Source organism: Sebastes fasciatus, chromosome 1 (assembly GCF_043250625.1).
Source record: "Sebastes fasciatus isolate fSebFas1 chromosome 1, fSebFas1.pri, whole genome shotgun sequence".
NCBI classification, from domain to species: Eukaryota; Metazoa; Chordata; class Actinopteri; order Perciformes; family Sebastidae; genus Sebastes; species Sebastes fasciatus.
In genome coordinates this window covers 14,125,297-14,269,475 of record NC_133795.1, presented here as the reverse complement: position 1 = coordinate 14,269,475, position 144,179 = coordinate 14,125,297, and the positions used below count along the sequence as shown (strand labels likewise).

The window sequence follows — 144,179 nt, the reverse complement described above, 5'->3', positions numbered from 1 at the left end:
CAAACAGACATGCCCACTTTATGATAATCACATGCAGTTTGGGGCAAGTCATAGTGTGTCAGTGTGCTGACTTGACTGACAGCTGTTGTTGCAAGTTGTGCTTCGCCATGTTATGATTTGAGCATATTTTTTTATTTGTCATTGTTTTGTGTTGTTAATTGATTTTCAGTAATAAATATATACATACATTTGCATAAAGCAAGCAGATTTGTTCACTCCTATGTTGATAAGAGTATTAAATACTTGACAAATCACCCGTTAAGGTACATTTTAGACAGATAATAAATGTGTGATTTATTTGTGATTAATCGCGATTAACTATTTTAAACGATTGACTGCTCTATATAAAAGTAATCAAAACATTTTTAAATCAATTCTAAAATGTACAAGTAACCAATGCAGAGATGGTGTTATGCTAAACGGGACTCCTCTGTTGAATTTTGTGAGTAGTCTTGCTGCAGCATTTTGAACTAGTTGAAGTTTGGAGAGGTTGTGTTGGGTGAGACAAGAATACAGTGAGTTACAGTAGTCTAAACGGGATGTAATGAAAGTGTGGATGCCAGTTTCTAGATTCTTAAGAGATAAAACGATCAAATATTTGGGATATTATGAAGTTGCAGAAAGCATGATTGAATGACAGACTTCACCTGTTGGTGAAAGTTGGTTATCAAAGATGACACCCAGATTTCTGTGATGGTTTTGATGCAGCAGGACAGGAAACCTAAGTGAGAGTCGAAGTGCTCACTAGATGAGTCTGGACCTATGATAATGGCTACAGATGTTTTTGAGTTAAACTGAAGAAAGTTTTGAGAAGGCCAGTTTTTAACATCAGTAGGACAGGATTATATTTTATCCAGTTGTGTTGTGTCATTGGAGTCAAACGAGAAATAGATCAGGGAGTCATCTGCATAAAAATGGAAACTAATGTTGTGCTTATGAAAGATTTGACCTTGAGGTAGCATATAACTGGAGAATAATAAAGGGCCAAGGACTGAACCTTGAGGCACTCCATGGGATAATTGGGAGGAGGAGGATTTAAAGTCACCACCACACAGATTTCCTGTTAGAAAAACAGGAATAAAATCACTCGAAAACTGTCTCTGAAATGCCAAACCAATACTTAAGATGTTCAATTGAAATCACATGGTCAACTGTATCAAAAGCTGCAGTAAGATCTAAAAGCAATAAAACAGAAGTTTGTCCATTGTCAGCTGCTAAAAGGATATCAATAAGAACCCTAAGAAGTGCTGTGTCAGTGCAGTGACCCGTCCTAAACCTGACTGAAATGTATCAAACAGCCCGGTGCCATCCATTGTGATCCAAGAGCTGCCCAGCAACTATTTTTCCAAGACCTTAGCCAGAAAAGGAAGTTTCGATATTGGGCGGAAGTTCTTTAAGACAGATGATGAATCTAGATTTGTTTTTGTTTTTTGAAAAGAGGTAGAACCGTAGCACATTTGAAATAATGAGACACTTGACCAGATAAAATGAGGAGTTAATAATGGCTAGGACAAATGGGGAGATTGAGTGAAACATTTCTTTAAAGAAGTGAGTTGGAAGAATGTCTAGTGAACAGGAGGATGATTTAACTTTAGTTATGACATTGGTTAGATGCTTAGCAGTGACTGACTTGAATGCTAGCAGGGTGCAGGTTGTTTTAAAGCAAAGGTCAGGGATAGTTCGAGAGGGAGGTATAATTGTATTCAACACACCTTATTAGAGAAAAATGCTAAAAACTTCACATTTATCAACTGAAGGCTCACTACAAAGAAGGGGAGGGTTTGTGGTGTGGCTGATAATGTCGAAGAGGCGTCTGAAGTCGTGCTTTTTAAACTTCGAAGTTCAAATATTTCATGAAATCCTTCAGCCTTTCAAGTTGAAAGGGAAGTTTTGTAACCCTCAATTTGCGTTCAGCCTCACGGCAATTTTCTCTATTAGGGCTGTCAAAGTTAACACGATAATAATGCGTTAATGCTAATTATCTTTACGCATTAATGCAATTAGAAATTTTGCAATTTTTTAGGTTGTAGCGGGCTCAGTTTTAAGCTAGATTGAAGATACTGGCATCATATGAAACTAGAAAAACCTAATGAATCCATTGGTACCAACCATGTCATACTAGCTTGTCATGAAAGATGCTAAATAACGCTCCAATCTTATGCTAAATTTTGCTCACTTTAGTGGACTTTGGTCAAGTCAGCACACTGACACACTGACAGATGCTGTTGCCTGTTGGGCGTGAGATGGGATTGAGATGATTTGAGCATATTTCTTATGCTAAATGCAGTACCTGTGAGGATTTCTGTACAATATTTGTCATTGTTTTGTGTTGTTAATTGATTTCCAATTTTAATAAATACATACATTTGCATAAAGCAAGCATATTTGCCCACTCCCATGTTGATAAGAGTATTAAATACTTGACAAATCTTCCTTTAAGGTACATTTTGAACAGATACAAAATTTGTGATTAATTGCGATTAACTATGCACAATCACACGATTAATCACGATTACATATTTTAATCTATTGACAGACCTAATTTTAATACATTTCTGTTTGATTCAGTATATCCAGACAGGGGCCAAAAGGAGATGAAAAGCTCAAAGTTGTAATTCTCGTGGTTACTGGTGGTAACAGCAAGTTCAGCTCAATACTACATGTCCAAGAATTCTTGAGGCAATGAACACTCCTGACTTTGTTAGAAATCCAGCAGAAGAGCGGTGGATCTGTTTACACTGCAGCCAAACAAATCATAGGTGGTTACTTTGCTGAGTTGGAGGTGTGCAGCCTGTCACCTGCAACTTGCTGCTCCTTCTTGTTCTGTTATTACCAGCAATATTTAAAATCACCCGCTGTAAAAAACAAAACAAAAAAACGTTCTGACCTTTTTTCTTGTTTTGTAGTCACATTTTAGATGAATGATTGCGGTCAGCCTCTAAAATCTGTGACAAATGCATTGCGTTTCCTGAAACTGCTTCAAAGGAAGAAAAAAGAAAACACTGTGTTTTCACCAATTGAATGCTTTTAATGTGAAGCTGAAGTATTAGGAGTGTTTGGTTTGCATTAGCAGTGACTTAATATAGCACTGATATGGAAGAGCGAACAGTAAACAGCGAGGCTGACATCAATGAGAAAGAATTAGAAACAGTAACGCTGGATTACACGCATGCATCATTCCCTCATGCTTAAGTAGGCAATTTGAATCCAGCATGAATGGCGGACGTCGCCAATAACAATGAAAACTACTCTATAGAGAGGTGATTATTGAATGTGAATACATTGAATGGCTATTGCTGAGAAAATGTCGAACATAAATAATATCTAAAAATTGGGTTTTGACCTTAAGGATTTTAACTTTATTGGTATGCAACAAGGTTTGTTTTTTTTCTATTATATCTGAAGATCTCACTTCAGCTTTTCCCCCTTGTTTTATGTGTCTTTGTGCACATACAATTAAAATGACCCCAAGATCTCCTGCTGTTAATCATACTGTGGTGACACGAAGCAGATGACCAATTAAAAATCCTTGGGCAAATACCCAATCAGAACTGTGCTCCGAGGGGTCTTCCACACCACAGTCTACCACTGCTTTTTCACAGCCCTTTTCTTTTTCCGTCCTCTCCGTCACGCTGAGCGACAGGGGTCTTTTCACCACACATGAACACATGCAAAAAACACACGCACACACACACACACACACACACACACACACACACACACATAAACGCAGTGCACCTTATTACTCTTTATTAATCTGCAGGGCGTTAATTGAAACCCCCCTGAGTCTGAGCCGTACCTGCATTCCCTCTCTCATTATCAGTCAAGGTGCCTTTGGGGGAAGAAGAGAGGGGGATGGTGGCGGGAGGAGAGGACTCCCGAGTCTCCTGTGACAGGCCAGTAGTACATCCACAGATCTGACTGAATTAAACTTAGCAGCCAGTTGGTGTCTGCTTCCTTCCTCTTCCATCAGTGGAAATAAAAGATGCCTGGAGCAAAACCTGAGGATCAATGAATCTGTACATGTTCAGTTCGTACTGGGGTCGATAGCAGAGACTTTCGTTAAGCCTCCAACATACTTTCCGCGTTGCGCGTCTATGGACAGCTGCAGACTTGTACCGGTCACGCGGACGTTCCACTTATACGACAATTGAGGGTCCGCGGCGTTCTGGCGTTCCACGCATGCGCATTTCCCGATCCACAATCCGTTCCCGTTGGTGACAGTAATGCACCATGATGTTGTTTGCCAGGAGTTCAAGGCCATTTGTCCGTCTTTGTATTCCTTCAAAGACTAAATGTATAAATGTGGCTAACGGCGGATTTCCTCGCACAACCTCTCTTCAAAACAAGCATCCAGTTTGTTATCTACTTCTTCTTGGCAAACAAGCTACAGGTACATACTGCACGTAACACCACCAACTGGACTGGTTGGACTTGCTATGTGTACATTCCCCGCTACGGATGCTAATTTAGATTTTTTTTTCTAACCGATAGCTGACCCTTGTTAAGCGATTATTAACCGTTAACTGACAACATTAGTGCATTACATGCAGCGGTCATTTCGTTTAGGTGTGAGGTTGTCAGCAGTGCGTCTGCCTGGCGTAACGTTACTCTGTCAGCCCGGTGTAACATTAACGAGTGTGTGTGTGTGTGTGTTGCTGGTGGCTTTTTGCTCGCCGTTGTCACACACATACAGTCTTTCAGCCAACGTAACGTTAGCGAGTGTCCGGCGGGCCACGTGTGTGTGGCGGCGGTTAGTGCGGGGTTGTCGGTGGCGTTATAGCTGTGAACGTAACAGTGCAGTGTGTGTACAGTTTATTTGTTGGTGAATAAATGCTACAAATCAAGACGGGAACCAACTTCCTGTATCTTGCAACGCCGGCTCAGATTCTCTTAAGGTGGGCTGTTAAGGTGGACCAGCTATTCTCCTTTAAGTGACAAGATGCTTCTCTGAGTTCTGAGTTATTTTTAATATTTCTTTTAACCGCTTAACTGATAGCGTTAATCGGTAAATATTTTTAATGTCGGTTAAACGGTTAATTATTAACATCCATAGTCCGCGCAGTCATAAATTTTAAGGCTTGACGTCCACATAGGGTCTACGCAGACCCTCGCGGATATGGGCGGATGATGACATTTACGTCTCGCAGACCAAAGCGGACCCCCGCGGACACGCAGACGCAGAAGGTATGAATTGGTGTTAAGTCTCACACTGCTCACATTGTGTAACAGCTAGATCATGAATGAATCCTCAGGAACCCAAGATTTAATATTCCATGTCTGTTGTTGACACAGTAATAAAGACAACTAACTGCGAGCGGGTTCGGTTTGTAGAATCTGACCTCTTTTTTTCTCCCTTTTATGAAGCTGTCAAAACATTCGTTAGACTATCAACCAACGTCTGCTGACAAGCGACACAATCACTGTTTCTCATATTTCCCTCTGACTGTTATTTTTTGTGTCAGAATGAGCAGCGTCTTGATTCAGTGTTTTTGTTCTGCATGATTACATTACCAGATTTCAGCTGGTTCCACATGTTGAAGTCAATAACAATTTCAGCAAAAATCTGCTGCGAAACACAAAAAATGTTACAAGACTTCTGTTGCAGAGACGACGTCTGATGGCTGAAAAGAGACGGAGCGGGAAAGGAGAGCTCTTAAAGCATGCGAGTCAAATAATATTATACTAAAGGAATGTTTTAATTAGACGTACAGTACCAAGGAGCTAATAAGTGTTTAATAATTCATAGTATTTAAGAAGGAGTGCAGTTGATCAGCAGACCTGGGGGTTGGCATCTCTGCTTGGTTTTCATCTACAGTGGAACATTTTATTATTGATATGCTTATCACAGGTGTGGAAGCATCTTCTTAGACTTTTATCATTAGTTATGGTCCAGGTTTAGACTTTAAAATTAGGTTCAGTTCACACAGGCATCGCTGGCTACGGATTATGTACGTATATATACAACACCAAGATAGTAAAAATGTGTATGAGTAAATTGTGTTCTTGCTTATGTGTGCGTGCATGAACGTGCGTGTGCGCCAGGAGAGAAGAGGATCCGATTAGTACTACTCTGAAAGTAATTACCTTAATTAAAGCAGTAATGTGTGGAGACAGAGGGGAGGAGAGGGGGAGAGGAGGGGGGAGGCAGGGGAGAAGCTGCCATCTTTTATGGGGCAGTTTAGGGACTGTGTGATTTAAGGGGCACACTCAGCAGTGGGCAGTGAGGGAGGGAGGGAGACGACGGCAGGGGATGAAAGAGAAGTGGGGGTGAGTGAGGATAAAAGCGAGGTTTTGTTATGGGAGGATAGAAAGAGGTGAGGGGAGACAGTGAGTGAGGGAGAGAGGGATTGTGGGAGAAAAAAAAACCCCAAGATCAGTTCTTACAGAGATCTGGCCAACAAGTTTCAACAGCTTAATTTCTCTTCATATATCATTTTCTTCTCCTGTCGGCAGACTTTCGTTTTCACCTTATCTCCAAATATACTTTCACTCACATAGACGTAAACACACTTACACCAAGCACACACACACACACACACACAGAAAACAATCAACAATAGCCTCCATTACACACTGTTTTACCTTATGTTACAAAGCGTCTACGCTGGGCCTTATCTGGCCTGGCATATGACAGATTACTCAACCCGGCTATGGCAGACACACTTCCTCTGTAACCTGTTTGTTACGCCACCACACACACACACATACACACACACACACACACACACACACACACGCTGTATGAACCAGTGCCAGTGTGGTGGTCTGCTCAGATATTGTATGATTTGTTTCACAAGCATGTGTTTGTGGTTTCGTGTGAGAAGCAGGTAAACCCTGCTGGCCTTTATTCAGGTAGAGACGGTAGAGGTTAAAGAAGCTAAATGTCATTTAGAGCTAGCGTTGGTAATGTATTTTAGAATATTTTTTTGTTATATTTGTTGAACTTCTCATTACATCCCGACAGCAATCAATAAATAAAAAAAATCTATTATCTGTGGCTGTCTGCCATCCTGCCTGTCTTATGAACATGTATTTATTGATTTTTACATTTGTTAAATTGGACAATTCACAAAGAAAAAAAAGAAAAATAGTAATAAAATGAAATTAAAATAAATAGCAAAAATCAGTGCAAACAAGGTTGTGACATTACATAAAAGAGATACCGGACAAGAGTTACTATACATCGACATTCTCCAAGGATATATCTACCGGTCTGTCTACCTGCCTGCGTGCACTCTGCTCGTGCACTCATTGCGCATCACCGGAGTCTTCCACAAGCTGTGAGCTTGAAAGCTGTGAGTACTAACAATAGCCATGTTTACGTTCATTATGATATGTTTATGTTCATAATGATAATTTTGGGGGAATGGCTTTGGAGGGAGGCCTGAACGGATGGGCTTTTGCCAACTTGGCGACTTTCTCGCTAGATTCAGGGACTTCTGGAGCTAGAGCTGCTATAGCTACTTTCATTGGAAAAGAGTTGGCAACTCTGGGCTGGGTTTTTAGGTTGGATCATTTTTTTAAATCTAGTGTACTCGTGCCGATTTCTCCAATGTTACCGACCCAAGCTTTAATCACATCTCAAAATCTGAAATAGCGTTTACGAAGTGTCCCCTGGGGTGTTTATGCGTGTTTTGTTTTTTACGATTTATGTATTCTTCATTGTTTTTTTTCCTCAAATGTTTTGATGCTCTTTTCTTCTCCTGTGCCGCTAGCTATCTTTGCCTCACACAGATTTCCCCATATTTTGTAAGGCCGGATACTTAATTGTCGTTCATGTTTTTCTCTGTACTTTCCAAGGCTCCGCTCTGTGTGAAGTTCGAGGTCTTCATCGGCCTTGCGTGTGTGTGCGCGCGCGTACGTGTATAAATACGTGTTTGTGTGTGTGAACTTGCGTCTGTGCCTTAATGCGTACAATGTTGGTTCTGCAGAACCAGACAAAGAGATGGAGAGCCGCTCGCGCATTTGCATGAGTTGGAGGTCTCATCGTAATGGCTGGATAATGGAAATCAAATAACAACCTATGAAATCCAGTCTGTGCTGTGTCCTCGTACAACATTCGGCTTACAGGTGTGTGTGTGTGTGTGTGTCTGTGTGTGTGTGTCAGCATTTGAAGCGCAAGTGAAATAACATCTTTGTGATAGAGTGATAATGAAAATAATAACATCCCTGACAAAATATTCATAAAGGTAATGATGAATGCCATATTTCTCAGAGAGATACATCAGAGGCGTCTTGGTTAAAAGAAAACAGTGGCCGGCGTCTCCCACACCCTCAAATTATCTGCCGCTTTCACATTTCACTGATAGCATAGATGAGAGCTGAGGAAAATGGACACACAATTATGCTCACTTGTCGTATATTAATACTGCTTCTTGACATCTTCCATGGACCCTGAGCTGTCATCTCTTTGTCTGCTTTAATTGAAAATTAATGGTTAGTGCGTTGCCAGGGCAACCGCGGCAGTGGCGGTGGGTAGCGAGCCACATTCAGACAGACACCAGTGGCATTGTTTGTCCTGTCTGACCTTGGAAGTCAGAAAAAAAAGAAAGAAGAAAGGCAGAGGAGGACAAAAAAGACATTAAAAAGAGAATAGAGAGGTAAGGGTTGAATGTTGTGCATTGGAGCGAGGGAGGAAAAATAAAATAAAGTTATTATGGCCATGTTTTGGGCAGGTAGAGAGAAAGAAAGCCGTGGTAGGGGTGACTGAGGAGGAGACTGAAGATATGATGTCAAAATGCCAAATGATGAGAATTATGTTTGAGTAAGAAAGCAGAAAAAGGCCTGGTGATTCTTCTCTGGAGCGACACGATTACCTTTGTGCTGATGGAGTCAGAGGGCACCTTATGGCCCCATAATCATCTGGACACAGGTGTGGGAGTGAGCGAGCGCCAAACAGAGAAATTGTGTGTGTGCGTGGACATGTTGGTCCTAATGTTTACAGGTCCATTAGTGTGGACGCAGTGCCAAATGGACGCTGACTTCAAGGCCAGGCTTCTGTAGATTGACAGAGGAGCTTATGGACGTCACACTATCTCCTCCGGTGGAGAGCTCTGTGGGGCAAGATGAGGAGAGGTACAAGAGGTTACAGTGGACATGATGAAAAATCATTTATATAAAAATATAAAAATCATTTACAACTCTGATTTGGTCTCAAAACAGCTCAGCTGGTATGGTGCTTTTCATCATTAGTGGGCTTCGATGAGGAGATGATAGATGGTACTACTGTTCAAGTGGCATTTCTATCATTTAATGCATAGAATAGAAAAAGAAACCTTTAAGATGATGTAGTTCACCATGTGATGTACGCTGTACTGTACTCCCCTTTTACGTTTGTGTCATTATATCCACATTACTAATGATTATTTATCAGAAATCTCATTGTTTAAATATTATGTGAAAGCACCAATAGTCAACTATTAAATTAATCTCCAACTATTTTGATAATTGATTAATCAATTTGAGTATTTTTTTTTAAGAAAATAGTCAAAATCCTCTGATTCCAGCTTCTTAAATGTGAATATATTCTGGTTTCTTTACTCCTCTATGACAGTAAACTGAATATCTTTGAGTTGTGGACAAAACAAGACATTTAAGGACGTCATCTTGAGTTTTGGGAAACACTGATTTTCACCATTTTCTGACATTTTATAGACATAAACAACTAATCGATCAATCGAGAATATAATCGACAGATTAATCTACAATGTAAATAATTGCTAGTTGCGTCCCTATAGTCAACCCTACAACATCGTCACAATATCAATATTGAGGTATTAAGTCGTGATATTTGATTTTCTCCATATCGCCCAGCCCTAGTTTGGACAACCATCTTTTGAATTCCTTTGATTACCAAATGAACTGCTATGATAACCAACTGCAATTTTTACATGAAACCTTGAGTGGATCCTTGGTTTTGTTGGTTCAGTCATACTACAAATTCACAATTTAAGTCCTCTACTCGCTTTAGTAGAAAACATCCTATACAGTTTTGGAGCACTTGCTGCCGTGCGTCTACGTGAACAAAGCTTGTTTGTATTTGTAAGCTTTTGCTTGATCACAGCTCAAGTACACCCACCAGCCTCACTGCACTTGTGAAGAGATGTCTGAATGAATCGTGGTGTATATACAATGCATTTTCAGAAACATTTAGCTGCCAAGCACACGCTCTACACGGCATACACAATACTCCCTTTCTTATGGTTTGGAGGCTCCTAAAAATGTGGACTGATAGTAAATCTCACACACTCTAACATGTTTGTCAGGGTTGGTGGCCAGTTGTTTTCAGTGCGTGAGAGAGTGTGCGGACATAGATGTACAAGCACTTCTGTGTGCATATTTGTGTGTTGCCCATCATTGTGGCCAAGATTGAAAAACTCTCCAAGGCCTGGGAGGTCATGGCACATTTATTGATTGGAACTTTCTTATGCAGACATTTTGTGAAGGTTGAACGCCTTTCCATTCCCATTGTGTATCCTGTTACAAATGGGACGATGCACTGCTTCTCACAGGTCACATAACAGTTTTTCCTTTCTTTAGCAAAATTCTCAAGAAATGTTTTGTGTTTTTTTTCGCCACTTTCACACCATGTTTCTTCGTTTCCGTCACCCGGGGCAGACCAGCCAGCGCAACTAACGTCCTAATGTTCAAATTATGTTGAAGAAGCCCGGCATGTTCTGCTTAATCACAGTGACCCATTGGCATCAGCAGATACTTCATATATTCCTTAGTGATGCCCTGAAAGGCCTCTTCTGCAGCATCTTTTTCTGGGTTCTTTGGGGCTGGGGGGATTTTTGCCCTCAGTCTGGTCTAATTTGTGTGTGGCATTATTTCTCACAATAAGGTGTCTCCTACACTGCTCACTATGAGTGTAAATAATTACCAATATGTACTGGAAAACTGATGGCGAAGATGAAGAGACATCAATACACAATCACAAACCTGAGCAAGATTTTGTGTGAAATTCAGCAAAAACATTATATATCTGTCAAAAAACGATTTTTCCAGTTAACTCTCTTTCTCTTTTCTCCTGTGCCTTTAATGTTAGTGTGTGTGTGTGTGTGTGTGTGTGTGTGTGTCACGTATCCTCATACGGTTCCTATAATATCTTTTTCGAATAGATTTTTCGTGCGTTTTCCTACAAACGTCCAGGAACACGTTTCAATTTCTGTTCGTTACATGCAAAAGGTTTTTTCAAAATAAACTTCTGTCTTCACAGCAAACAACTTGGTTAGGTTTAGGCAATAAAACTACTTGGTTAGGTTTAGGAAAATATTGTGGTTTGGCTTAAAATAACTCCAGAAGTGGCGTTACTTAAATACAGAAGTTGCCTGACAAATAAATCAACGTCGACATCTGGTTTCACACGGGGTACGAACACCAGTCTCCTGGGCGAAAGTCTGGTGATTTTTGACCCACACATCCACCCCGACCTCCTCCCTATGTTTGTCGCTCTTTATACTTCCTGGTTCACGATTACGTGGAATACATATGAATTGACTTCATGGGATACATATGAATTACAGAGCATTACTTTTATAGGTATAGCTATGAATGGTGTATGGGAACAGCCTGGTGTGTGTGTGTGTGTGTTTCAGTGTGTGTGACCCAGATACAGCTCTACCATGTACTTCCTCAAATCTTCACGTTTCATTTGCAGTCTCCAAAACACACAATGACATATGACTTTACTTTATAACGCTACTTCCAAACCACAGTGGCCCTGAACTTCTGGCAATTGAGGGCAGTTACTGAAGCACAGGCTGAAATGTTGCATTTATCTTCTGGTTATTTTTAATTGTTTAATTCAGATGGAAAACACTGACTGAGGAGCTGTGCGAAACAATACAGAGTTGGCAGCATTTCAGTGAAATCTGAATCCTTCTTGGGGACATGCCAACACATTTCCCAGTGTATCACTGCCAACATTGTATTGTGTTCATAGTGGGTAGCGTAGGTTGTAGTAGTAGACATCATTGTCTTGGGCATATCCGATACGGTGCTCGAAAAAGAAAATAGGAAATACCTACAGTATAGTTACTCAAAATGCTAACTAATGCACTTAAATTTATAAATAAGTAAAAACAAAAATCTAATCCTATTGAACTGGAATTGAATCAACGTGAGATTCCAGATGAATTGAATTGTGTTGTATTGTTTTAAAAAACAAATATTATCATGGTAGTGTGGGTAGAGATGTCAGAAAGGATCGTGTGGTGAGCTGGATTGCAGGAGGAAATTAGAGGCTGGTCAGATACACTGGGCCTCATGCAGGAAGCCATATAAGAGCACACTTCCTACAATTTGTTCTTGTTTTGTTCGTACCCATTGATTTCTGTGATTCACTGTTGTTTTCCTATTTTTGCTCTTCTCTTATGTAAGAGAACATTTACGAGTGGTCGAGAGCACACTTACCAAGTAAAAAAAACAACATGTTGTTTTCACTGTCCACAAATTGTTTTTCCAACGTAAGGAAACAAGCACATGAATGTCATATGATCACATTTAGATTATTATATTTTTTAGAGTAATTATAATGATTGGATTATTAAATTTGTGGGCTAAAGAAATACTACTGGTCCAATGATCCCAAATAAAACTTTTGGATGATATTGCGTACGTTCAGCTTCTGAATAGATTACATAATGCTTTTTTTGATTTTCCTATAACACCAGTACTGACGCTCTGGAAAAACACATGTTTACATTGTTTAATGTTATTTCATAGTAGCTCATTTTCACTACTGCTGAAGTTCGTCTTCTTCTTACAGCCTTTTTTGGTGGCATCTCTTCAATGCTTGGGCATATGCCAGAGTATCTACAACACCTGCCCTTATATATTGTTCAGGGGCCGTTAACTATGCTAATAATAAACAATCGGTCACTAGGGTTGTCAGAATTGCCCAAAAATGACGTTCAAATATTCGTTCTAAAAACACATAGTTTTGAACCATTCAAATATCTATTTTTGTGTATTATGTCCATGACACCGTGTCATAAGTGGCCGGGAGGGACGCACCACTGCAAAGCGCACCATTTAGAGCTGAACTTTTGTCGGACGCCCTGTTTCTATTTATTCTTGTTGCTTACTTTGAAAGCTCCCCATGGATGAGGAATGGCTCATTCGTGAAGTTAGAATGAGGAGTTATACGATACCCACTCATTTCACTAAAGACCTAAATAAGGTGGCATCTGGCTGGAGGGAGATCACCTGAGAGTTTCCCAGTCACTGTTGGCTATATAATATGTTATATCCACTAAATATCACAATATAAAATGTGTTTTCTGTTTAAAAAATACAAACGTCAGGAGATCACCCATCTTTTAGGTGGTTACGTCTCCAGTCTAGGTACGTGGTTTGTTTACATGACCTAACGTAACGCCCGCTGTTAGGACACGACGTCACTCTCTCTGCGGCCGAGTTCTCTTCATCATTACAGTTGTTTATGAACTATCCCTCTTTCAGCTTGACCTAACGTTGCTTTTAATTTTCAATTAATGAAAGACTCCCGTCATGCTGTGCATTCAGTGCTTGCATATCTTTTTTCACAATTGAATATTAATTTATATATTAGAATATATATATGTAAGGGGTCTCTCATCGCCCTGAAGGGGATTCTTTCATAACAATGAAAGAATTGTTTCAGAGCTGTACATTATCCCGCTTATTACACAGCTACTTACATTACAAATCAATAAATTGACACAAAAATGGTCCACCAGAGTCCGACATCAGCGCTGCGCCCATAGCAACGGCCTGCTATACATATCAACAGACCGTTTTATAGAAATTACAGACCGCTGAACGCCGTGATGGACCAATCAGAATTGAGTATTCAACACCGCCGTGTAATATATAAATATATTACTAATCAAATATACATTTGACATTTGTTGACAGCCCTTTCAGTCACACGCCTCCAATTTATGATGAAGTGGGATTTATCATTCAGCACAGATAGCAGATTTGGATGGTTAAGAACGTTTGGTGCATCTGGAGTTGACTTCTTTTATTTTTTCTTTAAACAGAAAATTAAGAGAAAATCTGAGAGAAATTGAAGTGAATGTTTCTGCATGAGACCCGTTGAACCTGAGAGGGAGGACCGTTTGGTTTACTCAACACAGTAACAAGAGGTCAACAGGTCTCCTGTCATAACAAAACGTAACTCTCACACAGTCGTTCAACCGAATCCAAGAAAAATATGGTTATTAAAAACAGATTAATAAATCTTTTCATAGAATAACATATGTCACATATCGTGACCTACCAACAGTGCAAAAATAATGTTGGATGGACAGAGCTCTGAGATAGAAAATATAACTGCTGATGATTTTATTAATATGGTGTGTAATAAGAGCTGTTTTACACGGTGCTCCTAATAGTCGTTCCTCCAATGGGACAATTTGTTTTAACAGCACAGTTAGAAAGTCAGACAGATAGGTTGAAAAACATCCACAGATGACGAGAGAGAAGCTCTTCCACCGATATGATTTAACTCACAACAACAGTGCACATCGAAATTAAATGTACACCTGAACATGTGTAATCATGTTTACTTCTCTCCCTCATGACATGTACTATATGTGAGTGTGCTTTGATTAACTGATAACAGCAGCTATTATGAAATTAATTTAAATGCCTAGCAATTACCAGCACACAGGCACAATGTCAACATGTTCATAAAGTTAAATTACATTGAAATCTGCGTAGAGAGAACGCTTATGAAGAGGACTTTATGCCTGATGATTTGTGATCTACCGGCTCTGTCGGATGTTATTTCTTAAAATGCACAAACATGGCCAAGGTGGTACAAACAGTGGTAGAAACTAAGTACAATTACTCAAGAACTGTACTTAAGTACAGTAATGAGGTTCTTTACTTGAGTATTTCCATTTTCTGCTACTTTATACTTCTACTCCACCACAGTTCAGAGGCAAATATTGTACTTTTTACTCCACTACATTTATAGTGGAAACTAAACTACTAATAATAGAAAATATAATCAACATAAAAGTAATGATGCATTATTATTAAAATAATAAGATCAGACTTTGGGGGAATTCACAAGCTACCCAACAGTATATAAAGTCATTAAAAGTAGCTCCACCTTTCTCAGCTGTAACATTAAAGTGATTTACACATTAATGCAACAATAATTATACCCCAATAATATAATATACATAATTCTGAAATGTTTTTACTTTTGGTGCTTTAAGTGTATTTTGATGCTAATACTTTTGTGCGTCTACTTAAGTAATATTTTGGCTTTGACTTTAACTTGTAACAGAGTATTTCTACGCTGTGGTATTGCTATTTTTACTTCAGTTAAAGATCTGAGTACTTCTTCCACCACTTGTTACAAACAACGACCTCTCATTCTGTCTCACACACCACATACACACACATGAAGAAAACTTGACGGATCATCTAAAACAATCCACCGATCACACTGAGACACCTGCACCCACCTGGTGCTGCAATGAAGAACAGTAATGAACAGCGAGAGACCTTCCGTACAATAAACCTCTTCACCAGAAACAAACTCTAAAAGCTGATTTTCCTCATTTCAACCAGATATGAGCAAATTCACCCAAACACAGCAACACTTCTACTGCAACACAAAAACAAACAAAAGCAACTTAAATAACTTGCACAAAATAAAAATCATGTTATTTAAATTTTCTGTATATTATATATATATTGGGAAGGAGGACAAATGAAAACACTATTGCTAACATAACCAGGATAACTTTTAGAATCTGATATAATATTTTAGGAATAAAAGCCTAAATTGTATCTGTGTTTTTTCTCAAAACTTTAAACGAGCCAAACGTCAAACTTGCTTTGACAGCGCTGTTTGTTGTGTGTCTAGCATAGACTGTATATGACGCGTCTCCACTTCCTCCCACTGTCTAAAAGTGAAGCTAAAATATCCGGTATAATACGGTTGCTGCCATCTTGAGATTTTGATGTCATTTTGAGCCAGAGTCTGCGCATTAATGATCAGGCGGTGGAGCCGCGGAATCGAGGTCACCCGTCCGAACCAATCGCGAGCCGATCACAGCCTCAGCTTGTTAGCGAGCGAGACTCACAGCTGTCAATCATGACGTCTCACCCCCTTTTTATAGCATCAAATAACTAATTAAAACCAAACTTCCCTGAAAACTAAACACTTGAACAAACATTAGCGTGATGAGAACTACCTAAAATGACAGAAACCATCTTTGGGAAAAAATTTATTTGTGTGTACTTTAACGTTTTAGTTTGACCCATGTCACATCTGCTAACATGGAGGAGGCGGGACTTATGAGCTATACTGCAGCCAGCCACCAGGGGGCAATCAAGATGTTTTGGCCTCACTTTTGGGGAGCTGTCATGTTGTCCATCTTTATATAGTCTATGGTGTGTAGGTGCGGTGCGGTGCTGTCCGTAGTACTGAAACGGAGCGGAGGAGATTGATAAGACAACACGGTTTCTTAGTTTTGTTTCGTAGCCGGCTTACTTTTCAGTACGCAAACAGCTGTTTCTACATGCCTCTGCCTGCTGATTTTGAAAGAGAATCGTTCATGAATTCAAAATATATTTAGCGCTCTGATAGTGCTACGATCTTATGAGTGCTCTGATTAATAAATGTATTCTATGATTTTTAAACAGTAGTCTTATGTTCTTGTTGTTGCATGGTAAAATCAATTCATTTTATTTCATGAAAAAAAATTGCCCCCTTGCAATTTTTGACAGCCTTCTCAGTCACTTCATCCTGGCGCCTGGCATTGGTGTCAGACTGAAAAAGTGTTCTATAACGTTACTCAATAGGCTACTCATACATCAGTATATACCACCCATACACACCATGCTAATACTACCTAAATGTTACTAAGGATATAAAACTGACACACATCAACTGCTTTAAAGATTCAGTGTGTCGGATCTGGCGGTATGTAGCAAGGAGGTGAGGAGATTGCAACTGACTGAAGCCTCTCCCGTGTGTCATTTGGAGCAGAGCCAGTGCGTAGTGTGTGTGTGTACTTGGAAAGTGAGCGGTTAAGCAAGAGAGAGAGAGGGCGGCGACGAGAGCAGGTAACGCCATCAACTCCGGCCCAAGCAGGAAAAGCTAGTTTGGTTTTGTCCGTTCTGGGCTACTGTTGAAACGAGGACCCGCTGTGTATGTAGATATAAACAGCTCATTCTAAGGTAACGAAAACACAAAGATTCTTATTTTCAGGTGATTATACACTAATGAAAACATACTTATTAATATTACATTCCATTTCTGCCAATAGATCCCCCTAATTGTTACACACTGGTCCTTTAATTTACGCACAGACACACATATACAGCTGCAGGCGCTGCTGGACCCTGAGAGGTTTGCTCTCTCCAAGCAAATTTCAGTTCTTGTGAAATGTCAATCAGCAAATCAGATTAGAGTCCGAAGTGAGGGAGAAAATGTGTCTCGAGAGCTGCGATTTTCTCTCATGCAACAGATGAGAGCGTCTGGCCAAGAGAGGCTGTGCTGCAGTTCAGTACCCTCCAACCAACTGAAGGAGTCAGGGAAGCAGGAAGGAGGAAGTGATGTGATGTGAGCGAGAGGCGAGAGGCGAGGGGGGGGGAGAAAAAGTAGTTGCGTGTTTATGATATGGAAGGTTGAGGTAAGGGACCGGGGAACTGCATAAGGAGGGAGAAGATAGAAGAAAGGAAACGAAGGACGGATCACTTTCCCATATTGCATGTGTAGCAGAATCCATCATCTTGGGGAGCCAGATGTGCGTCATTCACATCAAACTTTCCAAATTAAAGGGCCACCTCACCCTTCCACTCCCCTCTCTAATCCTCTCTCCATCTCTTTCTCTCTCACCATTAAGTCTCTGTGTGCTTTCACACACACACATACACACTCACATTCTGTACACTAACTTCTTCCTCTTCTGCTTTTTTTTTTTTTTTTCCAAAGGCGGCTTTGCTATGATGTTTTGTAACCGCCGCGTAGCCTTAGGATGCAAAACACATCGCTGCGCTACCAGACGCCGCATTGTGGGTTATCTTATCTGATGTGAAAAGGGGTGGTGAATGTTATTTGCATGCTGCATTGATGTTAAAATAGCAGTTTGAATGCTTCCTCAGCATTGTGATTGTATGGTTGGCAAGCAAACAAGTGTATCAGATGATATCAGCCTTGGCCCACTTTACTATCCTGGGGGGGACGCATGAGTACTCCGCACCATAAAAACGTCACCCGGCTTATACATACATCTGTCTCCAACTCCACCATCGGCTCTCCTCGGTAACGTACGTATGCGTGTCTGTGTGTGCAAGTTCCTCGACCCCTGCGCCTGTTGCACTTTATGGCAGTGATATGTTAAGTACCTCATATTACCGTCATAAAAAAAAGGTCTGCAAGTTGCTTGATGCAGTTTAAAGCTGTAGACGTAATGCCGCAAATCACCCTCTGCTCTTTAGCCCGACACGCAGCGACACAGACGCACACACGCACACACACTCGACCCCAGTTTGAGTGGCTGCCAAAGGCCCCGTCTGCCTTTCATATGTACACAAAATGACAAGAGAGGAAGAGGAAGAGAGGACAGGAGACAAGAGGACAGGAGAGGAACAGAAACGAGACGAAAGATGAAAGAAAAGGTGGAAGAAAGACAGTAATAAGGAGCAGAGAGTGTCTGAATTGTAAATGAGTGGATGTCACTCTGACAGCGGAGCAACCGGACAGACACATGATGGAGCTTTTATCCCTCGCCGTACGGTGTCATTGCCCCGTAAAAGAGAGTGCGCGATATATTTTCTCATTTTACGTCCAATTTCCTTGGGATAGGAGGGCACAAGATAAGTGAAAAGGCACCCCTACCCCAGCATCTTTCTCTCTCTCTCTGTCTTTCCATCACAACCACAGTGAGGACTCCAACTTTTCCTTTCTTTGAAGGAGTTCTCTTTAGCCGTGCCGCCGTATGAGGTTTGATACCTGCGATTCCACAGTTAATCCTGGTTAGAATTTAAATAGAAGGGAAATTATTGTCTTTCTCTTACTTCCCTTTTCCCCACTTCCATTTTCACTCTCCCTCTCCCAATCTCGCTCCCTCTCTTTTTTCTCCGGCACGGGGGCGCGGAAAAAAGCCTGACCTCTGCGTTTTCTCCCGTCCTTAAGATTGGTTTTAAATACTCAGCAGATTAAAGCACAGGCATGAAAGCTCACATTAGCCATATATTTAAAAATCCCCCTGGCCGATAATCCATGTATTTGTCAGAATCAAACACAGGGGAATAGAAAAGGGACCAATGACATGATGGGTAGCCCGAGCCAGACGCATTGTGAAGGGGAATTAGAAGGAGAGAGATACATTTAGCAGAATGTGGCCCAAGAAGAAAAGTCCTTCAGGATGATTATTGAAATTCACTCAAGACTGGCTCGCGTGAGCGTTTGACAGGACAAAAAAGCACCGTGGCAATTTGACGACCTCTGATGCCCTTCATCGTCTCTGTCTTTCTCTCTGCAGTGCACACACACACACACACACACACACATAGACTGACCTGTAATGAGGAAAGACTGATAGAATCTAATGTGCATTTTTCACATACTGGATGTGTAACGGTAATTGTTAAGACGCTGCTATGCTTTAATTTGAACCTTCACAGACGTGAGTGTTATTGCCAAATTCTTTTTAAAATACAAGTTTTTGTTTTGACTGAAGATGTTTTTTTTAATTTTAGTTAAAATTCTCTTAAACCTTATATAAATATAGTGCTGCAATGATTAATTGATTAGTTGTCAACTATTAAATTAATCGGCAACTATTTTGATAATCGATTAATCAGTTTGAGTAATTTTTTAAGAAAGAAAAAAGTGCAAATACTCTGATTCCAGCTTCTTAAATGTGAATATTTTCTGGTTTCTTTACTCCTCTATGACGGAAAAACTGAATATCTTTGAGTTGTGGACAAAACGAGACATTTGAGGACGTCATCTTGGGCTTTGGGGAACACTAATCGCCATTTTTCATCATTTTCTGACATTTTATAGACCAAACAACTGATCTATTAATCAAGAAAATAATCGACAATATAAATAATCATTAGTTGCAGCGCTAAACAAATCAGCATTAAGCAACTACATAAATCTATGAGATATTTTCAATTAATGTGTTGCCTTTTTTCTGTTACTACAGCCAAGTTTTATGCCCAATGCAGATGTACATTTTTGCTTTTGTTTTTATTACACTTTCAATCCAAACAGAACAGCTGAATAAATGCATGCATATTTGAGCGGCTGGAGAAATATGCTTTTCTTGTCCATATGTGGCATATTTTACAGCAAATCACAAGGACGTTCCTACAAAACAAAAGTGAGTTATATTCTAAACACTCCTCCGCTGCATCCTTGTTAGTGAAATCACTGACATTTACTTCTTGTTCCGGTGTGTTTTCTTTAAGCTGACAAAAGGAGCTAAAGAAGAAGAGATGAATAGTCTCGGGGACTGAGATGTTGTAGGTCAAAAGAAATCATTGAGCCTTTCACAACCACAGTTCACATACACAAACAGATCTGCTAAATGTCCCTAACCAGTTATAGTGAATTCCAGATTCATCATATGTGGAAAAAAACTAAACATATTGCATTCACTGGCCTCCAAGGTTGTGAAAACTACAGACATTAAATGTTTTTATTTTATTCAGCTCAAATGAGTGAACTTTTCTGAACATTTACTTAAGAGAGCTTTTGATAACACAAGAGGATTAAAAAAAAAAAAACTGCAATGCATTTCTTGAATGATTGTGGTTTGTTTGAAATTAATGAAAGGAAATAACATATTTTCAATGTCAAAAGCGTTATGCTTTCATTTAATGTATTTGTGGTTCAATTGCAACTCTGTTGAAGTACAAAGTGTCAAAGAGCAAGGAGTTGGAGATTTATGTGGCAGTTTCATTGACCTGAAGGTAATTTATTCCTTTATTCTTTTATCTCGTCTTGTTTTTATTCTTGTATTCATTGTTTTTATTGCGAAGATTTTTAATTTTTAATCTTGTACTTTTATTGTTCTGCACCTCCCCATATGCCACCTACTGTGTTCCCTCTGTCAATGATGATTGTGCAGTATGAATGTGTGTATATGTCTCGGTGGACTGCAGAAACTGAATTGCCCTTCGGGGATGAATAAAGCTCTCTGTATCTGTATCTGTATCTGTAATTATACTTTTTTTTTCAAATTTCTTTTTTTTGCACTTTGACATTTTGAAATTTCTAGCAGCTTTTGGTATTTCATCTGCCTTACAGTATTGATAAATATAAATCTGTTTTGCCTTAAAAAAAAAAGCCACATACATTAGATTTGTACTGTCATTTTCTCTTTTTCACTTTTCTATTTTATTCCTTTAAAACAAACACTTTTTTCTCTGCCATCTATCAACCTATCGCCACATGCATGATAGAGTCTTGAGCTGGTTATTGTATCCAGGCTGTTATATATGTCAGCTTAACGCTGATGGCCACACTAATGTGACAGAGCTCTCCGGGTTACATCTCTCTCTGCTGCGTTAAAAAATCTTCTGCAGAGAAAATGCCACACATCATCATCTCCAAAAAAAAAGAAAAACACACACACACACACACACACACACACACCAAAAAGGTTGCTAAAGAAAGCCAATCCTATCTTCTCCTTCCTCTCCATCCCTCCACTGACAGCACACAATGCAGAGGTAAAATCATAGAGGCTTTTCCACATCTTTCCATGTGTGTGTGTGCGATGCTTTCCGAGACAAAGACCCCTGCTGTAGGGAGTCCTGTGGGAAAGGCGTGCGGCCGGAAGATGTGAGCGCGCCGGCGAGTGATAATGTCAGCTGGAGAGATACGGCGTGTCATTTTACACAACCACACATCAAAAAAGACAGTGGGGGGAGAGAGGAGAAGACAGCATGTCATTTGTTTGCTTTGATACAAGATCGCACCGAGGGAGGGACTGGAAAAGCTCTGAGAGAGTGTGTGCGTGTGTGTGTGTGTGTGTGTGTGTGTGTGTGTGTGTGTGTGTGTGTGTGTGTGTGTGTGTGTGTGCGTGTGCGTGTCTTTTTGACGTACGCTTGTATGTCCTACACGTGAGCAGATGAAGGGATAGAGTTTCAGGGATGTTTCCTACATGCCTTGTATTAAGTTACACCTAAACGGAGAGACACACACATGAAGAGTGGCACAGTTGTGTCACGTCTGGCTTTGGAGCTGTTAGAGCTGCATGTAGCGTCACAGATGCCATGACACACACTAAAAATCCAAAATTGACCCTGTACAGACCCACGTAGTACTGGTTTAACTTGACCCAGTGCCAGGGTTGTTTTGACCAGTGGTGGAAGAAGTACTCAGATCTTTTGGTTGTGTAAAAGTAGAAATACAACTGTGTAAAATACTCTGTTACAAGTAAAAGTCCTGCATTCAAAATGTTACTTAAATAAAAGTATGTAAGTATTAGCATCAAAATTTACTTAATGTACCAAAAGTAAAAGTTTTGCAGAATGGACCTTTTCAGAAGAGTATATATGGATTATAATTATTGATGCATTAATGTATACATCACTTTAATGTTGCAGCTGGTAAAGTTGGAGCTCATTATAATTACTTTATATATTGCTGGGTAGCTTAATTTATAATAATGATCATAATTTATTAGTTAAAGAGGACCTATTATGCTTATTTTCAGGTTCATACCTGTATTTGGTGTTTCTACTAGAACATGTTTTTAAAAAAACTCTTTACTTTTCTGATACCGGCTGCAGCAACACCTCTTTTCACCCTCTGTCTGTAACTTTGCAGACCTTTTACTTGCACAAAAAATATATATATATATATATAACACACTGAATGAAAGGGGAAAAGCACAAAAGCATAATAGGTCCCCTATAATTTATATTTTGTATTAATAAACTGAATAAGTAACTAATAAATGTAGTGGACTAAAACGTATATAAAATATAGCGGAGCAGAAGTATAAAGTAGCATAAAATAAATATACTCAAATTACAAGTAGCTCAAAATTGTCCTCAAGTAAAGTACTTGAGTAAATGTACTTAGTTACATTCCTACATTGGTTTTACTAGTATTAATGCTTTTTATATTATTATTGAAATGGTTATTTTAACCCAGTGATAAACACAATAAGCTCAGGTTTTATCCTAAAACTGTAACAAATGTATTGTTAGTTGTACAAAACAATGTGCATTCAAAACTTCGAAGGATGCACATATTATTAAAAATCAAAAGTAACAAATAATGACATGTAAGTTTAAAAAGAGTAATTGTAACAGTTGCCCATCCTCTCTCATCCATCCTCTCCATTTCCCGTCTTTGCTGTGAATCACAGACTTCTTCATGAGTCAACAATTCCCTTCCTTTCCTTTCCTCCTTCCTTGTGTCAGTGTCTAACATAACATACTGTATGGTGTGTGTGTGTGTGTGGGAATGCGTGCATGTGTATGTACATTCACCGCCTCAGATGTGGTGTAAGTCAATGACTTTACTGCCAAAACATCAGAAAACAGGCACACATTTGCAGACATAAATTTCCATTGCTCTCTGATGCATCATTGCATCTGGTAACCAAAACTCGACATCCAGATCAATTTTAAAACTGTTTCATTACAGCAACACCGACTTTCCTAAGAAAGTTAGAATAAATAGAAATTCCCCCTCTATCTCTGATTCAACAACTACTTGGGCGGATTATCCTCCATCCATAAAGACACTTCCTTCTTTTCATAAGTAAAGAAAGTCAGTTTTTTATGGTGACAATTTTCTTTCAAAGAGAAGGATGTTTTTGGAGAATGAGTGGTTTCCTTCACTTATTTCTTTAACTCTTCACGGGCAGCCTTGACTTTTTTGGTTTTTTTGAGCCTCATTGATGTGAGTACCTGTCAGATTCACAAACACCATCCCGGACTGGTGCATTCCTCCTGGCTCGACTTCTGGGTCACAAGTGCTTCAAAACGAAGTGAGTCCTTGAGGCAAAGAACGAGATTCCTCTCTCCTCCGGCTCTCTCTTTGGCTGTCCCTGCATATGGGAAGAAGTGTGTGTTAAAACAGCTTGTTAACACGTACACCGCCGCCTTGGCCGGGACTCCCTAATTATTCCCTTCCAACTAAAGGCCGAGAAAAGGAGAGAGTAGTGATAAACACACCCTTAGCATCTCTTTTTTTAGTGTGTGTGTGTGGTTGTGTGATGCGGAGCAGCTGTGACAGTAAACATGTTTACGAAACACCTGCTAATAGAACGCAGGTGTTGATTGACTGTGACCCTCCGAGCAATCAGAGTATATTGAGAGACTGATGCGGATGCCACTGTCTGCGCACACACACACACACACACACACACACACACACACACACACATATTGTTCACAGGTACTGTGCGACTAGAGATAAAGAGAAGCTTTGTGTGAACGCACTCAGTCATTTATTATTGTAATACACCCAGCCCTGAGATAGCTTTTTCAGTCTTCTGTTGTCTTTGCATAACCACAGAGGCGGCAGCGGTGTGTTTGTGTGTTTGTTTATGCGAGTATGTGTATGCAGCCTTCCCACTTTGTCTTTATTTGTAAACATGCACACTCATATGTGTACCAATGTGGGTGTGGGCACATATGAGTGTGTTTGTGAATGTTTGGATAATTTTGGTCTCTGCGCTGCTTTCCCGCTCTGGGTCTGTTTATTTGTATATCTGTGTGTGTGTGTGTGTGTGTGTGTGTGTTGAGGCCTCTCTTTGGGTTTGCCTCTCAAGGCATTGTGGGGATTTTGTGGGGGTTGTTTGTAAACATCAACTGCAGTAAGTTTTTATTTTATCGTGGCTTTATTTTACGACATTATTCCCAGATGGCTGCTAAAGCTCGGCGTTTTTTAATGCGTCTACCACACATTCTGCGCTCCCTCGCCTCACGCCCGGCCGCCGCACATGTGCTTTTGCTCTCACACGCAAACAAACAACGTGGTCTGCGGGGCTGATTCGTTCAGGAATGAGCAGTGAGGAGGAATTCTCCCCCCACATATACACACACACAGGCCAGAATTACTCCTTTTTTATCAATCCAAAATCCTGCGTTTAAAGGATCACATTGAGTTATTCAGCTTTTTTTTTTCTACTTTTTTTTCCAGCTCTGACACCGTGGGTGAGCTCTCCCATATTTCTCTTTAATTAAGCCAGGGAAAACCTTGTAGTACAGCCAACCCAGCTCATGTAGCCACTTATGTTTTAATTTAATTACCTGTCCACTTTGATAATTATTCCCCCTGATTAACAGGGAGAGAAGGGTTCCTAAATGGGAATAGGAGATGGGTGAGAGGGCCAAGCAGCATTTTTCTCCTTTCACCAAGAACAAGAATGAAGGTGTTGACTTAAGACGTCCAAGCCAGCTCTTATTTTGATTCAGTTTCTTACTTCTTGTCCCGCTTCAGCCCGGCCTGGCTCGGCTTGATTCAGGCTGTGGCAGAACACAGACTTCTACTGAGTTTCCTGTGCTCAGTTTAATCGTGTTATTTTATGCAACCATGAGCCCAAACAGACAAACAACAACTAACAAATCATGATTCTCCAAACAGGCGGGGGTGATTGATATCTTTAGTAAAAATGTCAACAGTTACACAACAACAAGCACGAGGATGATTCAGTCTCTTTGCTCTCTATTGTTGTGATTCTCTCCAACATTCAGTTACAGGATTCAAATTGTTTTTCACTGTCTGGATTTTGACGGTGCTGAATTCCAAATTCAGAGCATATCTACGTATGATTGAGGGATTGCCTCTACTAGGCTCTCAACATGGCGACGGCTGAGCCGGCGGCTGGCAGCTAACAGCACAAACAGTGCAAACAACGGCGACAGTGCTGATGAGGGCATAACAGCCGTGTGCAATTTGAGACAACACTACCTTGTCGAAATTCACACACTATGCAAGTAAGTACATAGTGTGCAAAGTGTACTACATGGAAATGTACTAACGGAAGTATCCAAATTGAGACACAGCTTGGGACTCTTATGAACTAACATGCACATGCGGCCGGACCGGCTACGTAAACAAAGCACAGAAATCCTCAGATTGCAACACACACAGAGGGAGAGAGACTTCATTCTCTGCTCAGGTAGACATTACTCTTCTATATCTTCACATAGCAAATAGATGTTTTTATATTAATGCTCTGAATTTGGAATTCAGCCCCTTTAAGTAAGCGTATACACACCTGCTGGGGTTCAGTTATAAACTTTCTTTTAATAATACCTTCTCGTTTTGTCGATCAAACTTGAAAGTGCACCTTCATGATAACAGCCACTTAAAAAAGCATCACTCATCACCATCCAGTTGCTCACATTAGCACCCGTCACTTCTCCGGAGATTTACTGGAGATCTATAAGAAAAGTGTTCCTGGCAAAAAATTGTCAGTCTCAGAGGAGAGGTGAGTCAGTAAAAAAAATATACATATATATGGGTGCTCCACAAACACACACCCAAAACATTTGCACACGGACACACATATTTTTAGTGGTATTGATCGTACTAATGAATGTGTTGTGATTTACTGCAGCCGTGGCCCATTGTTGGGTGGTGCTGTGATGGACTGCCATCATTTTCCAATGGTAAAAGCTTAGATAGAGAAAAGGCAGGAGGGCAGAATCCCATTTAATGGTCAAAGCAAAATTATTCCAAGATCTTCTTATGAGTTATGGCACTCTTTTTTTTTTTCCTCACTTTTTTTTTTGCAGCGACAGGTATGATGTAATTTCCAAATTTCATCAGAGACAGTAATCTCAACGCTGATTATGCTGTCAATTAGTAAATGAATGTGGTGGTGAGAGGGGGAAAAAGGTGGTAATAACTCTGCAAAAGGAGTTGTCAGGCTTCCAAAATACATAAAGGACGTAGTGAGATAGGCAGACAGTAAAAAATTGTCCAATCACAATATAACTGTCTATTTGCAAGGTAGGTGTAAAACAGTGGGTGAACCCACTTAAACTGATTTTTTAATATTTATTTTTTATTTGTGGCATTTTTTTTTTTTTTAGGTTGACGTAAATCTTTTTGGGCATGAATCGATTAAAGCTTCCATGCAAAAAGATGAATCACAGATTTGTCAAAAGCAAAAAATGTAGAAAAATATACTTTGTTTTTTAAAAAAAGTACCAGCACATGTAAAAGTATATTAAATTAGTAAGTGTAAAAAATAATCAAAGTGTTTAATAGTTCAGTTTGGATGATTTTGCTTTTGTTTCTGAGCTCAAAACTCAGTGCAGGCTAACATCTGTTCCTCTCAGCCTCCACAATAGCACAACTCAGCCGGGATGCAAAGAGAGGTCAAAAGATCAGTGCCTTCCACACACACACACACACTGGAAGAGAGAGAGAGAGAGAGAGAGACAGAGAGAGACAGAGAGAGAGAGAGAGATGGGCTACTACTGTCAGGATATAGCAACCGTTTTATAAAAATAACTTTTTTTAATCATATTTGCTCCAATCTCACCTTCAGCTTTAAAGTACCAAACATCAAAGTACACATTATGCAGAATAATGTATATTATTGGATTATACTTATTGATGCATTAATGTGTTCATCACTTTAATGTTACAGCTGGTAAAGGTGGAGCACATTTTAATGACTTTATATACTGCTGGGTAGTTTAATCTATAATAATACATAATTTATTCCTGGATTATATTTTGTATTAATAATCTGAATCTGTAAAGTTATTGAATCAATGTAGTGGAGTAAAATGTATCAGAACATGGAAATACTCAAGTAAAGTACAAGTACCTTAGAATTGTACTTGAGTAAATGTACTTAGTTACTTTCCACCACTGAGTACATGTTATACTGTTGTGTTTTTCTAAGCATTCTTTACTGCTCCTGTTGGAATAAAATAATTGTTTATTATTTTAATAATTAATAACTATAATAAGTATTTAACTGAAAAGTAGTAATGTGTTTTTGATACCTTCACTTTTTTTTGCATTAAATCATACCGGGATGTTTTCTGAAATTGATTGGATGTGGCACAACCCCACCAAGGCAAGGCAAGACAAGGCAAGTTTATTTATATAGCACATTTCATACACAAAGGCAATTCAAAATGCTTTACATATATAAAAGCAACATAAAAGAGCACAAAGTGCATAAGATTAAAAACGAATAAAAGAATATAAAAGTATAAGTTAAAAAAAATAAATTAAAAGGATAATAAAAACAATCAAAAGACAGTAAAGTGTAGCATTTGATCAATTAAGAAAAGCATCTGAGAACAGTTTTTGGTCACCAAGAAAAAATTCCACCAGCAGCCACTGGCTCTACCTCTCACCGGCTGCTGTTTTCCTATTGTGCACCAGGGCTTTTGCTTTGCGATGGATATGTATATAGGGGGCAAGTGATGAAAAACGCGCACCTGCTTTTAGAGGCATTACTTTGCTTTGCGAGGATATCCTCCTGAGACCCAGCCCATTGACATGTGTCCTCTGTAGTGGACATTTTGTCCACATGCATATCCTTTTACTCTTTTGACTTACTCTATCAACCCCTGGTGTATTGTAAAGAGGACATCATGGGCTTTCCAGTGTGTGTTTTTTTTTTATCAATTTGAATGTATTCTTGGTTTAATATCACTCTACAGCCATAATCTGTTCATTTTTTTAGTCTTTTCACACTGAAATAGTCCTGTGGTCCACTACTACAGTGGACATGCTGTAAAATAAAAAATAAAGTTCAAAAAGCCTAAACTGTAAGATTTTCTTTTTAACCCTAAATAGGAAGGAAATCACACAAAAAAAGTAATTGGAAGACTTTTTTTACTCAGTTCCCAGGAGGATATATAGGGGGCAAGTGATGAAAAAACGCGCACCTTGCTTTTAGAGGCATTACGGTAACGCTGCAAAACTGTCCCCCCTCTCAACACACACACACACACACACTCACACACTCGTCCACTCACTCACTGTTACAGCCCTGGTGGTGATTCAACCTCTGATTTTCAAGCGAACGAGCAAAAGCAACAAGACAGACGGGATGCCAAAAAGTGCGGACCGGTGGAGAGGTTGAATAAGCCCTCTTGAAGAGAGAGAGATAGCGAGAGAGGAAGAGGAGGAAGAAGAAGAAGAAGAAGAAGCAGACGCAACAAAACAAGACGCGCTTTTCTTCCGCCGCGGCAACTTGCGCACAAACAGTGCAGAGAGTTTTTAGCGGCAGTATTGTTCTGACTTCACTCCAGAGGGGCCACTCCGAGGAGAGAGGACGCACACAACACAAAAGGGGGAAAAAGGAAAAAGGACTAACGAGCACACCGCTTTGTCGTTTTAAAAAAGTAATGGTCCTGCGGTCTTAGATTCCTAGATTTTCTCTTGTCTCTCTCTCTCCTCCTTTCTCTTGTTTCTTTTTTCCATTTTTGATTATTATTTTTTTTTTTGTTGTTGCCTTTTTCGTCCCCTCCTTTGTCGCCGAGAGAGAGAGTGGACGCGCCGGGTGTTTGAGGAGCAGAAGCTGAGGCTGGCTGTCCACATGGTCCAACCAACCAACCTGGCGTGAAAGTTGACTTCTTCAGAGAAACAAGAGAACAGGTTGATGCATTATCTACACTTTTTCCTTTCTTCACCTCTCTCTCTCTCTCGCTTTTTTTTTATTATAACCTTCCTCACTCTTTTCCTCCTTGCTCTGTGTTTTCCATTGAAACTCTCTGATACACACATTAGTCCAACAAAAAAAACTTTTTCATGCACATTGTTTGTGAAACTCCTAAAAGTCAAGTATAAACAGCGTTTTATATTATAGACACTCTTGAGTTTTCCTCTTTCTCACTTCTCTGCGTCCATGTTTTTCATTTGAACTTTCTTTTTCACCTGATAGTTGAACTAAACTTATTATCAGCCACGTATTAAAATCCTCTTTCATCTTTTTCTATTTCTACAATAAGCAAGAAAACGGTCCAGGAATAACTTTATTTCTGTCTCGTCGCTTCATTCACACGTGTTGTACTCTACACACACAGTCACAAACTGTAGTTTACTTAAATGGCATTTTTATTTTGACCTCTTCTAATTGATCAAAGCATATAGTTTGGTGTGGTGTGAGAGAGGAGCTTAAAGAAAGTCTGATGTCCTCGTTCAAAAGTTCCTCTCACAGGTTTTGCACTATAACTAAGATGTCGGATCTGAATGGAGGCAAAAAAAACAAAAACGTTGCCCGTTAATAACCCTTGTTAAAGGATTTAATAATAAACACCGACGTTGGTTATGTGGTGATAATTTGACGCACCACACCGGTGTGCGTAAAAGGCTTTGTCATTGCTTTATACCTGTTTAACTCCCAGCCGGTACTGTCTTTAAATTTAGTTTTTTCATAATTAAACAATAACGTTTTTTTAAATTAAATAAAATGGTTTTATACCCCTCACTGAAGATAATAGACTCCTTGTTTTAAGAGAGAGACTTGTGGACATTTATCAATAGGTCAGAGGACAATAGTTTCTTTTCGAACCCTTTTTGACTTTTGGAATTGGAACCGCGTTTTGTGACCTCACTGCGTTCTGTTCTATTTTACAAATAGTATCAATATAAACATCTGGAGGTTTTAACAGCAGCAGGGCGTGGAGGAAAAAAGTTGTCCATGCTTAGTAAAAAGTTTAACTTAGATTATTAAAACGGATCTGAACTGTATAGACAGTGATAATTAGTGCTTTGTAACAATGATGCGTCTACTTGAGTAATTCACAAATTAGACTGCATGAAATGAAATACACGTGTTGTTGCTTTTTGATGATCAAATATATAAAAATATGCCCGCATATTTAGAGCTGACTTTATATTATAAATTTAGAAATTGTGGGGGTTGAAGTCTGCAGCCAGAACCTCTGCATGACCCTGGTTTTTCCTTTCTTTTTAGCAGTCACAAACCGCCTGAAAGCAGGCCTGCATGCACCACAAAGGAAAAATTATCCTTTTCTTCCTGCATGGGGAAAAGAAAAACTTATAACCAGGAATAAAAAAAAAATTAAATACAATTTTTTTAATGAGATAAACAGTTTTAAAAACTATTGCGCATCTCACATGTGCAACATCAACTTATTGTAAAAAAAAAAGTTGCTGTTCTTTTTTCTATTTCCCCTCCTAAAATAAAAAACTCATCAAATGAAATGTTGAACCATCATCAGCCTCCACATTCCCGCAGATGTCAGCTGGACTCAGGTCCCCGTGATGGAAAGCTGCAGACAAAAACAGGAGCGAGAGATGAAACGACAATTAATTGCTGTTAGTTGTCTGTCAGTGAGAGAAAAGCATCCAGGCCGTGTGGGTTCGCACCCTGACACGGGCATTATTGCCCCGTGATTGATGGGCGCCGGGGCATTTGGCATAATTAATTTTATTTACTGTGTCCTCTCTCTCTCCTGTTGTGTCCCTCCTCCACCTCCACCACCTCCTCCACCCCTCCTCCAGTCCTCTGTGCTGGCATTTCCGCGACGCGATGACACACTTTTAATTGCACTTTAATAGAAGATCCAGCGGGAATGAAAAAGCTCTTCATCACGTTTTATGACCTTGTCACATTTCTGGTGTCAGACAGGAAAGCAGGTATTTTTGTGGTGGCTGGGAGGCCTCATGGTGTAAAGTGTATGCACAATTAGAATAATAAAAAAAAAAGTTTATTTCACCTGGATGAATTACACATTAGCCTTCATAAAAAATCTGCACATTAATGCCTCATGCCAAATCAGCAAAATTACATTTTAAGATTTATTAATTTTTAGCAAAGAAATAAGAAGCTGAATTATTTGCAACCATTTTGATAGTGTGACAATAATTGTTCAACAACCCCTCAATGCATCTCAGATAATTCTTTTCAGCCTGCTAAATTTTGCTGAATTGATTTCCCACAAATACAGAAACAAAATAATTTACTTTCTTTTTTAATAAATCTTGTAGCTACATGTCCTTTCGGCTGCTTCATTTTCTCTCTGCTCAGATAAAAGAATGATGTTTGGAGTCGTCCAACAAAATACAGATTACAGCACAATTGAGTTATTTGTTACATTTTTATTTAAAATTACCTGACTGCTTTTCCCTTTCAAAATAAACCTACAATGGAGCTCAGGGAGAACCGCGAGACTGCTAAAGGATAGAGCACCTTTTTTTAAATTTCTACTTCTATTTTAACAGCAGCATTTAACACCTAAACTCACTGTAAAGTTTCTATGATGTGCTTTTGCTCATTGATCACATTAGTGGCAGGCTTTTCATGGTAAATATAATAGGAGACAATGACACAAAAGAGTATTTGAGAGACAGAAGTATAGTTATTTGGGTAAAAATGAGAGTGTACGTGTGCAGGAAGCCAGAGGTGTCAGAGACAGATTGACTCTCTCTGCTCTCTGTCGGCTATTGTGCGTCCGTGTCTCTGCGTTTGCCACCTTTTTTCATCTGACTTGCCTCGACACTTTTTCCTTCTTTGCTTTTTTTTCCCCCCTCTCTCCTCTCGACAGCTGTGTCTTTTCCATGTCCTGTTTTGTTTCATTGTTTGTAAGAGTCGCTCATGTGCTGCTGATTTTTATCAGTTTCAGACTCTGTTCTCCACCAGACAATTGTTTCTGTTATGCTTACTGACACATTACTTAAATGATGATTTTCAACTCGGCCTTGATAGTGAGTGTGTGTGTGACTCAAAGCACATGTATGAGACGCGTCTAGCAGTAATGTCTGTGGATCTCATGCGCTTTAAAACCCCTTCAAGCAGGATTAAAAGCCAGCAACATGATTGTGTTAGTCCATAAACTCACTCAGAGAGTCCTTAGCTCCAGCATGAGCGTGTGTGAACGTATGTGTGTGAAAGAGTGTATATATCTGAGTGCGGCAGTGTGTGTGCACAAGAGTGCTTTTTTCTCAATTCACCTGTCCTGCTCGAGTGAAAATGGACAGTATTTGAAGTTTTAAATGTCCTGTGCGTCGGTAGCTTTGATGGCTCGCCTGTCCGTCTCTCCATCTCTGGCTCTCTCCTCATTAAAGCCCTCCTGCTATCCCACAAGCCCACAAGTCTGAGTGGGCTTTTGGCTCCAAAGTGATGTTGAAGAGCACCCCGTATACGACTCTGCTATACATGTAGGATTTGACCCGTGATAGATACTTCTATTGCAGCACTTAGTGCATTTACCTGCTTAAAAAAAAGATGAAATGGTTAAATTTTCAATATCTTTTAGATGGGGTTTGAGAAAAGCAAAAAAAAAAAAATGTTACTGTGCAGGAAAGCATGTTTTTAAATGGAGTTATTTCAAGTGTTGGTCCTGAAGCTGCCGTTACTGCAGGGTGTGCGCATTGCGATGAACATATTTTGGGCTTTTTAAATGTGGAAATAGTGCAGGATTAGATATTATGTAGGTTGTAACAAACTGTATAATTTTGTTAAAATGAAGCATATTTTAATTTAGTATATCTCAGATTTTTGTGGAGTAAAACTTGTGATATAAAAAAGATGGAAAATCTACACATCTCCATATGTAATCACTGAGTGCCATTACAATATGGCAATTACAGCTTGTTACCTCTTTAAAAATATGTTAATGAAATATAATTGACAAATTAATGGATTAAATGAAGGTGTTATTCTTCATGGGCAGCCAGCGAGTGCATGGGGGAGTGCTCCGGTTGTGTATTGAAGTGATTGACTGCACAGTGAAAGTGCCGCCACATTGCTTTAGACTGAGGCCTGATTATACATGTGGTTCTAATTGAACCTGTTATTTAGGAGAAGTTGAGGGCTGAATACTTGTGTGAGAGTGTGTGTCTGTCTGTGTGTGTGTGTGTGTGCATATAATAAATCCCACACATTTTTCAAAGATGAGATGTGTTTTCTTGACGGGTCAGGAGGCGGTAGATGGAGGAAGATGTCTTTAGGCAGTCTTTAGGAAGTTGACCACCTGTGAGAGAGAGAGCTAGTTGTTTGCCTTTTGTGTCTTTTGAAAGAGCTGTCAATGCATATGTGGTGACAGCGGCACCCGCTCGCCGTCCCAACTTCATTCTGTGAGAAATGTTTCTCCTCTCTGATTGATAAGGTAATCATTTTTTTGCTTGACACAATGGTTTTAGCCCGTGGTCATTAACATGTCCAGATGAGTTTTTCTATATGTGTGTGTGGTGGATGGCTGGGAGGCTCAGAGATGTTTCTCCAGCTCCACAGTCAGAGCAGCGGCCCATTAACAGCTGATGGATGTGGGAAGGAGTGACCCAACAGCTCAGAGCGGAAGAGACTGTTTCCTATGGGCATGGAGGTGGTGGGTGGTGGAGGGGGGGAAGGGAAGCAAGAGAGGGACGCAGAGAGAGAGATAGAACATATGAGTGAAAAGCTGGTAGAAGCGAGAGGGGAAAAGTGCGAGTGGTGTTTTAGGCGTGGGTCATTATAGCTGAGGAAGCATTAGATCAGCCTACACTGGCTCCCTGTCTCTCAGAGAATTGATTTCAAAATACTGCTGCTGGTTTACAAAGCACTAAATGGTTTAAGGGCCAAAATATATTTCTGATCTTCTGCTATCTTATGAACCATCTAGACCTCTCAGGTTATCTGGATCAGGTCTGCTTAGTGTCCCCAGAGTCAGAACTAAACATGCAGAAGAAGCAGCGTTCAGTTTTTATGCACCAAATATTTGGAACAAGCTCCCAGAAACCTGCAGGACCAACTCCAACTCTGAGTTCTTTTAAATCAAAGCTTCAAACTGTCGTGTTTGCTGCTGCTGCCTTTTATTAGACCAGATAATGATCTTATATACTGCACTAGAGCTTTTACTCTTGTGTGTTAAATTCTATTTTAGCTTATATCCTATAGCTTTTATTTTTAGCTTGTTTTTATTTTCTAATCTTTAATGTTTTTATAACTGTTTTAATTATGTCTTAATGTTCTTTTTTGCACTTTGTCGCAATGTTCTTGAATGTTTATGTAAAAGCACTTTGAATTGCCCTGTTACTGAAATGTGCTCTACAAATAAAGCTGCCTTGCCTTGCCTCTCCAGAGTGCGCTTGGCACCTGAGGCTGGAGCTGAAGGAGAGGGCTGTGGAGTCTAGGGGGTGGGATGAGAGCACAGATTGTGAAGTAAGGCAGCTATCAAGTTTGATTTCACACACAGAAAAAGAGAGAGAGAGAGTCACACAGTATCATTAGGTCAGTGGCACAGCCAGGTAGAGCAACACCGAGATGGACGGCGGAAGCAGGAAAAAAATAAGTGCCCGTTGTGTTGGAGCATCTTCGTGAAAAAGCTTCTCATCGGTCGTTGTGTCCCCTGCTAACTCCGCATTGCTTCTGACAGCTGTATTTGTGTTATGGATTTTCCTTCACTCCGTCCCGTCTCCCTTTCCTTTTCCCCTGCCTCCCTCTCTCTCCCTCAGTAGTCGGCTCCCCTCCTCTCCATCGCCTCCACCCTATGACCTTTTGTAAGCACTTCATCAGAGAGCCGTTGGTGTTTTCTAAAGCGCCGCGACAAACTGACAGGGCAGCCGTCAATCGAGCGAGGGGGGAACCGAGGGAGCAGATCAGTGGAAAGCTTCGCTCAGAACAACAATGTGACTAAACTTTCTGCAGCACTGCTTTAATGTGTATTGAAAGGATGGCTGTGAAGGGTAGGTGACAGCTGCGGAGCGCGAGACTCTGAATGTTATGGATACACACACAGACAGACAGACGCGCGCACACGCAATTTTTTTGCACATTTCATAAACCGTCTGACTGTAGAGAAGCGTCACACAGCTCTGGAGTGCTCGGTTTGTCCGCGGTGCTGCGGCGGTAAAAATCTGCCGAGCGGACGAATGAGCGCTCCCATAAAATGCTGAGATTCACAAGGTTAGGGTTAGGGGTTACGGTTAGGGTTTTATTCTCTTATGAGTTGATTAAACCTCATATTCAGATTTCATTTTGGGTCCTGATGTGTCTTTTTTGACTGCGGTTATCAGATCTACCATTAATCAGATTTATTTAAGCATCTTTTCACCATCAGCATGTTTGAATTGCTTCAACCAGGATTGACTTTACATTAACATATGGTGATAGGAAATTAGCAATGCGGTATCTCCCCTTGTCTCCGTTCCTCACCATCCTGGACCGGGGAGGTATAATAACCATTTAAATGCATCTCATTATGTTTTCTAATCCGTAAAGTATCGGGATGTTGGCTAACGCAGGCGAAAGTGAGGCTGGAGCGTTGGCGGCGCACACCGCTCTTTTATGGTATTAGTATTTATGGTATTAGTTCCGGGGGACATGGGATGCCTACTTAAGCTATTAGCATGTGAGGCGCCGTGGGATGATCCATCCCCTGACAGGACGAGCTGTTAACCAGTGTTAAACCAAATCACAATAGGCTGCCTGGGTTGACGGATTGACAGGGCTCGCTCTCACCGCCCTTCCTTCCTTCCTCCGCTGTAACCTCACATGTAGATTTTGTTCACTTGGGAGTTAAGTTTTTACCAAAAACTTCTGGAAGAAATTTCAAAAGTAAATATGATGAATGTGATCTGGCCCTTTAGAAAAGGAGAAAAAGGAGGACATGCTCTCTTTGTGTCTGTCTTGTCAACTTGTGTCCTCCTCCTCCTCTTCTTCTTCTTCCTCCTGCTGCGGCTCTCAAGGTGAAGAGACTGTACAGGCTTGGCCCAGTGGGGTGCGGACTCTATGGCTTCTATAGTGCCCTTTCAGAGAGGGGAGGGAAGAGGAGGGGGAGGAAGCTAGAGCCACTATCGGGAGTCTTGGAGATCGCTCACAGACGAGAGGGATGCTGCTCTGCATGTGTGTGTGTGTACACTTCATGTGTGTGTGCGTGTGTGTGTGCAACTACAATTAACTGTCAATCAAGCGGTGACCCTTCACCTCTCTCCTCCTCGGACAGAATTCCTCAGGTTTTAGGTTTTGTTTTCCAGACGGCCGTCGGGAGGAAAAGCAAACAGGTCGTGGCTTTTACCAAACCTGTGTGTATTTTTATTTTTTTTAAATTAATAATTGAGGAAAAAAAACAAGCTCTGTGTCATTATTTTTATAGATTGTTTCATCTGTCCCAGACGGAGCAGATAAGAGAGCTGCGTTAAGTTCATCAGCGGCCGATTTGTGGCTTGCTCGCTGGGCATTGAAACTAGTGTGTATGCGCATACACATGCACGCCTGTGTGTGGTGGGCATTGTTGACCGAGAGACATCTGCCACTAGATTATACCCAGCTGTTATCTGAATAATTGTGTAATCCCCCCCCCTCCCCTCACTCCCTCCCTCTTTTACTCCCTCCCTCCTTCCTTCCTTCCCTCCCTTGCTCCCTCCTCCTCCTCCTCCTCCTCCTCCTCCTGCTTTGCTCCCTTCTTGCCCCCTTCTTCTCAGACTGATGAGACGGAGAGTGATGAGTCTCTTCTCTTTGTGGGCTTTTTTTTCCAGGAGTGTTTATGAGTGTGTGAGCTTGCATGTGAGTGTGTATCTCTGCGGCCCCTTGGTCACCGGTCGTTGTTTGACATTTGCAGAAGGATTTTAGTCCCCCCCCCTAACCCCCCATACACTCACCTCCCTCCCCTTCTCCTCTCCTCCCTCCCCGTGGCTCTCGGGGAAATAAAAGTAGCCTAATCCTGCCAGATCAAGATTGCTGTCCACCACAGCTTTACCAGCCTGTGAATTAGAGCCAGCTCTCATGTTCCTGAGGAGAGAGGAGTGTGTGTGTGTGTGTGTGTGTGTGTTTGCGTTGTGGGCTGTTGGCCTTTGAAGCAGCGTTAGTTGTTTGCCGGCAGAGAGCTGGTCAGGGGGAAAAACAAGAATAAAAGTAAGTGAAGAGAGAAGTCTTTGAGTATTTAGATTCTTCTTGGCTCACCGTTCAAGCCAAGGTAATTTTCAAATTGTTCTAACAGGCTGTATATGATAGTACAAATATATATTTATCAGATTTTATGTTAATTAAAGAAAAAGTTTTCTAATTGTTTTTTTTTTCTTTTACGTGTGCTATAGTTTTTCATTTTCAACTTCAATACATCAATTGAAGTTTTAAAATAAAGGAAAAAAAATGCCTTTATTTTTTCTTTCAACAATTAATTAAAACAATTTTTTCCTGGATTAAAAGAGAAAAACATCATTCGACTATACTGCTGTCACATTCTCACTGTTCCACTGTATCTACAAAGGCACAACACAATGTTTTCAACACAGACATTTTTTCCTCCTTCCACTTATGACGAGACGTACAAAAAGAAAATCTGTTTTATTTTACTTTAATATTTTTTAATGTATCGAGAAAGATGTTTGCGTGTCACTCATAACAGCACACATACACACACACACACACACACACACACACACACACACACACACAGCATGCGTGCCTTCAGTTACCACTGCTGCCTTCATTTCTGGTCCGTGGTTGATCGGAAAGTGTTCTTTTCCCTGTCGGAGCTCCGACAGTCGCTCACTGTGAAGGACTCAACACTCGCTCTCTCTCTCTCTCTCTCTCCTCCTCGCCTCTTCTTCTGTTGCACTTTCTCCTGTCCATCTACTCTCCCCCCCCCCCCCCCGTCTGTGCTCTCTCCTCCTCTCCTTGTCATGCCTGTTGTCTCTAATTATCATGGCTCTGTGTTCCCTCAGCCTCTTCATTACATCCAAGCTGTCATCACAGTTTACCTCCAACGTTTGCTACCTCTCCTCAGGCCCCGTTTCAATAGGAATCATTTATTCTGAAATGACAAGACTCAATGCAAGTTCAACCAGTGGCTCTGAGTAGTCTCTGAGAAGCAGCATTTGTCGAGAGTGACTGTTTAAAGGACTGCTTCTTTCTTCAATATTTTGCAAGCAAATTTCATGTAATAGAGGCAGGAAACTATTTCACACTAATAATTCTAAGGTTTGTAAACTTTACGTACTCTTTCAAAGAATTACATTCAGTCCATTTTGTGATTGTAGTGAAACATGAATGCAATGTTTTGTCAGCACACCTGCTCGTCCCTGAACGAAACGATCGAGCCTCACAGTGCTAAAAAAACAGACCGGGTCTCGGCCAGATTCTCTAACAATCACAACAAATGCAGAGGAACAAAAAGCCTGACTTTCTTATGAAGAACAAACAGCAAGTAACGGAGAAAACACAGGAATGTTTTCTTCAAGGACTGAGGGCATTTATTACCAGGCTGAAAGGCAGCCATTGGGTGGTTGGCTTAGCAGACACCACAATGCCCGTTGGCCCAGTGAAGGTCAGCGCTGCCGTATGCAACCTGTAGCCCTAATCGGCAACTTGTGCTGCTGCAGGTTTCCATTGTCTAAAGGTCAGTCAGGAACAGTGCATTAGCCTCGGAAAGTAGTCGGCATAAACGAGGGAGGGGACTCTGAGGGAGGAACGAAGGACTAAAGTACAAAAAAAAAGAGAGAGGACAGGAGGGAGGGTGAGTGCCAATGAAACCCTGGCATGCTCCGTGGTGTCAAGCAGGCGTACGGCTTCTGGGGGCTTTGTGAAAAGTTTGCCTGCGAAAGTTTGCTGAAGGCTGGGTTCGGTTTGAGCGGCTCCCCCCAGGGTTCGCTCAGAGAGTGGGTGGAGGGAGGAGGAGGAGGAGGAGGTGGGAAGGGAAGTTGGAAAGCAAAGAAGAGGAGGAGAGGGGAGCAGAGAGCAGGCATGCCGTCACAGTTGTCCGTTGTTACGGCGCGCAGGCCCTTAGTCGCTGATCTAAGAAACACAACTCCCGGCTCACGCCCCCTCCTCTCCCCTTCACCCTTTCTCTCTCTCTCCCTCCATCCTCCTCCTCGCCGCTCGGCCTCCCTGTCCGTCTCTCTCTTAGCTTTCGACAGCTCTGCGCTGGCTGGTTATTAACATACAGTTTGCATTAGTGGAGCAGTGGCTGGGCCTATTTGCTGGTAATGAGGATAGGGGGCCTGTGCTGTATAGTAACTTGTTTGACCTCCAGTGGCGGGGTCAAGTTCATCCCGAGGAGGTGTAATTCTCTCCCTCCTCAGCCCAAACACATGACTGCACCCTGGGGGGAGGACGTGGATGGTGTGGGGGGGGGAGGGACCGAGGTGGCCCTCTTCATCCCAAATTTGAATCTCTCTTCCCCTTCTCCGCTCTCTCCTTCCTCTCCCTCGTCCCCTCTCTTCCCACAGGGTTAATTGAAGGGGAAATTGATAGTTCTGTGCGGTAATTGTGGCTTTGAGAATTCTCTGTCTCCCACGGAGAAAGATGAGGGCAGCTGTACCGAAGACAGGATGGCGTGTTGTAAGAGAAAAGGAGAGAGAGAGAAATAGGCAGATGGAAGAGCAAATAGAAACCTCCCCCCGCTGCACCCCCTCGGGGTGGGGGTTTGATTGGTTGATGAGGGAGCGTGTTGATTGGCTGATGACGAGCTGAGATTTCTGCGTAACTTTACTAGCCGGGCTCTAATAATCATTCAATTCATTATCCAATCAGAGAGACTCACCATACTGCACTGATTCTCCTTTTAATTCTCCTTTTGAGCCCCCTCCCTCCCTCCCTCTCCGTCCCTCTCTCCCTCTCCATTCCTCCCATACCTCCCCGAGGAGCCGGGGATGGACAGATGAGCGGAGCGCACTGTATCTGTTCGGTTCTGCTCCGCTGCTCGCTGAAGTAGAGAGAGACAAACTTATATTCCACTGATGCCAGTGCTGAATGGACTCTCTGCCTCCCTCTCTCCTTCAAGAGGGGCTTTTCTTTCCCAGGGGCAGAGCTTTATAATTAGTCTTCTTCCAGAAATAGAAAACTAGTTTTCTGAGGTGAAGTCACCCTCTGATGTGTAGCTTTTAAAGCTGTGAATATGAATTGATACAGAACGGAGGAAAATCTATTATATATATATGAGGAAAAATCTATTTCCACCACCACCTGGCATGTGCTATTTTCATGTTTATTTAAAGGCTGTCAAAGTCAACGCCATAATAATGTAAATTCTGTTTAATGCATTAACACAATCAATATTTCGAAGGTTGTAGCTGGCTCAGTTTTAAAGAGTGACGATGACATCATATGAAACTAGAAAGGAATCTATTGGTACCAACCATGTCATACTAGCTTGTCGGGAAGGAGGTTTAATAACGCTCCAAATTTACTCTAAATTTTGGCGAGGAAAAGCTGGCATGGCCATTTTTAAAGGGGTACCTTGACCTCTGACCTCATGATATGGGAATGAAAATGGGTTCTATGGGTACCCACGAGTCTCCCCTTTACAGACATACCCACTAAATGATAACCACATGCAGTTTGGGGCAAGTCATAGTGAAGTCAGCACACTGACACACTGACAGCTGTTGTTGCCTGCATGTTATAATTTGAGCATTTTTTTATGCTAAATGCAGTACCTGTGAGGGTTTCTGGATAATATTTAAATTGTTTGGTATTGTTAATTGATTTCCAATAATAAATATATATTTGCATAAAGCAGAATATTTGCCCTCTCCCATGTTGATAAGAATATTAAATACTTGACAAATCTCCCTTTAAGGTACATTTTGAACAAATAAAAAAAATGTGTGTTAAATTTGCGATTAATCCCGATTCACTATGGACAACCATGCGATTAATCGCGATTAAATAGTTTATTTAAAATAGAATAAATGAAATGACTGCGAGAGGAGAGTTTTTGGTCAGATAGACGTTTTGTTCCTGTAGTAACAACAGGTCTTGTTTTAGCTCCTGGCTTAGTTGTTTAGTCTCAGCTCAGACCACCTCAAGGCTGTCACCCAGGCAACGTTGTGTATGTGTGTGCCTGTGTTGTCTGTTATATTTAATTCTCTTCATTGTGTACTCAAATTTGTCAGTGTATTCATTTCTCCCTTTTTGACTTTATCTCCTCCATTGGTTCTGTTTTTTTCTGCCCTGTTTTTCCCACCTCTTGCCCCCCCCCTCCCTCCTCTCCTCACCGCTCTCCCTTTCTCTTCCCCGTCCCCTCTCCTTTCGCTTTCTCTGTCCGTTAATGAGAATGTGTTAACGAGAAAGAAAGATCTATTGGGTATAGCACAATTTATCAGAAAGGCAGAGGTTTGGAAGGAAAAAAAAAAAAAGGCGGCGGGCCCTTCAAAGAAGTCCTATTCTTGTGGTTGTGAATGTTTGATGAGACAGTGAAAAGTTCCCCCTCTAACGTCATGGTGTCTGAACAGAAGAGAACAGAACCGTTCTAATCATGCCGCGCGGAAAAAAATGACTTCCAACCCGATTTAATTAACTGATAAGAAACGGCTTCAAATTAATTTTTCAAGGATGTAAGATTTTGATTAAGAAACTCCTAAAAGAAATAGACGAATAATCAATTTTTTAATCAACTTACTCAAATGGTAACTGGTTAATATGATAATTCTAGCAATTAGGGCAAATATTGTCGAGCAGCAGTTTCTATGCATCCTGTTAAAGGAATTATAATATCTTTACATCTAATTATCATGGTTATTTAATTTTTTTGTATGGCTACCTCTCAATTTTACCATTCGTTTTTTTCATCTGCTATTATAGGGATAATGAAATGAGAAGTTGGAAAGTGTAATAAGATGAAACTTTTATAAGGGCCAACCTGAATGGGGCTTTTCACGCACCCTGATTGGATAGATATTTAGGAAAAGGGGAAAGGGAGTTGTTCCGAATGACATTATTTCTGCTGGTTTTACATGCAAAGCTGAGATGGATCTTTTAGATGTGTGATTCTTTTATTTCGTCAGCAGATTAAAGTAGCTAATAGCTCCTGGCTTCTCTGTGCGACTCCTCTCTTATTCAGAAGCAGGTATAGGCCCGGCCATGAATATGCTCGGCGTTTTCTAATCCGCAAAGTTTCAAATCATCTATTCAGCTAGAAGAGAGAGAGAGAGGGAAAATAGATTCAGCTTTGATTGAAGGAAAGATTGGGCTGTTCATCTGCTAGTGGCCATAAAAATGTGGATGTATGTGCGTGTGTGTGTGTGTGTGTGTTTCCCTAATTGGACAGGTATTGTAGCGGAGGTGAAGAGGGTGCACAGAAAGAGGTGGTGGCGGGGGGTCCGGGGCTTTAGGAGAGTTCCTTACTTCAAAAGAAGCCTTGGACAAACGCTAACCCCGCTCACATACCACCGCAACGACTCCACGTTCACGTACAGTGGCTCTTTTGCCTCTCATGAGATGAATATCCATCCCCCTCTCACGCTCCTTTTCTCTCGGAGCCTCCGCTGTATCCCTCGCCTCCCCGCACGCCGAACATCAGTGGAGTCGTGCGTTCAGAGGGAAATATTGACAAAGCGCTTGGAGAGATGGAATGGTTCCTTTTAATTATATGCTGCTCTTATGATGCACGGTGTTTCTGTCTGGCTGCTCTCACACACACACACACACACATGTATACACGCTGATCAGCTGAATAGGTATTCCTGGCACAAACCCCTGTATTGAGCGCACATATTCAATTAGCAAAACGCATTAGCAAAACTTGGCATTTGTTGTTGTTTTTTTCCCCCCTCTCCTTGCTCAGAATTAATGGTTTTGATATGCTAATTAGCGGGTAATTTAATTTCAAAAGGCCTCAATTAACAGCAGCGTTGTGGACACGAGGAAGTTAAGCAGCGTAATCTAATTTGCATTAGTAACGAGCAGGGAGTAATTAGTCTCTAATTAGCCACTTCAGACAGCACTTGTGTTTACTTTCCTAATGAAGTGGAGGGGCTTTTTTTTTTTTTTTTTTTTTACAGGGAAGCCTGTGTGTGTGTGTGGTTGGGTACATACAAGTGTGTTTATGAGTGCATGTGTGAGTGTGTGTCTGGTTTTGGGTGGGTGGGTGGGGGGGTGGGCTGGCACCAGAGGGAGAATGGCATATGGCTTACAGTTTGGCTCCAGTTACACACATGGGCACTCCCACACAAACACACAAACAAACACAAATGAACACACATACAGGTCAGGCCCTGCTGTCTTATGTGATTTGGCGCGCACCCACAGTGGTTTTCAATCCATTGAAACATCTCTATGAGCTCACTTACACACGCCACCAGGGATTGATTGTGTGTGTGTTGAAGGGGTTTTATCTCCATAGTGTTTCCCCTGGTGTTACTTTTTTGTTGTGTTGCAATAGCTTGCAATATTTTCATATTTCCTTTTTTTTTTTTGTATATCCAGGCACTCGCTTTCCAAATTTCATTATTTTTGCATTGTGGAGAGTTTAAACTGTTGTGTGTGTGTGTGTGATGATGACGTTACAAACCATGGTTGCTGGCCGGCCCTAATGCAGGGTTTATTTCTGGGATACTGTTGCCTGTGTTGACAACGTAGCAAAACAGTAAAGGAAAGACAGATAGATGGATAGATGGATAAACACGGTACACTGTGTTCCTTTCATTGCTATCATTTCAATGAAGTGGAAATATATCCTAACCAATACTCCAGGAAAATAGCGGACAAATTAAATTCAACTTTTTCTGGGACGAGCGTTCCAATAGTTGGAACTTTTCCATTCGCAGCCGTGTCGAAAACAAGTTGAAAACAACAGGCTTCCTCCTGGGCTTTTTTTTTTTTTTTTGGGAAGGGAGATGGGGTGGAAGGGTTGCAGGGGGAGCAGCATAGCGGGGCTTTAGGGGAGGGTGGTGGTGGTGGTGGGGAGGGGGACAAGCAGCTGCCCTATTAGCCCAAATCTGTTGTTCAGAGGCGGTGGGAGGAGGGTGGAGCAACACTCACTGAATTTCCACAAAGGAAAGCACACACTGTTTTCTTCACTTTGTGTGCAAAGGAGGCTAAGTTCTCCGATTATGCCACAAATTAACGTACGCTTAACCCCCAACACCTCTTAGGGTGTAGATCTTGTCTTATTTTTTTTACCCATAATCCAGTGCAAAGGACAGAAGAGACCATGGGGACCCCATTAACTGACAGCCACTCTGATGGGAAGGCGTTTTTCTAAAAGGCTTTTCCCCCCCCCAACCTTTCCTGGGAATAATAAGAGAGGTCAGAAAGTTGGGCGACTTCCTGCTGCAAAGAGCGGGGTCAGAGCGCCGGTTGGCAGGAGTAGTCAGCACTCAGCGGACATGACTTGGAACACACACAAACACACACACTCACACTGAATGGACAGCAACCCATAGTGTAGAACTTGTGTGATTTACACACCCCAAGAGCTGAAGCTGGAAAGAATTCAATAAATATAATGAATGAAGGCGCTACAGTGATTATGAGCCTGTTTCCATCACTGACCTCTACCCATACGCACACACACAGATTTATAGGCACAACATATGCACATACACACACAAACACTCACACATACGCATCCATAAATAGGCAACTGATTTACAAATGAGCTGACCTGTGTGTTGGCCTTGCTCTCAGATAGGCTCACACCCCCGCCAGGATGCATAAATCACAATGGACATGCATATGCATGAGCATCTGAGGAGGTGGGATAAGTGTGCGTGTATGTGTGTGTGAGCATCAGCCAGCAGCGGTGTTTGTATCGATCATTGAGGCTTAGTTAAGTGCCTTTTATTTCATTGAGTTAAAGTTAAGGGCCGTGGACAGGCCTCTCTCCAGTGTGTGTTGCCTTTGAATGGAGAGAAAGCAAGAAAGAAAGGAAAAAGGAGGAGAAAGGACTCTTAACTGTTCTTTTTTTCCTCTTTTTTTAGTGGCATCCAGGGATAGCACATCACATTAATGGAACCTAGATGACGTTTCACGTCCCTTCTCTCTGTGGAAGAAGTGGTTTTGGTGTTGGACCTTTGCCTGATGTGTGTGTGTATGATGTGAGCTGCTTTAACCTCCCCTTGTTTTATGGACTTATACATGGCTCTGGATCTCACTGCTGCTAGATTAATTTACACACCACTCACACAAGCCTGCCAAATCTCCCTCTGTCTCTCTCTCTCTCTCTCTCTCTCTCTCTTTCTCCTTCCCTCTGAAGACAGAGCAGAAATTGCCTGGTGAGGTAAATAAATTACTTCCATCGATTGCTGTAGTTGAAGAGTGACTTTATCACAGTTTGACTTGTCCAGATACAGATCAGCGTGTGACAGCGTGTGTTTTTTATAATGTGCCACTGTGTCTGTGTGTGTGTTTACATGTGTGTGTGTGTGGGCTGCAAAAATCTGTGTAAAATCGACTTGATGGGTATCTCTATATATTAAAAGCTACAGTATTGTCCATAAGCTGTGTGTGTGTGTGTGTGTGTATGTGTGTTAGAGGTCTAATTGAAACAGGGCGCCGTGTGCATATTGAAAAGCAGATGGTATTATTAGAGTGGGATCTAACAGCCCACCTTGTGGCCAGGTGGGTTGTTGGCTGATTGAGTTTATCTGTGTCTTGTTATCCATCAGCGCTGCTCGCTGATAGGAGCTGTAGATAGATGACTTAATGATACCCACCTCTGATTGTATATGTTTTATCTAAATCGCTGTGTGCACCGCCGACGGCACACCTTAACCCCCCCGTGCCACAGATGTCACTTCATGGAAAGAGGTTAAAAGTTCACCCCAAAAAAGTGCAGAGGCTATGTGTGTTTCTATGTGTGTGTGTGTAGCAGTCTGGGACACATACTGTTTTAATAGACGCTGTGCTGACGTTACTGCAGAGGCCAAGAAGCCACCGTTAAAAAGAAAAAGGATTTGGAAAAAGAGCGAGAAAAGGCCTCATCTGTTTGCATTAAACAGTGGAAGAACTGACCAGCGAAGGAGCAAATGAGCGGCAGACGGCTAAAAGATATCTGCTTTTCTGGCTTCGTCCCTCGCCTCAGATTTCCCTCCCTCATTCTCTTCATTTTATTCGGCCTGGATCGCTCAGTAACGCTCCTTCTTTTGTTTTGTATCTCTTATTTTATCTCACTTATTTAACTTTTTGTGTGGTTTCTGAATGGCATTTGTCCATGACTAAATGTATTGTCTGCTCTAGTTCTGTTACAGTAAACTAAACTATAAAGACCTTCCAAAAGAAAAGTAACACAAAAACATAACAGAAAAAAAAAACGCTGAGCTCACAGGCAGACGGGACATTTTTTTTGTTTTTAATTTACACTTAAACACTAGTGCTCGTGGTTTATTCTGACCTGTCTGTCTGTCATCTGCACTATCAGGTTCTCCTCTGTATCAGATGCTCCTGATTTGAGAATTAATTAGGCAGCGCGGTGGCGTCAGGGTTGGGATTTTGGGTTTGTTCGCTAGCTATTTTAGTAGCTAATTACTGAGGGGGAGAGTGTTAATTGGAATTCTCTTAGATAATGTGAACTCCTCTTCCCCTTTTCTCCCCCGCCTCCACTAGAGTTTAATAGAAAACCACAGCACTTAATAGACCTCTCCCTCTCAGTCTCCTCTTGTATTTATTTTTTATTTTGATGTTTCTGACAGTAGCTCAGCTGATGCATTTGGGGAGAGGAGACGCTCTGCATGTGTGGCGTATACTCTGTGGTGTGAGCTGTGCTCGGAGGAAGTGACATACAGTAATCCCCTCAGACTTCATCAGGATATCGACTCCTTTTCTCTCCCTGGACGGCGTCCTGTTACCTCTCGCAGGACACAAAATTGCAGAGACATGGAGCTCTAGCGACGTATCACACAGGGAGAAATAAGCAAAGGACAGGAGGGTATACATATTTTAAACGGAGGAGAAAAAAAGCGCTGTAGTTCACAGAAAGATCCTCACGAATGCATGATTAATGTTGCATTGCATTTATACTCTTTGAAAAATATGTAATGAAAAACATAAATTTGATAAAGCTCATCTTGAGGGCTTGCTTAATCTTGTTTTTATTCATGTATTTTACGCTTAACTTGTGTTGCACTGATAATGAACAAAAAACTGGCCTAACCTGCATTTTGACTTCGCACTTTCTCCATAGCCCCGGGCGCTGAAATGCTAATTCAGTGGTGCGCAAGTCGGGGGATAAAAACACAAAAAAGTGATTTTAATTTTAAAGAATGTTTGAAATGAAACAATAGTTGCATTTGGATGTTGTTATAATTGGAGCGAATGGCTGACTTAGATAAACAGACTGCGGTTGCCGGCGTAGGAGCACACACTTGGGGGTCTTTCCGTATCTGTGCTCTGTTTAAAAATTAAAACCGGCATAAAGCAGAGAGAGAGAAAATTAATATACAGCGAGAGACGACTAATCAGAGATCTGCGGTTTCATTGTGATTCCTCCGTCGTCCTAAACTGTGACAAAAACATTATTTAACATCTTTACCTCCGCTTGAGCCACTCAGAAAGGCTCGGCGCGCTCACACAAGACCTTACAGTATTTTAATATCACTGCTTGTATATTCTAATCCTGACACCACTTGAAATATAATTCCTTCCCCTATTTTAAATCACGGATGTGAAATTGCATTAAGGGAAGAGTGTGTGGGCATGAAAGCAGGGATGTTAAATGGACATATGAATGCAGGGGTGAATCCTAACCTATTAAGTACTTTCCTTATTATTTCTGAAAGTGGAGCGTGATAATTAGTTTGGTAGAAATCCTATAGCGGGGTGGAGGTATGGGTCTCAATAGTTTATCCAAATTAATTTCTTCTGTCACCTTGAGCATATGTTCCTCTTAATAGGTTTAATTTATTTCACGGTGATTATCTTTTTTTTTTAAACCACTTGACTGTGATGCACATATTCACGGCGAAAAACCACTTCACCCCGTATACACGTGAATGGTATAGTCATACCTAAATATGATAGAGAGCTGCACTGCGTCATTACGGCCTGGCTCCCGAGCCTTGTGTGATCTGAGAGATGGCACCGTGCCGTTTTCCCAGGGGTCCCTGCTGCTGCGGCCCGGTTGTCATGTGATCCGTTTTGTCTGGCTAAGAGCTCTGTTTTTCTCAGGAGTCACTCCAAGTCTTTTTAGTCCTAAAAGTTAACAATCAGTCCTGATGTTAAATCCATCAGGAACCTCCATGTGCCACGAGGTCGCTTTAATAATCTCCCCTGTGTATGTGTGTGTGTGTGTGTGCGTGTATGTGTGTGTGTGTGTGTGTGTTAGGTTGGACCATGGGAAAGTGGCATACCTGAGCGGATTAGAGTGATCCCAACGGACACTTTTGCGTGGGACAATATTCAAATACTAATTTCTTTTAAATTTGAGCACATTTTGTAACACCTCAGAGAACCTTTTTATATCTTAAAGTGAGTGTGTTAAGTTTTCAGCATACCTTGAGTGTATGCGTGTGCACGAGTGTGTGTGTGTGTGTGTATCGCCCCCTCTCCCCCACCCTAATGTGTATGGTTTGTTTTTGATCTAGCAGGGATCACTCTAGTTGCCCTGTCTGGTTTCAACTTACACTGGTTAAATTACACCCAATCACTGAAATTACATCCCAAAGACTCTATGTGTGTGTGTGTGTGTGTGTGTGTGTGTGAGAGAGTGTGTGTGCGTGTGCCTGTTTGTGTGCGTCTCTTGGTTGTTGACGTCATCTCACAGAGATGTACTGGATGTCAGCTTTGATTAGGCCGAATGAAGTCCAACTGTTTTTGTGTTTTCGTCATTTAGGGGAAGTAAAATGGAAATGCAGCTGTTTTGTGTATGTGTGTGTGTGCGTGTGTGTCAGTAGTCATGCATGTGTGTGTGTGTGTGTGGGTGTGTGTCGGAGGAAATCGCTGTGTTGTGTGCGGCGGCGACTGCGTAAGAGTGGTTGTCAGCTGGTGAGCAGTAAAGACACGACGGCGCGTAGCGAAGCTGATGCGTAAAAGTCTGTTTTGATTCGAGCAGCTCCAGTAAGGGAAGCTTGATGGGACAAAACTCAGACGGAGACGCTGTAGTCTGCCAATTAGTGCACCAGATGTCAGTTATTGTTGGACTAGGATTATGGCAATAACTGCAATTGGCCAACGGTTATGAGCCTGTGTGTGTGTGTGCGTGTGTGTGTGAGTGAACTAACTCCGCTGTGATAGATTTTAAACAATCTTCTTTTGGGACTTGCTCCTTTCTTTATTACACTTCTGGCACCTGCGATGTTTTTCAGAATCCTGTCTCTCTCTTTCTGTGTAGTTTTTCAGCATTTTGGAAATGTAAACACTTCTAAAATACATCCAGATGTTACCAGCTGTGCTCCGCCACCACAAACACTGGGCAGGGAGTGTGCATGTGCGTGTGTGTGAGCCTCAAAGACTCCTTTTCCCAACTATTCACTCACAGACAGACAAAATGATTGCCTGATTTTGTCGTACATCTCCGCTTCTTTGTCTGAGTGTGAGCAGGTTTTTCAAATTTGATGATGTGTGTGAGTGTGTGTGTGTGTGTGTGTGTGTGTGTGTGTGTGTGTGTGTGTGTGCGTGTGAGCGCTGAATAAGACTATTGTAGTTGTTAAAAGCTGCTGCAGGCTAACATTGACTGAATTAAAGGTGCTATTAAATGCAGAAAAAGTCAGAACTGATGCAGTGTGACAAAGATGGCGATTTCATAAAAAACATTGACCATATGTACTCTGCCCCATTATCTCCTCCTCTCTCGCTCCTCTCGACACACACACACACACACACACACACACACTCTCACATAAAGCAAAACTAGCGTTTTTATGGCTAAGCTCCATTTAAATTTGTCATTTGAAGAGATTGGACTGAGTTCAACCACTCTGTGTAGGCGAAGTTGAGAAGGGTCTAATAGTGAGGTGAATGGTGTTAATGTTTGTTGACGAAATGCCCTTTCATACATGTACACACACACACACACACACACATACTTATAGTTCTAATTAGCCAATATCCTTACCTTACATAATGATATGATATTATTACTGATATTATTGTCTCTTTCACTTTCACACATCCTCCCATACACACACACTTTTCAACAGGTGAACACATTTAAATGTCAGCCTCCTGCTGTTTCAGATGTATCAGCATACTGTATGTGTGTGTATGTGTGTGTGTGTGTGTGTGTGTGTGTGTGTGTGTGTGTGTGTGAGTGTGTGTGAGCGTGTATTTGTTTATGCAGCGTGGCCATGCTGAAACCTGGCTCCTTAGGGAGTAATTACAGAAGAGGTTTTCTGGCCGTTTTCTCTCATTAGTGTGAATATGGAGAGAAATCGTGGAACCTCAGTTAGCATGCGTATGCACGCACACACACTCAAAACACACACACACACACACACACAGAGGCCGTGTGCAAGGCCGGAGTCCAGACATGTGTGCGGTGCTGATGCCATGACTTTAGGCTGGAGGTACGCGGTGCACTCCTTTTGCCACAAGTCTATTTCAGCCCCGGCTTTCTCTGTATACATACACACCGTGTGTTTGCGTGTGTTTGTGTGCGTTTCTCCCGTTCGACAGCATCTGGCCTTTAGAGACTCAGTCCTTCAATTCAAACTGCAGGTTGTTTGTTTGGGTTCGCCCTTACAAACACACCATTAGGCCTGCCCTCCGCGCTCAGGACTATTCCGGGCTCTGGCCTCAGTTTAGCTCAGGCCTGCTGCCGGGCTCACTGGAGGTCCCTGCAGGCAAACCTCAGTCCTACCAGAACCCAGGAAGATCCGAACCACAGCGCACCGCCCAGCCACCACAGTGAAACTCTAGCCTGCTTCAACCGGGCTCGCCCCACAGCGAGACTTAAATGTCAGCTGGAGGGTTTTAGCGTGTGTGTGTCCTATAGCTTGTCTCCTCTGTTTGATAGTCAACCCATCATGATGCAACAAGTCCACTTCTTTTTTCTGCAAACAAACAGGTATGGACAAGAAGAAAGTCTTTTCCACTCACACTAAGTGAAAAAGGATTTGGGAATGAGAGATGAAAAGAGGGGAAAAGAAAGAGTCGGCAGGGAGAGAAAGAAAACAACAAAGGTGGTTAGGACAAAAGCAGTATTGTATCATTGAAATGACTTGTGAGTTGAAAGCCTTAAAAGTCCTCCCCAGAGCCAGGTCATAAAGCCCAGAGACGAGGTTTGGCAGCGAAGGCCAGAGCCAGACAGGCCTGGCAGTCGAGCCCAGAGAGCTTCCAGTAACAGGAGATGTAAAAATCAATTTGCCGTGAAAAAGGTAAACAATCGGAAATGACAAATATGCAGGTTCTTTCCATCGCTCTTTTTTCATCCCCTTGCTATTCTCAGTGTTATTAAAGAAGACAAATGCAGGGGCGAGGAGAATGACTCGTCAGGAGTCATGCGGTGAGGGATCCCAGCAACGTTCAGGGGGAGGGTGAGAGAGAAAGGGAATATTTTTTCCTTCCTTTTTCACTACCTGAAACAGTCAAGCTGGACTTTTACAGTCAGCATACACACTCCATATTAGTATGGATGTTGTGAACACACGCAAATGCCCACATGAGGACATCCTGATTAAAGAGGCGGAGGTCAATACGACCATGTGGATGGAGAAACGATTGAGGGATAGGGGGATGACGGAGAGAGAGAGATTGAGGAGAGAAGGGGGTGAATCCTTGGGGGCCTGTTTGGTGGTTAGGGGCCCTCGGGGGCCCCAGCGGAGACCTCCATTAGCGGAACGATCCGAGCCTGGGGGAGCCGGCGTGGTGACGGCCCTTCGAGGCAGGGGCCGGTCTGTTTAGCAGCAGTTTGTCTGCATTGCTCATAACATTGATCCGGTGTTGAGCCGCAGCCATAGGAAAGCTCTTTGCTGCTGAATAGGCCGAGCAGCGGCGTATCGATACGGCAGAGTGGACCGACGGAGAGCCCTGTGCACCCTGTTGGTCATTTGGTTAAGACAGACAGATCTTGTTCAATACACACACACACACACCCCACGGCTACCTTATGGTATGTTAAATCCGTCCGTGCACATCCATACGTGCATGTGCGTGCAACGATTTGTGTCTTACAGGATCTAATCCTCTTTGCTTTTCTCCGCTCGTCCTTCTCATATGAACAGATCTGCTGTGACTGGCTGGGAAAAATAATGAAAGGGGGGAAAAAGAACAAGCGAGAAAACAAACATGTTTCCCAGGCCCCAATTAGCCCACTTTTATTGCCCCTAGATATGCTCTCCCACCCTCCTCACCCGCCTCTCCCCACTCTCCCCCTTTCACTCTCTGAAGTCTACTCACATCACTGAGAGTGCTTAAACGTCAGCAACAAAAACAGGTGGCCAGGGGACACAGTGAGGAGGGAGAAGTGTCACTTTTTCCAATCAGTGTATTTCCTTATTTTTAGCTTAGCACACATCGACAGGGATTCTGTTAAATGTGTGTGTGTGTGTGTTAAAGCAAGAGTTTTGCTACCATCTCCTCCTCGCATCTGTGTGTGTGTGTGTGTGTGTGTCAGCTGCACTGTGTGTTTTGCGGTTGTTGTGTTTGTACAACACGAGTCGCTGAACGCTCACAAACACAACAGTTTGAACTCTCCGTGCAGAAGCCATCAATTCTTAATGAGATAATGACATGCTAACGTACTCCCAGCAGCAGCTCTGTTTACAGATGAAGACAAACCACAAACAAGACACAGACATGCCGAGCGCTTTAGTTTCCCCCTCCTTTCTTCTCGCTACTTCTCTTCTCTTCTCCGGCTATGACTTTGTGCGTCGGCCAAAAGTTAGCGAGAATAACAGGTGGGGAACATCTTGATGTGTGTGTGTGTGTGTGTGTGTGTGTGTGTGTGTCTCTGTGTGATAGACACACACACATACGCAGTAATGAGTCAGGCGCTATAGTGTGGCTGTAGACCAGATTCCCTAATAAGAGAAGAATGTTGTCCATGGCATCCAGAGTTTTCCACTGGAATCACACATTCATCCAGCCTGTTTCCTGCCCCGGGGTCTTCCTCTCGGCGTGGACACATGAGGAGAGGGAACCCTCTGTCTCCCCTCTGCCCCGCTCTCGCCATTGTCCCCCAAACCCTCCCCCCCCCCGTCCTCGCCACATCCTTTTTCTCATCCTTTTTCATCACTTTTTCTTTCCCCTTCCATCACTCAGGATCAGTTCATGCGGGCTATTGGCGCTCCGTCTTTTCTTCCTCTCTGTTGGATTGTGCTAGTCTGGTTCTGGAGTGACACGAGCACATGACTCACACAAAGTGAGTCAGACCAATTCAGGCTTATTGCTGAGGAAATGGTGGTGGATTAGGAGGAGAGGTGTCTTTCTCGGACTGGTACAGGAAAACACACACACACACACACACTCTCACACACATACAGCTGAGTAAGAAAAAAAAACATCTGTGGTTGGCTGAATCTCCAAATTAATGGAACTCTTAGTCGAGCTGTGGAGCAACTTTAAACAAACCAAGACAGAAATTCACATTGAAATACTTTAACCTTGAAATCTCCCCTTGCCAAGCTCACCAGCTCCCTCTTTTTTTTTCATCTGTTAAATGTTTGAGTGTTTGATAGTTTGAGGTCTATAGCAGAACCCGCCCGGGAATTAATGTCATTCATATGCCCTGCGGAAATTACTTTTGAAATGCATATAATCTAAAACATGCAAATGAGGCTGACTTTGTGCACCCTGTTTAATATGAATTATCATTTTCTGAATACCTATTATTACTGCGTACATTTCTCCAATTATATTGTTCTTTTTTTGTCACTTTTGCATAAGGACGCACATGTGCACATCAGGAACACTAGAGACGCGCACACGTGCACTCGCTCGGTCACATGCACACACACACATGCACATTCGGAGAATGTCTTTGTGATGGGTGTATTTTAATGAGGAGTAATAAGGATGGTAATGACCCAGTCCACTTCTCTCTCTCCCTCACTCTCGGTCTTTGTTACTCTCTGCCTCTCTCACCCACTGCCTGGCACACAGCTGTTAGTTTACATGAAGCCAATGGGAAGAGTAAGAGGCATCTCATTTAAAGAAAAAAAAAACCTTAATGTTCTGCCTTTCGCAGATTCTGCACAAATTTGCCAGTCAAAAAAGTCCTTAAACAGCAAATGAAAATAACAAGGCTGGAAATACAAGTGTTGCTCATCCAGTTTTCATTAGCTGACTGAAATATTGATGCGTTTTAAAAGTGAACAGTGCATGTTTAGTTTGTCTCTTCCTCTTCTCTTTTGGTGATAAAGCACTGTTATTAATGTCCTTGTCCAAGAGGCAGACTTTTTTTTCTTTTTGCTCTTTTCTCCTAAATTGAAATGAAGGCATCCCTTTTTTCAAACGAAATACTCTATTAATTTATTTATACTGCGCCATAAATTATTCTATTAATATTAGCATGTTCCAAATTAGTATGACTTCTCTCAATGTTCCTTCTACTTCTATTAATTAGCATGCTTGTCACTATAACAAAGATTTTTCTTTCTCTGATAAATTATAAAGGAGACATTTTTCAATACAATGAGAACCGCCTGAGAAATTATTAATATTTTAGTTGTGGCCTGTAAGACAAAAGTAAGGAGGAAAGAGCAAGAAGAACAGAAAACTAACAATTAAATGGAATACATTATAGACTGTCACTGGTGTGCAACAGTGCTGATTTTTATTTAGCTTTTTTGAAAGAAAAAATATGTGTGAGTGTGTGTGTGTTTGTGTGTGTATGTGTGTGTGTGTGTGTGTGTGTGTGTGTGTGTGTGTTTGTGTGTGTGTGTGTGTGTGTGTGTGTGTGTGTGTGTGTGTTTGCCCATACTGAATGCTCAGGGATATCATCTTGTTTTAGCACTTTTGGAAAGGATGTGAATTAATTACCTCTGTAACAGCTTGGACCAAGTTCAAAAGTACTAAAATTCAATTAATTTGAAAAGTGGACATGCTATCATTTTCTCTGCATGTCTCCTTTAAAGTCTGGCCTGTTTTTTACTGTGGACTTATTCAATTATATTTGATTAAACTCGCTCTGATCCAATCTATTAATTAACTAGGAAACGCAAAGTGCCCGACTTGAAAGCCGATGTATAAAATTATATCATGTCCACTTTGATATTTATTTATTTATATTTTTTACACCACTTTTTTTTTTTCTTTAAATCCATTGTAACCCTTTATTATTGTAAGTCGCTGTTGCTCATTTTCAGGTAAATCTATTCACTTTATCTGCCTTGTAATGCAAATTATGATCCTAAATGAAATTATGTCCCACCTAAAGGCAACTACAACAAAGTTACCTCCTCAGAAAATGTACTTCCTCTTTCTATTTCCTCCACAATTAAGTCTTTTCACGCACTAAAATAGAAATTATCCCTCATAATTAAAGTTAAGAAGTTAATGACTTATATGCTGAAGGTGGAGAATATCAGTCAGGGATGGAGCAATTTCTTCTTCTCTTAATATGAATTGAAGGATAGTCGGTGAAGGAATGTCCCCTGCGGTGATAATGATTGGCTCAACAGCGCGATATGCTGTATTATGGCAACTTTTTTTTGCAAATTACTTTATATAACCTGATTTTAGTGCTGTATAAATAAACTTTATTGTCAGGCTATTATTAGCTATATTGTTACTTTTTTAAATGACAAAGATGACAGTTTTAAAACTAATTAAATACTTGTAATAAAAAAATTAGGCAATGATGCGCAGTGTTTTCTTCAGCTGAGGCGCTTCGGTTGCGTCTGGTTGCTATGATACGGAATCCAAATGTCGGCAGCGTACTTGCCTTGAAGAAGGGAAGGTCGAAGCACGTACAGAGAGAGGACGAACCCGCTGGTCTATACGTATCAATTTCTCCTCCATTGTTGTCCAGCACTTGTAGCTACATACTGTATAGGATGTGACGGTTGGTCATTGTGGAGTTTTACCTAAAATTGAAAATTTTTCAACTCTCGGCGACCAGAAAAAACACCAAACGTGCAGTGCACAGCGTAGAATAGACGCTCAGCGCCTCGTCACGCTGCTGCCGTTTGTAGTAAAGTGTAAAAAATGTGGCACTACCATTGCAAAGAATTCAAAAAGGAAAAAACCTGAACATGGCGGTTGCTTGCCATCCCCTGCGGTTGGCTTGTCAATATCGCGGTATTGCAATATTGCGGTTATTGTGACAGCCCCATAGTCCACTTTTCCAGACACAAGTCACACTCATACATTCAATCTATCAGACTTCAGAAGGCTCAAAGACTGACATTGTGTTTGCTGTGTGTGCATTTTCTAAATTCTTGTCACCCGTGTCACCGTGGTTTTTGGTACATGGTGGACTGAGGGTCAAACAGATCAAATTCACCACACACCCTCTTCACGACGTGCAAACACGAACATTAAATCTCAATGTACTTAAGTCTCAGTTTACTCATCTATTTCACCTTCATGTCATTTCCCTGCTGACACCTTTTCATCTGTCTCTCTCAAAATGTCTCTTCTTCTTCTTCCCTCTCTGTCTCTCTCCTCCCCCCCTCCCCCCTCACGGTGAAGGTCATTCTAATAAAGAGCTCTCGTAGGACAGAGCTGCTAATTGCTCCGCGGCGCTCTAGCTGGTTTCAGATCCAAATAAAGGCACGTCGCCTTTTTTTTTTTTCCAAGCTCCTCTCCCTCTTTGCCCTCCATTCCTCCACCTCCCCTCTTCACCTCTGTTCCACCATGTTAAATACAATCTGAGTATTAGCTGGACTGTCATAACCTGACCATTACCTCTCCGGACAGAGGGGGGAGAGATGAAGGGGAAAGCGGTGGATTCTTCATCCTCATGATCACAGGATGATTTCCAACTGGCACACGGGAACGCGCACAAGCCTTTTTGCCTCTTTAGGAATGTACAACCCGTGATTTTAGGCTCAGATAAATGAGGTGTGCATGAAGTCCGCTCCTTCTACAAATATTTGTGTGCGCGGTGCGAGTGTATGTGTGCGTATCTTTGTGTCTGTCTCCAGTATTTTCGAACAGACAGCAGTCTGCAGGCTGGTAAATCACTTACTGCGCTCTAAAGGAAGGGTCGAGGTGAAGGCAGGAGTGTATGTTTGCCCCGGTCATACACACATACGGAGCGATCTCATCGGTGCGGAATGTGCTGTGTGTTTACCTATGGCTCCAGAACCCACCTGACCGAGGGAGGCTAATCTTTATGGGCTCTGTAAACAGGGACTTTGTCTTCAGAGAACTGCAGGCGGGCAAGCAGACACACAATTCACACATGGACGCGCCGCACACAAACATAGAGGAGGGGGGGAATGAATATATATGGCAGGTTACATACTGTACAGCCACATGCGCATGCAGAGGCTACATGCAAACACTCGAATGCTCAGACAAACTGAACGCCATATGGCAGACAGTCCTGCAGAAGCATAGAAGAATTCCCCGTGTTTATATAGCGGGGGATTCTCTTATCATCTGCAGTCTGAGCCCCTCTCTTCTTCTCTCCACTCCCCAACAACAGCACTGGCTTCTTCATTAGCCAGCTGCACGGCCCGCTGGAGGTCAGGCTATAGGCCAGCGCTGCTAGCTTCTCTCTCTGGGTTGATGATGCTCCTTTGAAGCCAGCCAGCCAGCCAGCCAGCGAGCCAGCCAGTAGTAGATATTGGCCCACATCTGACTGACTATCTGTCTGTGGGATAATGGAGTTCACCTGTTAGCACTGGAGCAGGGCCAGGGCAGCCGCAGACATCTAGCATTAGCCCTTTTGCTGTTAGCCAACCTGTTAGCGCTGGCCGGCAGCCAGAGTATAGCCTGGAGCGCTGCTGTTAGCTGCTATAGCTTCAGCTCTGTGTGGAAGAGACAACCTGGCTGCTCCGGTTCTGGTGTCCCGGCTGCAGATCTGGCTAGCATGTAGCAACCGGCCAGCTGCTGAGGAAACAACCAAACTTGGACAGGGAAGTGATGGAAAAAGACTTTGTGCAGTTTTTTTTTTTGTTTTTTTTGAGGTGTGTGCTCGCTTGTGTGAGAATATATGTGTTATTTCTTCAGCTTTCCTCTGACCTCATTCTCTTTTATTGAATCTAATACACGTCAGCTCAGAAATGCCACGCAGATATCCCTCCTATCCCTCCTATCCCTCTTCCTCTCCTTCTGTCATTTTGTCTAGAGTCAAGGAGACTAGAGAAGACATCTGAAACATATAGATTAGTGATGCACCGATCCGACTTTTTCAGTCTTGATATCGATAGTGATGCCAGGGCTTTGGGTATCGGTCGCTCTGCCTCACTGTGTGGAAGTGACTGGGATCATTCTTTTATGTGTAAGGCAACACCAGGCCTGATTTAAACATCGCTTTCCTAACTTTGTAAAAAAAAAAATGCAACAAATAAATACATAGATAGAAATTTGGTGAATTGTTATTTATTATTAAAATAATAAATTGTACACCAGCGACTTGGCAAAACATTTTTCATAATTATAATTCAAGTGTAAACCATTTGAATGCAGCAACAAATTGGTCAGAACTTAAACAGGAATTAAAATTACAGTATATAAAGTACATAGTATATAAACAAAGAATTTAATTGAATAGATCGGCCCCATTGTCATCGATATCCGATTCAGCTATTTGAGCCGGTATCGGCTCTCCGGTTCGGTATTAGTATCGGTGCATCCCTAATATAGATATATCCCTGAGTAGGGCTGTACTGTAGTTTTTAGCTGTACTTTATATGTACATTTGTGTGTTTTAAGCCCAGATCACCAAATTATTTAAATATATTTATGTTTAACACAAAGGTCCAAAACTTCAAATGTATTGAAGATAAAAAAAAAAACTTTCTTTCCAATTCCCTGAGAAAATGTTGCTATCTCAAGTCTTCAAAGGGAGCTAGTACAAACTTGTGTCTCAATTAGCAAATTGAAAAATTGAAAGAAAAAAACAGTGTGGGAAAATCCTTTTGCAACAGTTGAATTGCTGTGATGCAGCCGCGCAAATTTACTTAAATCATGAACTGTTTGGCAGTATTGAGTTGCATTTATGGTGATGCAGTTTCTAGAATCAACATGTCTTGACACGTACACGGTAGCCTCATTAGTTAGATATTTGAATATCTGCTGGCATGGAAAGATAAAGAAAGGAGGGTGCTTTAGTAGCAGGATATATAGGAGGTGCTGGAACTCTGCCCTGGAACTACGATTGTACAGGAACACCTTGTCTCTCTTTCTTTACTTTATTTCTTTTATTCTTTGCGTGCACAACGCCACTAAATGCATCACTGTGCCAGATATTAATTTTTTTATTTGCATTTCATTTTTCTCAGTGTTTTATGTTGCGTCTTTCACACGTGAGCCTCAGGAGTTATTAATTGAGACAGAGCCCAGACCTTAGAGTTGGGTTTGTTTTTGGGTTTGGGGTTAAAGCAGATTCCCTCGGGGCCAGTGTCACGGTTTATTTAGTGGCGGCGTCTTTGCCAGCTTGCAGTGTGAGAACATGGGTGTGGAGTGTTCATTAAATTATTATCTGTCTGTGTATGTCGGTGTTCATGTCCCCGTCAAAGCACAGAAATAAAAACGCCTGGACTCTTTGTGATGCTTTTAAGAGACACATCCCAGAGCCGCCCCACTGACAGTAAATAGGACATTTTTTGGAGACAATGACAGCAACCAGGGTCATTTTCTTCATGTGTGTTTTTTAGTTTGTGACTGTCAATTATAATGCAATAAAGCCCCTTCGGGTATAACAGCAAAACCAAATATTTTTTGAATACACGCAGCCAGTCATTGTCAACAGAGGCTCCTCCAAATTCTTGTTTCCTGATTACAAAACAGGTTAGAGCTCCAATTCTTCAGATTTCTGTCTCCGGGAAGAGTGTTTCTCTTGCTCACAAATATTGATTGAACTATCAGAGATCATAGAAATAACCTATGTGGATTCTATTTCAGGGTGAAAACTTTAATGTTTTCCAGGGCTGAACCTGCCACTAGTTACCAGGCATAACCAGAGGGAGAAAGACAGAATGCAGAGAGTAGGAGAAAGACAGATAATTCAAGAGTCAGATGAAAGTAGATAGATGATGGAGTGTAGATACTGGTACAGACAATTTTTTTTTCCTTACCCACCCCCCCCGTCCCTCCTTCTCCCTCCTCCCCCTACTCTCCCTCCCACCCCTTATTCCCTCAGTTCTTTGCCTAATAAGCAGCGTTCCTGCGAGCTGATGCAAGGCGGAGGAAACAGAACAGGCGTTCTGGGACTGCTGGAAATATTCCCACATGAGGCATAACATGATAAAGACTTATTATCTCACTAAGCTGCTGTAAACACAGATGCACACATAAATACACACTGTACACAACCCCTCTCCCTCTCTCCCTCTCTCTCTTTCACACACACACAAACACATTCACAGAAAGTGAAATTTGGTCCGGCTTTACGGTTCTGACGAGCTGTGACCAGGAGGAATCTGACAGAGCCAATCCCTCCAACAAAGCCTGAGAGTCAGCCGTTGTGAACCAGCTCACTGGGCATTTGGCTCGGCTTGTTTGAACTCCACACACACACACCCAGAGCAGTGGGAAGGAACAGAGGGAGAGTTCTGATTATTATTAGTGCTAAATTTTCGGGAACATCTGAGCGAGCTTGCGTGTCGAAACAGGACTCATAAAAGCTCCTCTCTCCACTCATCAATCTCACCAGACACACACGTAAACACATGCACCCCAGCATTTGCTGTGAGCTAATCCATTACAGTACAAAGGTAGGTGTCAGCCTCTTAGACAAACACACACACGTATACACCGGAGTCATCAGAAACATGTTGAGTCCCATTTTCTTCTTCTCTTCTCCATCCCAATTAAAAGGCAAAGCAGGCCTTTTATTTCCCTCTCCTCCAAACACATTCTTTATCTCTCTGATCTGCGCTCCTCCCTCCCTCCCTCGCTCTCGGTCCCCTCAGGGTAGTGGGAATATCTCTCCCAACACACTCTCAGGTCAGGGGTTCAGCTGGAGGGGGTCTGAGCATGTAGAGAAAGCGAGAGAGCGAGCAAGAGGCACAGAAAGAGTGAGTAGCGGGTTGAGGCAGGCCTCTGCACGGACAGCTCCTCTTCGCTGCCAGAAACACTTAAACTTAAAGCACTGTGTATGTGTGTGTGTGTGTGTGTGTGTGTGTGTGTGTGTGTGTGTGTGTGTGTGTGTGTGTATCATTGCCCTAATCAGAGACTTCAGGGTAGATTTATGCCCCTGCCTTTTTCCCGACCTCCATTACACCAGCTTATATACACCCATTACAGGATATGACAGAGTACACACCCTTTAGACGAGCATACCACACCGCCTGTGTGTGTGTGTGAAAGAGAGGGCATGCGCTCACGTCTTTACACACTCCCCACTTTCCCATTAGGTCCTTGTCCACCTGCGAGCTCTATCTCTCTGTCTGTCTTTATCTCTCTTCCCTTCATTGCTAATAAGGTCAATGAGGAAGAGTAAGAAGCAGATGGGTGTACAGTACATTACAGCACAGCGCAGTATAGTGCGGGCCAGATAGCAGGCCGGTGATTCATGCTTAGTGAGACGTGTGATGATGCGAGGAGTTTCTACTGCGGTGCAAAGTCAGTGGACTGTGCGGCGGGGATCTGTTGATCACTCAGCACTACGCTTTGCTTCATAATATTACCTCAGGGAGCAGTTTGACCTCGCAGAGGGCTGGACGAAGGCGGCAGGAGACGGAAGGAAGTAAGAGTGAAGAAGGGAGGAAGTGTTGGGAAGAGGAATGAGGTTGGAGATTAAGTGGCTTGCTTTAAATGTCACAATAACGCTCGACTTCTCTGTCTTAACTTCACAGGCGGGTGGGTGCCAGGAGGGAGACAGGAGAGAGTCAATGGGGAGGAAAAATACCGCGGCAGTGTGATTTGTGGGTTTTCAAACCGGTGCTGCTTGTTAGGGAGAACAGGGGAGATCTGTCTGTGGACACCATGTACTTTTAAAGATTTAGTTCAACCAAATTGAACAAAAAAATAAAAACATTTCACTTTTTTTTGCCACCTGCTGTTTCCAGAGTCGAGAATGAACTTTATGTCTTAAAAAAATACATATTTTATCATGTACCCTCAGTGGTATCAAGCCATATTGATTTTTTGTCTTATGGCCTTTTAGAAACCCGCCTCTGAAACTTCTGACACTCTCTCGATACAATGCAATGATAGTTACTGGAATTTTGTTTGTGCTGCTCAAAGAATTGAAAAGCGTTTGCAGAAAAAATTAAAAAAAAAATTAGGATAATCCACAGACCTCTCTCATTTCAGAGTAAAGTCTTTACACACCGGGGGCATGACGAATAAACGAAACGAAAATGCAAAATACTCGCCTGCGAAAATATTATATGTCAAGGGCTTTTATTGTGAAAGGTAAGAACAGAAGGATTGGATCTGGTCTGCGCTGCCTTTGTCAAGGTTGAAAGGAGTAATAAAGTTTGCCGTCTCGGTTCGGACTAAAGAGCCTCCGTGTTGTTTGATAATATAGGCACAACTCAACCCGTTTCGCACAATTTTTATTGGTTGATGCCTTCATTCATGGTGCAAAAATTACATCGCTTTTTCACCGCGTAATATTAAGGAAAGTATTCATGACAAAAACAGTTCGAAAAAATATATTGACATGAAAAAAACGCTGCCAATGTGTAACGGCCTGAAACGGGGCTTTGTTTTGTGAAAAGACAAATTGCTGAAGAATTTTTAAAATGTTACTTTTTCAATGCATTGAGTAGCACAAAGAATATTCTGTTGATCTCCACTGCATTGAGGCACCAGCAGAAAATTCAATAGCAGGTATACCGAAACCTTGGAAAATTAAATTACCTGCATGGCTAGACACCACTTGTGAGAGAATACATTTTTGGGGGGTTTTGGGTTAACTGACCCTTTAACTGGCAACCCTACCAGCCCATCCACCTGCACACACTTGTATCCCACACACACACATGCTCAGGTCCCTGTCCCTCAGCAAGCATCTGGCAGCATTCCATTAATAGAGCCACCAGCGCTCTTTCACACCCTCACCTGCTGTCAGAGTCTCACAGAAAAAAAATGCACACACACACACACACACACATACACACACACACACGCACACACACACACACACACACACACACACACACACATACACACATTCACACACAGAGCTTCACCTGCTCTCGCCTCAGAGGAAAAGAAAAGTTAGATTCTCTCATGAAATGCCTTTTATTGTTTCCCCAGAAGGCATGGGTTGTACGCTTCTGAAAAAACGCGCACACACACACAGTCGCACACAGGCGGCGGGTACAATGCCTCGATGGCGTTTTGTGTACCCACCCTGGTTTGCTGAAATAAAAAAGCATTAGAACTTTCCCCTTAAAAAAAAAGCTACGCGCTTGTGTGTGTGTGTTAATTTCTAAAACTGGATGAGGCAGAAAGACGAGATTGAGCTTGTCATTAGGAGTTCACAGCCTGCGTGCTTGTGTGAGGGTTTGTTTTGTTTTGTGTTACAGCTGCCTTGTGTGTGTTCTGCGCGTCTCTGTGTGTGTGTCTCGGCGTCTCCTCTCTCCCACGCTCGGGCTCCTAACGATGGCAAATGCGCCCGTGTGTTTGCGAGGCCTTGTTTCTCAAAAACAACAACACATCCAGGAACGGCTCGTTTTGTCGGGGTTTTGTGGAAGGAACACGCTCTAATTAGAGAGGCCCTATGAAGGTGCATCAAACGGATCTTTCTCAAAGACCAACCTGCTCATGGCTCTCACACAGCGCACACATGCCACCTCTGATTATTGGAGAAATGTCTGTGTTATTTAACTATATAGCAGAGTATTAACAGCCTTGTCAGTTTAGATTTGCTGCACGTCTGATCCTAATCCACGCGTACGCTCCTAGACACACATTTAATACGTGCAGACAAAAAAAGTGTCTGCTTCAGGTGTTGCTTTGTGGCCACTTGGGCATGTTTGTGTGTGGGTGGTTCATGACCAAAAGACCTTTTTCACAAAGTACACGTGCACACACATACACTCACATAAACACACACAATTCACTCCTCTATCTCTGCGTGTGTTTACTTTAGTTTCCTGCCTTGTTTGTTCACTCAGATGGGAGCAGGCTTTCTGCTCAAACTGCCCGGGTCACTTTTGTTCAATCTGTGTGTTGTTTTTCCCCCCCTCCCTCCTTCGTCTCCTGCTCTCAGGTGCCAGTGATGATGGTGGAATCAGCCTCTGAGACCATTCGAACGACACCGTCCAACCAGAACGGAGTCAGCAGCCAATCAGATGGAGGGGGAGGTAGAGAGGGCGGGTCTAACGGTGACACCAACGGAGAGATCAGCCCGGTCGACTTACTGCACCTGCAACAGCAACAGGTGTGTGTGTGTGTGTGTGTGTGTGTGTGTGTGTGCATGTTTTCGAGCCAACGTGTGCTTCTTTTTGTGCATGCATTTGACATTGTGTTTACATATCTACCTGTACATACTTGCTTGCGAAACTTGTTTTGCCTCCCACTTGTGCAATTCATGTACATATGTACAGTACATTGTGTTGGAACAGCATGTACACAGCGGGCCGTTACATAATGTACAGATGTGACAACACGTAGTCGGCCAGGCCCTGGTAATTGTCAGCGCTGCATGTACGAACGGTGAAAAGCTCTGACAGGTTGGCTCGTTGGGTGCTTTAATTACCCACCGTACATAATGTGCCAACTAATTCCACCGGGACAAAGTCCACCGTAATAATTCATACGCAGGAGGTTCCCACCGATATATTGTTACTGGTTGAGAAAATATTGGAAGACACACCTGCCGTTTGAGCTCTGTAGGTGAGAAAAGCCATTTTGGGGATCAGACATGCACTCGCACATTCTCACAATGTAAACACACACTCGATACAGATGCTCAAGGAGTGTGTGAGTGTGTGTGTGTGTGTGTGTGTGTGTGTGGGAGTGTGTGTGGGAGAGTGTGTTTTATTTTTTCACTGATCCGTGAAGTGGTGTTTGTGTGTGTTTGACACGTCAGCGTGTAGTGTCTCCAGTAATGCTATTTATCTTGCCTCCTGTGCGTCAGTCCCCTCTCCATACACACACACACACACTCACCCTACACGCACACACACACACACACACACACACACACACATACACACACGCACTGGCCACTGTGTCGAATGGAATTTCCAAACTTCCCGGAAACTTTTTGGATGAAATTCAACATTTTTATTTCTCATTCCCCCAAAAATCCACAAAGCTCTTTTCTGATTGCTCTCCTAAGGACCAGAGCTTTACACATCATACACACACACAAACACACACACACACACATCATTTTAAAATCTTTTTTTTTTCATCCAGAGGTCTCCACATTAGTCATTTGTCCATAACCGCACAAGAATGTCCGCTGTAATGGTGGAAAGTCACTGATTCATGTTTTCAGTCACCGATGTGGCATTTTGCTGCAAGTGATGAAGAGATTAGGAGACAACATATTCTCCTATTTACTGTGGCTGTATAAGCATTAGGGCTGTCAAAGTTAACACGATAATAAGGCGTTCACGCAAATTCTTGTTAATGCCACTAATTTCTTTAACACATTAACGCAACTAGCTCAGCTTTAAAGCTATAGTGTGAAGATACTGGCATCATAAGAAACAACAAAAAACTAAGAATCTATTGGTACCAACCATGTTATAGTAGTTTTTCAGGAAGGAGGCTGAATAACGCTCCCAAGTTATGCTACATTTTGGTGAGGAAAAACTGGCAGTGCCATTTTCAAAGGGGTCCCTTGACCTCTGACCTCAAGATATGTGAATGAAAATGGGTTCTATAGGTACCCACAAGTCTCCCCTTTACAGACATGCCCACTTTATGATAATCACATGCAGTTTGGGGCAAGTCATAGTCAAGTCAGCACACTGACAGCTGTTGTTGCCTGTTGGGCTTCAGTTTGCCAAGTTATGATTTGAGCATAATATTTTATGCTAAATGCAGTACCTGTGAGGGTTTCTGGACAATATTTGTTATTGTTTTGTGTTGTTAATTGATTTCCAATAATAAATATATACATACATTTGCATAAAGCAGCATATCTGCCCACTCCCATGTTGATAAGAGTATTAAATACTTGACAAATCTCCCTTTAAGGTACACTTTGAGCAGATAAAAAATTTATGATTAATCGTATTTAACTATGGACAATCATGAGATTAATCGTGATTAAATATTTTAATTGATTGACAGCCCTAATAAGCATGTTGGCAATACGTCTAACCCTCTCGTCCTGCGTGTTTTGTGTCTGCCCGTCACAGAGGGTCAGTGTGAGTTCTGGGCTCTCCGACAGCAGCTGAGTTTCTAGTTGAGGAAACCCAGGGGGAAAAAATCTGGGTTTCCTCCCTGCTGCTAAAATTATTCCCACTAATTATAATGATGGAGCCTTAGGTGAATGAAGAACACTCAAGGCCCTTCACTCGTGTCCTGCTCTCCCTCCTCCTTCCCCTGACTGCATCCTCACCCTGCTTCCTCAGCAACCTTCATCCGAGGACACACACACACACACACACACACACACACACAGCCACGCACACATGCACACACATAAACACCAAACCTGTAGCTCATACAAAGCAGGTCTTTATTCTCTCGGACTTGTCTCTGCTCTCTATGTTTTTGCACCTGTGTGTGTGTATATGTGTGTGTGTATGTGTGTGCACGCTGGTATTTCCTCTCTTGAGCGGGTTACCAACCACAAACATACCTCCCTCTCTCTTTCCATCTTTTTCTCTTCCTCTCTCCCTCACTGTACTTCTTTTTCCTTCTATCCGCTGTGGACCATGAAAGACAAGCACAACCTTTCCTCCAGATCCCGACCCTCACCTCATAGAATATATGTTACATCCACATGTGTAGCAGTAAATACGCAGCAATTTATCGTAACGCTCCTCTATTTAGAGCTTTCTGTTCAGCTCAATTTGCACAGATTGGAGAGATTTGAGTCTTCATGAGGCAGAGGTATGTCTTTCCTGCTACAGATATTTTTTCTGGATCTGTTGTGCTTTATGCCACTACAGCCTTTCCCTAGTTTATTTCTGTTTTACTGTACAGTTGAGTGGTCAGTCAGTGTATGATAAGAAGGCAGAGTTTATGAGTATAATCCTCAGAAATCTTTATTTTCTCCTTTGTTTTACATTCCCATGTTAGAAGAAGGTATTTGTGTGTGTGTCCCTGTCATCTCTGCTCAGTATTACCAGCCTTTGGTCACCTCACCCCTCTCCCTCACCCTCCCTCACCCCCTGGATAAGATGGGAGTTCTGTGCCAGTGAGCACTGTTGAGTGGTTGTTCTGATATCATTTCTTTCTTTATTCATCTCTTTCTTTTCTCGTTCTTGCTCAGTTTGTGTTCTCCATTCACACCATTTAACTAAATAATAAAAAAAACAATCTACATTTAATAGTCCTAAATTCAGGGCCTTGAAAAAGTATTAAAATATGTTACATTTATTTGTTTAGTTTGTGTTGCGTGCCCGATTGTTAATTAATACCGGATGGGGTTTTGTAGCAGAATATCAGATTTACCTCATAACTAACAATGTATACCTGTTTGTCATACTGACCATTTCTAGTTTCAAAACTTTCATTAATTCAATCAGAGATTGACCGGTTTTCAGCTTTATTTATATTTGTAAAAAAAAGAATCTTAACTTACATGCAGAGCTACAACAATTAATCGATTAGTTGTCAACTATTAAATAATCGCCAACTATGGTGATAATTAATTGGTTTGAGTATTTAATTAAGAAAAAAAACATAAAAATTCTCTGATTCCAGCTTCTTAAATGTGAATATTTTCTGGTTTCTTTACTCCTCTATGACAGTTAACTGAATATCTTTGAGTGGTGAATAAGACAAGACATTTGAGGATGTCATCTTGGGCTTTGGGAAACACTGATCGACATTTTTCACCATTTTCTGACAATCTATAGAACAAACAACTAATCGATTAATCGAGAAAATAATCAAAAGATTAATTGAAAATGAAGATAATTGTTGGTTGCAGCCCTAGTGTTCAATTTTAAATTACAGTAATACAGAATGGGGTTTTTGTAACAGAATATGCAAAACATCCTGTTTCTCATACTGACTCATTCTTTCATCAGCTATGTTTGCTCAGACCCGTTTTCAGCTTTATTTGTATTTGTTTAAATTGAGTCTAAACTCACATGTCAGTTAAAATTCGAAATATCCTGACAGGCATACAAAGCCTTTTCTGAAACCCTGAAACCTGCACATACTTGCTCTGTCCATAAGGCCGTATGTTACCTTTTTTCCCATCACACTACTTGATTAAATAGAGTTTTGGTGTAGTAGTCCTGGGTGGCCATAGAGGCTGTATTCTTTGCTCATAAAATCAATATTGTCTGACACACAGACAGCCCCTATACTGACACTGGTCACCTGACAACACTGTATAAGAACCTGCTCTCATGCTTCAACCTTAAAGTCTTGGCTCTACCTCCTCCCTCTCCTCCTCCTCCTCCTCCTCCTCTTGTTCCTTTCTCCTCCACGCTTGAGTCTCTCACCTGAAGGTGTACTGCTGCAGACTAGTGTTGGTGCTTAAACACCATGCCAGTGCGCACTGGAGCAAAAAAGACACACACACAGAACTCCTGACAGCGCGGTGTTGTCAGAACACAAAGCCGTCTTTTCCTCGGGCCCCTTGGGAACCTGAGAGAAATCACAGCAGCCATCTCCAGCCATCAAACCCCTCCACTGGCCTCGCTCTGTCGTCTGTCTCCATCTTTCTCTGACTCTGTCATTCTCTCTCTCTCATAGATAGATAGATAGATACTGTAGATAGATAGGAGGGGTGGGGGAAAAAATCAATCACCTATGTATCGCTATTTTTTTTTCTTTTTTCAATTTTGAAATTGACTTTTTAATGCCCGAATCAATATATTTGCGTCATTTGAGTCTATGCGGAGGTAGAAGGAAGTTACTGCTTTTCATTGTTGGAGTCAGAGTAACGTGACGTCATATCTGTTCCGTATCCGTCAACCAAAACAAACCGCAGCTGGCTGCAACGAGAAATTACAAAACGACTGAGGGTCTGCGTGGATACGACCTACACCCTCACATTTTAAATCCAAAGTGGTAAACACTACACATACAGTAAAGTATGGAAACACTTTGGGTTTCACACATTGCCAGGAAAAGCAGAGCTAGACAGCATGGCTAAAGGTGCATGCTAACTCTGTCATGGACAGGAAACGTTATCGTATCGTCACTCGCATCTCCGTGGTCAAATCAGCCGTCCCTACAACTGTAGAGCACCTATATACCTACATTTATGTTTAATGCATTCAAACGGCCCCGATGGAGCTGTTCATGGATGTTTAAAGAGAACGGAGCTGACGGGAAAGCTAGCGTCGCACTTGGCCAAGTTTTGCGGAAGTATACGCGTGTGACTATGTCCGGTTTTCAAAATAAGGTGTTAACAAAGGGAGCTGTATATATAAAATACATATATGGAAATAAGATTGATCGGATTATATTTACCAGAAGTATAAAACATGACATGTCCCTTATAAATTAAAAAGAAAATACCACTAATTTGTGAGGGAAATATCTTTATTCTTTGTTTTTTGGGTTGCTGGAAATTTTTTTATAAACAATGCCTGCCTACATCTCTGACTACACACCTGCTACACACCCCTAGAAGTGTATGATTCAACTTTTCCCATGGTCTAATGTTAAAAAAAGTTAACAAAAATCGCAATAAATCGTAAAATCAAATCGCATTACTTAATTAAAAATCACAGTACATCTCGAATGGGCACCCAAGTATCGTGATAGTATCGAATCAGGAGATAGGTGAATCGTCCCAGCCCTGATAGATAGATAGATAGATAGATAGATAGATAGATAGATAGATAGATAGATAGATAGATAGATAGATAGATAGACAGATAGATAGATTGATAGATTGATAGATTGATAGATTGATAGATTGATAGATAGATAGATTGAGGTCACAGGTAGATGCTGTAGGTGGTCAGCGGACAAATGAGGAAGTGGTTGAGCCTCGAGGAGGTATTGGGGAGATGGGACATACAGCCAGAGGGAAAAAGGAGGGGCAAAGAGGCAGCACTTTGGGTGGGGGAAGGAGGGGGGGGGACATTGGTGGGCTGGAGAGGAGGAATAGAGGGATGAGGGAGGGGTGTAACGCTGAGACGTGTCAGAAAAGGGCGCCTGGGCCTCCCTGTGGAATGTGGCCTGTCTGCCTCCCCAGAAAGAACAGAGCAGGAGAGAGGGAAGAGAGAGGGAAGAAAGGGAAGAAGGGGCGAAGACCAGTTCTGCCCCATCATCGAGGGGAGAGAGGAAGGAGGGAGGTGAGGGAGGGAGGGAAAACAAAGAGCGGAGTTATAGGGCGAGAGGAAGGAGAGGTGGAAAAGTGAGAGTGCAGTGGAGAGTGTATGGCACTTTGTTGAGGTGCCGGGCACGGGTGTAGACATGAAATGATGCATAGCAGAGGAGAAATGTAAGCAGGATAAATCCTAACAAACCTCAAAGTGTGTGTGTGTGTGTGTGTGGCTGGGTGGAGGGTGCTCTGACGAGAACCAGGTGTCTTCAATTCTTTTCTTTACGTCTCTCTTTTTGTTTTTTTTGGGCAGATGTGAGTCCGTACTTTGAGCGCCGTCACTTCCCCTTCTCCCCTCCATTCTCACCCATTCTCATTTCTCCTCCTTTTTCCTCGCCATCAATGAATTTGCTCCAGCAGCTACAGTAGTCGTGGATTGCCGCCGGTGATGTTGGGAAAGAGGGGAGGGGAAAAGTAGGAGGGAGAGGAAAGAGAGAGATGGTGACAAAAAGGTGCCGTTTCCTCTCACGAGTGCCACTCATCGGTCAGCTTAAACAGCCGGGGAGTTTTTTGTTTTTTTCCTCCTCTCTCTCTCTCTCTCTCTCTCTCTCTCTCTCTCTCTCTCTCTCTCTCTCTCTCTCTCTCTCTCTCTCTCTCTCTCTCTCTCTCTCTCTCACTTGCTCTTCACTCGCTCTTAGGCACATATAGAAAGTGAGAGGCAGATTGTAGCGGTAGTTTCCCTTCCCCTAGGGGTTTAAAACGTACTTGCCAACCATGAGACCTTAAAAATAGGGAGGATTTCAAAACCAAGAAAAATTGGAGTTTCACAGACTTTGTTTCCTGCATTCTGGTGACTTTAAAAGAACGAAAATAACAAAAAATAATAAGTATATTGCGACAGCATTTTTATGTTAAACTTTTAATTTTACCTTTAATTCTCAGGAAAGAATAATTCGCCCCTCTGGCATAAACTAATATTCATCAGTTTTTATTATGTCGAGTATTTCTTTCAGATAGTACTTGCAATTTCTTTCTCCGTCTCTCACTCAATGAAGGCCATTTCAAACAACTCGACAACGGCACCACTATGCTCTGAAACCCGTTATTTCCAATAGCTTGCGCCACGCTACAACAGCTTTTCGCTACGTCGAGCAAAGCCCAGCTTGGTGAGCGCAGAGCTCGAATTGCGCTGTGTCTCGAGCATAGACTGCTCTCTTCAGCTTAGAGACGGCATTTGGTGTAGCTGTATTGTGGTCCGGGTGGAAACAGTAGGGTTAATAGACGCTGTACAGTGCCAGAAACAGGTTAAGATAACAAAAAGGAAAAAAGAAAAAGTGTGAAAATGTGTCATAAATCAGGAGAAATACAGGAGAATTGCGACCCGGGGAGGAAAGGGGGAAAGGGCGATGAAAAACGTGAGACTCCCGGGAAAATCGGAAGGCCAAGTATTGTTTAAAAGGAACATTGGTTGAGGAAAACGTAGTTTTAGAAATTGGTTCGGAGCTTCGATCCCCGCTCTCATTTGTCATAATCTACTTTGTCCTCAGCACTTCCTTTTTTTTTGCTCTCTGAAATGCACACACATACTAGCAATCTTTGTTATTCCCCCTCTCCCATCTACACACAGGCAGTTACACACATGCACAGAGCTGATGTGAGTTAATGAAGGGTGTAATTAAGGAGCCACAGTGATGACTGGAGATCAGGGGGAACCGATACAGATCTCAGATATACACAAACACTGATGAAAGATAGCTGTTTTGTTGTGTGTGCGCGCATGGCGGGAATGCTTTGCGGACAGATGTGTGAGATCGGTGTGCGCGTTAACAGGCGATGAGAGACGCTGGATGGTTCAGATAACGTATGGCTTCCTGTTAGATTGGCTCGGCTCGGTAATTACGGCCTGTATGGATGGAGGCGGGGAGGTTTTGAGACATGCGATTCTATAGCTCCGGCTGCTCGGCCATTGCTAAATTATGGGAGGTGAATTTTGGTCACTGGGACAGTTATTACGTCCTCTTTGACCTTCGGGTCTCCCACTAGAGTTCACTTTCAGGTCAGGAGTGCAGAGGAGACGGAGGTGAAGGGGTGGCTGGAGAAGAGGAGGTGAAGAAAAACACTTTTTCCAGTTTGTCAGTGCAGTGGGATTTAATTTAATTACATTATACTTGCGTTTTGTGCATCTGCATGACAGGTTGTATCCCACGTGTGTCATTTTTCTGTCTATATGTCCGTCTGCATGTGAATATGTGTGTGTGTGTGTGTGTGTGTACGTCCGTCGTGTGTGCGGGCCAGTAAATCAGTCCCAGGCCTCTCTCTGAGTGCTGTCACCTCCTAAAAGCTTTCCCTCGGTCTGGGCCAGGCCTTCCTCTTTATGTTTGAGGTCAGTATAGTTCGCAGGTCACCAGAGGTCATGCTGAGACAGAGGAGGGGCCAGTCGGGTTGCCTAGCATCACGGAACACCCACTGCTGTTACCGCGGCGATACAAAGAGACCTATAGAACGCCAACTTCCTCGAGGAGTCTTAAAAGCACCAGCAGGTCCCTTCATCTGTCGTCTTTGACTTTAACTTCCCTTTTTTTCTTGCGCTGACGATCTCTCTACATATATATATCTGCTCGTATTGATTGATAAAAACTTAGTATTTAGATTTGAGACATCCGTCCATTCTTTGAACTGTTCAGGGTTGTGGGGGATTTGAGGCGTACGCACTCAAATCCCATACATGTAAACAGACGAAAACACACACAATGCCACACCTGCAAATGTAATGGTCATTAACAGGGCTGCCCCCTTCTTATTTCCAAGAAACTTCTGAGCACATCTCAGGGAAACACAAGATTTAAAATGGTGATTTTGTTTGATTCTTTGTGGACAGATCTGTCGATTAAATCAACGAATCGATTAGTTGACAAAATCGTATGATGTTAGTCAACAAAGATTTTTTTTTGGTCGAGGACGGTAATGTATTTCACATGACTCCCCGTCCTCATATTTCTCATTCAGTGATTGCTCACAGTGAGACCTAATTCAAAGATGCTGAGATGTTGTATTTATGAGCGCCCATAAAAAAAAGTTTTTACTGCTTTTTCCAGCCAAGACATTGAAAGTTGGAGTGTGATATTTGTTCTCACTATTGATGTCCTTTCCCTTTTGTATTTCTCTGCTTTTCTCTATCGCTTCCATATACATTATCACTCTCTAATTACAGAGTGATGTCAAAGAGTATAGAAGCAAAGAGACGAAACTAGGGATGCACCGATCAGACTTTTTCAGTCCCGATAGCGATACCTGGGCTTTGGGTATTGGCCGATACTGAGTACATAGATAAATATATAATACATAATAGATTAAATACATAGATATAAATTCAGTGAAAAGTCTTCAACATTAACAGGACTTAAAATTCAAGTGTAAACCCTTTTAATGTAGCAACAAATTGGTCAAAACTTAAACAGGAATTAAATTCCAGTATATAATATATATAGTATATAAACATAGAATTGAATTCAATATATCGGCGAACCAGCTATTTGAGTCAGTATCGGCCCGATATCTGATCCGGTCTCTGTATCGGTGCATCCCTATACAAAACTCAGCTGCCACCACTTTGGACAAAAAACGCTTATTATATTTATGATATTTTATTGTTCAACACAGTAGAATATGACAATAGAATAGAAATATATATTTTTTTACTTTTGTACAACACTTTTTAGACGGACGTTTTACTGGCATCCGGTAGTCGCTTTCAGTCCAAAATGGCGAATAGCTTTTCTGCTGGGCGCTGATGCTGCAATGGAACGAACAATTGACTTTCACTTCTTGGCAATATACGTTCTTTGGTGATGTTCTTGAGGGACAACTATGGTTTGACAAGTTCCTTAAATCATAATAAAGTGTATTGTCTGAGAGGCTGTGAAGAAGCAGGCTACAAGGCTACAAGTCTTGTGGAAAAAAAGAGTAGACGGACAGTAGACATGGTCCACCGGGCCAGATCATCCGGCATGGACACAGTCACGGTTGGTTGACCCAACCAGCAGAGAGGCTCAGGGACAAGAATAGACAGATACCAACCGAAGAAGGATGTGTGTCTGCGTGTGTTTGTCCTGTCTCTGTTGTGGAGACTGACTTATACACACATCCCCGGGCACCTGAAGGGGTTAGGTTGGGTTTGGTTGCCATGGGAGTGTTTGGAAGCACTTTACGCTGGGCAGGCCTAGCTGCGATGTCAGGTAAATAACACACACATGAGCGGGGACGGACACTCTTCCTGGAGAAGTTTCAGAGGTTGAAAAAGTCGATTGTTGACTCTCGCTCTTCAGAAGGTATCGCCATGGTGACTGAGGCCTTTTTTAAGAGGTCGTAGGTCAGCGAGCAAAGCTGAATGACCTCATTACTACTACTAGTCAGTGACAGAGGGGTATGAATGTGTGTGTGTGTGTGTGTGTGTGTGTGTGTGCATGGACACGTTGGTCGCCGTCCCATGCTTTCTGTATCAAAAAGCAGCAGCCGTAATTGGTTTTAATTGACGTGTGCTCAGATGCCGTGTTCCAGAGTTCACGAGGGTCAAGGCACTCAAAAAAGAGAACATTAGTTTACAACCCCCACCCACACAGGTCAGAAAATACTCATATCTTAGTCCTCTTTTCTTAAAGTCCCCTCGCTCCTTCTTTCCCCGACTCCGGACTCACAGAAAGTGATGGACACCGAGAGGGGAAGGAGAGAATGTGAAGGGTACAGACAAAATGTGCAACGCTCACAAGGCTGCTAGGCAAGTAGTTACCCTGGAAACAGTCGAGAGCCCGGCGGTGCACACAATGAGCGCACACATATATACACACCACGCACACAATAGCTGCAGAGGCCTAAAGTGTTGCTAATTAGCTAGTCTGCGCTGGTTCTTTGTGTGAGCCATTTTAAAGGAGAGATTAGAGTCAACAGGGAGGAGGAGAGGAATGTAGCTCTTCTCTCTCTCTTTGCTTTCTTCTTCGGCTCTGGGAAAGTGTGTGCGTGTGTGTGAGACAGCTTTTTTTTCCACCTGACAGACAGAATGCATTTGTTGTCTTGTCGGTTAAGTTTTCCATAACAACAAAAAAATGTAAGTATAGTGTAACTTCTTTTTAGATAAAGTAAGGTAGCACTTTGTCCCCTCATTAAGAGAATCCTAAAAAGTCAAATCAGCAAATGACGAACTCCTAGATTTCGTCTTCTTGCTTCTTCACACAAATACTCCAACATTTTAATAAGGGTGTTTATGAAACTTCATTAGAACTTTTTCTTTGTCTAAACTTCATGAAATTAAGATGTCATAAATACTGCTCTAAATGTATGCTCATTCAAGGACAGAAGGAAAGTTTTATATGACACATATATAGATTTTACTCAGGTAAACCCCATTTTAACTCTATTATCTGAAACAATTATTGGACAATGAAGGTTAAAAACTTTATGTGTACACACAGCTCACATGAGGTACAGTAGGTCAAAGTTCGCACACTTTCTGCTCCTCACCATAAAAAAGTTTGGGTACCAACATTGTGTTTACTTTTGTTTGTACTTCAAAATAAGTGGTTGAGTTAATCGGATAAATTGGTGATGGGTGACTAAAACCTTTCTCATTGCTCTTTTTACTTGTCCTGATGGACTTGTAACAGTTATCTAGTAGTCCCCGCTTTCCCAAATCTCTGAACAAAATTGTTAAATTAAGAAATTTAATAATAGCGAAAGTTTTAAATTGAAATTGTACTGGGCTTTAGGGGAATCACCAGAGGCCCCACAACACAATATTATCACAATACTTAAGTCACGATACGATCTTATTGCGTTTTTAAACATTTTGCGATATGCTGAGTATTACGATAAGATATATTGTGATGTATTACCTTTTTTGAACTGCAAATTATGCCGTTTTTCAGCATCTATTTTATCTAATAAGAAACAGTTTTCACTCAGATTCACATATCTTGAGGTCAGAGGTCAAGGGATCCCTTTAAAAATGGCCATGCCAGTTTTTCCTCACCAAATTTGAGCGCAACTTTGGAGCATTATTTAGCCTTCTTCCTGACAAGCTAGAATGACATTGGTTATTACCAATCAATCCTTAGGTTTTCTAGTTTCATATGATACCAGTATCTTCACTCCAGCTTTAAGACTGAGCCCGCTACAACCTCTGAAAGACAGAATAGTGGCCGGCTGGCAGACCATCAGATTAAGAGGTTGATAGTTTATATAATAAAGAATTGATACTTGACGTCTGTGTATCGATACAATATTGCAAAATATCGCGATACTATGCTGTATCGATTTCTTTCCCCTACTGAGCTTTGAGGTATTTTAAATTGAAAAATGTGCCTGTTCACATCTGGTTGTATTGACCCTCTTACTAAATCGCATAGTCCAGTGCACACACACACACACTTCCCCATTTCCCCTTTTTTGAACACGCCCCTGCGTCTCATTTGGGGAAGTTAAAGATTTTTCTTCTTGTTTAGTACGTCTTACATCTTGTACAGCAGCCAGCCTTTGTTGTGCCTGCCCACTTCCGGTGTTTGTATGTGTGTGTGTGTGTGTGTGTGTGTGTGTGTGTGTGTGTGTGTGTGTGTGTGTGTGTGTGTGTGTGTGTGTGTGTATATGTGGTAAGGGCGGGTGCGAGGGTGTGTTCATCTCCATCTCCACAGCCACAACCAGGTGTAAAAACCCTCTGAACCAAAAACATGAAAGAGTTTTATTTCCATCGAAGCGGGGCAGGCCGGCTAATACTTTTACAGGCCACTGAGTAGGAGCGTGTTTTTCTGTTTAACCAATAGGCGTCTGTGTGTGTACATTATGTGTGTGTGTGTGTGTGTGTGTGTGTCTGTGTATGCATATGCACATGGCAGACAGTCTCTGTTTGTGTATGTATGTGTTTTCCCTCTGTCTCCTGAGCGGAGTCTTGGCAGCGTCTTGCATGTGTTATTAGTTTGATTTTTTTTTTTTTTTTGGGATATTAATAATAACAGTTAAACGGTTTCCATATGTGAGGTCTGGTTGCCAGGCTAGTGCTATCCTCATCATGGGCTGGCCTCGCACAGTCTGGCCTCGCAGGAGTTGCTCTCGTTGGGCAAGAGAAGAAGCAGCTTAAACTCTGCAGGTCACCCAGCTAAGACCTAACACCTAAGTGGCCTTGTCTTCCCGGGAGCATGACCAAACTACTTAACTGTCCTACCTTATACAAGATGAGGGCTAAATATTACAAGGTACACTGTGTGTTTATGTGTGTGTGTGTGTGTGTGTGTGTGTGTGTGTGTGTGTGTGTGTGTGTGTGTGTGTGTGTGTGTGTGTGTGTGTGTGTGTGTTTCCGCTGTGGGCTGGGTCTGTCTGGAGTGAGACCTTCCTCTCTTGCCAAACGAGCTGTGTTGAAAACCGCAGGGAAACTGCATATGTGTATATAATGTATGACGTGTATTTGTGTGTGTGTGTGTGTGTGTGTGTGTGTGTGTGTGTGTGTGTGTGGAAGGAAACTGCTGTAGAGCTATTTGCCATCAATTAGCCGCCTGGACTGAGATGAGGCCTGCAGTATAGAGGGAGCTGCTTTTATAATCTCAGTAAGGGAGTTCCTCTCTCTTTCTGTCCCTGCTCACCTCATCATTATCTTTAATTGTCTATCTCTTTTTGCCCTTTTCCCTTCACTTAACAGAGAAAAGCTGACAACATCTCCTTAGGAAGATAGATTTCTTTCTGTGTGTGTGTGTGTGTGTGTATATGATGATGAATTGTGTAATGATATAAAGCAGTCCTGGGTATTCAGTCAGCTCCTTTTTATGACTGCGCGTATACCCCTGTGAATCAATAGAAACATTAGATGAGTGCAGGGACATAGTTGAAGGGGAGAGGTTTTCTCGTTTCACAAAACAGTTTTGAACTGAAGAGAACCATCTGGAAAACGGCAGGGTCCCCGGAGTTTAGAACAGGTCCCTTTTGTGAAAAATAGGATGTGAAAAAAAATCTAAAATCGGCCAGGGTTTTCAAACATTACGGCATATTTTTGAAGTTCTTTTGGAGTTTTGTGAGTTTTTATTGCGTTGGCTCTTGAACGCGGTCTTTCCTCTCTTTAATGGTCAGTCTGGGCCCAGAGAAGCTTGCTTCAGCCGTTTTAAAACCTCAGCTCTCGAACGGTGCCTTTATATTGCGGAAACATTACATTAAATAGCTGAACGGGATCGCGGCTGGCTGGTGTTTCTGAAGGTGTCCCAGATAGCTCCAGCTTGGCGGCAGTGGCCTAAACAGATTGAGGTATTCAGCGCCGTTTAAGCCCAGTTATATTGGTGGACAACTGGTTTGAAGTCCACGTTGCTATGAGCGAAAACAAATGGCAGGAAAGCTGGTGGAGGGAGGCCGGAAAGACCTGATTAATACCAGAAACAGAGGAGGAGTACGTGAGGAAGAGTCAGGGGAAAGGGGCGAAGTCTGGGCAGAGCATAGTTTATTTGTAACCCACCGTGAAATTGAGCGGCTTTAGCAGGCTTTGGTTCAGGCTGCCCCTTACCCCTGTATGTTTACCCCTGGAAACCCTTGATCTGCCCTCAATATATATACCACTCCCTGTTCACTTACACCTTCGACCTATGATAGTTGCACTAACTGTTTCAATGTGCCATTAAATCTGTATATATTTGTGACAAATTAATTAGTTTTAGTGCTGGCGTTTCTCCAATTACTTAAAGACCATGTTCACTTATTGCTTACTGCAACAAAGAAAATGCTGCTTCCTGCTCAGCAGATCCCCCACCCACCCCCCTTCATAGCTACAGAGCAACTTACGTTTTCACCCAAACATAATCCTGCAAATTTCCCATTAAATTGAACGTCTGGTGGAAAACATGAGCATCAGTGAAATCGGCTCCTGTAATGTTTGGGTGGGATAAAAACTTCCAGACTTTGGCCTTGATGGTTGCACGGTTAACAGCTACAATGAGCTACGAGACTGTCAATCTTCTCAGCAATTTACAGTAACGTACAAAACTGTACAAGGCAGTTATCTTCATTGTTAAAATGCGACATGTTACAAATCTATTATACCCTTAAAGGTGCAGTTGGTAACTTTGAGCAAATATGATAAAAAGTTATTTTTATAAAACTGTCAGTATAATCTGACAGTAGTGCATGAGATCTGTGAAAAAAATGTGTTTTCCTAATGCTCCTATTGGCATTTACAAGATTTCACCGCACCAAAGGAAAACAACCAATCAGAGCCGAGCTGTCTCTACAGCAGCTGTCAATCACTGCTGACAAAATTCGTGAAGTCCAATCAAACGGTCAAACTAGGCAGCGCTGATACAAATCAATATCCTGTTACTGTAATGCCTATTTCTCACCTCAAATGTTTTCAGAAATGTCTTGTAGTGTACTGTTAAATGAGAAAGTTTGTGACCCGGCAGCCATGTTGAAAACAGTCGAGCCAAAACCAAGCATTGCCCACCAGCAAGAGCAAACTGTCCCATTACACTGTCTCATGCACTACTGTCAGGATATAGTGACAGTTTTATAAAAATAACTTTTTATCATATTTAATGATAAAAAGTTAACCTCCTTCAGCTTTAAAATGCGACATGCAACAAATCTATTATAATTAGGGCTGTCAAAGTTAACGCGATAATAAAGCATTAACGCAACTTGCAATTTTTAGGCTGTAGTGCTCAGATTTAAAGCTAGAGTGAAAGATACTGGCATCATATGAAACTATAAAACCTAATGAATCCATTGGTATCACACTAGCTTGTTGCAAAAAAGGTAAAATAACGCTCCAAACTTGCGCAAAATTTTGGCCTTGACCTCTGACCTCAAGATATGTGAATGAAAATGGGTTCTATGGGGACCCACGAGTCTCCCCTTTACAGACATGCCCATATTATGATCACATGCAGTTTGGGGCAAGTCATAGTCAAGTCAGCACACTGACACACTGACAGCTGTTGTTGCCTGTTGGGCTGCAGTTTGCCATGTTATGATTTGAGCATATTATTTATGCTAAATGCAGTACCTGTGAGGGTTTCTGGACAATATTTTAACCATTGTTTTATGTTGTTAATTGATTTCCAATAATAAATATATACACACATTTGCATAAAGCAGCATATTTACCCACTCCCATGTTGATAAGAGTATTAAATACTTGACAAATCCCTTTATGGTACATTTTGAAGACATAAAAAAGGTGTGATTAATTTGCGATTAATCACGATTAAATAAGGACAATCGTGATTAATGTATTATCGCTTGATAGCAATATCAATCGATTGACTGCCCTAATTATAACCACCCCTTAAATACTGATGTGCTAATCCTAAATATGGCTTTATTTTTAACTACCTATCCCAGACCCACAGCTGCCGTCACGGTAGTGGGTCTTTGTCTGACAGTCAAGGGAAGGCGAGGGTCCTCTCATAAGGCCAACAGCTGCATTCACAAGGCTTGGTTTCCATTGGCCCGGACGATCTATTTTAGGCCTCCGTCTACCCCATATCTACTCTCAGAATTTACTGTGGCGTATACGGGTATGGGTAACAGATTTCTAGAGAGGAGCGGGGGCAGGGGCACAAGAAAGACAGAATACTTGGAGAAATGCCAGCCAAACTTTTTGTGAGTTATGCATTATATGGAGAAGCAGTGTGAAGGCAAGAGACAGATCGGGTGATACAGACGGAGAGAAAGAAAGTAGGAGTGATCTGGGAAAGCAATCTGGTTTTTGTGGTGACTGACAGTGATGCATTTGATACGTGAGATTCCACCGCGGCTGTAACCGAGCCTTCACTCACACATGCCCCAAAGTCATATAGCAATCCCACTAACTGTCACCTCTCCAGTAGTCCCTCCGTATGTGTACACAGTGTGTGTGGGTGTAAATACCGGGCCGGCTTCTGAACACAGGTGAGCTGCTGGTGCTGTAGTATCATCATCCTTTTAACAAATTTACATGCTTTGTAGATTGTGTTACATCTGTTCGGTCTTGTTTCATCATCTTCTCTGATCATGATTCCCTCTGAGCATCTAGAGAAAGAGAAGGAATCAAAGATGAGAGAGATTTAGAGGCAGAAAAGCTAGCAGAGAAAGACCAAGCCAGGAGGAGAGAGTAAATTAAAGGAGGAAAGGGGTTTATGGGAGTTTGGAGGTGTTTTTTTTTGGTGCTAAAGTGAGGAAGCGCAGTGCAAACGGATACAAGGGATCACAGGGGGGGGTGACCCAGGAGGACGGCAGCATCGACGCAGCTTTAGCTCGGCTTTCAGCTTCAATGACAGCACTCCAGAAAGGAGATAGAGAGAAAGAGGTGTGGAAGATCCACCGCTCATTTCTGAACCCGGTCTCTCTCGCTGATCCAAAAATCAGAGAGCGTGCAGGCCTGTGGAGAAGCAGCTGGCTGTGACGGGCTCTTTTCTATGTCTTCACCCTGTATCTGTCTACCTCTCTCGCCATCTCTCGCTCTCTCCTGGGGAAGAACAGGGCTTTAGGAGTGGAGGAGTTACTATAGCCTCTCTTCCCAGGCTGCTGAGCTGGTTAAGGCGGAGAGGGGATACTTGTTTGGCGCTGTTGCGTCCGAGGAAGCTGCCGAAACATCTGAATCACTTGCTTCGTCTAGCCTGGTTTAGCTGCGTCGCGGACAGATGCAACAATGAACCTCTCACTCACCCTCACTTGTGCTCCTTTCTTTCGTTTTTTTTGTACTCTCTTCTTCTTGGGCTAAGAGCAAAGAAATCTGATACCACCTGCCTCCCCCTTGCCCTTCCTAACTCCCTCCTCCTCCTCCTGCTTCTCCTGCTTCTCCCTCAAGGACAGCCCACTGTCTGCCCCGGGGGCTGTTTATCTACGGGGGGAGATGAGGAGGAGAGGGTAGGAGGGGGACCGGTTTGTTTCGTTTCAGCCGTCAACAATGGACCTCAGTCTGTGCTGACGGACTACTCCAACATATGGTACCCACCTGTCTCCCTCTCTCTCTCTCTCTCTCTCTCTCCTCGCCTCCCCCCTCCTCCTTCGCTACGTCTCTCTGTTTAGATTTCTTTGCTTATTCCTGCGTTCTCTCTCCCTGTCTCACCCAAACACACTGGGCGGATTAGAGGCCAGATTCATCACACACACAGACCTGTTTGCTTTAGCAACCTGAGCCAGGCACACACACACACGCACACACACACACACTTTCACATAGGACATGTGCATGTACACACACACACTCACATGATCATCACACACACGTAGCAAAATGAAATTTCTATCCTTTTTCTTCTAATGGATCCTCTAACTGCTTCACCAACCCCCCCTCTCCTTTCAAAGAAACATAGTTGTCAGCCATTTTTTCTGAATCCTGTTAAGGAGAGAAAGTTGCCTTTACCGCGTTTGTGTGTGTGTGTGTGTGTGTGTGTGTGTGTGTGTGTGTGTGTGTGTGTGTGTGTGTGTGTGTGTGTGTGCGTGCGTGTGTGTGCGTGTGCGTGTGAGTGTGTGTGACCCTGCTGAATTAAAAAATGCACTGTTATTAAAGGCTGTGTCAGAGGCGATGATTTACAGAGGGGAGCGATGACAAGTCAGAAGAACTCACACACCGACCTGACACACACACACACACACACACACACACACACACACACACACTGTGCTCTCAGGCCTCCAAGCTGAGCAGTGACCTCCTCACCCCTCCTTCCCCTTCCTCCTCCTCCTCCCTCCCTCTCTCACTCTAATAAAACCTGTCTGACACCACTGATGTGTGTACATGTGTGTGTGCGTGCTTGTGTGTGTGTGTGTGCTCCGCGGCAGCACAAAGACTCTGTTGTTGGGCCTCCCTCTTAGGCCTCCCTCATATTTTCTTTAAAGGTGCAGTGCGCCCCCAAGAATGCCACAGGGGGAGCGGGGAGTTGGGGCTGGGGGAGTCTAGGAGGAGCTGGTGTGTGTGTGTGAGTGTGTGGAGGGTGGGGGGGGGCATGCTTTACAATGCTACAGCTCACCCAGGTCACAGAGAGAAAAAGGCAAAGAGTGAGTGTGAAGAGGAGAAATGAAAGAGAAGGGTCAAAGCAGAGGAGTGCTTCTTGACGAGGTAGATATCAGAGAGTTTGGCTCTGTGTGTGTGTGTGTGTGTCTGCACCAAACCTGTTGTCCTCTTTCTCACTTCATATATTGAAAGTTCAAGGTTCGTTCAGTCATTATTCACCCATGAAATCTGTCGAAATTACAGTGCTCCCATCCCAGTGAATTACAGAACATATAAATACCCATAAAATAAAGCTTTTGCATTTGGGGCACTGAACTAACTCCAATAACTTGTAGACAAGTAAATGTTGGTATTCTAATACAAAACAAATATGAGACAAATCAGCCCTGTCTCGAGGGAAACATATTTTAACGCAGATTACGTTTGTTTTTCGACGATATTTTTGACCAAATACCTCGATATTATAATATCGATATTGCAACGATACTGTAGGGTTGACATTGGTGCTTTCACAAAAATATTTTATATAATGAGATTTCTGATAAGTAATTATCAGTAATGTGGATATAATAACTAAGTGGGTGAAAACAAATAATAGAACATCCAGAACAATCTGGTACTTTCAGAAAATTACATCACTTTACTGTAATGCATCCTTTAAAACCAGGAAAAGACAACACTTATGCCATATTACGATATTACAATGTCCAAAATCTAAGAGGATGTCTCGTCTCATATCACGATATATCGTATGTCGATATATTATTGATATATTGCCCAGCCCTAGGTGGCGGATGGGTCAAACAGACACTGGTCTTTCACCCAGGAGACAGCAGTTTATGTCCCGTGTTAAAACCAAAAGTCAACTTTCACTTATTTTATTTTAGCTTAGTAACGCAACATAGTCAATTTAAGCCAAACAATGTTATTTGCTAAACCTAACCAAGTAGTTTTGTGGTTATTTTTGTTTTGTTTTGTTTCAATTTACAACGTTAACCACGTGTTTAAAACTGTTTAAAACTGTGACCGTAATTCGGTAGAAAATATGTTTCCCTCAAAACTTAATTGAGATTATTTTCTCGATTAATAGATTAGTTGTTTGGTCTATACAAATTTAAAAAAAAGGTGAAAATTGTCGATCATTGTTTCCCAAAGCTCAAGATGATCGGCTTAGCTCAGTCCATTATTTTCTATATTGGAACGCTTCATAGTGTATTATCACTCATATAGTATTGCCCTTAAGGTTTGTTTTTAGTCGGTTTAAGGTAGTTTCATCACTGGTATTATAAAGTAAAATAGAAGCGCTGTTCCTATGATGATTTAGTGACTAAACTTTTTGTGTTTTAGCAGCCCTGTGCTTGGGCAATAATTCAATATTACCACATATTGACTTTCATTGGAGTCATATCATGATGATCATATGATCATATCACGTAATAGCTTTACAAAATCCTGTAGTTTCGTTAATTATTTCAAGAAAATTATGGGCTTAGTGTTGGTAAAATCACTTAAAAAACTACAAAAAATGACTCATTTCATGGTTTTATAGTCTAAATTGTTGTTTTTTGTTCATACGGTCTTCTAAAGAAGAACCATATAGAAGATCTGAAGAGTGAGAGAGAGTTTTGATGTATTGTGTCTGAACAGTCAGACACCAAATGTAGTAATGTTTATATACACTGTATATTGATATCTGCATTTTGCCTATTAGATGTGTCACATTTGAATAAACCGGGCTCTAAATCCACAATATACACTTAGTTTAAATATCTAGAGAGTCACTCGTGCTTTGTTGGTAGTTCTTGTCCGTGAATACAGGCATCGGAGAGGAGACAGGCATCACCTCTGCTTGGTTGTAGCGTTTATGAAAGCCATAAATGGCTCTTTAATATAGTGGTAATCAGGGTGGTAATTTGGGTGGAATTGTCCCTTATTGTTGCCAGACATGCCTCCCCAACTCCTGCCAACACACACGCATACGCACACACACACACAGACAAACACACACACTCACTCTTGGGCAGACGGGGTGTTCAAGGAGTAATTCACACCACATGCCAACAAACTGGGCGGTTGTGTTTTTTTTGGGTTTCTATGTGTGTGTGTGTGCGTGTGTCTGTGCCTGCTTTAATGCTGAGGTCAAACCAGTAAATGGGAGGGGGTTCCCAAGATTTTTGTTAAAGTGTTAAAATACATGTGTGTGTGTGTGTGTGTGTGTGTGTGTAGGCACGTCCACAGCCACGTCCGTGTGTGTGTTTTAATTGCGGTCTCAGCAAAAGTAGCAAGTGTGCTCGATACAGATGGTTTTCATCACTCTGACTGCACGGCGGACTTCTCTCCCTCTCTCTCCCTCTCTCTCTTTCTCTCTCCCTCTCTCTCCCTCTCTCTCTTTCTCTCTCTCTCTCTCTCTCTCTCTCTCTCTCTCTCTCTCTCTCTCTCTCTCTCTCTCGCTCTTTCTGTCTCCCCTCTATAATCTCTCCTCTCTGTTTTTGTAATTAAACGTTACTTAATGTACCCCGAGCTTCTAATTTGACAATTCATTAAATATGTGACAATATACAGTAAGTGTGTGTGCCGCGTCGTTTCACAGCGTTACAGTTTTCTGTGGTTGTGAAATGATGCAGTAGAACAGATTTCTGGTGCTGCGTGATTGAGTAAGAGCTTCCACAGTAAAGAACATCCCTCATTCTGGCCGTTAATTTGTGGTGTGCGCACACAGACACACACACACACACACACACACACACACACACACACACACACACACACACACACGGACTTTCATAAATCAATATTTACTAAGGAACCTTTCCCCTTTGAGTCAGAGGAAGCAAATGTGCATCCTGCTGTCTCCCCTCTCTAACCTCTGTCATGAGGTTGTGCTGGTGCTGTGTGTGTGTGTGTGTGTGTGTGTGTGTGTGTGTGTGTGTGTGTGTGTGTGTGTGTGTGTGTGTGTGTGTGTGTGTGTTTGTGAGCATGCGTGTGACTGTGCGTGTGTGACTGTGCGCTTACAGTAAGTGTAAGGCGGCTCCTGTGTTTTGAGATGGGTGTTTTCTTGTTTTGTTTTAGGAGCAGTTCAGACATTCCAACAAAAATGCCCGTTCCTCCGGGGTCTGATTTGTCTTAATGATAGAGAGCTCGACTCTTTAACGCTGCAACAAGCAACACAGCAAAGAAAAGAGAGGAATGTAATGACGCAAAGGAAGATATTTATACAGTTTTTAATACAATTACGGCTGAGGAGATAAGAGGAGAGGCGGTGGGAGGTTGCGGTGTCGGAAGGATGAATCGGCAAGGGCAGAGCGAAGGAATGGAGACTGGAGAGAGATGGTGTCACTGGTTTGAATGGGCAGCACTGGAGGGCAGAAACGGGAGGAGGGTGGGGGGGGGGGACGAAGAGGTGGGTGGTGGTTAGTCACAGCTCTTTAGGGCACATCAGGGCAAACGGCTCCTTACATCACTCTGACACACACAAACACAGTGCAACTGACACACATGGAGATAATGCTGACACACTTCTGCCTCAGAGGATGTGGAAAACCCACTTTTGCACCTTCATCGGAAAGGAGAGGAGGAGGAGGAGGAGGAAGAAGAGGAAAGGGTTGTGGAAGAGAGCGAGAGAAAGTGAATCAGAGGGGAGGGCAGGCAGAGAAACAAAGAATGGAAAGGACGAGATTGGTCAGATTTTGGAGTTAAAGAAGGTTTTGAATGAGTTGGGATGAATTCAGTCACATAGACGCACACACAAACGCGTGCTGTATGTGCGCCAGGTGGACGTCTCGAGTTGAGGAAATCCGACCTGACAGCTTGGCAAAGGGAGAGGGTGCACAGAGTGGCCAGTAGGAGAGAGTGTGAGTTTGATTGTATATGAGTGAACTGAACTTACACACATGCGTTTTTCTAAAAACATTTGAAGTAAGGTGTAACTTTAAAAAGGTGTGTTACTTTTATGAGTGTTTTGTTGTTTAATTCTACAAATATTTCACTGTAATCATGATGATCATCTCTGTTTCTTCCTCGCAGGCGCTCCAGGCAGCCAGACAGTTCCTCCTCCAGCAGGCCTCTGGACTCAACTCCCCTGGCAACGAGGTCAAACAGAGCCCTGTGCAGGTCAGAGCACACACACACAGATGCATGTACACACACACACACACACACACACACACACACACACACACACACACACACACATATGCTCAACCCAAGTGTTGCTTTGTCAAAATCTGTATAATATTAAGCCCCTGGCTGCTGCAGCTTTGCCTTCACCAACTTGCCACGTCAACTGCACAGTGTGATATAGGCGCATACTTTTCTCTCTCTCTCTGTCTGTCTGTCTGTGTGTCTCTCTCTCTCTCTTTCTGTGAGTGCATGTGTGTGTGTGTGATTGTTAATGTGTGTGTGTGTGTGTGTGAATGAGGTCTTTGTAGTGATTGGGTAGTGAGCTGTTTTCAGAGTTGAATTCCACGGTAAGCAGAGAGAGAGTGGGGTTAGCTGGAGTGCAGGATCCCCACTGAAAGACACTTGAGGAGGACACACACACAGACAGCACACACACACACACATACATTATTACTATCAGTGTACGTTGATGAATATCACACATGACATTACTTCTGGCAGTTCTTTACAATTATGTGATGTGCAGAGTACATGCAGAAGTGTGATTTGTAGCCGTGTCTCATATCAATAAAGTGGGGCCTTGGGTCTACTAGAGCAGCAAGCAGTCTGGCTATCGCACTGCTCTTCTCATTAACGTGCCACATGATAAACAGACAGCCGGACCATCACAGTATGGGGAATGAAGAAAGAGATGGAAGGGACTGAGAAAGACGGATGTGAATCGGAAGCAAGGATGAGCTCAGATTTCATTTGCGGTGTCTGCAGCCAGCGAGGTGCTTGTGGGAAAAAAACGTTTCACATTATAAGGAGATAATACAGTGTATGACATCCAGATAAATTATGTTTTAGAGTGATATGCTGCAACATTTACATTTAAGTGATAGAGCTAGGGCTGTCAAATTTAATGCGTTAATAACGCGTTAATGCAAATTTGTTTGAACGCCACTAATTTCTTTAACGTAACCTCTTAAAAATCCGATCGCTATACGATCGTTTGGAGATTGTAACTGGCATCATATGAAACTAAAAACCTAAGGAATCCATTGGTACCAACTGTGTTTTGGCGAGGAAAAACTGGCATGGCCATTTTCAAATGGGTCCCTTGACCTCTGACCTCAAGATATGTGAATGAAAATGGGTTCTATGGGTACCCACGAGTCTCCCCTTTACAGACATGCCCACTTTATGATAATCACATGCAGTTTGGGGCAAATCATAGTCAAGTCAGCACACTGACACACTGACAGCTGTTGTTACCTGTTGGGCTTCAGTTTGCCATGTTATGATTTGAGCGTATTTTTTATTCTGAACTAAGCCTAACCTGGGAGGGTTTCTGGACAATATTTGTCATTGTTTTGTGTTGTTAATTAATTTCCAATAATAACTATATACTGTACATACATTTGCATAAAGCAGCATATTTTCCCACTCCCATGTTGATAAGAGTATTAAATACTTGACAAATCTCCCTTTATGGTACATTTTGAACAGATACAAAATGTATGATTAACTATCATGCGATTAAATATTTTAATCAACTGACAGCCCTAGATAGAACATAAAATGAAAGCTTCTTGGAAGCATTTTGTTCTCATAAATATTTGGTGTTGGCTCATGTTTTTTTTCCAGGAAACTGCCTTTTATATGTCCAGCAGCAGGATGAGAGGTTTGTTTAAAATAAACAGAGGAAGAGCTGTGTGTTTAGTATGAACTACAGTGGCCTCCATGACGGAGCAGAAAAAGAAAAAGAAAAAAAGCAGTCACCTAGAACTCATCAACAGAAAGACCAAAGAAAAAGATTTCTCATTGTCGGCCATGCGGTTTAATTGCCAGGTGACCTCTGGGAAGTGCAAAAATGCCACTGAATTAATGACTGCTTATTACTGAAGATGTCAGAAATGAAATAACATTTTAAAAAAGGAGGATCTTGCGGATTACACTTTAATCAAAACCCGGATTGGAATCCGAATCACTTTATTTACTTTGGATAGAAACTGGCAGTTGGAGAAATTACATGGTGACTTTTAAGGGGTAAGAGAATAAAATAGATACTGTTTTATATCAGATCTGAATTGTTAAATATTGCATTTATACTGTAAATCAACATAAAATGGTGCACATGTGGCCTAAATTAATATTAAAGTACACACCGAGGCGTTTTGTTTCGTGCAATTAATTCGCACGTTAATATATTTTTTCAAACTGTTGCTTTTGTCATGAATACTTTCATGCGGCGAAAAAGCGTTGTCGTCTTTTTTTCCGGAACAAGGCCGGTTTTCTGAGCAAATAGTCATCAACCAATCACGTTGTGCGGAACGGGTTGAGATGTGCCTATATTTATGAATCAACAACACAGAGGCTCCGTAGTCCTAAACACAACGTCAAACTTTATTACTCTTTTCAACCTTTACAGAGGCAGCGCAGACCGTACACGCTTTACTGTTCTTACCTTTCACAATAAAAGCCCTAGATATATAATATTTGCAGGCGAGTAGTTTGTATTTTTTCGTGTCATATATTCGTCACGCTTCCAGTGTGTAAAGGCTTTAATACATGTGTCACAGTAGTTCAGCCGTTCACATAAAGTCTCTGGCTTTCCTTCCTATAATCTTATCAGACCGACACACATGGTTTGAATCCACATTGGTGGTCGATCCAAATGGGTCAGTGTGTGTCACCAGAGCCTCCGTCTGACCTGGGTAAAACACATATCGGACTCTACTACTCTGCTTTGGCGTAGAATTTAATTAAATGTTGCTGATGTTTCAACAGTTTTCTCTCCCTGACTCATCTTAAAAAGAACCAAAGAGGTAGAAAGTGGGGAAGTAAGAGAAAGCGTGCATGTAGAGGGAACTGAAAGTTAACATGTAAATCTGTTTTGTTTAGCAGTGAAGTGTAAGGAACTGTGTGAACGCTGACAAGGGATTAACCTGTGACAGTATTCCCACAAGTATGAGGTCAAACGCAGGTTCAGTCGACCTGCCTCATACACGTTTCCTCCCTCTCTCTGTCTTTGAACTCACTCACACACACACACCACGCTACCCCTCCTCTCTCCATATCTGTCTTGTTTGTCTTGTTTATTGGTGCCTGGCCTGGCTAGCCTCTCTGTACTCTCCAGGGCATCCACGCTACATCTCTGTTGTCTGAGCTGTCAGCTCACATGGCCCCACGTTCCCTGCAAACACACTTGGATTTACATTTGCGTGTGTGTGTGTGTGTGTTTGTGCTTCCTCGCAGTCAGACACACAGGCACGAACAACAAAGCAGCACTGAAGTTGTATACTAGACCTCACAACTAACCTGACTGCTAAGGTGGCACGCAGAAATCTCTCAATTACTATAATTTCCAGCTTTATGATCATTTTTAAATCGCAGTCGACTGCGCTCAGCCGCTGTAATTGAAGCAATCATCCGTCGGCCACAGAGAGGGGCGAGTGAGCGATGGAGTGAGTGAAGCCAGACATTTAATCTGGTCTTTTCTAAAGGTGGCTGGCAGTAAGCAACTGTACGGTGACACAGTGGCTCACATCAGGCACAAAATGGCCGTCCTCAGGTTGGTTCCTGCTGGGCTGCTCTCACACATGCAAATGAGCCTCAGCCAATAATGAGATCTTTAGGAGCTCGATAATTAGATTTTTCCCTTCTCTCTGAGGGAGAACGACAGAGGCAGACAGGGAGAGCGGGAAGACTTCTATTCGTGTCTTGACTTTCTCTGGAGAAGCCTTGGTCTGCACTGACAAGCCCCCCCCCCCCCCCTCCTCCTCCTCCTCCTCACATGCCCCCCCACCACCTCTTCCCCATCATATTTCTCTTCTTTTCTTTATTTATAATAGAGGGGAGGATCTGAGCTGAGAGCAAAAGAAACTCTGAGATTATATCTGCTTTTTGATTGGTTGTTCAGAGATGGTCTCTGTGTTTGGCTGGCTATGTGAGATGGTATCAATCCACTCTGCGTGTGTGTGTGTATGTGTGTGTGTGTGTGTGTGTGTCACTGTCATGTGTCACATTCAGGAGAAACTCGACAATAGCTCAAGTCTCTAGGCAGGCAATTGCAGGAAAAATTGATTCTGTGCAACAAAATTGTAGCAAAAAAGCACAATAATCAGAGTAGTGGGAGGGGTTGTTTGGGAGTTTGATGATTCAAAACTAAAGAGGTGTTTTAATTTGACGTGAGAAATTGATTTTACACAGATAGAAATAACACTTAATTCTGTTGGTAGATAATGATAACATTCAGTCTGGAAATAGGAGAAAATTGCCATTTTGAATGGCTATGTAACAAAGATTATGATGCTTATGGTCTTGTCGGTCTGTCACTCACTATTGTATTATGTCTAATACTAGGGCTGTGTATTGGCAAGAATCTGACGATACGTATCACGATACAGGGGTTACGATTCAATATACTGCGATACTGTAAGCAAGGCGATATATTGTATATTAAAACTAATTTTAGGAAAACTGTCCTAGTATAAATACATAAACTAGATTTTTTAAGGTTGTCTACTCAAGACATTGGATATAACAAAACAAATTGGGGATTTTTAATAAAGAGGTTAGAGATGCAAAATCAGGCACAACCAGACAATCACAGATTTGAATCCTGTGCTGGCTGAGAAGGTCGATGGTAGTAACTCTATGTCATTCCCTTAAAGGTGCGGTATGTAGGATTTGGCGGCATCTAGTGGTGTGGTTGCAGATTGCAACCAACTGAGTACCCCTATGCTCACTCCTCCCTTTCAAAGACTGTGGTAACCTGAGCTACCGAGTGCAAAACTGTGGTAACGCCGTTTGCTTCGCTCATCTATACTGTAATGACATTACTTTAGGAGCAACAGAAGTCAGATAGTGGCTGGCGGCACCACGGTTTTACACTCTGCTGCTCATGTTACTGCAGTTTCACAAGCGTTTCGAAGAACTACGGTGGCCTTCAAGTAACGTAAAAACGTGAAAGGATCTCTCTAGAGCCAGTGTTTGGTTTGTCCGTTCTACTGTAGAAACATGGCGGAGCAACGATTCTTCAGGTGATTATACACTAATGAAAACAGTTATGAATATTATATTTCTGCTAATAGAAATGTTACACACTGTTCCTTTAAGCAAGGCACTCAATACTGAATAAGTATAAGTGAAAAAGGTCTTTCCTTTGTATGAGATTACACCTGAAAAACATCGATACCCTCTGCTGTATTTGGATAATTCCACTCTTTAGACCTGTGTTTGTAGTAGGCATTGGACATAATTGGCCACAGTTACCGTAATTGGTCGTGGCACGCGTGCGACTGAGTGAATTGGTGGACACACATTTGGCAGACAGTGTGCCAATTGGCGGATTACCCAGCATGATGCGTAGCGTGCCTCCATGACCTGCCACACGTTCTCTACAATGGACACACTTGGCACGCACTCGTACGCTGGGTGGGCACAAGCAGACACATATACACCCACTTGGCAGACGCACGGCCTGGCACACTTAACACACAGCCACTTGGCACGCACACATACAGATTAACACACGTGCTTGGCTGCGGCCCATACGTATGTAATTGAATAGCGCGGTGTCCTGTTTTCATGTATTATTGAGGAGCTCGTTTAATTAGGAAAAAAATGAAAAGACTCATTAGAGATATGTTAATTAGCTCGGCTCTCTGCTCTCTGGAGAGGGCTGGCACCGGCACAGTGGGATGGAGGGAGAGAGGGAGCCACGCAGGGAAGACGGGAGGAAGAAACTGAGTCATGTCAGTCTGAAAGCACTGAGTTTTATTTCAATGGCAATATTTTTAATCAATATTACAACCCTAATTCACCAGCTTTCTATATGTTTCTTAATAGTTTTCTGCCTTCACCAGCTGCCTTATTTGAACCACTACAGATTTGTGAAAAACTACTGAACATAAGGATTCAGAGGCAGGGTTCAAAGTCTTTTAACTAATCAACAAAAGTATGTGGAAAGATGAGTGTTTAGCCCCCCAGAGTCCGCAGTACTGAAGCGGTTCCTTCTCTTTTATTTCCTTTCAAAGTGTTTTTCCCAAAGCACTCCTTTTGTCCACTCAATGAAAGTGCTTAGTTGGCAGTTTCTCTTATTTGATGTGGAGGGAATTGGGGCTGCGAGTGTGTGTGTGTGTGTGTAGGTTAGTGTGTGTGTGTGTGTGTGTGTTGGGGGGTAGTATGGGGTCCTGACAGTTTGTGAAGGGTGTACGGGAGGAGGTTGAGCAGCCAGTGGAATGGGGTTCGGCTCTGGGCAGAGGGGTGGACAGACAGAGGGGAAGGATGGAGAGGAGAGGTTTGGGTCTGGCCACTGGAGTGTGAAACTCTTATTTTGTGATTTGAAACATGAGTGAAATCAGTAATGAAATATGGTCGATAACGGCCTCTCACACTTCCCAATGAAATGCCCCGAGTGTGTGTGTGTCTGCGTGTGTGTGTTTCTGGAAATGTGTTGTCATTTTTATTCTGAAGCACTGGGGCGTTAGATGGAGGGAGGCGGCGGACGAGGGGAGAAGAAGAAGGGAGGGAGGGAGGGTGAGAGAGAAGGAGGATTTTCCACTTGAACTTACTGGTCTTTCACTGTCCTCTCTGAAGTTTTTTTTTTTTTCTTTATTTTTCATTTGTCTGGACGCTGTCAGGGAGAGGGAGTGTTACGCGCGTCCACATGCATAGTGTATGTATGAGTATGTGGGCCAGTTGAGATCCCAACTCCCTGCTCTCAGTAGCCTGCATTCCTCTGGTCTCTCTACTATCCTCACACCTCTATCACTTCATCTATTCATCCACCTTTACATGCATGCATCCACACAACAAGTCATCCACCAACAACCTCCTTATCTCCCATTCAGCTTGTTCTTAGAAAGCTGCCAAAAGACAAACTTTAACACCTGTGTTTGTTAAATAAACCCAGATACATATCTATATGATATCATATTTGATACTATAAGTTAGGAGTGGGGGAAAAAATCGTTACAGCGTAGTATCGCGATATTTTACGTGGCGCTATTGCATCGATACACGGACATCAAGTGTCGGATCTTTTATTATGGAAACTATTAATCTCTTAACAATCCGACGGGCGCTATCCTGTCTTTCAGAGGTTGATGCAGGCTCAGTCTTGCAGCTAGAGTGAAGATACTGGAATCATAAGAAACTACAAAACCCGAGGAATCAATGGTACTAACCATGTCATACTAACTTGTCGTGAAGGAGGTTAAATAACTGTAATGTTAAATGTCATGTTAGCTAAGTAACGCTCCAAAATTCCGCTAAATCTTTGGCAAGGAAAAACTGCCATGGCCAATTCAAACCTCAAGAACTTCAAGATATGTAAATGAAAACTCTGAGATGAACAGAGTGAAAATTGTATCTTATTACATAAAACAGATGTGTAAAAAGGTAATACATTGTAATATATCACAATGTATCTTATTACAATACATGTCGCAAAATGTTTAAAATCGCAATAAGATCATATCGTGACTTAAAAATTGTGATAATATCGTATCGTGGCGCCTCTGGTGATTTCCACTCCTATTCAAAAATATGTGAAAACGACCTTATCGTTTAAAGAATATGCTTACGAGCAACTTGGCCAACAATGTCCAAAAACTAAAGTAGCAGCTCAAAAAAGAAAAGAAAAAAATGTCTCCAAAACGTTAACTTTTCATAAACTAAGACCCGGTTTTCAACTCTGGACGTTGTTTTTCTTTCAGACAATCCAGTGTTTTTCAAATGGTTTATTCAGTTTAAGAAATTGAGGAACCCATAAAGAGAAAAATTCAGAATCACCACATTTGGCGATACATTGTTTATACTGAATGGCGACAACATGCTATCAGCTACATAAAGCTTTTATGCAGAATTATGTGCAATTCACCAAATAGCTAATAAAAATACTGCAGCCTGTTATTATATTATTGGCATACAACACACACTGTAGATGCTTGCACTTGTGGCTTGCAACAGAAAATACAAGTAATGTGAAGGCGATTAGTAATAGATAGAAACACACACAAAGATTCAATAAAACTCAAACCTCCTTTGGCACGTTGAGATTTTTTTTGGCACCACCTTACACACACACACACACACACACACACATTGTTCGTAGACACAGACAAAAACATTACTCAGCAAAAAGTCTGAGGCGGTAAGATGCCTGTATCATCCCGCGCCCCACCTGGCTTCGCTCATCAGTTCCCCCCAGAGTAATGTGGCCCCTGGCCCCGCTGCAGATTAGCTGGAGGAGGGGTACTCACCACACACAATGGGGCCCTTTTACTTCCAGTGGAGGCCTGGCCCTGAGCTCCAAACAACGCTCTCAGCACAGTGGGCGCTCCTTCTAGTCCTCTTTTTTCACTCAAATGCTTTTCTCCTTCACTCCTCTGCTTTTCTCTTCTCTAGCCCCCTTTGCTCTCTGCACCCCTCACCCCACCCTCCACATGCTCTCCTCTCATTTCTCGTGCATGATGAGCTCAGACAGGCTGTTTACCTGGAGGGACTGGAAGAGGGTAAAGAGCGATAGTGATGATAGCTGGTGAATAAACAACCAAAAGGAAGGACGGGGAGTTCACCACACACCATTAAAGCCTTTACACACCACGAAACAGCACGGCGCTGACTGCATTTTAGACGGGAGGCTCTCATTTACCCCCCCAAAGCCTGCAGGCAGCTAGAGTACAGTACAGTGGCAGAAGAGGGTCATGCAGTTGCCATGTGCATGAATAAGCACAGATTTCGACCACTGCTGCGTGTGTCAAACTTTTGCCACCATCCAACCAGAAGAAGGGACTGTGTTCGTGGCAATCCAAGAAGGATTTTAATCTTTCTAAAACGGATACTAGAAAAAAATGATGGCAATTTATGAACAATAGACTGGAAGACAGAGGCCAGTTTTATGCACATCTAGGTGTGTGTGTGTGTGTGTGTGTGTGTGTGTGTGTGTGTGTGACAGGAAGAGAGGCAGGCGTCCCTTCCAGGGTGAGGTGGTAATGCTCAGTGACAAGGATAAACAGCGCTGGGGTTTGCTCCTAGCAGGAGAGGAGGAGGGGGATGAGGAGGAGGAGGAGGTCTGTGTCAGCCTCTCTCTCCTCCTCCTGCTTTCTCCTCTGTCATTTTTTCAATTATCCCTCTCTCCTGCGTGTCCCCATAGACCCAGAGGCAGGGCCCGCATCATTTAGACTGAGAGCCTGTTTAGATTCTGATTATAGCCTCCTTTCTTCTCGCCACTCACTGCCATCACACACACACACACACACACAGTAACACACCGGCTGCACACTTTTGAGCCAGCATGAGGTGAATAACTGTAAATGTATCAGTTGAGGGCACACTGGATGTTGCTCTTTATAGAAAAACTGCCCCATGTGTTTCATTATCCTTATTTTTGAATGTGATAATGTGGTGTTGCACAAGCATACATTAAGAAGTGATGGTAAAGGATGCGGTGTTATTGCAGTCTCAATTAGGAAGAAGGTGAAAGTTTGCTTCTAAAGTAGAGAGGATGCAGCCGTATAAGCAGCCCGTCTCTATATAAACACGGCGCTGGGCTTATTCCCCCGGCTGCATGCTGGTTTAATATCAGATAGCCCTCCTTCTTCTTCTCTTCCCGAGGTTTTCATCTGAAATGGAAAGCGGGGCTTTCCTCCTCGTTAGAATGAAAAGTCATCAAGGGAGGAGAGGAGAGAGGGATGGAGGCTCATTGAAATGCAAGTTGCATCCCCCTTCTTTCTCTCTCTCCTCTGGGACTCCATGCCTTTTCTCCTCCTTCTCCTTCCCATCTTTAGGGCGCTCCCTCGCTCCCTCTCTTCCTTTGTTAATCAGTTAAACTCCCTCTTCAAACAACCCCTCTAATTACTCCTCCACTCACTGTAAACGACAAGGCTGTCTCTCGCCTCCCCTCTCCTCCCTCCCTCTTTCCCTCCCCCCCAGCTCCCTCTCTCCAAGACAGGGGTTGACCTCTGTCAGCCCCCGACCCCTCAGCAGTGTGCATGTGGGTGCACGTATGACTGATTCTTGCATGTTAATGATAGGAGTGACATCTTTTAAAATCCTGCTGTTATTAGTGGTTTCGCATTTATCTACTGTAAAGGATCGTGTGATTGTTCACCTGCGTTTGTGCGTCGTCGCTGTCGCATACCATCTCAACCTCTAGGCCACATTTCTCTGTCAACAGACCTGCTGGGTAGCGTTGCTTTCTCTCTCCGTATCACTCTTCACACTCATTATTTCCTCCCTTCCTTCGCCTCCTTCTTTCATTTCTTCCATTGTGTATCCTTCCTTCTCCCCTCTCTTTGCTCGCCCACTTCCCCCCCAAGCTTCACCTCTCCCACTAATTTACCACGCATCTCTCTCTTTTAAATTAACATGCAACATGAAAAAAAAATGGGACGACAGCGGAAAAAAAAAATTAAATGCATTTAATAAATGGCTGACTTCAAATCGCCCGGCTTTTCAGAGTCTCCCTATTCACAGTCCAATGAAAGGGGAGAAATCATTCACCGGGAGAGACAAAGCCGAATGAAAATATAATTCCGCATTGTGAAGCGCTTTTGTCCTGGCCCGTCAAATCGCTAATGGCGAGGCTTTTGTTTTGCGGCGGCGCTCTCAGGCTGGCGGTGTCGTATGGCGGTGGCAACGCATGCCCCATAATCACCACGCTTTGTGATATTAGATTATAGGGGCAATTAATGGCGTCAAACCTTAACTACTCAGCATTCAGCCTGCCACACACAGCCTTTAAACACATGCGTACGTGCACACACACATGCATGCATCGCGGTATATCAGCGCTTGCACACACGGACGCGCGTTTGATTCCGGCGTCGGAGCGTCAGCCAACACACAGAAAGGTGCTATAACTCCAGTAATTATTACGCCTGTGACTTGAAAATGTCAATGGCGGTGTGTATAAAATAGAATGTATGAGTTGTCAAGGAGGAAGAATGGGATGCACAAGAGCAATTAATTACAGCTTTTCATTTGGCAGCTTAGACTGACAAGGCCCGGCGGCGGGGGCAAGCTGGCATGACGCCAAGTGGCACCCATCACCGCCCCCACCTTACTCACTGCACCCCCACCACCACCCCATCCCCTCTGCCTGTTCCTTTACCAACTGCCTCGACACCACCCTTCCCCTGCCTCACCCCGTTCTGACTCTGTATTTTCTTCTTCTTCTTCTCCCTCAGCTCAAACACACACACACACACACACACATCTATTCTCCATCCCCTCACCGTTACATGTGGCTGTTAGTTTAGGAAGCCTGCTTTGATAAAGGCAGACACACAGAGAGAGAAAGAGACAGAGAAGGATGGAAGGAGGGGGGAGACAGAGGCCAGCTGGGAAAAGAGGGTGTTAGTATTTACGGCCAATCTTGTTTACAAAGTCAAATCAGCTCTTTACAGATTTAATTTACCAGTGACAGCTCGTCTTCGCTCTTGCTCTCTACTCTCCCATCACCCTCCCTACCTGCCATCCCCTCAGGTGGTGAGTAGATAGACCGCTCTGAATAGAGCTCCACACACACACACACACACACACAAGCCCACACACTCCTTTGACCATGAGAGAGATTGATATTTCACTACGGAGTGAATATAGATAAATGGCCAATTTCAGAGGTGATAACTCACCCTTGTATTTCTCCGTAAAACAGCCAACCCCTCTCTTAACAGACAGCAGTATTTGTATTGAGAAGGCAGTGTAGTTTATGGATGTGTAGGCACGGAGGGAAGACTTGATCTCACTCCCCTTCTCTCCCTAAATATCCCTCAGTGTCTCTTTTATCCCCCTTACTGTTTGCTCAAACCTTCATTCTGTTAATAAATAGTAAGACTGTCAATCAATTAAAATATTTAATCACAATTAATCGCATGATTGTCCATAGTTAATTGCAATTAATTGCAAATTAATCACACATTTATTTATCTGTTCAAAATGTACCTTAAAGGGAGATTTGTCAAGTATTAAGTACTCTTAGCAACATGGGAGTGGACAAATATGCTGCTTTATGAAAATGTATGTATATATTTATTATTGTAAATCAATTAACAACACAAAACAATGACAAATATTGTCTAGAAACCCTCACAGGTACTGCATTTAGCATAAAAATATGCTCAAATCATAACATTGCAAACTGCAGCCTAACAGGCAACAACAGCTGTCAGTGTGTCAGTGTGCTGACTTGACTATGACTTGCCCCAAATTGCATGTGATTATCATAAAGTGGGCATTTCTGTAAAGGGGAGACTCGTGGGTACCCATAGAAACCATTTTCGTTCACAGATCTTGAGGTCAGAGGTCAAGGGACCCCTTTGAAAATGGCCATTACAGTTTTTCCTCGCCAAACTTAAGTGTAAGTTTGGAGCGTTATTTAGCCTCCTTCACGACAAGCTAGTATGACCTGGTTGGTACCAATGGATTCATTAGGTTTTCTAGTTTCATATGATACAAGTATCTTCACTCTAGCTTCAAAACCCGCAACAACCTAATTGCAATTTGCATTAATGCGTTAAAGAAATGAGTGGCTTTGAAATGAATTTGCGTTAACGCGTTATTATCTCGTTAAGTTTGACAGCCCTAATAAATACCAAAGCGCTTTGTCAGCAGGATTGTCTGTGTGATTTTTCATTTATTCGGCCTGCATTCTCGCAGGCGTGTGTGAATTTTAGTTTCTGATTTTTGTGGTTAGTTTGTCTTCTGTTTTGCCGTGTTTGTCATCAGATTAGCATCTCTGCTCATCTCTGTGTACAATGTATGTACATTAAGAGCGCTTGCACAACGCATCTGCAAGATTCACCACGTTTCTCTCTCAGTCCTCTCTCTCTCTGTCTCTCTGTCTTTGCCTGCCTGCAGCTCTATATCTGATGAGATAGACATCTCATCAGATAGACACTTTGTTGTTCCTTTCTTCTTAGCCAGGCTTGACTGTGTGGAAAGAGAATCGGAGGCCGTCCTAATCATGTGTTTATAAAAGCTGATAAGATTTTATATTTTATAGGGAGATTGCATATCTGTCCTTTTATCGGCCTGTTGTCACAGAAATTGCCTTTTTTTTTTCAACAATGCCAGCCTTGTGGAGGAAAAGAGTCAACAATACGTGTGCTCTGTGATGCGCCTTGTCTGATGTTGCAAGCTTTTCTTAGCAGTGACTGACAACAGAGAATAAGAGACAACACACCTCTCTAACGTTACCTGTCCATACCGGCATACTGTACAACCTCCATTGAATTCACATTGTTTGTTTTGAGTTGAGCGTTCGGTTGCAGGCACAGTCATGCTTAAAGCTCGCCGTGCCGGCTGGGCCTTTTCACACAAAGCTTAACCCATTGATTGAGTTGTCCTACTTTTGCAAGCTAAGTGCCAATATTCTAAAACGTCTGTCTGCTGTTTTCAGGTGCCCGTGTCCATGGCTATGATGAGTCCACAGATGATCACTCCTCAGCAGATGCAACAGATCCTGTCTCCCCCTCAACTCCAGGCCCTGCTGCAGCAACAGCAGGCTCTAATGCTACAGCAGGTAAAACACACACACACACACACACACACAGTCATTGCTTGGATGCGGTCCCAGTACGGCATGTTCGAATGTGTCTGTTTTAGTAGGCGCTGACACACACTGGGCGTGATTGTATCTTATTCAATGCTCAGAGATCTTTGAAGATAAATACACATCCACATATCCACTTATACCCACATTGTCATTTGGAGTACCTCCTCTTTAGCATTGTTGCTAGGAGAATGTGCATGCTCGCGCCTGCGGGCACACACACACTTTACAGCATCACCCTGTGAATCATAGTGATTCAGGAGTGTGTATGTGTGTGTGTTTGTGTGTCGATGCCCGGCAGGTGAGAGAGGGGTTGCCATGTCGACACAAACCAATAAACACTCTTCATCTGCAACAGATCTGTCAAATACCCAGCCGCACCAACCTGTGACCTCCTACCTGCAACCGCCAAACACACACGCAACCTTGTAAAGAAGGCTGTGAAGAGGACTATTAACGGAGTGGGGATGGAGGAGTAATTACGGCATAGGGGATGTCTAGAAAACACATACATACACACACGCAGGCGAGGCCGGAGCAGACAGCAGATTTAATAAGGAGCGGTAGCTTTAGGCGAGTATAAATTGCAGTGGGAAGATCTGACAACATGTATCATAATGGAAATGTGAAATGTGCTGGCTTTCTGGAAACAGACATGCAGATGGCTAAGAACCTCTTCACCAGCTCTTTTTTTCTCTAACGAGGAAAAAGGAGATGGGGGGCGGGAGGCTGATAATGCACACTCACTCACACACACACACACACTCACACATTACACTCCCACTATTAAAACCACTGAGTTTAACATTGCTCTCCCACTTAATTAACCACAGTATGGACTTGCTCTTAGTGTATATCTGCAAATCAGGCACTTTTACACACACTCACACACACACACAGAGAGAACAATCAACCAACATATCACTCACTGAAGCAATAAATTTCATATCCCCATGGCAATACAGCATTGTGTAAGAGTGTGTAAGTAAGGTTTACGGCTCACTGCTGCACCACATTCGTGTGTTTGTACGGAAACTCATTTGTGGATTTGCATGTGTGCGTGTGTGCGTGTGTGTGTGTGTGTGTGAGTGTGTTTTAACCTTTAAGTTTCCTCTAACCTTTACTTATGCTACAGCTGCTCTGCCTTTCTTTCTTAGTGTGTTCACTAAAGTCAAGGTCATGGTAATAGGCTGGAGAGGTGAGTGCCTCACTTACACATACTCTTAATGCACAGAGCCACTGAATCAAATCATTAAAAAGACCTTAATTATCACTTAATTATTCCCTCAACTCACCACTCTCCAGCCAAGTGTGCGCGCGTGTGTGTGCGTGCTCGCATATGCATTTGTCTGTGTGATGAGGAGGCGATCAGGGCTAGTGACGCGGAAAAGAGAGATTAACTCGGCCTAAGGAGCGATAAAAGAGAGGAGAGACAGATGGAAAAGAAAGAGCAGCAAGAAGGAATGAGTCCTGCGTTTAAAATAAATTAAGGACAAGAAGGAACGTCATCGTACAAAAGCACGGTAAATTATGCAAAATTGAAGCCTATGGCTGGGATAAGATTGAAACTGGAAATGTAAAACAGCTTTTGCACAAAAGCAGGAGGACCATCACGTTACACAGGCTGTGTGGCGAGGATGGGCAGCGGTGTGTAGTCTGCTCACTGTACTGACGGGTCAGACGGATGAGAGACCGAAACAACTGCTGCGCTGTGAAGTCATTCTCTGCTGAAAAGCCTCTTTGAACATTTGACGCGCCATGAAATAAAGACAAACTGCAGACGGACACATGTACAGGCTGTTCTCAGGAGGATAACCCCCCCACACACACACACACACACAAACACACACTGTGGTCAGTGTGAGTTTTCCTGTCCGCCTCGCTCTCCTCTCAGCAAGATTAGAATCTTAATGGAGCTTCCTGAGTAAATTAGTGATTAGCAACTCAAACAAACAGACAAGCTGTGGCCAGTCAGAGGAGACTCTGTGTGTGTGTGTGTGTGTGTGTGTGTGTGTGTGTGTGTGTGTGTGTGTGTGTGTGTGTGTGTGTGTGTGTGTGTGTGTGTGTTTCCATAAATGAGACTGCAATGCTAAATCATATAGTTTTAAATTATTCCATTCAGCGTTGCAGTCAAGTTCATTCCAGGAAAGAAAATACTAGACACTTCACATCACACACATACTGTATAAAATAAGGACCTTACCTTAAGTATAAGCATTATTTAGCCTTTTTCGCGACAAGCTAGTATGACATGGTTGGTGCCAATGGATTGCTTAGGTTGTTTAGTTTCATATGATGCCAGGATCTTCACTTTAGCTTTAAAACTGAACCCGCTACAACCTAAAGATCGCAATTTGCATTAATGCGTTAAAGATTAGTGGCGTTATTTTCTAGTTAACTTTGACAGCCCGAATTATTATCATTAAATTACAACCATGGCCAATGAGCTTATGGTATAGGAAATATATGACACGTCTTGAGAATATTATGAATTAAGTTAAACAGAATAAGATTGGAGCCAAATCAGATCGAATCGAAGTAGTGCTATATCGAACTGTAACGAATCATTGCATGAATCAATGAAAGAATATGCGCATTTTTTCCCTGTAGGATAAGAACAGTCCTGTTCAGTCATGCAGACTGTGTGTGAGTGTGTTTGTGTGTGTGTGTGTGTAAAGAGCATGTGCCAGCCACCAGGCTTCATCGTCAGATCCTCACATTTATTTTTTCTACATTTTTCAATCATCTTCTCCTTTGCAGTTGTGTGTGTGCAGGTGTATTTCTGGACCATTGTCGTTCTGCCCGTCAGCATTGTGCCACAGTCAGATCCTTCAATACAGCGTTTGAACTCTAAGTGAATAAACCAAGCATGACATGCACAATCACTTTACAACACAACTTGACACACCATAATAGCTCCATAATATTCTTCAGCAGTCTTCTTTGTCAGGTCTGTGTTTGCTTGTTGTGTGTGGTTTGTCAGTAAACCGTACCACACGCCGCTGCCGCCACCACCACAATAAACTGCGGCCTTCACAGAGTAGAACAGAAAGCGACTGCATTCCTTGAGACTCCCATTCAAGTTACAACGTCTGACTATAGCGGGGCGTTTCGCTGTTGGACGGCTGCGGCATTGTTGAGGTTGATACAAAGTGTGTTGTGACTCACTCGCCTCATATTTCTCCATCTCCTCTCCTCTCCTCCCCCCCATCCCCTCCTGCCTCCCCCTTTCTGTGTCTGTCTCTAGTTACAGGAGTATTACAAAAAGCAGCAGGAGCAGTTGCATCTGCAGCTTCTGACTCAGCAGCAGCAGCAGCAGCAACAGCAGCAACAGCAGCAGCAACAGCAGCAGCAGCAGCAGGCTGGGAAGCAAGCGGCAAAAGAGGTGAACTTCAGCAAGTACACACTCACTCAGCTCAAGTACACTCTGAAGTACACAAGTGCCCTTAAACGCAGTAAAAGTGGTTGACATGGGAGCCAGCAGAAGGGAAAAAAATCTAATGTATAGGATACATATGTTAGCTTTCCCCTTCTCTCTTCTCATCCTCCTTTCCTTTAGTTTATTGTGTGCACAAGCTTGTCTCAATACAAGGACGAGTGACTATGGATTTTCATTTCTTCTGCCATGTCGAGGCAGTGAAGGAGCGCTGTGCTAAGCCATACGCTACCCTGCCAAAGTATTCATTGCATGCCTTTAGCTCTAAGCCCGAGGTGAAATCTCACTGTAGGAGGGGTTCGCCACTCTTTTAATTGTCAATTAACCCCGCCAGCATTAGGAGCCTCCCTTGCTCTCCTTTCTCTCTCACACACACACACACACACAAATATGCATGAACACACACACCCACTGTACCAGGTTTAACCACAGCTGTGGTACAGTCGGATCATCAGAGGATCAACTAGGATCACAACGTGGCACAACAAAGAGGATCTCAATCGATCAGACAAGATTACTGTCATAACCTGTGTGTACGGGCGTGTGTGTGTGTGTGTGTGTGTGTGTGTGTGTGTGTGTGTGTGTCTGTTTGTGCATGTGGGGGAAAACGGGTTCGTCGTCACAGTTTGTACTTAAAAAAATGCATCTTTAAAGAGGACCTATTATGTTTATTTTCAGGAGCATAACTTGTTTACATGCTTTAATGTTCAAAAAATGCTTTTCTGTCTGAAACGCTCTGTTTGAGCTTAACAAAGAACAAGCATAGGCTACTCAACTCGTCCTTATGTCAGTCACTCACTATTAGTCACAAGTGACAACCCCCGTAGAGAATGTGACAAGCATCCCTACCTGGGATTTATTGCTAGCGACTAAGCCAACAATCACATGTTGCTAGCTAAGAATATTATATACTGTATCTACTGTAGGGCTTTTATTGTGAAAGGTAAGAACTGAAGAAGTGGATCTGGTCTGAGCCTCCGTGTTGTTGTATCATAAATACAGGCGCAGCTCAACCCGTTCTACACAACGTGTGATTGGTTGATGCCTTTATTCGTGGTGCAAAAGATCAGAAAATTGGTCTCGTTCGGAGGGAAAAAATCGCGTTGCTTTTTCGCCGCGTAATACTTGCGTTCTGTGTGAAAATATTCACGACTAAAACAACTGTTTGAAAAAATCTATTGACGTGCAAATTAATCGCATGAAAAAAACGCTGTGTGTGTAAAAGCCTTTACTCCTGAAATGACCCTGTAGAAAATTTCAGTACCAACATTTTGTAACAGCGCCCTCTATGGAGCAAGATCGAATGAATGTGACAACCAACCCCGTTCTCCCCTACTGTATGTGTATAACAGAGACATTTTTGTAACGTCAATGCTCATTCACCAGAATTACCGAACACACAGAGGGCCATGCAGTAGACAGACTCGGAGAGAAGGGCCTCGTGAGACTTTCCTGATAAACGCATGAGGAGACACATCCTAGATTTCTCCTCCTCCTCCTCCTCCTCCTCTTCCTCATCCCCCCCCCCCTCCCCCCCCTCCCCTCTTTTCCCAGTGGGCACACCCCCCCGCCCCACAAACTCCTCGCCGACAGCGGTCAACCAACTCGACCGTGACCAAAGCAAACCAGTTGTGGTTGCCTCGCATGTTGAGAGGGTGTCTGAATCGCTTTCCCCCCTTTCTCCCTCCTCTCTCGCTGCTGTCCCAGTTTTCAGGTTTGTTGTCCTGTAACAACTAGACAAGTGCAAACACTGGTCACACGGCTACACATACATGCAGAGAGGGAGAGGCTTGATGTGTGACGGTTCACTGCACAAACACATACACTTGAGGGAATATGCCTCCCCACAGAGCTGCATACAGCTGATATGACTAAGGCCATTTCCAGCAGTAAGTGTTTTTCAGTTGCGGCGAGCCGTCAATCAAAACCAAAAACACCTTTTTAGTCAACTCGTATCTCTCCTGGTTAAGCAGGCGCTGTCAGATATTGAGACAGGGGGTGTGTTTCATTTCTGTAAGGCTTGTATTACCGTGCGAGATAACCAGCAATCAGCCAAGAATATTGTGTCTTACCCTCTAAACTACTGGTCAGAGTAGTATGTGACCAGGTGTGGAAGAGGATTTTAACTTCAGATTCCCGCAGGCCTTGAACACACCCACACAACAAGAAGAGACAAAGAAGACAGAGGAGGGAGAATAAAACAGAAATTCCCCCCTTTGCCGTTTCGGAGTGTTTGTGCTCGAGTGGCTGTGACTTTTTGCCCTCTTTCCCTCTTTTCTGCAATTCCTCTTCACTTTCTTGTCTGCGTGGAAGTGATGCATTGAAAGAAAGAGTACGTATGTGTGTGTGTTCAGTCCGTGTTTGTGTGTGTCGCCGGTGCATTTGGGACTGGTCAGGAGTCAGCTTAATGAAGTGACTCTGACCATCACAAGAGATGTGTGCATGTGTGTGTGTGTGTGTGTCTGTCTGCGAGTGTCCTTCTATGTGTGGGTGCGTGTGTGTGTGTGTGTGTGTGTGTGTGTGCGTGCGTGCGTGTGCGTCTGTGTGACTGGCAGGCTCAGACAGTGTGTGATGTGCTCATAAATCACATTGACAGCCTGTTACTGCGCTAGCTTTGGCCACTCAGCCACAGCTAATGTAAACAGAACACAGGCACACACACACACACACACACACACACACACACACACACGCACACACACTTTTAAAGAACCATAGCCATATCTCAGGAGGGAATGAGAGACAAGGGGTGGGGGGGGAGTGGAAGAAATAAAATGGACAGACAAGTGGAAAAGGAGGGGCAGGAGGGCTGGAAAGAGAAGGATATGGGAGGAAACACTTCAGTCAGGACATTCTGATCATGATGGACCGTTTATAGCAACAAATGAGAATTTGGCCGTTCACTTCAAAGAACTGAATCATGTAAGAATGACACAGAGTTTGTCTGTGACCACGACACAAAGTGACAAAGTTTGAACTCAACGAAAGGAGTACACAAAACGTCTCCGGGCACCCCGAACAAACATTTCTCCGTGGTCCTAAAATTGTCACTACTTTTCTTTTATTGTGGATTTATTCCTCGTGGCCCCATATTTCCAGCGAATATTATAGTATAGTATAAATGTTAAGGCGAGACACTACAGGTAAAAACATTGTTTTTCATGCACTGATCATTTTAGAGATTTTGGGCTATTTTGCATCTATAACATGTCATCTTTCAGACTAGTGGAAAGATTTTATTTTACTACACTTTGTCTATTTGTGTTTGTAGATTTCTCCTAAATTCACCAAAAGGTAGCGTCAGATAATGCCTCATTTGCATATTTAAACATAACATTTCAGAAAACTTGTAATACGAAAAATAATGCACAATATATGCACTCTACTCTTGCAACAACGGTCTCTAGAAAGGGCCAGTTGCGTTTTTGCATCGGCCACCGCAGTAATCTTACACGCTTGCCACGCGGGAGAAGTCGTAATCGGCAACCTCACCGCTGGATACCGCCAGATCCTACACACTGTTCCTTTAATGTACGTTATCAACCGGGGAAGTTTCATGGTGATATCTATTAATTAAGTTAAATAGATACGTTTTTAACCCTATTCACCTGTAGTGTCTTTCAAAATTTATGGAATTTTACAATACATATCTTTAAAGGCTGTTTTCTCAAACTTTGAGTCAGAAATCTCCACTTCAGCAGTACTTACATACACCAAATGTCAAGTTTCATTCCTCTCTATATAGTGAAGGTTTTTACAGAGGGGTTTGTTCATATATCATTTATAACCTGATTTATAGAACATTTGATTCCTAAAAACATGGTGAAAATTGATTTTTTTTAATGGATTTTGACAGTAATTTTCTGACTTATGGAGTGATAAAAAGAGACATCGAAAATCTCCTCCGTAAAAACCTTTGACTCTTATATGTCAACAAAATGAAACAAGAATGTTGAACAGGGCTTTATCTAATGTTCAGATTTCTGTTCTGGAAACGTATGCAAATTAGCAAAATTTAATAAAATGCCTCACTCGCATATTTAGACATTTAAACAAAAATATTTTCTTAATGTAAATACTCAACTGGGGAAGTTGCATGATATCAATTAGTTCATTTTTCACCCTATTTGCCTATAGTGTCTCGACTTAAAACATTTCCATTTAAAAAAAAAAAAAAAAAGGTGTTTTCCCCCTTTTTCATCCTTCTCTGATTTCTTTCGTAAAGAATAGTTGTTGTGCTTACTCCTCTACTCCCCTCACACCTCCCGAACAGCCCCCTCCCACACACAAACACACTGCCATCACACTTCTTCTCCCCAGGCACCGAGTCTGAAAGGAAGTGACCTATCTGCCCTTCCTGTGAGATCCTCTCTGTTTAAAGAGCTCCAGGCTGCCACTCGCTCGCTCTCTCTCACACACACACACACACATATACACACAATGAGCAGTTCCTCAAGTTGTATTTATTTATTTTTCCCCTCCACTAGTTATCTGTGAGAGATAAGGTCCATCTCTCTCAGGGGTTGGTCGGGGGGGACTTCAAACAGCGCAGCACAGGCCAGGTTTGCCCCAGACTGGGAGGGCAGGAAAGGGGACATTTATCACCGTAACACACACCGACATTATCGCCACGCGGCATGTAGTCTCTCCCACTCTCCCTTCAAACCTCCCTCATTCCCTCCTCTCCTTCTCTTCATCCTCAGGGTCCTCCTCACAGCTTGGCTTCATTCTCCTTCCCTTTAATACAGGACTTTTATTTATTTTATATGGTGTTAGTTGACTTTATACTTGAATTTGTTGAGACTGAGTGATATAATGAGACAAACAGACCAATTGAAATCATAATAACAGAGCAGGGAAGGGTTTCTTTTTAGAAGTCAATGAGGAAAAAATCTGGCATTTAGTTCAAAACTACCATTAAAAAATGTGACACTTTTCCAAAGTTTGATTCTTTTCAGAGTTTGTTTTGTTTTGTTGTGAGTGCAAGCAGATCCCTGCAGGCCTGTACTGGTTCAGTATACTTTCATGGTTTGACATTATTTGTGCCAAAATTATCAGGGGGCTCATTAATACAAATGTTGTCATTCTGTGCTAATTTTGGTCACAATTAATGACAAATGCATAAGCTGGTTGCCATCTGAGCAAGTACTAGTGGGTGCTGTATTTTAGAAATATTACAGATATTGGTGTTAATGACTTCTTTTCAGAATGGATAGAAATGAATTCAGAATTAAAGGTAGAGCTGTTCAAACACATTTTTTTAGGGCTGTCAAAGTTAATGCAATAATAACGCGTTAACACAAATTCATATTAAAGCTACAGTGAAGATACTGCTATCATATGAAACTAGAGAATCTAAGGAATCCACTGGTATCAACCATGTCATACTAGCTTCTCGTAAAGGAGGTTAAATAACGCTCCAAACTTATGCTAAATTTTGGGGAGGAAAAACACTCACGGCTGTTTTCAAAGGGGTCCCTTGACCTCTGACCTCAAGATATGTGAATGAAAATGGGTTTTATGGGTACCCACGAGTCTCCCCTTTACAGACATGCCCACTTCATGATAATCACATGCAGTTTTGGGCAAGTCATAGTCAAGTCAGCACACTGACACACTGACAGCTGTTTTGCTGTTATGATTTGAGCATATGTTTTATGCTAAATGCAGTACCTGTGAGGGTTTCTGGACAATATTTGTCATTGTTTTGTGTTGTCAATTGATTTCCAGTAATAAATATATACATACATTTGCATAAAGCAGCATATTTGCCCACTCCCATGTTGATACGTGTATTAAATACTTGTACATTTTTAACAGATAAAAAATGTGCAGTTAATTAGCGATTAATCGCAAATAACTACAATCATGCGATTAATCACAATAAATATTTGAATCGATTGACAGCCCTAATTTTTTTTGTTATATTTGTTAAAATTCTCATTACATCCTGACAGTAATCAATAAATCAAATGCTCTAACAAAAAAAAAGAAGCTATCTGTGGCTGTCGCAGGACTGTAATAAGCTCGTCCAATCATTTAATTTAGCCTGAATAAAATAGAACAAGTAAAAAGAGTTTTAAAAAAGTGGGTAAAGAACTGGATGTGGATAACATGGAAGTAATACGTAACTTGACAACCTTTTGTCGTCTGGCCCTCAGCAGTTAGGCAGTAAGCAGTTGGCCTTCCAGCAGCAGCTGATCCAGATGCAGCAGCTTCAGCAGCAGCACATCCTCAACCTCCAGAGACAAGGCCTGGTCCCACTGCAGCCCACCGCCGCCATGCAGTCTCTGCAGCAAGGTACACGCACACACACACATTCATATACACAACTATGACCATACAACACTAAGTCACACTGACAAACATGCATGCACACATGGTCATAACTGAGCACACACACACACAGGCCTGCACCCAGTGCCGCATGTGAAGCCTGTTAAGTTAATCAGCCTATAAAAGATAAAAGGAAACCTGATTGGTGGGTTTGTGGAAGGTACTCATTTGGATAATAGGTAAAATATGCCACTAAGCCCCCTGCTTGGAGGTGTGTGCATGTGCTAGCCCGAGTGTGTGTGTGTTCTTGAGATTAGCCAGACACAAGAACATCATCGTTTTGCTATTGCTCTGCCCACAGGATATTTTTTTTGTTCCTACATGTAACTTCTCCCACAGTCCCTTCATTTTGTCAGCGTGGTTTTAGAGCGATAAATGTTGACTGTTGACTGGCCCGCCCTTAGTGAACGTTTGTGTATGTGTGTGTCCTTTTTCCACTTATGTCTGTACACAGTAACGTCTAACGCACGCGCACACACACTACCTCACACGCGGAGAATGCTTTAGGGGGCTCTAAAGTGGCCGTAACATTGCTAAAGCGCTGACTGAGTTGACCAAACAGACCAGTTTCCTTCCCTCCGTCTGTCTGATCTCTCTCTCTTTCTCTCGTGCGCAGTCACGTGCAGTCACACACTCTCATAGCCGCTCTGTAATCTGGATCTGACAAAAACTCAATCAAATTAGGTTTCATTTCTAAAAAAGTTCATTTCAAATGATCTCAATACAACACCCAAGACTTGCACAGAAACTTTAGTGTGATCTGTGCATGTGTGTGTTCATATGCTAGGGGGCAGGGTGTGGGTGTGTGTGTCCACTGGAGGGTAAGTGGAATTACCAGTCTACAGAGAGAGTGATAAAAGTAGAAACAAATGAAAAGACGAGAGGCCACAGTTTTGGATAGAAGAGTGTTAGTTCTCAGACAGTTGCAAACATTTTGGTTTTGGCATCTCCTTCTCTTTCTGTCTCTCTCCCTCCGTATCAGAGTGGAATTTCCCTGCAGTGTGAAAGAGCCGGTCCATTGTGACGGCTCAGCCAGGCGTGAGCCAGAGCATTCCTCTGACCAGCCATGCCACACAAACACACAAACACACATGCATAAACACTCGCACCTACACACGCAACTGCACACACTGTTGCCCCGCCTCAAAGGGCCGTTGTGTCCGGTGGGTAGTTGGTGGTGGGGGGATGACCTGAGGGGGGTCCTGCTGTGGTTTTTGTTTATTTCTCTTACTGCAGTAAGATGGAGGCACTTTGTCGACATCTCATGACTGCAAACCTTCTAAGTTCATGGCAAAAAAATAAAACAGAGAGCACTAAACTACAGTGGAAACCTCTTATAGTGATCACATCTGTCTGGATCACATTGATCACTGTAGAGCGCTCCAGGGATGACGTATCTTTGTGGGCCAACCAGGAAGTTAGCATCGCCCTGGGTCCCTCAACAAAAAGCCAATATTATATAAGCGGATGACTATTACAACCACATTTTTTCTTTTGATTTATTTCTCATGCAGATGACCATCTAATTGACATTTGTTACATGAGTATAAAGTAATGAAACGGATAGCTTCACTATTTACTGACTCTTATGGACTGTTTCAAAATACAGTAGGCTAAAAGCTGTTTCAAAAGCTTTTCAAATTACAGTAGAAATTGAATTACTGTACATTCAAATAATACAGTACAGTAGGAAAGAGAGATAGGAAGGCAATCCAAAATATTAAAACAAGTGGCAAACGAGGAAGGAATTATATTAAAAAGTCTTTATAATAGTGGCTAAATCATTAAAAAACGCAACATGTTTCGACCACTTTGTCAGAGCTTAATAATACAGTACAGTACTACACAGTATATAAAATATAGCTAACTGTAGTTCAAATTATAATTAGGCTATAGTCGAAAACAGTAGCTTGACGGTGGTTTCAGTGCATTTAAAAAATTTTAACAGGCCTGAAAATAAACTTTAGGCTATCAAATGCAGAGTTTGAAAACAAACATATTCATAAAATACAGCAGGCCTATCATGGATAAAGAATTACCATAGTTTTAAATTGTATTTCCATATCTTGTCATGTATGAAAGGACTCAAAATGAACACTGTAAGCAGACTACTTGATTACTATAAGCAAATTATTTAAACAGCATTTGTATAGGAATGATTTCATCCCAAACTTTTTGATCCATGTCAGCGGTTGATCACTATAAACGGTTTCCACTATACTTTGAATGAGAATAGTTTTTTCTAAGCACAGACCTACCAAGAGAGTAGCTGAGAGTGTGTTTCAGCTGTGTCTTCACTCTCATATGAAAAAAAATCCATTAGATTTGACTTCATCCTGTTAGACCCACCTTCTGAGTAACTTGAGGCTACTTCCTATAGCATGTCTCACGTCTACAGACATCAATGTGAAAGAAATATGACCCCAGCAGCCAGATGTGGGTGTGTACGTTCTAACAGTTAGCAAAAGCACTCTCATCCACGCAAATACTTTGCGTCTGTCAACACTAGCTGGGGGGAGATTGTGAGTACACATTTTCACCTGAATGCACACAAATCCAGATTTTTTTTGTCGTTTACAAATCCGTTCTGCTCTCGGTTGGTTACTGTTTGAGTTTGTTTGCTTTGCACTCAACAGTAAACTGCTGACTAGATTCTTCTTTTTTTCTCTAAACTTAAGTTTTTTCTTGTTTTTTTATTGAATGGATGCGGTATGATCTAGTCTGATAAGTCAAAAGAGGAAACACTTTATCTAACAATCCCTTAGCTACTTTACACTTTCACTCTCTGGGCGTGTCCACAGATTGGGTTTCTTGGATAACACACACACACACATACAGAAATCTCATTCCTCCAGAGTGAGAACTTTTGTTTTGGCGGGACCACAGAAGAATGCAGACAAAGCAGACATAATATTTGGATTGCTGCGAGGTCTGTGCATGTGTGTGTATGTGCAGATGGGTGTGTGTGGCTGCATGCGTGCTTGCATGCGTACGTGCATGTTAAGATCCATTGGAGTAGGCTGTGGCATTTTAGGCGTCTCTCTCACTGTGAAATTGGAGCAGAAATAACAAAGCTGCGACTAGAAAGAACTCAAAGTGTGCACCCACCCTGTTCAGACAAGTAGTGGTAGTGACAGGAGCAGTGGTGCTGGTGGACAGTAGCAATTGCCAACAGAGAGATTAGGAAAAGTTGAGAAATAAAGGTTATCTGGAAAGATAACAAAAGCATGCGGAAATTAACCTCTTGGCCGTTTTAGTTTGTCCTATTTTCCTCTTAACCACTCCCAGGGACTGCAAGAGTTGCATGTGTATCTTACGTGGGTTACAATAGCTAGTCAGAGCTCTCTGTGACATCGGTTTATTTCCAGTTTGTCTGTATGATATTGTCTCATCTGACTTATTATTAACCACATTTCTTCTTGTCTGAATAATTATTTTCTAATAAACTTAAATATCCTGTAATCTTAATAGGTTGTCAACTTAACCGGCGTTCCTTTCCCGCAGCGATGTGTCCGTCAGACCTCCAGCAGCTGTGGAAGGAGGTGTCGGGGGTGCAGAGCAGTGAGGATGCCCTGAAACAGGCCGAGGGCCTTGACTTGAGCACCAACAGCTCCAATTCTACCTCAGCCTTCCCCAAAGCTGCCAGCGCTCACATTCCACTGCACAGCCTGGTCAACGGACAGAGCCACACCCCAAAGAGAGACAGGTACAGGTACAGACAGTATATTGAAATCCTTAACGATTACCTATTATGTGTTCTCCCTTACCTTTAATGTGTTATATAGTTTGTTGTGCATGTAAAAGGTCTGCAAAGTTACAAAGCCCAAAGTCCACACCAAAGGGAGTTACTCTCCCCCACAGAAACACTGCTCCTTATCTGCCTAAAATGCCTTGCTTGAAGTCCCGCCTTTTCTTTCGTGACGTGGTAATGTCAGCAAGTAACACATTCACATTATACCTGCCTAGCGGATAGTTTGGCACACCCTCAAACAAAACTAGTTAGACTGCAGAGTCCAAAGAGTTTGGTTCGGTTGACCCAAGCCCCCAGGAATAGCACCAGGTTTTGAAGCAAACTTTCGTAGTGGCCAAACGGCGGTACTACAACTTCCGTGTCTGTCATGTGATGTCATTGGGCCCAAATATACTTTTTCCAATGGACTTACATTGGGAAAGAGATGTCTGTAACTCAGTTACTAATTTTTTTTAGGTAAATCAACTTCCCAGTATGAACACTTTAATAGCACTTATTTAAATCATTAGGTCCTAAAAGTTGTAAAATGCACAATAGACGAATCCAGAGTATCGGCCCAATGGGTGCGGAAGATTTCCGGAAGAACCAGGTATTATATCACTCGGCAGTCGAGCCATTTTGGCTTCATGTGCCATTGAGCAACTCTCACAGGAATGAACGGGCGACCGCTTCCGACACTGTATCCAGTTATCTTTATACATCCATGAGTTGACCAATCAAAACCGCGAGCCAGCTGACCAATCAGACCAGGCTGGGCTTTTCGAGGGATGAGGTTAGAGGCAGGAACGTTTCAGACTGAGGGTGAAAAGCCAGTATGAGAAAAGTAAAGCGTTTTTCAAACATTTCAAACATGTAAACATGTTCTAGTAGAAACCCAAAATGAAAGTATGCACCTGAAAATAAACATAATAGGTCCTCGTTAAAATATCCACATTGTGAAAGTGCGTCTGTCCTCTGTGTGACCTGCAGTCTTTCTAACTCACACACTCTTGCCATGTAATTTTCTGGCATTTAACTTTTTAGCTTTTAGCTGTTTCTCCACACCTACGCACGTAAACACAAAACATGCACATGCAGCATATCACACGTCACTAGGGTGTAAACGTCCCTCAGCTCATTTGACGGGAGGTGTGTTGGGCTCAGTGTGTTCTGCCGGTAAGCCGTCAACCACATGCAAGTATAGTATAGAGGAGAGGAGACGACGGTGGATGCAGAGTCTTCTATATTTGTAGATCTGAATTAGCTGTAGACATGAATACCTTGTTACCGTGTTGACATATTGGGGATGCATGTGCTAGGAATTCTTGTACCACACACACATGTCTGAGGGCTGTGTTGTCCCATGTCTGTATTGGCTGCTAATGGGCTTGTCTCCGTCTTTAAGAGCCAGACTGTTTGAGTGGATATCCTCCTTCACCAAGGCAGACAGCGGAGATGACCATGTCCCCCTTTACACCAAAGGCGGCCAACTCCCCAGCAGCCAGTGAGTAGCACATCCACACTCACACATACACAAACATGAGAGGACAAGACGAAGACAGAAAGACACACTACTGGAGGGTGGTCTGTCCTTGACCTCTGACCTAATTTTGGAAGGGGATCAGGGTGCGTGTGCAAGTATCAATTAAAAGAGCTTCTATTAGTATATCAAATATGTCCTACTACAGCTGCAGTGTGCTGCTGGTAGCCCAGCAGAGTTGGCTTTAAGTAGACATGAAGAGGGTAGCATTAGTGTGTTAGCCTGCTAAGCTAATGCATGGCTGATGTGGAGGAGAATGTGGTTGCCAGCAGTTTGTCATGTCTGCTGTCTGAGCTGCTTCTGAGTTGACTCAACCACAGCCAGCACACACACACATACACACACACACACACACACAAGCTCCAACCTCAGCCAGCACATATGATCAGGAAGAGGCGAAGAAGCAAAGGGAGAGGGAGAGAGACATGTTTCCATCTGCGAGACAAATGGTTTTTGTTAGACAACCTTCTGATGTTGATTTGGGAGAATCCCCATCCCAGTCCCCACACACACGTGCACACCCACACACACACACACACACAGTCATGTAAATATATGTGGAGACAGCAGTCGCCGGCGAAGGTCCAGGTCTGAACCACATCTGCTACTGGACCTGCCACACACACACACACACACATACATGCACAGATACATTCACGGTCACAGTTATTTACCCTGGGCCTAAACCAAACCTGGCCCGGTATTTCATCACCACACATACACATACAAATACACAAAACGCTCATAAATATGCACACAGAAAAACACACACGTGCACGCACACGTAAGCTCACCACAAAAGAACAACCAGCACATGACGGCAGCCGCCGCCAATCAGTCATGGCTGGTTGGTCCTGTGCCGACTCTGTGTCAACTCCTGAAACATAAGAACACACACCAACACTAACACACACATGCACACAACACACACGCCAAGGACAGAGAGAGAGACAGGTCATGGACTGAAGAATGTGCCTCTGAGCTTCCTGGACCAGTTCCCTCATTTGCCTGGCTTCTGTAACTGACCCCACTCTGCTCTATCCTCCTCTCTGTGCACTTGGCTTCGTGAACTGTACAAACTAATGACTGCTAACCAGACTCAGATGGCTCTATTGATGCTTCTGCTGCTACAGTTAGTTTTGCATGTGTTTTGTGAGAGTGTGTGGCATATTAAGGCTTTACTTCTTATTCTGAGGAAGTAATTGCTGTATATTTTATGTACATAACAACACATGAAAAATGTTTTACTTCCTCACTCTTTCTGTACTTTTCTCCACCCCCCCCCCCCCCACAGTCACGAGGAGCACGCCGGCTCCCATCCTCTCTACGGCCATGGAGAGTGCAAGTGGCCTGGCTGTGAAGCACTGTGTGAGGACATGGGACAGTTCATCAAGTAAGTTAAACAACCACCCAAAAAAAATGAAATATGATGCATAGGTTGGGGTTACAGATGGATATGATGTTAGCTTCCTCAGCTGCTGGATTCTCACGATGTCACGAGATCACATGAGAATCTCAGGATCAGATATCAGAATCTCCTGATCACATAACACATGAAAATTCATCTTGTCAGGCTTCCAGTAATGCGTTCCAGTAAGTCCGATCACACACCAATTAGCGTCCTGTGAGGAGCTACTGGCTGCACAGAAAGGCGACTGTTCATTCTAAACAACAACGGCGGCTACTGAAGAGGTTAGAGTAGATGCTGCAATAGCATCAGTTATATCAGAATTGGAGGGTATTCCTGCCGTCATCACCCGGCCCGGGGGGGATGACAAAAACAAGAACGGACACAAAATGCCCAAACATTTAAATGATTTATTATAACAAAGAATATAAAGGCTTGAATTCAGTTATGGAGTACATTAGTCAGTGTGCTTGGATAATGTAGTGTGAGGTGTTGTAGAGTAAAAAGGATAACAAAAGCGTAGCAAAGCAAAAGGGGTTGCAGGCAGCTGGCAGGGAAGAGAGCGCCACACTGGAAGCTTGGGCCTTTTTTATCCTGCGGAGCGCTGGACCCAGGTGCTCCAGATCTGACTTAGGGACTCAAATCAGGCTCCTCTGACACCTTGAACACAACACAGGCAAGTTACTGATACAGCACAGAGTAAACAAAGGCCGTCACACCTCATTGGAAGAACGGCACTGAAGGCGATGTTTTCGCTCTTCTCCCTCCTGGCAAAAGTTTGATAGACACCTGCCAAGTATTATTTTGAAAGTGCGTGCCTTTTTCCAAACGGTTTCCAATGACGGCTTCTCAGATGGTTCTGTGTAACAAACCCTCTGGCGGGTCAGGTAATAAATAATACACTACACAATGAAAGACAAATATTAGCATTTGATACTTCAAAGTAATTTAAGTTTCTGCAGTTGGAAAAAGACAACGGTGCTAGAGGGGTCTGTTTTGACCAGCCACCACCCGTTAAAGTGTCCGTTTTCGGCTTCAAGGACTCTTGGATGTGTTGCCATGGAGAAGGACAATATTTCCAGACTTCTGACTTTTGTCCAAGTTCTTTATTTTCAAAACATCAAACAGATAGAGATCAGCAAAATCTTCTTCCTCCAGCATTGTTTTCAATTTCAGCTGCCAATGTGTAAACCGTCTTGGCTGCAAACACAAGATGTTACAGTCACACTCTCATTGACCACAAACCAGTTTCAAGACCACATCAAAACTTCCTTTCACGTTATCACTAATTGGTAACAAATTGGTAACCTGTTTTTAAAAAGGCTCAACAACGCTAGCACCTAGCAGCATTATAGGAAAAAGACATATTCTTTTATTCAGACTACTAGTAGGAACAAAAGCTGAAGCAGAGAAAAGTGAAGCTACAGTTTGTGTTAAATGCCGAGTGTCAGTCACGTACATCACTGGTGTTTCTCATCGGCTCTCTACTAATTCATCAGTTGCAATCTGTTACATCACATTTGCTCTGAGGCACATTCACACACACACACACACACACACACGCAGGTACATAACTCAACATGTGAACAAATTCTCTGTTTTTCGAGGAATTCTTTGGGCTCCTCCTCCTGCAACACTTTCCTCTTCCTCTTTGTTCCTGTTTTAGTATTTGTCACTAAGTCTTTATATCATTTGGTTGGTGTTTTTGTTTTGTTTGCTTTTCGTCTTAAGAGTCAGACATTTTGCTTGAATAGAAAACAATTCTTAATTAGCTCATCCGCATGCACATCTTTTTGTTTCCACAACAAAACTAAAGGCATCAAACCTCTCTGCTTCCATCATGTTATTCGGCAGTTTTGAGTCACTTGGGGACGCCGATGCCGTCGCTGGCCTTGACATTCTGCTACCTCCCTCCTCCTCCTCTGTCACACACGGACTTCCCCGTGGCACTATGGCTGCTAACGAAGGCTTCACAAGCCTTTAATGAAGCCCTAAACAAACTCATTATCGGTGTGGAACTTTTAGCTATTTGAGATATTAATAAGCCGCGGTGATGAAATACTCACACACACACGCACACATAATCACAGAAGTGTGCGTGGTGATTGTGATGCCATCGGACAGTCAGATCAAAGCGTGCAGGCAGGCTGGGAAAGTTTGGAGAGGAAAGCTGTTGTTTGGTGTCTCATTTCACGTAGCCCCGGGGCAGATGGAAGGAGAAAGAGAGATAGAGTGAAAGAGTGTGTGTGTGTGTGTGTGTGTGTGTGTGTGTGTGTAAGAGAGAGAGGGAGGTGGAAAAAAATAGCGGCAGTGACAGATAATGCCGTCAGTCCGACAGCGCGCTCCCTTCCAGCCAGCCTTAGTCATCGCCCCAGGAGGGAAACGGGTAGAGCAGAAGAACAGAGGAGGGAGACACTCCACTATTTCAGGCCTTTCTTCTCCTCTCTTCTCCCCTCCCTCCACGTCCTCTGGTATAATACTCTGGCTGTGGTCGGTGGAGCTGGGTGTAATGTGGGTTAAAGCCTTGTCTGCCAGCACTCAGAGGAGTAAACAGAGCCTCATTGTCGGGACACATCCAGAAAAAAAAAACCTGCTACTGTTTATGGCCCGGCTATAGAGAGAGGGGAGGGTTTTTTGGGGGCAGATTTGGTTGGAATGAGCGTGAATCATAGGCATTTGGGGAGTAGCGGGAGAAGACGAGTGGGAAGGGGAGAGTGGACAGAAGTGTGAGTGAGGAAGAGGGGGAGAGAGAGTGAGCTTCACAGAGAGTGAAAGAGAGAAGGAGAGAGAGAGGGGTGAGATCATGTTTTTGTTATTATTATCGTGCACTTGTGTTGAGCCGTCTATCTGACTGGATTAGCCACGCCATGACATCATTGTTTTTGTTTCATTTCAAGTCTTCGCCTGATATTGCCTAACTTTCTGCTTTCTTAAAGACACACACACACTTTCTCAAATAGTCATACACACATATTTCCTTACATTTCACAATAAACAAGTCAGAAAAGTGAAAATTACGGATTATAACTTAATACCACTGGATAAAACTCACTCTGTCACCCCAAGCACACACGCACAGACACACACACACACACACTAGTTAGGCAGCAGCAACCTGTGGATAACCTTGGCGATGACAGAGCAGAGAGAAAGGGATGGAGGAAGGGAGACAGGGAGGGGTGGGCTGGGAAAGATCAGAAGGTCCTGGGTCCCTCCCACATCGGAGGAAACAAACAGCGCCACCATTCACACATACACACACACATGCACATGCACACACACGTCATGCGCACCAGTGTTAATATGTGGAGTGGAGTTTAGCTAACAGAAAGTCTTAAGATAAGGCTTTGTGCGATAACACATGAGCTCATATCCAGGTGGTTGTCTTGGATCATGGCTCACTGAGCACCAATGAAGTATACACACACAAAACACAGCTGCTGCGTCCTCCACTAGACAAAATAAACCTCCGAGATTATGATTTATTTTAATGGCGCTGAAACAGCTCATAACTCAGTTTAAATAAAATTGAGAGAGCTGGGTTTTGTTACTTCATTATTGGGGACCTGTGAATTGATTTAACAAGGACTGTGTTGCCTCAGTGTGACTTAGAAACTATCATTGAATCGGGCTGATTGTCCCGATTCAATGATAGTTCCTCAGTGTAACTTAGAAACTATCATTGAATCGGGACAATCACAGTTTGAACTCTTCTTATTTGTAGATATCCATTTACCCTCTTGTATTTCCCCCTCACTTCCAGGCACTTGAACAATGAGCACGCCCTAGATGACCGCAGCACTGCTCAGTGCCGAGTCCAGATGCAGGTGGTTCAGCAACTGGAGATACAGGTGAGTCACACACACTCTCACACACACACACACACACACACACACACACACACACACACACACACACACACAAAGTAGCAGTGTTTCCATATAGAAATGGCAAAATTAGATAAAACTCAATTGCGAAAGAAAAATGTACGGTCTCTTGAGGTGGTTTTTGCTTTTATCAAAAATAGAGTTGATGTTCTAACTAGATTATGGAAATGCCTTTGCCGAATATTCTCAATATCGATTCTGATTGGTCAATCACGGCGTTCTACGGTCTGTTATTTCTTTATAACAGACCGTTGCTAGGGACGCACTTCTGATCTCAGACTCTGGCGGACCGTTTTTGTGTCAAACTATTGATTTCTTAAGAAAGTAGCTGTGTAATAAGCGGGATAATGTACAGCTAGCGGGTCATTGTTGTGAAATAAACCCCTTCAGGGCGCATCGCCCTGTTGGTGATGCGCCCTGATGCGCACTACGTGTTCGTAGTGGCCAAACGATGGTACTACAACTTCCGTGGCTTCACGTGATGCCATTGGGCCCAAAAAGACTTTTTCCCACAGACTTACATTGGGAAAGAGACGTCTGTAACAACATTTTTTTTTAGGTAAATCAACTTCCCAGTACGAACACTTGGATAGCCCTTATTTAAATCTTTAGGTCCTAAAAGTTGTAAAATGCACTTATAGCCGAATCCACAGTTATTTCCCTTCCTCCGTTCATGTGAATGAGACCCAGACCGAGGGCTGGGAGGCGGAGTTAAAGGAAACGCTACTGCGCCTGCTCTATGGGCCCAATGGATGCGGAAGATCGCATTTATCACTCGGCAGTCGATCCATTTTGGCTTCATGCGCCACTGAGCAACTTTCATAGGAATGAACGGGAGCCCGCCTCCAATGCTGTATCCAGTTCTCTTAATACATCCATGCTCCAAACCAGATAATGGTAACAGGCCTAATTCGCATTTCTATTTTTGCGACATTTCAAAAGTTGGCTTAAAATTCGCTTGACAATTGAATGGAAACACGGCTACAGTCACATGCACACACTTAATTTTCATCCGCTCACAAACAAAGTCGTGAGGAGCGTTTCAGCCAGTCAATGGCAGTAACTTGTCTGAGGCAGGGCAGAGTTTATGGAGAGCAGTGGAGCTTGTAATTTAAAAGGAGCAGTCGGCAGGGAAGCTGCCATCGCTGCTCCAATTATAAAGCTGCTCTGGTCACCAGCAAGAGAGAGCGAGGCTGAGAGGGGAGGAGGGAGAGAAAAGAGAGAGAGAGAGATGAGCTAGAAAGCGGAGGACCAGGCTGCATGGCCTCTCTTGTTCTCAAAGTGGTTCATGCACGCAATGCTCTTGAAACATCTGAATGCTCCAGCAAAAGCAAAATACCAACACTGGACAAGAAGTGAAACGTTGTTCTCAAACAGTACGTAAGAAAAGTGAAAATACAAAGGCTGCCTCTTCACACACATCTTGGCATAGTTTCCAAAACACTCCGTCCACATCACTGCGTATGTGTGTGTGTGCTGTCCAGCATTAGGGTTAGCATTGTGTTTGGTGGTGGTGGTAAACAGCGTTTAGCTGAGCCCCTGAAGCCACCACCAGGGAACACAAAGTGACAGAGAGGCAGCTGGTGTCACATCACATCAGGACGGCCGTCTCTCCCTCTCTGACATGTCACTTCATCCCTCAGCAGTCCACAGGCAGCCCGCCACTCTACCCTCCAACAGCACACACACACACACACACACACACACGCACTGTGTTTAAATGTCTCATATTTGCACATCTCTGCAGTGTGTGAGTATGTTAATGCCGTTATCTTAGTGTAGATCCGTTGTTTCTGGAGGCTACACGTGTGTTCGCTTGTACTCACGCACAAACACACGCAGGATGCAGCGTTTCCACAGGCTGTGGCGGCGCCCATTAATCGGCGGTTAACAATGTCAAACGGGGACGAGTGTGTCTGCAGGCTAGTGTAAGAGTGTGAGAGAGCTCCGGGTGCCGAGGCGGCTGACTTTCATATTCATCTCTCTGCCCGAGGTGTAATTGTAATTGTAATTCTGTGTCAATACCGCATTATATCAATCTAAGCGTTAGGAAATGAGATAAAGTGTTTTGCACGGTGATAACCGCCCTCGTGTGTGTTTCACAGCTGGCGAAAGAAAGCGAGCGACTCCAGGCCATGATGACCCACCTGCACATGCGCCCCTCAGAGCCAAAGCCTTTTAACCAACCTGTGAGTACACACTAAAACCCAGGTCACATGACCTTTTCTTCTAACCCCAAATCTTTCCTCTTATTCACCTACAAACTCCTCTTGATTGAGCAGTTTCTTCATCCCTAAACCTTCTTGGGATTCCTCTCTTTCTGTCTAGCTTGGTATCTACGCCCCCTATTGACCAGTGATGGTTAATGTGTTATTTAGAAATCATAGGTATTACTTTCTGTCTTTCTTGTTTCCTTCTGTGTCTCATTCTCTGTCTTAAACGTCTCATGATACTGTGCATTTCATTTCCCAGAAAATTATACTTCCATAATGTTCTTATTCCACAGAGAAAGTCATAAATTTCCAGCTATTCACACATTCAAACTGTGTCCGAATTGAACTTCAGTTTTGTGTTCGATTCAGCATTTGAAAAATTGCAATGTCTCAGCTTGTCGGGGGAGAGAGAGAACAGCCAAAGTGGTCTCTCACAGTATTTTCAGTGTGTGCCCACAAAAGGGATGTGATGTGTGTGCGTGTGGCCACACTGGTTGGTGAGGTTGTTATTAGGTATCTAATGAATATTTCATTATTCAGATTGACGAGGAGTCTTATTAAAATATGAAGATGTTGAAATTAATTGTCAATTAGAGGTAGAGTGTCTTAATTTGAGGGGATATAAATGGGTGCAGCCGAGTGGCGATGTGTGTGTGTGTGTGTGAGAGTGTGTGTTTGTGTGTGTGTGGATGATGCGTTGATCGCTGGGGGATCAGCTGCTATTAACATCTAATGGGAAATCAGGAAGAGGCGTGTTCTGTCACCACCGGAGACGAGCCTCGGGGTCAGGGATTGGAGGAGGAGGGGCAGGGGAGGAGCGTCAGGAATGGAAACAAAGCTTGGCCTCAATTAACAGGGTTCGACTGTTGCCGTGGTGATGTGGCAGGGTTGCAGCGTTAATGAAGTACCTGTTAAACAGCCCCGCCCCCTCCCAGTCTACTTAAATGGTACGGAGAGGGGGCAGAGTAAAGAGAAGGGCGATTCACACATTTTACATACATATAGACAACAAACACACACACACACACACACACACACACACACACACACACACACACACACATAAACACAGTGGTTTTAATTAGTCCTAAACTAGCAGCCCTGCAACGGCTGTCCCAGAGAGACTGGGAGTACTGGTTCTGTGTGTACTGTATGTGTGTGTGCAAGGCTCTGCCTAATTGGGCCGTGTTGGTCCGTGAAGACTTTGCCACCGCAGAGTGCATGTGTGTGTTCCCTTCTTACAAACATGCTGTCGTGTGGTTTTGTATTTGTAAACGCAGGGTTAATTGCAGCCAGCGCTGTGTGTGTATAAATACAGTATATGTGCATGTTCAGTGTGTGCGAGTGTGTGTGTGTGTGGTTCTGCGCCAGAATGCATTTGGTAAATGGTAGGGATACATATTCACAGGGAGTGTTGGGGACTTTATTTTTTTATGTAATGTGACTTAACATTAGTAGCACTTCCTAGATATAGCACCCTATGGGTTAAATGATTTAAATTTACTGAGATACAACCTTATTATTCTTACACAACTAGCAGGCAAAACTGTTTAGAAATACTTTGCTGGAAGAGAATTAGGGCAGCAACTAACGATTATCTTCACTGTCGATTCATCTGTTAGTTATTTTCTCAATTAATCGACTAGTTGTTTGGTTTATAAAATGTCAGAAAACGGTGAAAAATGTTGATCAGTGTTTCCTAAAGCCCAAGATGACGTCCTCAAATGTCTTGTTTTGTCCACAACTCAAAGATATTCAGTTTACTGTCATAGAGGAGTAAAGAAACCAGAAAATATTCACATTGAAGAAGCTGGAATCAGAGAATTTTTACTTTTTTTTTTCCTAAAAAATGACTTAAACTGATTAATTGATTATCAAAATAGTTGGCGAATTTAATAGTTGACTACTAACCGAATAATCGTTGCAGCTTGAATGCAAAGCATTGTCTAATACATTGATATTACCTGACTGACCCTGATCCTCATCCTGATCCTGATGCTTCTCTGTAAACAGCAGCAGCACTCAGTCAGCAGATGGTGACGCATTAAAGTAAACATGAAAGAAACATTAGTCGTACAGAAAGTCCATTTTATGTCCCTGCACTAAAATCATTCTCCACCCTCAGTAAAGAAACTATTCATTTCTATATTAATAAAGAATAAGCCAAGATAAAGTTAGTTTACCCCGTTTTATTTATAAAGTAAACTAGGGCTGCAACTAACGATCAATTTCTTTGTTGATTAATTAATTGTTTGGTCAATAAAAAGTCCGAAAATGGTGATAATCAGTGTTTCCCAAAGCCCAAGATGACGTCCTCAGATGTCTTGTAGGAGTAAAGAAATAAGGACATTTCTAGGAGAATTTAGACTTTTTCTTCTTAAAAAAATTGCTCAAACCGATTAATCGATTATCAAAATAGTTGCCGATTAATTTGATAGTTGAGAACTAATCGATTAATCGGTCTAAAGTAACGTTCCTCACCTGTTCAGGATTGCATCAGACTCCATGATATAAATGGATTCACACTGTAAACATCACTAGACACTATTGAACCGAGGTACAGTAAGTTATATAGGTATACTATAGGATATTTTACTACATGAAATTACATGTGTATGTGAAAAGAAAAGCTATTTAAAGTGAAGAATTTAAACTTTTCCAGTTGATTTAATATGTAGAGAAACTATGACATCTCCTTGGCTGAAGCTGAATTATAATGTGTCTGTATCTCCGCCTCTCTCTGTAGCTGAACCTGGCTTCCAGTGGCTCTCTGTTAAAGCGGGACAGCGACCTCTACCCAGAGGGTCTTCCTCACCCCCCCACCTCAGCTGCCACCCCCATCACCCCACTGCGCCAGGGCCCCTCCGTCATCAGCTCCTCCAGCCTGCACACACACTCCCACTCCCACTCGCACGGCGTTGGGCCCATACGTAGGCGCAACTCCGACAAGTACTGCACCCCCATCGCCTCAGGTAGACTGAAACACACACTCACCCAGTACCGGCCTTTTTACGGTATAATCTAATTATTGATTTATAATGGACTCAGATTGAATATGTTTTTTGATCCAGTGTTTAGTTTTTTCTTACAGTACTTGTTGCTTTTTTCCCACAAATTTCCCCGCAAGAGCAGTGAAATGTATTACTTCATAAATCGGGTTCATTCATGGCTCAAAGAAAGATGCAGTTGCTGCCATCTCTTGGCTTTCTTTCAACAGAAAATGACCGTAGCCTTAGTTTTAATTCCAGGTGTCAAAGCAATATATTTTATAGTATGTGGCTCAGAATTAAATCACCTTCATTCACATTCACAAGCCTTCAAATGGTAAAATTGTAAGTAATATATGATTGGCTTCTAGGAATAAATGTAGCATCTTTACAAAATTGTGCTCACCACATGTAATACTTGAATAGAGAATAACATCAAACATCTAAATACACACTGCTGCATATGGATTTATTTATCTAAAACACCACTGAGAATTTATGTCGGCTGTTTATTTCCATTTATTTATACATTTTACATGTATCACAGTACATTCATCAGCTCATTTAACACTCATCGTGCCTGTTTTTCAGAGCTGGCTCAGAACTGTGAGTTCTACAAGAACGCTGATGTCAGGCCTCCCTTCACCTACGCCTCTCTTATACGTCATGTAAGTCTCTCCAACGATCCAGTTTCACCATGTGTCTCTCTCCTCTCTCCATCTGTGTTCTCCTTCTCTAAACCCTGTTGTCTTCTCCTCTCCCCGTCCGCAGGCCATTCTGGAGTCCCCAGACAGACAGTTGACTCTCAACGAGATCTACAACTGGTTTACACGAAAGTTTGCCTATTTCAGGAGAAACACAGCCACATGGAAGGTAAACAGCTTATGAGATACACGCTCTCCCTTTCTATTGGTTAGATCTCACTAATGCAAGTTCTAAATGTAAAAACTAAACGTGAACTCAACTGATGGAAGATGGAGAACAGACCATTTAGCAAACTGGTTTGGAGTCATTTAGATTAGTGTTTTAACTAACTTTTTAACGTTTTAACTAACCACTTTTTAAATATGACAAAACATCACAACCCAATTCATTCAATAGGCCTTATCTGTAAATCACCTGAAAAGAGAATTTGTGCGTAAATGGACGTTACTGACCATTTTTACTGCCATTTCTGCATCACCTTATCCTGAATAGGTAAACTAGCCATTTTTAAGAGATATACGTTTGATAAATCACACCTTCGTTTTATACATGTGTTATTGAAAACATATATGTTAAATACTTTATAAAAGAGACCAAATAAATGCATTTAGGCAGAGTTAACAGACTCCCGTTTCTCATCAGTAAAACAAACAGAATGTACGCTAGCCTTTCATATTAGATTCAATGTTTTACTACAATTATCAGAACAATACGAACATTTAGGATCCTTCATGTGGCTCAAAGGTGAACTGCAGATATAAATGTTAAATAAAAGACTATGGAAGAAATTCTGCTAGTTTATTTGGCGACCTTGATAAAATCTTTGGGAATTTAGATGACTGGTTCCCAACCTGGGGGTACCGACCCCCACTAGGGGTCGCCGAAGCCTCACAGGGGGTCACGAGGCCTTCTTAATTTTAAGGGGTGTAAGACAATCTCTTTAAAAAACTATACAGTCTGCTTATTTATCAGCATTTCATTCATTTCTGTGAAGAAAACTAAATGAAATGTTATTTTTAAAGTTTGGATTATTATTTAAGATATAAACAGGATAAGGGCACGGTGAAGACCTGAACACGAGTTATAGTCACAGATCCTTCCATCTCTGCTAAACAGCCTCATTCTGCATTAGAAAAGTACGCAGTTAAAACAACCAAAGACCTAAAAGAACAATGGCCAAGCATCAGGGAGAAGAAAACACTGAGTTTGTCAAAAATAAGCATATTAAGTGTATTAAATGATTGTTAAAAATTAAAAAAATACATAATACAGACAGAGAATTGTATTTAAAGTTCCTAAAAATAACAGGAAAATTCTGATGCAATATTCACAGGAAATAATCTGCTCAAAATTCACACAAATTGCTCGTTTTACACAAACTTCCTGCAGTTATTGCTTTCACTATTTTAGTTAATTGTAAATTTTTTTCAGTTGTTCTTTACTGTTAATGTTATGCATCAAATATAATAGGAAATATCAATAAAATATGTACCTTAGTCAGGGGTCATCAGGTTACTCAATGATAGAAAAGGGGTACCTGTTGGAAAAAAGGTTGGGAACCACTGGATGAGATGATGGCGAAAAAGAGCAGCACCAGATTTAGCAAATGAAAGTTTCGACTCCGTCTCTGACTGATTAAAAGCTGATTCAATCAAAGCAAAAATATTTAGACTCCAACTGAAATGTGGTAAACAACTCTGACTTGATTAAAGCTGATGTCATTGACTGCAAAATAATTGTGCCGCCTGATGAAGCCCCCGACCCGAGCAGAGACCACAGTGACAAAAACATTTGTAGGCAGGTTCTGCCGTGTTATTTGAAACATTCAGATTCGCCAAAATGACCTCACTTTGCAGAAAATGGATTCACTTTGAAGGCTTAAATTTAGCACTTATGATACAAGTACAGTTACACACACACACACACACGCCTGCACACAAGTTTTAAAGCTGACTTTGCTCAGCTCCTAAAGATATGACGGATTTGACAGTTATTGGCTCTTTCTGTCCTTTATGAGACACTTCCCTACTGCCCTCGTTCTCTCACTCTTTCTCCGTCTCGCTCCCTCTCAGCCCTAAACAACTCTCTCACCTCCAACGTGGCACATGGAGAGTCGGCCCCACTTAGCCCGCTGGAGCCACATCTAGCCGTTATACAGCCTCATTACAGAGATGCACATAAAAAGCTGACACGCACACACACTTCTCATGATCACACACATCGAATCTCTCTCTCACACACACCTGGCCTGATCCCTCCATTGTAGGTGCTGACCCATTTCTACAGAAACCTCGCACTAATTTGAGTGTCAGTTCCTCCAGAGAGGGAAAGTGAGAGAAAGGAGTGAGGGAGACAGTGGGAGGAGGGGTGAGAAGAGATCCCATCCTTTCCTCTAATAGCCCTAAACCAAGGCGGGAGGGATGGGAGGATGATGGAGGGGTGCGGAGAGGGTTAAGAGACGGGGCAGCCAGGAATATCTTTACCTCCTCATCTGACTTTTATGAATTTTAACTATTAATGTCTGGCGTCTGCTTCCTGTGCCGTTGGCCCCGCAGACCTTTAAATATAGCTCGGCATGGCCTTATGTATTTATATAGCAGCTCAGCGAGTCAAATAGGGCCGTAGAGATGTATGTCCTTTAATAAGCCGTTATATTTCATGAGGAGAGCAGCGGTGTCAGGGAATGGAAGTCATTGATCATAGAAAGGAAAGAGACAGAGAATGAGGATGAGACAAGAGAGAGAGAGAAAGAAAGGGATGATTTAGAGAGGAGGAGAAATGAGTGTTGAGCGTTATTTCGAAGGTGCTGCATGATGGAGACCTTAAAGAAGAGGTTTTATTTTCTGTTTAACTCACCAGAAAAACATCTGTTTTTCACTGTTTGTTTTTTTCAGATGCAGCTAGTATAAATCACTTTTTTGGGGGTAATTGGTCCCACGTTTAAAGTAAATTAGGTTAGATTAAGAATAGAAAATGCAATCAAGACTCTATATAAGATGCTTCACTTTGATTTCCAGTGGTGGAATGTAACTAAGTACATTTACTCAAGTAACTTGTACCATTTTATACTACTTTATGCACTAAATATTGTACTCCACTACAGTTATTTTACAATTTTAATTACTTATTACTTTGCAGATTTAAAAAAATATTAGTGCTGCAATGATTAATCGATTAGTTGTCAACTATTAAATTAATCGACAATTATTTTGATAATCGGTTTAAGTACAAAATTGTCTTTTTTTTTTTTTAAAAAAGCCCAATTTTTTTAATTCCAGCTTCTTAAATGTGAATATTTTCTGGTTTCTTTACTCCTCTATGACAGTAAACTGAATATCTTTGAGTTGTGGACAAAACAAGACATTTGAGTACGTCATCTTGGGCTTTGAGAAACACTGATCGACCTTTTTCACCATTTTATAAACCAAACAACGAATAATAATCGACAGATTATTCGACAATGACAATAATAGTTAGTTGCAGCCCTATAAAATATGATTGTTATAGATTAAACTACCCAACAGCATATGAAATAGTTAAAATTTGCTCGATATTGACCAACTACAACAGTAAAACGCTGCTTACACCTTAACGCATCAGTAATAATTATCCAATATATATGTATTATATAATAGTAACACTCACAGGGGCCTTTTTCTACATTATGAGTACTTTTACTTTAGATACTTTAAGTACATTTTGCTAATAATACATACATACTTTTACTTAAGTAAAATTTGAATTTTTACTTGTTATATATTTTGTGGTAAATAGAATAGAATAGAGAATACTATATTTTCTACTTTGTTGCGCACAAAAGGCAGAAATTTGTCTTTGGTTCACAAATGAAACTGCTATGAAAGAGGGTACATTACACACACACATCCAGACAGGACACATTAAAACACACTTACATAAAAACACACTACACTAATAGAAGCTACAGTAAAAGCAGCACCAGGTGCTCGGTGGTGAGGACTGAATCAAGGTTAAATAAATAGATATAAAATCTATTTTTTTTGTCATATTTACTTCATCCACCGCCGTTTAACACAAATCTGATTGCAAAGTCATCACAAGTGAAATGCTTGTTTATTATATTATATATGTTATATATTCCTACAGTATTTAGGATCATATGGAAGTAGAGTATCACAGCATGCATCAGGCAGCAGCAGAAACACAACCGGGCGGATTACAAATCATTTACAATATAAAGACATCCACGCTTCTAGTAACACCTGAATTAAAATTTAGTCTCTTGATTTTTTTTTCTTCTTTCTTCCCAAATTTCTGCCTCCCGTCCCTCCCGTCCCTCCCCCTCCTCCCCCCTCACCTCCCAGCCGGAGGGAGTGGAGATGAGTGGCACATGTGCTGTGACCCACTGTAAATGACTGCTAATGTTTTAACTGGGAGAATTAGGCTTTCATCACGGAGACGAATGCAAATAGCACTGCAATAGCACTGGTGTCTGGCGTGTGCATCTGTGCGTGTGTGTATGTGTGTATCTGTGTGTGTGTGTGTGTTTGCACTGTCAGGGTGGCGGGCGCAGATTGGGGTCAGACTCATTTACAAAACTTAGCATCACGGCTCGGGGGTTGAGGGGATGCGGGGGAGAAAGGGTTCCTCCGCTGATTATGGCTTGTGTAATTACGTGTGTGTGTGTGTGTGTGTGTGTGTGTGTGTGTGTGCGTGTGTGTAATTACGCCGAGGAGTGATGCATGCCTGGCCTGTCCCTCCCTCTCGGCTTAGAACAACGTGTCAGAGAGAATATGCAGGATTTAATTATAGACGAATTAAAATTGGTAATGAAATTGGGCATGAACAAACTACAAATAGCAGATGAAAAGGGAGGCCTGTCCCTGGGGGGGTGAGACGGAGATAGCGGTGTGCCCGCCTGTCTGAGTGCCTGTATGTGTGTGTGTGTTTCTGTGTGTGTGTGTGTGCTGATGGTGACTGATTAGAAAAATTCTGAGATAAAATAGCGCTACTAGAGAACCGCTGCACTGTATTAGCACTGTACATGGAGCTACAGTATGTGTGTGTATAAAGTGATGGGTAAAAAAAGGTTGCATTACTTAAAAGGCAACATAACACCGAGCTGGAAAGCATTGTTTGCAATGAACACACCCTGAGTGAGTGTTTCTACCTCCAGCCAAGTGAGAACTGGGAGCAAAAATAACGATTTCAGCTGGTGTTGAGTTTCTCTTCAAGGACACATTTCCCGCTGGAATATTATGAGAGTCATGTGTTTGTGCCCAAAGACTATATTAAGTACGATAAAGAAAAAATACCACAATATTTGTTCTGTTTAGTCAAAAGTCTTGAAATTTGGTACGGACATACTTTGGACGAGCATCTAACAGTACAACTTTGAAATGTTTAGATTAACACTTTTATAGAAGGCACAATTGATAACATTGATAACATTCAGCCACTAGGGTTGCGTCCAAAATTCCATACTTACTACTATTTAGTACGCTAAAAGAGTATGTGAGATATTTTAGTATGTCCGACACCTTAGTCTGAAACCAATAGTACGCAAATTACATACTATTTCCAGTGAAATATTGCAGTATGCAACGTTGGACACTACGGTGGCATAAATATCCCACAATGCAATGCGGTAGTGACGACAACGTTCGACAGCTCTGTAACATCAATAACGCTTAAATTTAACTGTAAATATAAGATTTCACTTTGCTGGGGTTAATATATATTTTAAATTAATTCAGACTTTGATTCTCACAAACCGTCGTTTTGGTCACATGAGGTTGGCACGGGTTACCATGGTTACACGTCTCCAACCGGCAAGGAGGCTCTCAGGAATTGAAGATGTAAATTACTGCTCAGTGCGTCCGAAAAGATAGATACTGCTGTTTATTCACACAAAAGTATGTTGAACTATACCTATTGAGTATGTAGTGCATAGTATGTGATGTCACATTCTTCTACTTCCCCCGTTCCATTGCATTAACTTCCCAACAAGTCGTTGCCAGACACTTACCATCAATCTAAGCCATTTACCTGTTTTTTTCCACATTAACTGACGACACAGAGATACCAGCCTGGTTTTAGATAAAGAGATAAACAAAACATTAATTTTGGACTTGCCAGAGTTTTTTAAATGATTAATTCACAATCATGATCATTTTTTTCAGGAAAAGCCACATACTTTTATTCGGTACCTTTCTAAAGGCTCTGTGGATGTATTATTATTTTTTTTTTAATATTTGTCTACATAAAAATGTAGACAAAAAAAGACCATTAATAGTCAAAGTCAGGATTTTTGAAAAATGAGGAAACCCAGGGAAAGAGAAACAAGGACAACAGAGGTTCAACAAAAATAACAACTTATTGACAATAAATGAAATGCTTACAGTGAAGCCCCAAAACTAACCGAAAACTACTTCCAATAGGAGAAACTGGTACTGGTGACACAGACAACAACGGAGAATAAAATACCCGTGCTAAGGACTTGTTAATCTTCAGTCGTGTTAAATCTCTTCCTCTTTTCTCTCTCTCCCTTTTCCCAGAATGCTGTGCGCCACAACCTGAGTCTGCACAAGTGTTTTGTTCGCGTTGAGAACGTGAAGGGGGCCGTGTGGACTGTGGATGAAGTTGAATACCAAAAGAGGAGACCACCAAAGATGACCGGGTAAGCACACACACACACACACACACACACACACTGCATCACACACATTTTGTTTTCTTGAGGTTGATGTGAGTGTGAGCTTATGGGTGCTGGCACTATGATTACCTAAGTGGACGCTCTATTATTACCAAGAGGCCAACTCAGCAATCAGATCTATAAAAAAATAAAAAGGTCTGCCGGCTTATCGTGTACGCACTTTACTGTATGTGTGTGTGTTTTTCTCTGTTTGTCGACACCATTAGTAAGCAGCTGTTTGAGATGCAGGAGAGGAAAAAAAACCTTGTTAGCGTATGTAAACAGATGTTCTCTGCAACCGCCAGAGAAACCAGGGATAATTACACACACACGCACCTGCACGCCAGATATCACACACTTTCATATGTGTGTGTGTGTGTGTTTTAGCATCTGTTTACAGTCTGTGTATGTTTCTACTTGTAACAAACATATTTGTGAGATCTGTCGGAGTGCTTTGGTGGCGGTGACATCTTTTCACATGTGCGCTCAATCTGTGATTCTCACTCCTCTCTCTCTCTTTGTGTGTGTGCAGAAGTCCCACTCTGGTGAAAAACATGATTTCAGGCCTGGGCTTTGGATCCCTAAACGCCAGCTACCAGGTAAGGAAAGCCCTCTCCTCCCCCCCCATTCCTCTCTATCTCCCTCACACTCACACACACACAGTAGCAGCCAATCGCAATCAAGGGCACTAATATCAATTCCCTCTTATAATTAGCAGATTCCCTAACGACGCTCACACACCACCTCCCTCCTCCTCCCGCACCAACACTCACCTCCCACCTCACTTTCTCACACATGCGCCACCCCATCTCTTCACTCCTACACACACACCGAGCCCACACGCACACGCAATTTTTGCCACTGAGATGATTTATAGCGTCAAGTAGTTGTCAATTAAGGTTACCGCATAAAATTATCGCCTGTCCCAGAAAATCCATCTCTGAGCCAGTGAGAATTCCCCTCCTTTTGTCTTTTTTCTTCCCCCGTGTGAGAGGGGAGGTGGGGTGAGTCTCTCAGCTACAGCGTCCAACCTGTTTCATCTGCAAACAGCTGGATGTGAGCGGTTGGAGCTCTGACAGAAGCTGCCCCTGTTGGTTCAGTTGTTTTCTCTTCTGCAGACATTTGATGTTTCGCCGCGTTCGCGTGCGCGTTTAAGTTGTGGATCAGTCTCGCTTAACGTTCCTGTTGAGACTTTCAACACACACACACTTATGACAGGGACTTAAACGCACAAGCACAAGGCATGATGGGGGGAAAAGCACTGTATATAAGTGCCCCCTAGTGGCTTGTCAAGTTCACTTGCAAGTTAGTGGATTCAAATGTGCTCCATATGGAAGAGCTCTCATCAGTGCATAAAGAAATCCATCATTCATCGTGGCTGTGACCATTTATTATACTGAGTGTCAACTTACAAACACATTTTGATCATTACAGTTTAAATTTATAAGTAAGAGTTGGATGTTTCAACACATGCGGTGGTTGTGGTGGATGGATCATTTCCAGACAGCCTTTTATTATGTCACTTACCCCTTTTGCCATTATCATTTAGCTTCTTCTAATTTGATGAATCATTTTTTTTTTTTTTTAAACTGTAACCCAGCTTCTATTTAGTATGTAAGTAAAACTATATTTATATAGACAAAGTGCTTTACAATAACATCAGTACAAAAAAATATAATAGCAAGCGCAGAGCGCATTCAAGAACAAATAGTAATTATAAATACATCCAGCGCAATGCACTTAAAAACGCTGAAAGGATACAGCAACAAGTTATCACACACATAAACCCTTATGAGGACTTATAGGACATTATTGAGGTCAACTTAAAGGACCAGTGTGTAACAATTAGGGGGATCTATTGGCATAAATGGAATATAATATTAATAAGTATGTTTTCATTAGTGTATAATCACCTTAAAATAAGAGTTGTTGTGTTTTCATTAGCTTTGAATGAGCCCTTCATATCCACATTGGGAGCGGGTCCTCTCTACGGAGATCGCCATGTTGCTCCACCATGTTTCTACAGTAGCCCAGAACGGACAAACCAAACACTGTTAACTCTTCCTGCTAAATAATGTTACTCGCTGCCGTCGCCGCCGCTCTTGCTTCACCACTCACCTCACTCACATGCGCACACACTCTACGCATTGGATCTGCCCCAAATGGCTATAGAGAGGGCAATTCGCGTTTTCGCATCGGCCATCGTAGCTCTCCAACACGTTTGGCACACGGGAGAGGGTTCAGTTGGTTGCAATCTCCTCACCTCACCACTAGATAACACCAGATCCTACACACTGGACCTTTAAAGAAATTGTTTTTTAGATGTTTTTGAAACAGTCAACAGACTCAGCAGATCTAACGTGAGGGGGGAGATTGTTCCACAGTCTGGGTGCTATAAAAGAATAGTCACCTTTGGTTTTACATTTGGCACGCGGTATAGCCAGCAGGTTTTGTTTGGATTTAAAGTAACTCGACATCTGTGTGTGTGTGTGTGTGTGTTTGTGTGCAGGCGGCTCTGGCAGAGAGCAGTCTTCACCTGCTGAACAGCCCCTCCCTGGTGTCCCCGTCTGCGGCCAGCCTCAACATGCTGCATGTGGGCCACGATGATGTCAGTTCCACTGTGGAGCAGGTTAACAGCAACGGCAGCTGCAGCCCCACGCTCAGCCCTCACCAGTACAGGTACACATCGACACTCTCACACGTGTACGGTGTAGGACCAGTGTATTAGACTAATAGTGGCAGGTTTATCAGCGAGTCAGTGTTGTCTAGCTATATAATATATTAGAATATATATCTATATAATGGTGATTAGGGCTGTCCTCGACCAAAGAAATTATTAGTCGACGAACACTTGTACGTTTTTGTCAACTAATGGATTGAAATGTACCACACAAAGCTACAATTTTCTCTTTAAAATTCAGATTTTTAGTTTGATCAGAAGACAGATGTTAGCACCTGGACACTTTTTTATTTTTATGCATTTACTGCAGTCAGAGGCATCCAGTGACCGATGATACTTCAGCCTCTCTCTGTTTGAACAGGCATCACTATGAAGTGTAGTGGTAGCAAATCATCTGATGTCAAAATCCTGTCAGAGGAGAGATGAGGAGTTTTGTTTTGAAACAAAATGTTGAACTGAGCCATGTTGGTTTTGAAAAAGCTGACTTTTCATCATTGATTCAATCAACAGACCTGTAAAACTGTGTTTCTCCGCAAAGAGTCACAAAAAAAACACCTCTTTAAATCTTGTGTTTTACCAGAGATGTGCTCATAAGTTTCTTGGAGATAAATCATTGAGCATGAAAAAGCATGAAAAAAACAACTAATTGAAGAAAGATGTCTTAGTCGACTAAGACCAAAAGGACTGATTAGTGAACTAATTGACTAAGAGGGGGGCAGCCCTAATACTGATACTGATATAAATATTATCTTCGTAGAAAATGGCTGATGAAAGATATCGTTTTAATTTAGTGCGAGAGGATTTTACGTAACAGGACAACTATTTTTTCTACATTCACCAACTAACTCTGAATATTTGGCATGAGAAATTCTGCTATAGTCTCTTTTCACAGCAACCATTTTGACATGTCATAGCAGGGTGAACACAGGTGCCCTGCTATTGTACATGCTGGCTCACTGGAGTGGCTGTGACACACTAAATAGAACGGGACCATAGTCATTTGTATTAATTACGCCTGTGTTCACCCTGCTATGATATGTCAAAACGGCTGCTGTGAAAAGGACCCATTGGCGTCTGCCTTTAAAACTGGACCCCTCGCCCCGCTAACAGCTGTTCGCCCTCCCCTCCAGCCACCAGGTGCATGTGAAGGAGGAGCCCACTGACCTGGAGGAGGACAGTCGGTCAGTATCCCTCCTGGCCGGCGTCACACACAGCCTGGCAATGCAGAGCGACGACCGCGACCTGGAGGAGGATCTCCCCACCGAGGAGCTGGAGTAGGACCGATCCCAGACGGACCAGAGGGACGAGACATAGCGAGATCAATCCCTTGAGCCCTCTCGTCAGCTTGAAGAGGAAAAAGATAGCTACAGTACACTTAAGAGAAAAGAGAGAAAAAAAAAGAGAATGTTTTTTTTTTTTGTTTTTAAGAAAATGCAAGCAACCAAGGACGACATTGAGAAACTCCAAACAGGGTTAGATGACCTTTCAGACGCAAAAACTAAACTGTGGAGCACTGCTTTACATCCATGTGTTTCTTTTCCAACACTTGGCTCAGAGGTGTAACACCACTCAATGCAGACACACGCACACACACACACACACACACACTCACACACACACATTCACCATGTCTCATCATCCTCCCCTGGTCAAATCAGCCTCTGTGTAGAGACCCTTAGAGGTTTGGACACACTCTCTCCTCCTTGCCCGACCACTCTGCATACGCCCTCCTCGCTGTTTTCTCGGGCTGCCTGGCTAGCCGTTTTATCTCAGCTGAGAAGACACACACGTGTGTTTGTGTTCGAAAGAGAAAGACACACACACACACACACAGGATCATGTGTATATAGATTTGGAGCAGTCACCAGGGGCTGTGCAGACCTCTCCTTCTTCCCCCTCTTTGAGTCAATCACTTGCTTTTTCATTTTCTTTGATTTGATTGAAATGAAACTGTCGGGCTTCAAGGCGGGAAGGAAGGAAGGACGAGCGCTTTCAAAGCTCAGCAGCGCTCCAACACTTGTGCAGATCTCCACGTTGGCGTGTGAACTCCACGGCTGCGGCCCTGGTCCCTGCCCAAACTTCTGCCCCCCAGCAAGACACTTAGTGACGAACATCTTTTAAAACTCTTTGCTTCTAAGTGAGAAAAAAAAGACATTTTCCTACCCCCACCTCCACCTCCATCCCTTCCCATCCCCATCCCGAAAAGACTGCAGGAATAGGACCATTTGGTGCTGTCCTTCTCCTCTCCTCCGTCTGCAGACGGAGCGACGAGCTAGGAACACTTTGAGAAGAAAAGAGGGGAAGCAAAGAGAAACGAGGGAGGAAGCGTCTACAGAAATATTGTGACTAAAAAAGAAAACTGTTCATGATTATGGAGTATAACAAGAAAAAAAATGTGTGGTAGCTTTTGTCATTTCCTTTTTTTTTATTTGATGTTATTATCATTGTTTATTTTTGAGGATCAATATTTCCACGGTGGCGTTCTGTTTCGACGTACCTTTTCTAAGGATGCTGTTTTTTGTTTTTGTATTGTAAATTGTTTGATTTACTCTGGCTGTTCACACCATTCCAAATGAGTATTGGCAAGAAAAAAAAGAAAGAAAGCGCAGTATTGTCCCAACTTGTGATACCCGACCCCCACTCCCGCCCCTCTCCCTTTCTGTCCCAATGTGTAGCAGGCAAGAAATTTGGAAATAGCACTTAAAGTTGCCATTATCCAGACAGATTATTTAACAGCTGAATCTTTTGTTTTTAAAATTCTCTCATTCACTTTTTTTTTTTGGTTGTGTATTTAGTTGAGAAATATCAGTAATGCTTTAAAAAAATATATATATTATTACTGCAGTCAGAGAATACCTCATCCCACAAAGGTTCTGCCTGGAACTGTGTCCAAATTGATAAACAAATAAGGGGGAATTCTTTCCGTGGGACACCAAATGTGGCAACTCTGCTCAGCTTCGATTCAAAGCTCTATGGTTGTAATAGTTACTGTGTAGAAGCTATCTGCAATTCACTGTGTGAGTTTGTGTTAAAGGAATAGCACGTGAGATTTATTTTTTTGTTTGTTTTCCGTGAGCATAAAAGCATTACTTTTTTCTCTACAGTGCCATACCAAATTTAACATTTATTTTAATCTATTATCTGCTTATTCCCATTTTATTTTTGTTACAGGTAACCAAAGAAATATGTAGAAAACCAAAAACCCTGTAGTTTTATTTTGCCCTTTTTGAGTTTCCTTTTTCTTCTTAAAGAATTGGCCAAAAGACAACAAACCAGGAGTTTGAATTCTTATTATTGTATTCATATAAGTATTGTGTTGAAATTATACATGACTTACAGTGCTGACCATTCCGAAAACCAAAGTGTGTGAAGCAAAACTAGGATTTGGAGACATCAAAAAAGCTTTTACATGATAAGCGGTTACGAATGACTCACATTAGGTATGAGGCCAAAAAAAAAAGTAGTATTAACAAACCTCGCACAGTTCCTCTGGAAAAACAAAAAGAAAGAGAAAAGCACTTAGAGGTGAAACCCTGTCTCTCCCACGCTCAGGCTAAACTGTGTTCCAAACACAATCCTATAGGACTGGCCCTGAAGACGAGGCACTCGTGAGGCATTTGAACACTTTTACAGGATACTTGTTCTGGTGCTGTCGTAACAAACATTTGGAGTTTTTCAATCTAGGGAACAAAACCTCTTGATCTGTATTCGCAGGAAGAGGAAGTGTACTGTAATGTGGTTACAAAAGTCACATCTTTGGACAGGGAGGAGTTATTCCAAAAAAACATATATATTACAATAAAGAGGGAACAACTAAAAAAAATAATACCAACGTAAGAGGAAAACAACCAAGGGACTAATTGAAAGTTGGGTTCATATTTTCATACTCTTTTGTCAAACTATCTCTTGCACTTCAGACGATTTTTCTTATTTAATGAAAGAACCTTTCTGATGACTTTGTGTTCAAACAGGACTGTTTCCTGTCACATTAGAGACTGATTTCTAACAAAGTACAAAGTGGCAGATAGAAACGAGATAAAAACCAAAAATAACACTACCTCCTTTTCAAAAAAACGGTTCAACACATAGCCAATGGGAGACTGAACTCTCGGAAATATTATTTTTTTTCCTCCATTCTTCCTCGATGATAATAAGGAATGCCAAAATTGTTGTTACACTTACTGTATGACTGACAAGAAAAAAAAGAAAAAAAAAAGGTGATCCGGACTCCCTAACACATCCGCTCGAGCCCAAAAACATAGAGACGTTTCACTTTCCATGGATTTAAAAATGACTACCTCTCCTTAAACCACATCTAAAGCACTCTCTACGTCTCAAAGTGTGTTGTGAAGTGCTCACTATATATGAAAAGTTTTCTATCAGCTGTGTTAAAAAAGAAACTGACCATATTCCTGCACCCAATTAGCACTGAGCTCTGTGAACAGCCTCTCAACTGTGACTGTACGTGTGCATATTCATGATAGCTGGTTGTTAATGGCGGCGTTGCAGGGAGCTGGCTGTCGGTTTGGGTGATGATGGACAGAATATATCAGTGCCACTCACACACGCACACACACAGGGGTATAATAGAAGCAGGGCTATGGGTTAGTGCAACAGGAGGCTCTGACCATCCAGATATCCAAAGACCCACAACAACACAGCAGCACCCGCTTCGCCAAAACACGAGACGCCGAGAGGACTAACACACACTCAATGAAACTCATCACTACTACTAGTAATATCCAAACCAAGAGGAACTGCTGCATACAGTACATAGATGATCTCTGACTTGTGCTTTAAGGTACACCTGTAAACAAAGCTGTTTTATAAAGATGTAGATTGTTCACAGGTCGCCATGTAACACTTCTGTTCTTTCTCCAGCTTTGGCATAACATGATGTATTCTTGTATATTAATGCTTGACTTATCTCTCCGGGGCATTCTTTCCCTTTTTGATTTTTTTTTTTTTTCTTTTGCACCTGTTTAGCTATTGTAAAGCTTTCAGCTCTGATTCCTATACTGTACTGCTAATGCTGAAGTATATGTATTTATCATATTAAGTGCTGCAGGTATCTCGGTTTATTAGTTTTGTTTTTGTTTCCATTTTTTTCAGTTCTTCATAAAACGTCTGGGACGCTGATTTTTTAAGTGTATTATCTCTAAAAAAAAAAAATTAAAAGAATAAAAGTTAGATCAGTGGTTTAGGTAACACCTGTTTGTATATTTATCTTAGCTAGGTCTATTTTGATACTTTTTTGTCTCTGTACTGCATTTATGCATTTTTAAGGAAAGAAAAAAAACAAATGGAAAACAAACTAAAAAGTTACTTCATTATGTATTGATACCTCAGAAGGACTTTTTTCTCAAAGACAGGACCAAAACCTCTGAAAAGAAAAAGAGAAAAAAATGTAAGAATATGTAGCCCCTCTCTTGCTTTAAAAAAGAAACAACAACGCGGAGCTCTAGAAAGATATTGCTGTTGGTCCTCTCAGGTGCCAATATGTGTCCCAGCTCCCTGTGACCCCTCCCTCTGACCCCTGACCCCTGTCATTCCTGTGCTGAACTCCGACCCGCAGAGCTGTCAATCATCTGCAGGCGCCGTGGGGGTGTCACTGAGTCACACACACCTGGCTGGTGGTGACCAGTCGCCAACCTCATCTCCCAGTCCCACAGAGGCCGATCAAAGCCCGACACTGTTGCATTTTTGATACTCCTCCTCTCGCGTAGTCTCAATACCAAAATGTGGAATGGCTCTCAGAGATGCAGCTCATCCTCTGACTACCAAAGGCATTGAAAGCAACCAGTCCAAACTCCTGAACTGTAACCAAACTGTAACCAAACCAATGCCACAACCTTAACCAAACAAAAACCAAGCTACTTCCAAAAGTCTCCATCGACTTCACTGATCACCTTTAGCTGTTATCTCTCGTATACATCCACGTAATGGTGTTGTAGGGCCGGCCTGCGTCCTATTGGCTGGTGACTGACTCAAAGGACACGGGGAGCCCAAATCCTGACTTGTGATTGGACAGTTCTGAGGTGTCATGTGAGGGGTGAGGGACTCTCAAAGTGGAGCCTGACGGTATTATCAAGTAGAGACAGCCAGAATCCGATGGAACTACCACTTCAGCGCTCCTCTGGTTAAACCTAAGGAATGTGTGTACATTTTCAGCAGTGACTCTCTGTATTGTTTCTTAGTTTCAGTTTACCTGTTTACCTCTCTTTATCCTTTGGTTTTTTTGTTCTGTTTCTTGTTATTTGAAAGTGTGACCCGAGGACGAGGCGGGGACAGGGACTGGGCGGTGGCTTTAGACAGACAGTGGAGCCCAGCCCTCTGACCCTCCACCCCGGGTAGCCATGTAATGCCAGTCACTGCCCTTTCCTTCATGCTGTATAAAAACACACACATATATCTGTGTATTTGTAACCTGAATCTTCTTGTGTCTGTCCATGCAGACAATAAAAAAACTGTACAGTAGGTCTAGTTGCATGTAATCTGTACTAATTATTGACAATGGCATTATAAAATGCAATAAAATACTTATTACACTGTCCCACGCTGCGTCCTTGTTGTTTCTTCTCCAGAGGAAGAAAGCAGTGGTATTTTAGTTTTGACTTTTCAATTTTCATTTCAGTTTAGTTTTTGTTAGTTTTCAAAGTGTGTTTGCTAGTTTTGTTTAGTTTCTGTTTTTTCAGAAAGGTTTAGTTTTTGTTTTTATTAAGGCTGTCAAAGTTAACGTGATAACGCAAATTTGTTTTAACTCCACTAATTTCATAAAGGCATTAATGCATCTATCGATCTTTCCGAGGTTGTAGCGGGCTCAGTTTTAAAGCTAGAGTGAAGATACTGGCATCATATGAAACATGAAAGCCTAACAAATCCATTGGTACCACATCTTACTAGGAATAATAATAAATAATAAATCACTCCAAACTTGCGTAAAAGTTTGGCAAGGAAAAACTGGCATGGCCATTTTCAAAGGGGTCCCTTGACCCCTTAAGGGTACATTTT

At 42.3% G+C, this 144,179-nt stretch overlaps 1 protein-coding gene across 11 annotated transcripts; it reads left to right on the top strand.

Moving 5' to 3' along the window:
- The first annotated feature begins 28,933 nt into the window (after window positions 1-28,933).
- On the top strand, window positions 28,934-141,482 carry foxp4 (forkhead box P4). Of its 11 annotated transcripts, none has more exons than XM_074630917.1 (18): window positions 28,934-29,575; window positions 64,801-64,971; window positions 87,932-88,018; window positions 101,421-101,543; window positions 104,821-104,958; window positions 111,174-111,309; window positions 114,850-115,051; window positions 116,481-116,579; window positions 117,910-118,008; window positions 121,787-121,874; window positions 124,016-124,099; window positions 126,870-127,095; window positions 127,702-127,778; window positions 127,882-127,983; window positions 134,352-134,473; window positions 135,021-135,087; window positions 136,998-137,167; window positions 138,299-140,994. In XM_074630917.1, exons 2-18 carry the CDS (start codon window positions 64,810-64,812, stop codon window positions 138,444-138,446), a joined length of 2,130 nt encoding a protein of 709 aa, XP_074487018.1. In that variant the 5' UTR covers window positions 28,934-29,575; window positions 64,801-64,809; the 3' UTR covers window positions 138,447-140,994. The 11 variants fall into 11 exon arrangements, with proteins under 11 accessions (XP_074487018.1, XP_074487009.1, XP_074487003.1 ...); XM_074630908.1 differs by having other exon boundaries at window positions 28,936-29,575; window positions 111,171-111,309; window positions 138,299-141,482; XM_074630902.1 differs by having other exon boundaries at window positions 28,936-29,575; window positions 114,850-115,057.
- The last annotated feature ends 2,697 nt before the right edge of the window (window positions 141,483-144,179 follow it).

Coding starts and splice junctions, on each gene's coding strand:
- foxp4 (XM_074630869.1), top strand. CDS start 64,810: ATGATGGTGGAATCAGCCTCTGAGACCATTCGAACGACACCGTCCAAC. Junction 64,972..87,931: donor TGCACCTGCAACAGCAACAG/GTGTGTGTGTGT, acceptor TCTTCCTCGCAG/GCGCTCCAGGCAGCCAGACA. Junction 116,580..117,909: donor GGCCAACTCCCCAGCAGCCA/GTGAGTAGCACA, acceptor CCCCCCCCACAG/TCACGAGGAGCACGCCGGCT.